Raw genomic sequence first — 124,691 nt, forward strand, 5'->3', positions numbered from 1 at the left:
CAGTGCCAATTTAGGATTTGTCGTTTGCTATGTTTTTATCATGTCATGGCCAATGAAATCTTTAAATGTACATTTTCAAAGTGTGTGTGTGTGTGTGTGTGTGTGTGTGTGTGTGTACGTGTTTAACTATTCTAGTTGGGATCAGAAGACCCCACAAAAATAGTAAACAAACAAACATTTTGACCAACTGGGGACATTTTGTTCATCCCCACAAGGTGAAATGCTATTTCTTGGGGGTTTAGGGTTCAGGTTAGAATTAGGGTTAGGAGCTAGGGTTAGTTTTAGGGTTAAGGTTAGGTTTTTGGGTTAAGGCTAGAGTTAAGGGTAAGGGTACAGGTTAGAGTTAGTTAGGTTTAGGGGTTAGGGAAAGTAGGATTTTGAATGTGACTAAATTGGTTAGCTGTACAAGACTGTGTGTGTGTGTGTGTACATTTGTTTTTTGTACACTATGTGTTGTGGAATAGCACATAAAGAGGAATCTGAAAGGAATCAATGTTCCATTCCACAATAGAGATAATCTAAGGGCTGATACATAATCATTATGAAGCCTTATCAGCTTCATATTGTAGCCTACACTGTGTGAAGCATAGCTAAACAGAGTCAATCTCTGGTTTCTTCTTCCTACACCTGAGGAGGTTAAGGGTCACATGACAAGCGTTAAGTTAAGACACAACCACAGTTTATTATTCGAAGATGTTAGCAATTGTACAGACGAAGGAAGCGTCAGAGACCTGCTGAAAAGTTATCAGCGAATCAGAAATTAATTTTAAAAAGTACTTAACCGGCCCCTACCAACCCCATGGGCTATAGCCAGTATTGTAGAATGAATGCATTTTAGCTTGCATACATTAACATAAACTTTACATGGACATTCGAATCTGAGCCTCAGCATTGTGCAACATAAACAAACTAACTGGATCCACTGGCAGTTGACAAGATGATTTTCAAAAGAACCTAAGCAAACGCTAAGCACACTAGGGGTAACTCATTTGCGCACCACATTCATTAAATGTGTACATTTTCAAAAGTATGTACCTAGTGCCCCAAATGAAAGATAACACCCTTGGAATAAAACATGCAAATCAAACATGAACTTCAATTTTCAGTTTTGGTGCTACATTGTAGTCTGCCCTATACATCAGTAGTCTACATGTATTTATCCTTGGATACATCACATTCTCTCACTTGTCATTTGTTGATCATTGGTTGCAACTCTCTTTTGAATAAGCCATGTTCCCTGCACGCAGCACCATCGAGAATGGCCACCCATAATAATGGCCACCCATAATAATGGCCACCCATAATAATGGCCACCCATTTAAGAAATATGGAGGTGTACATACGCCAATTCCAGTACCTGTGCCTTTTTTGTATCTTTGAAAATCACCCTGCATGTTCAATGATTGGCTCAATACAATAAGGTTCACCAATTTTATATTTCTTCTTCTCACCATTTCTGACCACCATTTGATTGTTAAAAACGGGATCGAATTCGACTCGTCCCTAATATTCATTGGGGAAATTCTTGATATTGATGATACTCTGTTACAGTAATGATGCACAATGCATTCTAAGGGGAAAAAAACTATCACTTTACAAATAATGTTTAGGCAAAATTCACCATTGTAATCCACTATAAGCAGAACAATGTTAGAGAATAAAAAGACATCCTGATGCCCAATGTAGTGATAGTCATGTCTGGGCTTTTCAAAATAAAGGTCCCCTCTACTGAGCAATCATTTAGTAGTGTCCACTCTTCTCATCCAGATGTCCTTTGTTACCCTGTGCTTGTAAGTCTTCCAGAAGATTCATAGTATAGTCTCCAATAGAGGGAGTCTCTATTTACAAAAAGGGTCACTGCAATGTTCTTGAGTCCATGATGGTATTCCACAGGTAAAGACCCAGTAACATTTATTGATCCACCTGTAACACACACACATTTCCATGAACATCAGGCCATCCAGATTCCATCTCACAATTAATACAGTATGTGCAATACAGCCAACGTCAGTGTTTTCACCACCCAGTTGTTGAGTTAGAAAAGGATTATAAAGAGTGTCTTTGAAGTGTAGACATAAAGGTTAATGAACAGATTCATTCAAAATGCATTGTTTCTTCAGGAAAAAAACGGTGTTCTCACATTCAGTCCTTAGTGACTACAGAGTCAGCTTGAGGTAATGTGGTGCAAAGTAATCACAGGGCCTTTTGCATCGAAAGCTCACGGTTCATTATGAAATGACCTTTTTTGAGAAGTTTACAATTCTTAATCTCATGACCTAATCTTGTATGAATTAGGTGGTTGGTTTTCTTTGCTAGTTTTAATGAGAAAAGGCAATAAAGTGAGCAAAGAAAAGCTATCAGGAGATATTAGCGTCTTCACTCACAGTGGTCAACAAACAAAGCAAACTCATTAGCGTTCTCAGCCACTGAAATTACCTCTGTCACACTGACTGCACAAGTCACACATGCTTTTGTCTACTTCTTTTTCCAGATAGGGGTAAAACAATAATGATAAGCATAATACTAAATCAAGATTTGAAAGGCACAAGTGATTTCCCCTGGATAAAAATGTACTTTTCCAACTAAATGCCTTTCCCCATCCGTGCTGGGAAATGATTTGTAGTGGTAGGCTACACTCAGGGGGAGGAAATTCCTTGAAGAAAATTGAAACAGAGAATATGTTTTGCAGTTTAGGCTAAGTTGTCATTCAAATTTTTCCTGCTCCACTTTCCATATCAGATTCTGGCCTATCCTGACAGGGATGGTGTTTTTATCATGATAAAGGACTTGTGTGGATAGAATTTGCCTTACCGTACAGATGGAGGTTTTCTGCCTCCCCTAGTTTAATGCTGTCAGATACTCTCAGCACTTCGGACCCTTCACAAGATTAAATTGCCCGTCATGAAGCTCCGGCCCTGACTGACAGCTCCTCGGCTCAGGCAAAAGTACATTCCGGAAAGGGCTTAAGAAACGTGCCTTGCGAGGAACACCCATAACACCTTCATAACGACGTTCCACTATCGATTCCTGCAGACTGTCTACCGACTAGGCCAGTCTGACAGCTGAGGGAAGCTGCCACGGGAGTTGTCAAGCTACATTTTTACTGCTGAACTTTGCAAAGAAAACAGGCACCTTTGACAGACTAATTTTGCTAATTCACCAATCAGCTATTTGACTGTGGACAGGCCCGTTTTAATTTGTCCGAATACACTGTATTCTCTGTCTATGAATAAATTAGCTTAAAATATAGTGGCAAAAAAATTATGTGACAACCCCCAGGCATCGCCTAACTTCATATTAAAAAACTCTCATAATCATATCAAACACACTCAGTAAATTCCACAGATATTTAGGTTAGCATTACGCCACTTTCATATGTGTAAGGAGAGAGCGCCTTCTTGTCGTTCATATTGCAATACATTCTCCCCCTCAATGAGCCATTTACATTTCCGAGCTGTCACTGTGATTAATGTGGTACTAATTTGAGAATAATTCCATGCTACAAAGACAAATAGCAGGCACCGGTTTTTGTCAGCAGAGAAAGGAGCCTACACGAGACAGATCTAACGGCATCTCAGTAGTCGCAGGAGGGGAAAATGAATGCATCGACTGAGATCATCGTCATCACCAGAAGACAGGAGGAATTAAATAGGAATGTGGCACCTTCTGAAGGTTTTTCAGGCTGCCTTCAAAACATTTAACTCAATCTCTTTCTGAATCATATTCAATCACATACATTGTGTTAAACCTAAGGCTGAGTGAAAACAATGAGCGAAACAGGCCTATAGCTGCATGGGTCAGAGGGTGACTCATGAAATCTGTAACAGAAAGATACCCAACCTGGCTTGGCTCATTATTCATTGTACAATTATCATTTTCCAATCTATAATGGCTAAATGGGTTATTTGGACATGTTATGCTAGATAATCATTCTCCTGTTCATTCTCCTGCATTTTCAATAGGTTTTGCCCGTGGCAGGGAAGCACATTAGCGAGTAGAGGGAAATACGCTTCCATTTTAATGTAAGGCAATTTTATTGAGATGGCATAATCACATTATGGGGAAGCAATGTATTTTCCATCTTCTAAAAGATGTTGAAGTCTCTTGGATGGCAGGTAAAGCAATTAGAACACTCTCCCAGCTGTTTTGTTGAATTTATCTATTTAAACCATAAATGATCCATGAATAGTCAGTCATTACTTGCATCCTAATAAGTACAATTAAGGAGCATGGTGTAAATCTTATTTCCTCATTAAGCAAATGTTCAAACTAATAGAAAGGGTTTGTTTGCTGTTTCTCACCAGCGCTTGACACAGTAGGATACAGATAATGTTTCAACTGTAATATTCAATACTTGCATTAAAGGCTATAGTCTGAATTCAGAAAACAATGAAGATTAACGTTGATATTGGTCCAATTCAATAAAATTCATCTAACAAGATTGCATCACCTTGATTCGGTTCCAGGGCATCAAGGGTTACCAGAGCTGATCCCTGTCCGATGAGATCTTTCCAGCGTTCCGTGTTAACAAAGACAGGGGAAAAAGAGGAAGTGAAGAGATGAGTTTTAAATTTCATCCCAAGCGAAATTAACATGTGGGTAAGGTTATTATGGTTGATCAATCCATCAATACTGCTGCAGCAACACTGTCCACCAAATAAACCCCATTCCATTTTGAGGTCCCGACTAATCCCCGGATCGATAATTACAGGCTCCAGACAGGTGTGGTGTGGTGTGGCCAGTTTAAATAATTAAGTACATAGAAGGAGGCAGAACTCAAGTCTAGGGGTCGTCATAACCCAGGGAAGGATACGGGCATCGGGTTACCACGTTAAAAGCAAGTAATTGGAGTGAGTAATTTGCACGTTTCGGTCCTCAAAATGGCTCTGATAGTGCTAAGGAGACATGTCGGCCCCTCAGATATAGGCCCCCAGGGTCCCAGTAGTGACTGTAAACATTAGACAGTTTTAGCAATGGCACGGCAGAGTGCTGTAATTTCAGACTAAACCGTTTGACCTTGACCAATGATACAAATAGGCAAGGTCAATAGGTTGAGAAACATATAGGTGTCTTTTTAAACTGATGTTGACTGTACTTGGCTACTATGAGGACTACTATGACCCCTACTATGTTGATACTCTGTACAGTCATGGCCAAAAGTTTTGAGAATGATACAAATGTTAATTTCCACAAAGTTTGCTGCTTCAGTGTCTTTCAAAATGTTGTCAGCTGTTACTATGGAATACTATTGTATAATTACAAGCATTTCATAAGTGGCAAAGGCTTTTATTGACAATTACATGAAGTTGATGGAAAGAGTCAATATTTGCAGTGTTGACCATTCTTTTTCAAGACCTCTGCAATCCGCCCTGGCATGCTGTCAATTAACTTCTGGGCCACATCCTGACTGATGGCAGCCCATTCTTGCATAATCAATGCTTGGAGTTGTCAGAATTTGTGGGTTTTTGTTTGTCCACCCGCCTCTTGAGGATTGACCACAAGTTCTCAATGGGATTAATGTCTGGGGAGTTTCCTGGCCATGGACCCAAAATATTGATGTTTTGCTCCCCGAGCCACTTAGTTATCACTTTTGCCTTATGGCAAGGTGCTCCATCATGCTGGAAAAAGGCATTGTTCGTCCCTTTGCTGAGAAGCAACCCCACACATGAATGGTCTCAGGACGCTTTACTGTTGGCATGACACAGGACTGATGGTAGCGCTCATCTTGTCTTCTCCGGACAAGCTTTTTTCCGGGTGCCCCAAACAACTGGAAAGGGGATTCATCAGAGAAAATGACTTTACCCCAGTCCTCAGCAGTCCAATCACTGTACCTTTTGCAGAATATCAGTCTGTCCCTGATGTTTTTCCTGGAGAGAAGTGGCTTCTTTGCTGCCCTTCTTGACACCAGGCCATCCTCCAAAAGTCTTTGCCTCACTGTGCGTGCAGATGCACTCACACCTGCCTGCTCCCATTCCTGAGCAAGCTCTGTACTGGTGGTGCCCCGATCCCGCAGCTGAATCAACTTTAGGAGACAGTCCTGGCGCTTGCTGGACTTTCTTGGGCGCCCTGAAGCCTTCTTCACAACAATTGAACTGCTCTCCGAGAAGTTCTTGATGATCCGATAAATGGTTGATTTGGATTTTTTTGCAATCTTACTGGCAGTAATATCCTTGCCTGTGAAGCCCTTTTTGTGCAAAGCAATGATGATGGCACGTGTTTCCTTGCAGGTAACCATGGCTGACAGAGGAAGAACAATGATTCCAAGCACCACCCTCCTTTTGAAGCTTCCAGCCTGTTATTCAAACTCAATCAGCATGACAGAGTGGTCTCCAGCCTTGTCCTAGTCAACACTCACACCCGTGTTCACGAGAGAATCACTGACATGATATCAGCTGGTCCTTTTATGGCAGGGCTGAAATGCAGTGGAAATGTTTTTTGGGGGATTCAGTTCATTTGCATGGCAAATAGGGACTTTGCAATTCATTGCAATTCATCTGATCACTCTACATAACATTCTGGAGTATATGCAAATTGCCATCATACAAACTAAGGCGGCAGACTTTGTGAAAATGAATGTGTCATTCTCAAAACTTTTGGCTGAAATGAAATTCGATGGCTTGTTGCCACTGTCTAAAGTGCAATGTGTTGATTACGATGACCCTTACCTTGGTAGTCTTTATCTTGTTCCCCGTGGCGCAGCTCCATCCCTTCAGATCTGGGAGGACTTTACACTCCTCCCCATCCAGACATGGATGCATCTGACACCACCACTTCTGCTCCACTATAGAGGCTAGGGGAGAACAGAGACATCGTGTCATGTATTGTCATGTTGTGTCCTGTTCCTGTTTCTCTTCACCCTGTCTCCCTCTGCTGGTCGTACTAGGTTACCGTTTCTGTCCCTCTTTCCCCCAGCTGTTCCTTGTCTTCTCTGACTACCTCATTCACCCCTTTTCCCACCTGTTCCCTTTTTCCCTCTGATTAGGTCCCTATATCTCTCTCTGTTTCTGCTCCTGTCCTTGTCGGATTCTTGTTTGTTGTGTTTCATGCCTGAACCAGACTATCGTCATGTTTGCTGTAACCTTGTCCTGTCCTGTCGGAATCTGCCGGTCCATCTGAGCCTACCTATGTTTGGTTATTAAAGAAGCTCTGTTTAAGTTAATTCGCTTTTGGGTCCTCATTCACGCACCGTAACAGAAGAATCCGACCAAGAATGGACCCAGCGACTTCGGATCCTCTCTACTCAGCCGTCGAGATCCAGGGAGCGATGCTAGGCAGACACGAGCAGGAATTGTCTGCTGCTCGACATGCCGTTGAGACCCTGGCCACCCAAGTCTCCAACCTCACAGAACAGGTTCACCATCTCCGCCTCGATCCACCGGCCACTTCCAGGGCTTTCGAATCTCCGGAGCCCAGAATCAATAACCCGCCGTGTTACTCTGGGGAGCCCACTGAATGCCGCTCGTTCCTCACCCAGTGTGATATTGTGTTTTCTCTCCAGCCCAACACTTACTCCAGGAGCACTGCTCGTGTCGCCTACGTCATATCTCTCCTTATTGGACGGGCTCGTGAGTGGGGCACGGCAATCTGGGAGGCAAGGGCTGAGTGTACTAACCAGTATCAGGACTTTAAGGAGGAGATGATATGGGTTTTTGATCGATCTGTTTTTGGGGAGGAGGCTTCCAGGGTCCTGTCTTCCCTATGTCAAGGTAATCGATCCATAACAGACTACTCTATTGAGTTTCGCACTCTTGCTGCCTCCAGTGGCTGGAACGAGCCGGCTTTGCTCGCTCGTTTTCTGGAGGGTCTCCGCGCAGAGGTAAAGGATGAGATTCTCTCCCGGGAGGTTCCTTCCAGCGTGGATTCCTTGATTGAACTCGCTATTCGCATTGAGCGACGGGTTGATCTTCGTCACCGAGCTCGTGGAAAGGAGCTCGCGTTCTCCGTTGCCCCCCTCTCCGCATCACTACCATCTTCCTCTGCCGGCTCGGGTGCTGAGCCTATGCAGCTGGGAGGTATCCGCATCTCGACTAAGGAGAGGGAACGGAGAATCACCAACCGCCTCTGTCTCTATTGCGGTTCTGCTGGTCATTTTGTCACTTCATGTCCAGTAAAAGCCAGAGCTCATCAGTAAGCGGAGGGCTACTGGTGAGCGCTACTACTCCTGTCTCTCCTTCAAGATCCTGCACTACCTTGTCGGTCCATCTACGCTGGACCGGTTCGTCAGCTTCCTGCAGTGCCTTAATAGACTCTGGGGCGGAGGGCTGTTTTATGGACGAGACCTGGGCTCGGGAACATAACATTCCTCTCAGACAGTTAAGGGAGCCCACGGCCTTGTTCGCCCTGGATGGTAGTCCTCTCCCCAGGATTCAGCGTGAGACGCTACCTTTAACCCTCACTGTTTCTGGTAATCATAGCGAAACCATTTCTTTTTTAATTTTTCGTTCACCTTTTACACCTGTTGTTTTGGGCCATCCCTGGCTAGTTTGTCATAATCCTTCCATTAATTGGTCTAGTAATTCTATCCTCTCCTGGAACGTCTCTTGTCATGTGAAATGTTTAATGTCTGCTATCCCTCCTGTTTCCTCTGTCTCTTCTTCACAGGAGGAGCCTGGTGATTTGACAGGGGTGCCGGAGGAATATCACGATCTGTTCAGTCGGTCCAGGGCCACCTCTCTTCCTCCACACCGGTCGTATGATTGTAGTATTGATCTCCTTCCGGGAACCACTCCCCCCCGGGGTAGACTATACTCTCTGTCGGCTCCCGAACGTAAGGCTCTCGAAGATTATTTGTCTGTAGCTCTTGACGCCGGTACCATAGTCCCCTCCTCCTCTCCCGCCGGAGCGGGGTTTTTTTTTGTCAAGAAGAAGGACGGGTCTCTGCGCCCCTGCATAGATTATCGAGGGCTGAATGACATAACAGTGAAGAATCGTTATCCGCTCCCTCTTATGTCTTCAGCCTTCGAGATCCTGCAGGGAGCCAGGTTTTTCACTAAGTTGGACCTTCGTAACGCTTACCATCTCGTGCGCATCAGGGAGGGGGACGAGTGGAAGACGGCGTTTAACACTCCGTTAGGGCACTTTGAATACCGGGTTCTTCCTTTCGGCCTCGCTAACGCTCCAGCTGTCTTTCAGGCATTAGTCAATGATGTCCTGAGAGACATGCTGAACATCTTTGTTTTCGTTTACCTTGACGATATCCTGATTTTTTCACCGTCACTCCAGATTCATGTTCAGCACGTTCGACGTGTCCTCCAGCGCCTTTTAGAGAATTGTCTTTTTGTGAAGGCTGAGAAGTGCACTTTTCATGCCTCCTCCGTCACATTTCTCGGTTCTGTTATTTCCGCTGAAGGCATTAAGATGGATCCCGCTAAGGTCCAAGCTGTCATTGATTGGCCCGTTCCTAAGTCACGCGTCGAGCTGCAGCGCTTTCTCGGCTTCGCGAACTTCTATCGTCGTTTCATCCGTAATTTCGGTCAGGTGGCAGCTCCTCTCACAGCCCTTACTTCTGTCAAGACGTGCTTTAAGTGGTCCGTTTCCGCCCAGGGAGCTTTTGATCTCCTCAAGAATCGTTTTACATCCGCTCCTATCCTTGTTACACCTGACGTCTCTAGACAGTTCGTTGTCGAGGTTGACGCGTCAGAGGTGGGCGTGGGAGCCATTCTTTCTCAGCGCTCCCTCTCTGACGACAAGGTCCACCCATGCGCGTATTTTTCTCATCGCCTGTCGCCGTCGGAACGTAACTATGATGTGGGAAACCGCGAACTGCTCGCCATCCGGTTAGCCCTAGGCGAATGGCGACAGTGGTTGGAGGGGGCGACCGTTCCTTTTGTCGTTTGGACTGACCATAGGAACCTTGAGTACATCCGTTCTGCCAAACGACTTAATGCGCGTCAGGCGCGTTGGGCGCTGTTTTTCGCTCGTTTCGAGTTCGTGATTTCTTATCGTCCGGGCTCTAAGAACACCAAGCCTGATGCTTTATCTCGTCTCTTCAGTTCTTCAGTAGCCTCCACTGACCCCGAGGGGATTCTCCCTGAGGGGCGTGTTGTCGGGTTGACTGTCTGGGGAATTGAGAGGCAGGTAAAGCAAGCGCTCACTCACACTCCGTCGCCGCGCGCTTGTCCTAGGAACCTTCTTTTCGTTCCCGTTCCTACTCGTCTGGCCGTTCTTCAGTGGGCTCACTCTGCCAAGTTAGCCGGCCACCCTGGCGTTCGGGGTACGCTTGCTTCCATTCGCCAGCGTTTTTGGTGGCCCACCCGGGAGCATGACACGCGTCGTTTCGTGGCTGCTTGTTCGGTCTGCGCGCAGACTAAGTCCGGTAACTCCCCTCCTGCCGGCCGTCTCAGGCCGCTTCCCATTCCCTCTCGACCGTGGTCTCACATCGCCTTAGATTTTGTCACCGGACTGCCTTCGTCAGCGGGGAAGACTGTTATTCTTACGGTTGTCGATAGGTTCTCTAAGGCGGCTCATTTCATTCCCCTTGCTAAGCTTCCTTCTGCTAAAGAGACGGCACAAATCATCATCGAGAATGTTTTCAGAATTCATGGCCTTCCGTCAGACGTCGTTTCGGACAGAGGTCCGCAATTCACGTCTCAATTTTGGAGGGAGTTTTGCCGTTTGATTGGGGCTTCCGTCAGTCTCTCTTCCGGCTTTCACCCCCAGTCTAACGGTCAAGCAGAACGGGCCAATCAGACTATTGGTCGCATCTTACGCAGTCTTTCTTTTCGCAACCCTGCGTCTTGGTCAGAACAGCTCCCCTGGGCAGAATACGCCCACAACTCGCTTCCTTCGTCTGCGACCGGGCTATCTCCTTTTCAGAGTAGCCTCGGGTACCAGCCTCCGCTGTTCTCATCTCAGTTCGCCGAGTCCAGCGTCCCCTCCGCTCAGGCTTTTGTCCAACGTTGCGAGCGCACCTGGAAGAGGGTCAGGTCTGCACTTTGCCGTTATAGGACGCAGACTGTGAGGGCTGCTAATAAGCGTAGAACTAAGAGTCCTAGATATTGTCGCGGTCAGAGAGTTTGGCTCTCCACTCAGAACCTTCCCCTTAAGACGGCTTCTCGCAAGTTGACCCCGCGGTTCATTGGTCCGTTCCGTATTTCTCGGGTCATTAATCCTGTCGCAGTTCGACTTCTTCTTCCGCGATACCTTCGTCGCGTCCACCCGGTCTTCCATGTCTCCTGTATCAAGCCCGTTCTTCGCGCCCCCGCTCGTCTTCCCCCCCCCCCCCCCATCCTTGTCGAGGGCGCACCCATCTACAGGGTCCGTAGGATTTTGGACATGCGTCCTCGGGGCCGTGGTCACCAGTACCTCGTAGATTGGGAGGGGTACGGTCCTGAGGAGAGGAGTTGGGTTCCCTCTCGGGACGTGCTGGACCGTGCGCTGATCGAGGATTTCCTCCGTTGCAGCCAGGTTTCCTCCTCGAGTGCGCCAGGAGGCGCTCGGTGAGTGGGGGGGTACTGTCATGTATTGTCATGTTGTGTCCTGTTCCTGTTTCTCTTCACCCTGTCTCCCTCTGCTGGTCGTACTAGGTTACCGTTTCTGTCCCTCTTTCCCCCAGCTGTTCCTTGTCTTCTCTGACTACCTCATTCACCCCTTTTCCCACCTGTTCCCTTTTTCCCTCTGATTAGGTCCCTATATCTCTCTCTGTTTCTGCTCCTGTCCTTGTCGGATTCTTGTTTGTTGTGTTTCATGCCTGAACCAGACTATCGTCATGTTTGCTGTAACCTTGTCCTGTCCTGTCGGAATCTGCCGGTCCATCTGAGCCTACCTATGTTTGGTTATTAAAGAAGCTCTGTTTAAGTTAATTCGCTTTTGGGTCCTCATTCACGCACCGTAACACATCGTTACAATGAGCAGCTTTGAGAGATACTAGGGAGACATACAGGAACAGACATGTTCCTTGTTTTACAAAACAATAGGGCTGGGAATTGCTAGAGGCCTCACAATACAATATTGTCACGACACTTAGGTGCCGATACGATATGCATTGCGATTCTATATGTATTGCGATTTGATGTTCCAAACATATGTCTCACTATATGTCTGCTGCAGAGAGATGAGAACTACCGCTTACGTTGCCTACCTATTTTTGGAGTCAAATATTTATATAATATTGGCAAAAAAGAATATTGTGAAATGTAACTATCGATTTCCCCCCCCCCCCCCCCCCCACCCCCCATCACTACAAAACACCATGAGGTAGTTGTATTGAATTTAATGAGAGCCAAACAATCATGCACAGAGGGTGGATACATTAAGATAAACTTTTTTGTATCCCACAGGCATGATTACAACAGCCATATTGTGTAAAGCACCTTTAGAAGTGACAGTAATTGTACAACGTTGGCTGTATCATACGGTTTGATGTCCACCAAACTGTTGGAACAGAATAGATTTCAAACACTTAACAATGCTTTGAGGAGGTGATCAGGCTCAAACTGAGATGAGAGCTCAGGTAATCCCTGGATGTATAAAAACCATAATTAAAAGGTTAAGTGCTGATCATTTTTCAGAGATCACCCGTGGAGCACTTTAAACTGGGCGCCATTGGCACAGCGCTTTAATTTGCTGAGAATGTCAATACTCAAATGTCATCGAATAGGTTAAACGCATCTGGTGCCAGACTTTAGGTGTGAACTGCTTTTCAATCCCAAATTGAGGCAGCTCTTTCTGCCTGGTTGGTGGTCTGACTGCCACATTGGTGTGGGTAAGTGATGTTCTGGGACTGACATGGCATAGATGTAAGTTAACTTCAAGTGCCTTTTTCGAAAATGTGAGGGTTTCAAATCGCCCCCTCCCCTTTAGGAAGCATAGTGATTGCTGTGTACTTTCTATTGATTTCAAAGCAGAAACGTGTGTTCCCTTCTCACTTCGCGTAGACCTAGTATCATGATACTGTACATGGATAGAAAGCTTTATGGGACAATGATACATCAGTCTTAACATTCTGATACACAGCTCTGTTAATCACCTACGTTCACTGTGCAATACAAGGGAACAGGTTTGGAGCCTTGCAAATTAATCTGTGAGCTTTGAATATGATACCAGGTGCACAAGAAATGCAGCAAATATAATGTGAGCTAAGCAAAACTGGGAGGGCTGTGAATTCACTGTTCTGTGGTCAAAACTTCAGCCTTGTGGAATTACATAGTGGTTTTGTGGATGTCACAGATCCCTCCGGAACTTTCATTACGCACACCTGTCCCCTATTCCCACTGATTAGTACTTGTATAAGTGTGCCCTTTGGTTTCCATAGTCTGTCGATTATTGTTACTATGTCCGTTGGTGCGTGTGAGTACCTGTGCTGTGTGTCTTGGGTTTTCGTGCCATTGTGGATTGCGCAGATGATTACGGGTCTCGTCCCGTGTGTTAATCATTGTGTGCTTGTGTTATTTATTCGAGGTGCTCCTCGCTCTTTGTTTTGGGTTTCTACCCTGTGTTTTGTTACGTGTTTGTTTGGTCTTTGTCCCCATGCCTTTACACGGCACGCCGTAATTTCAGTGAAATTAAAAACCCTATTACGCATTCCTGCGTCGGTCTCCCGAATCATTCATACCAACGTGACAGTGGATATGTAAAGCTGAGTTGACTTTGCAGTGAGGCCTGTTGAAGTGTAACTAAACCTTGAATGTGGTTCAGAGAGGCTGTATGATTTAATGCAATGAAAGGAAACATGATGCAGCAGTCAGCTTTATGCCTCAGACGAAGCACATTTATCATGAGGGCTCCTGAGTGACGCAGCGATCTAAGGCCCTGCATCTCAGTGCTAGAGGCGTCACTACAGACCCTGGTTCGGTTCCAGTCTGTACCACAACTGGACGTGATTGGGAGTCCCATAGGGCGGCGCACAATTGGGCCAGCATCGTCCAGGTTAGGGTTTGGCCGGGGTAGGCCATCATTGTAAATAAGAATTTGTTCTTAACTGACTTGCCCAGTTACATTTTTTTAAATTAAAAAAATCAAGATACACAAATCAAGTACATTTCTTTCTACTGGCAACTTTGAAGCACTCAAATCTACAGTTCACATGCAAACGTACATTGATTTCATCATTGATACAGCCTTAGGCCTCTATAACGATGGACAGTATTGAAATTCTTATCCTGTACATTGAAAACCTCTTATGAATCCAGAAAACAGTTAAGAGAATGGAAGATGTGTTTTAGAAAGCCAAGAGCACTCCTGGCATACTTTGCTCACCACATATTTTATTTAAATAGGCAAGTCAGTTAATAACAATCTCTTATTTACAATGACATCCTAGGAACAGTGGGTTAACTGCCTTGTTCAGGGGCAGAACAACAGATTTTTACATTGTCAGCACGGGGATTCAAACTAGCAACCTTTCGGTTACAGGCCCAACACTCTAACCACTAGGATAGCTGCCGCCCTGAAACAAATATATATCTAATTTCACACTTATTTCACGGTAACACATTCCCTGCTTGCCACACATGAGATTTACTCCAAAACAAGGAGCAGTCACTTATACCCCTGATCTGTCAGTAATTGAAGGATTAAGTCGTACAGTAACAACGTGAGGTGAATCCGGCTTGGGCCAGACATTGCATTGAAGGCGCAAAATTGGGTTCTGATGGGAAAAGACAACACATTTCTGGGTGCCTGAAGATAACACTCATTGAAACGGCGCTGAGATTCACAACATCTACTTTCACGTCCTATAGGTACAGTGCCTTCAGAAAGTATTCACACCAGTAGAGGCTGCTGAGGGCAGAACGGCTCATCATAATGGCCGGAACGGAGCAAATGGAATGGCATCAAACACCTGGAAATCATGTGTATTCATGCATTCCACTCCAGTCATTACCACGAGCCCGTCCTCCCCAATTAAGGTGCCACCAACCTCTTGTGCTGCACACCCCTTGAGTCAATACACATTAGAATCCCCTTTGGCAGCGATTACAGCAGTGAGTGTTTCTGGGTAAGTCTCTAAGAGCTTTGTACACCTGGATTATACAGTATTTACACATTCTTTAAAAAATGATTCATGCTCTGTCAAGTTGGCTGCTGATCATTGATAGACAGCCATTTTCATGTCTTGCCATAGATTTTCAAGCCAATTTAAGTCAGAAGTGTAACTTGGCCACTCAGGAACATTAAATGTTGTCTTGGTAAGTAACTCCAGTGTAAATTTGGCCTTGTGTTATAGGTTATTATCCTGCTGAAAGTTGAATTTGTCTCCCAGTGTCTGTTGGAAAGCAGACTGAACCAGGTTTTCCTCTAGGATTTTGCTTGTGCTTAGCTCTAATCCGTTTCTTTTTATCATAAAAAAAACGTCCTAGTCCTTGCCGGTGACAAGCACACCCGTAGCATGATGCAGCCACCACCATGCTTGAAGAATGGTACTCAGTGATGTATTGCGTTGGATTTGCCCCAAACATAACGCTTTTTATTCAGGACACATTATTAGCAGTATTACTTTAGTGCCTTGTTGCAAACAGGATGCATGTTTTGTAATATTTTTATTCTGTATCCGTTTTTTCCAATAGGTGCCCTTTTTTGAGAGGCATTGGAAAACCTCCCTGGTCTTTGTGGTTGAATCTGTGTTTGAAATTCCCTGCTCGACTGAGGGACCTTACAGAGACGAGGTAGTCATTCAAAGATCATGTTAAACACTACTATTACACACAGTCCTTGCAACTTATTATGTTACTTGTTAAGCACATCTTTTAATCCTGAACTTAGTTAGATTTGCCATAACAAAAGGGTTGAATACTTATTGACTCAAGACATTTTAGCTTTTCATGTTTTATTAATTTGTAAAAATGTAGAAAAACATAAATCCTCTTTGACATTATGGGGTATTGTGTGTAGGCCAGTAACACAAAAAAAATCTCAATTTAATGCATTTTCAATTCGGGCTGTAACACAACAAAAGTCAAGGGGTATGAATACTTTCTGAAGGCAGTGTATTTGGCATGTTCAGCTCATTCTAATGGGATCACATGGTTCTACAGCACTATAGGGAGGTAGAGGAGGAGTACAATTCAGCAAGACCATTACTGTAAAAGGCAGAGACAGTACCGAGTTGTCGTAAAGCACCAGACTCCACTAAATGTAAGGAATTGCAGGAGACCAAACTAATTTCCCCTGAGGATGCGACTATATGGCACAGGAGCACTTCTGGTAAACACTTTTTTTAACACATTTAATTACAGTTTAACACTTGTAAAGTGTATTGTAAAGTTTAAGAATAAAACAAAGTATAAATGAGGCCTCTGTGGATGGCTATGACTAAGCACCTTGTGGTCTGAAGCGTTAAAAAATTAACAACAATTCTTAAGAGCAGTTTCACTAAGGAAGACGGTGCAAGCTCACCATATAAAGATTTAATGATCTCAGTTTAACCTCCTCAGATTAGTCAGAGTGGAACAGACCATCAGCAAAAAATGACACATCGATAGAACATTAAATATTCAGCTGGAACGTACCATCTACACAAGACGGGGCAGCTCTGGTCGTCCCGGCCACTTGTCCAGGGAAGCAGGAGCATTTAACCGTTTGGGAACGTTCTTCTATTTTGTTCTTGTTGCAGCATCGATGCAAAGCCACAACCTCGCAAGTGCCGGTTCTGACTTGATGCACTGTAGAAAACATAAAACAGACGGAAATCAGAATTAGCCACTTGATAACTCCGTAACTAAAATAACGCAGCAGTACTTCCACATAGCCTAAAACTCAGCTTAATGTCATAGTGCAGCACAAAAAAGAGCCTTAACGCAAATACTTTTGTATTACTTATGCTGTGTGACTGCAAAAAAGGTTAGAATCAGGGGTTCATTTTTAACAGGCAATGAAGTAGGTCTACTATATGTCCATTGTAGAGTTAACTTTGTATTAGGTTGACTAACAGCCTGTTCACATATTCAGAACACTGGAGGCATATACCTGTTAAGGGAGGCTACCTAATACTTATGCGGTACCCACAACGCTGAAGGTACAGAATAACTATGATTAAGCTTTAAAATAGTTTGCAACTGAAAGCATCAGCCAATGAATTAGTAGGCTATTTTGCAATTCAAAAAACAATTGAAAAATCACTTTCTCAGTAAGTAGTTTCTTACAAGTTCTCCAGAAAATAAGGTGCAGTTGCTGCAGTATGTTGAGCCAATTCCAGCTCACGCTACATTGTCTGAATTATTTAGGGACTGTACTGCTCCCTGCTCTTTTAATTACATGTGACATTTTCACGAGGAGTCCGTCCTTCTGCAGAGGCAGTTATTGCTCATTTGGTAAACAACAAATGAAAAGTGCTGTGGAACCTTCCCACTGATTGCTGTACTTTATACCAGTGAAGCCAGCCAAGCTTATTTAATTAAATTGCTTTTGCATGTCTTGTTATGTTATTTTCTTTTTTTCAATTAGGCAGAAATGTCGTAGGAGGAGGTAGGGTATTGAGTCGACTGTATTGCAGCTGCATCAACACCTAAAGTAACACCCTCAACACCACCATCACTGGGACACAATGTGGAAGACTCACACCTCAATCAATAACATTTGAATGTTTCCAATGGCTTCAATCTATCATTTGATAATAGTATTATTGCTACGGTGAGATTCCTCAAACTAACTGTTAGGAGTTCAAGCAGATGAGTAGTCGTGCCATGTTATCGAGAGGTGTTAGGTATAGGCCTATAGATCAAAAGGCAAGCAGGAAGTGAAAAGGAGGGAGGTGGAGCTCTTTTTTGATAATACACAAGTTTTGATAGCGCTTCTGCTATCGCCGTCCCCCCCTGTCCCTGCTCATTCATCAAAATAACTGAGGCGCAATTGCTTGAACGTAGCGGGAGTCTGACTCACACTCTAGTCGTATCAAAAAAGACATGAAAGACAAATACGTTTCTGACGGCGTTGCTTAGATCTATGTAAAAGTAGCGCCATTTCACAGAGAGGAAGAGTTTTTGGGAGTATATTTGGAGCTCTAGCCGTATGACCACTGTGCTGTCCTGCTATGAAACAGAGTTTTTTTTATGTACTTGGGAATGAGTCTTTCCCAGAATCCCAGAGAAGCGCCTTTCCCTGCTGGGCCGGTGCATGGAAAAGGACTGAGTGGCTTTATAGGCTGGTGAAAAGCATATTCCAAGGTGATAAAGAACTGGTGACCCATGTAATTGCTCTGCACTGACTGACTACAAATTGATTCTCTCAGTGTTTGGAAAGTGGTACCAACACTACAGTTCATGATTATATTCACTTAAAAAATGTATATAGTCATTATTTCTCTCTGTTTGAGAGGCTTTTGGCCGAGTCGGTCTCAGATGCACAGTACAGAATGTCCAGATTTTTCTTTACCGTCAATCAATTCTGAATATGTAATTATAGAAATAGTGCAAGTGAAGACAGCCAGTGGCGCAAATAGCTTTTCAAGCTTGGGCGATAGATAGAAGACTGTTTTGTCATCATTTTGATCATGTAAATTGGTAGTGAACACCTCTCTCTCTCATAAGATACCTTTTATTGCAGGGCTCCACTGAAGCGGACAGTCTATGAAGTGAAATCCTCAAGGCACACTACAAATCAGATTAAGAAGTGAAATAAAATGTATTTTCCCGAGGGTAATGCAATTGCTGATCTATTCTTGACCAAGAAGTATAGATTGTGCTGTTTCAGAAAAAAAGAAAGAAAGATAGGACTCCCAAATGGTCGGGAACTGTGCTCTTGAGGAAAAGAACAGTGTTTCTTTTTTGGGAATCCATTTGCACTGTTACCAGCCAACTGATTTCCCAACAAACACTGGAAATCGACAAAGAAGATCAAATGCACTTACAGACATAATAGGATACTCGCTCTGGGTTGCCTATAATTCAAATAGAATTGCTTCCGTATAATGGGGGGATAAGGACATTCTCACAATGTTTTTAAGTAGGCTGAATAGGTTGTAAACCTTTGGAGTGAGACCATGCTTCATTGTACATTTTATTGCAATGCGCTAATGGTCTATGACAGTAATTGGACAAACCATTGGACAAACTAAAGCTATATGTTTAGTCTCAGTGCTAATTGTATGTGTCCAGTGTTTTCCCATTGGATCAATACTTGGAATACTAGGAAAAATATAGATGATCAGAAACATTCCTCCACTGACTTTACAAGGACAGTGGATCATTGTAGTGATAAGGATTGTAAAGGTCCTTGGATCTCTTATTCCAAGGATGTGTATCCGGTAGGAGTGCCAATAGGGTCAAGTGCTCTTGTTGTGCCTCTCCAGTATTGCACCTTGGCCGTGTAAACAACTCAATATAGTGGCAAATACAAGGTGAACCAGAGAGAGCAACTCGGAAGGCGAGGCAGATCACTCTTCCTGCACATCTCAGCAAATTAAAGCCAGGCACGTCAAAGCGAAAAGAGGGAAGAGTGTTTTGAAGATATACAAATTTATGCAGCTTTTTGCTGACAGAAGCCACTAATAAAAAAAAGTATTGCGAGCACTCAAATAGGACACAAAGTGCATTAGAAAATCAATTTCTTTGCTTGCCGAAACCAACAATATTTACTTAGGGTGGTTATTTTTTTCAATGGTATAATTAATTTTTTTCTTGTGTTCTCTGGGAAGAATGTATTTTTTTGACTTTGAATGTGTTCTGGATTGATTTCATCCCTGGAATGATAACAGGTTTACAGCAACAGAAATAACACCCGAGGGAAATTAGAGGGCTGCTGAAGCTATCAGATAGAAATTGAACGTGTGCGAGATTATTCTGATCCAATTCCGGCAGAAATGATGAGCGCCTTGAGTAAGGATCGCTGCCAATCAAAAGCCACATGCTGGAGGCCCATGCCCTACTTTAATTGGTCGACAGACAGAAGAAAGCTAAATATTTTCTGTCATGTCCACGAATGGCCATCCTGCATGTCTACGGAATCACCTTGCCAATTATCTGCAACAGTGGATTGTCAGTGAGGCTCCCAGTGTTAAAACCAATGATGTTGAAACATTTGAGTTGCCCCACACTTGTAATGTTACTGAGATGCCATAATTGATCTCACTGGGTTCTAGTGGTGTCCCAGCTTGTCTTAACAAGACAAGGGAAGTATTTAGAATTACATCTCTTTCACACATTTAAACCCTATCACACAATCCTTTACCGATGGAACACCAGGTGCATTTAATCATCTATGACCTAAGATAAAACGTCTAGGCATACTATAGGCTATAAAAAGTTATTATAATGTGAAGGCTCAGATCAGACATCACCTAAACTAGCAGGATGAATGTACAAAACATTAGCAAGGAATGCCTTGCTAATATTGAGTTGCATCCCCCTTTGCCCCTAGAACAGCCTAAATTCGTTGGGGCATGGACTCGACAAGGTGTTGAGAGTATTCCATCGGTCCGCTTGGCACCGGGGCGGCAGGTAACCTAGTGGTTAGAGCATTGAAAGGTTGCTAGATCGAATCCTCGAGCTGACAAGGTCAAAATCGGTAGTTCTGCCCCTGAACAAGGCAGTTAACCCACTGTTCCTAGGCCATCATTTTAAATAAGAATGTGTTCTTAACTGACTTGCCGAGTTAAACAAATGTTAAATTAAATAAAAAGACTACCATACCCCGTTCAAAGGCACGTAAATATTATGTCTTGCCCATTCACCCTCTAAATGGCACATATACACAATCCATGTCTCAATTGTCTCAAGGCATAAAAATCCTTCTTTAACCTGTCTTCTCCCCTTCATCTACACCGATTTGAAGTGGATTAAACAAATTACATCAATAAGGGATCATAGCTTTCATATGGATTCACCTGGTCAGTCTGTTTATAATGTTTTGTACAGTCAGTAGTAGGCATCTGCCAAAATGAACTTTAAAAAAGGCAATGAGCATGCTCCAATTTGTCCATGACAGCCAACAGACGCTCATCATAACACGCCCCTTCTTACAGGTGTACCGTACTGTCCTTACCTCTGTGACCTTCTGTTGGTCTAGCCATCTCCAGCAGAGTCACCATGCAGACCATTAGAAGTAGAACCCCTTTACTTCCTTGCTGTGTGTGTCTCTCACTCATCCTGCGAGAGAAAAACAGAGAGGGTGAAGGGAGATACACGGCTACACTTACACAAGCATCTCATTGTCTACTTCAGCATCTCGCACGTTAGGCATTTAGGTCATCCAAAACATGGCCGTTGCATCTCAGTGGTCTTAAGAGACTTCCTCTCTCCACATAGCTATTATTCATCGACGTTGATCTGTAACAACTGGACAGGTGAAAGAAAATCATCCCGTTGGTTTCTGCCATATTACTTTCACCAATCGTGTTCATTTGGATCAGTGCGAAAAGAGGAAGACATTTGACTATTGAAGTCCCGTGGTTCACATTCATTCTGCTCCTGCCTTTTCAAATCCACTTCCAAGAAAGGCACACCAAGCGTCCCTCTAGTAGCGTCTTCTCCAGTGTTGTAGGAGATGTGCTTTCAATTGCATCAGGCATCAGGCCAACCTCTGCACACCGGAAGCCTACACACTAGCCAACTACTCAACTCTATCTTCTCCTTCATTATCTCCTTCTCTATCTTTTTCTGCCCATCCCCCTCATCACCAGTATCTCTATTCTCTACTTGCACATCATCATCTGCACATCTGTCATTCCAGTGTTAATGCTAAATTGGAATTATTTCGCCTCCATGGCCTATTTATTGCCTTACCTCCCTACTCCTCTACATTTGCACACACTGTACATAGATTTTTCTATTGTGTTGAATGTACTTTTGTTTGTGTAACTCGTTGTTGTTGTGTTTTCGCACTGCTTTCCTTTATCTTGGCCAGGTCGCAGTTGTAAATGAGAACTTATTCTCAACTGGCCTACCTGGTTAAATAAAGGTGAAATGTATATATATGTATTTTAAATCTCCAGTTTCATTCACTTGCTTTACCTCCGTCTCTACCACATTTCCTAATTACCTCTCTCTCTATGACAGGAGCCAAAGGGCCACTCAGAGCAGGCGAGGCCCTTTGTCACCCCCACACAGGCCCTCACCATTTCAGCAGGGCAGAGGCCTTGACAGACCCGTGGGCTGTGGCTCCACAAAGGGAGGAGACGAGAGAGGAGCCTGGGTTCTTCAACTCAGAATGAATCCCTTCCTTCAGCCTTACCCTTGCACTCCTTTTCTCCCTAATGAAGTGTGGTTGAGATGGGGACAGAATACATAAACCATTTGGCATTGCTTGCTATCCTTGACAGGAAATGATCAAATTTCAAAACACAAGACACAAGTGGTGCAGTAATTACTGGAAGAGGCGAGGTATCAGATGCCACGAGGCAGAGACAGTGACATGCTTCGTCTACCCCTTTTCTTTCAACACCCCCTGTCTTCCTCCGCCTCGATCATTGACGTATAGATTGCGTATCTCTCACAGGGATTATCAGATTATTCATCTAGTTCATTTTATTTTTGTAATCATGAAATGGGAGCCAGCCTTTGAGTGTGGAAATAGTGATTAAAAGATGGCCGGTCGATAAAACAGATACAAGACGGACCACTCTAATATAGCACTGAGCTGCCATGGTGGCCTTGCACAGGATTCCATTTTTCAATACAGGATTTGTAAAAATGGACTGTTCATTCCACGTCTCCCATAATAAGTGGATGTTACTATGACGCTGCATAGCTGTGCCAGTATACCACACAGTCAGCCATGCACAGTACAAACAATCACATGATTAGCCTCTTTCTAGTCAACAACTCAATTTTCACCTTCTTCACTGAATGTTAAAAAATGATTGTGGGATCAGTGAAAGTGTTGATTTAGCAAACTATTCATCCCCTTCCTAGGTTTTCACTCCTCCTTGAACACTCACATAGACCACTACCTCACATGAGGGGTTTCTCTGACAAAACACAGGTCTGTGAAGTAAAGAACCATTTTGTGCATGGTTAGTATTCTTGCAAAGCCTTTTCATTTCATGGGAAACTATGAAAGTAAGGGTGCAGATAAAACATTTTAAAAAATTGTGCGCTGGGCTTCAAGCAGCGGGATTTGAGTTACCTAAATATTCCACATCGCCACTGTGTGAAATTACTATTTTTAATTGTACTGTAGTTTTAGACAGAAAGGAGGAGACTCACACTTATTTTCGAGTTAAGATAGTGTCAAAGTGCAAGCGTCAAGTTCTAATTTGTGGGTTTTATTCAAATACAACTTCATGTTTAATGCATGGCTTTTTGTCACAGAATAGACCCAGAGGAAATATGCATAATGTATGCAGCTGATTGCTGCAGGCACAAAACACGAATATCACACAAAAGTTTAGAGGAGAGCAAAAACAAACCAAACAGTAATAAACCACATAGAAATGTACTGTATAATTAAAATCTGGTTTGTGAGGATGAGTTTCTTTTTCTTTTGCCTCTACTCTATGGATGTGCGCTGATATTAACGATACAATACCTCTATTCAAATGGTTCATTTGAAGAACACAGTATTGTTCACTTGTGCCACCTCAGTGGTTTCCCTTAATTGAAATCTGTGTTCAAATTCATCTGGAATGGGACTTTTCTCCCTTTTTATATCTCTGTTGCAGTAAGGTCTGTTGTTTGATGTATGGCCTATGGAGTATAGATTTGATTTTCTTTCAAGAGTACAAAGTGCATTAGTTTAAAACTGAATGAAGCAAGAAATATTTTTCCTTTCCTGTGAACTCTGTTCGTAGGCCCCTTCCTATTCTATTGACTTCTTCTCTCTCTGAAACAAATGGAATAGTTACAGACCAATGAGCAGGCTTTCAAAAGACTCAACTTGACCTTGCTGAGTGGAGCGGTTGCATTGGCTATGGAAGGACCACTTCACAAAAAGTTTTCCCGCTCAGAAAAAATGTGCATGCACAGCTGATCTATCTGTAAAATTAGCTGAAGTGAATGCAATGAAAAACAAGGGAATTGACTGTAGTATTTTCATTTAATTAAATAATGACAAAGGTAAAAAAAAAATATATATTAAAAAAAACTATATTATGTTGCATTAATAAGATGTAAATATGCATTATTACCTTTTTAATGTGATAATATCTATATTTAGCAGGTTGTCATAAAGTCAGGAGTTGAATGTTAAACGCTGTTACTGTTTAATGACCAGCAATTACACCTGTCTTCATTGAGCACCAACAATTACCAATGCAAATATGACATAGTGATGTAATTATGCTGTTTTTGCACATATTCATGTTAATTACTATATTCTACATAAATATATGAAACTGTGTCATAATGCATGGTTTTGATATGAGAGCATTGCCACTGGTAGCAGTGAACTGAGTATTTGCCTCATAACTGTTCTTGAACACCAAATACTCTAGAGTACAATTATTGACTAGACTGAATAGTATTACTATATAGGCCAACTGTGATTGGATGAAGACCATATGATTCATTCCCATCCACAAGCTATGCTGGACTGCTTATGAGGCTGGTCCTCACTGTGGTTCCAACAGGTGAACTGAAAGTTAGCCTATTCCCCAAAATCATTACTAGATTCTGCCGAGCTCCTTGGATGATCTGTGGAGAGCAAGGTTGTGTTCACAGACTTTGATAAGTTCCCCCTGTGCCGTTGTGGTGAGGAGAAGGTTGTAGGTCAGCCTTCCCCATGGACAGAGAATGATGGATTCTGACCCGAGGTAAAAGCGAGATGCTGGCACTCTACAGACAGGACAGGCCAAGATCTCTTTCAACCCAGAGTGAGTGTTTGCATCAGTAAGTCTATTCAGGCTGATATAAGAACAAAGACGAGCGATGGAGTGTTCTCACAGCCAATGGGTCAAGCTGCTGCAAGTTCTAGAACTTTTGTCAGGGATGGATAGCATAACTAGGTGACTTTTTAAGAAACTTGAGATTCAATCATTTAAGAGTGGGGCTGAAATCTAAGACCACGTTTGCCAAGGGGAACAGATAGCGGAAAAGCTGTATTCCCTTGTGAAGACAGACTATACATGTCATGGATACATGTCAAATCATTCTGTCCTATTTGTTAAACCTAAAAATATTTTGCCGCGTAACACGTCACTCATATCCTTGCCTTGAAGGACCAAACTATAATAGTTTTCATAATGTGGACAAAAGACTCCGTCGACCTTGGCCTACATACATACTGTAAAGAGGAAAGAACTCAGGAAAGGGAAGACATTTATTCATCAAGACTTACAGACGTAGGATCTTAATTTGAGCCAGTTTTCTACAGCAGGAAAATAATCCTGCAACAACAGGAAATGTGAATTATAATTCATGGACATTTTTGTGGGGCTTGAAACATTTCAAAGTGGAAATTACAAACTTCAGAAGTCTTTGTATGCCTCAAATACATTACACATTTTTACATTTCCTGTATTGCAGGACAGTTCCCATGCAACAGAGAGATCAAATTAAGATCCTACATCTGTATTTACATAGTGGAAAGATCTGCTGAAGTTGCAAAGCTATCACACAGTTAAGCCACGCAATATGAGTGTTGTTCCTACGCCACTGTACTGTGCAAACCTCTTTGAGACGACACACAGTAGCCCACAGAGGGATTTGTGAGGCCATAACAACAAAGAGCCCTGACACATTCGGCGAACAAACATAGGCTTTTATTCCTATATACATGGCCCAACATATGATAAAAGCCTCAGCGTAATAAAGTGCGGTAGAGGGTGGCGTGGGAGACAGACAAAGCTGTGGATGGAGAGATTGGCAGGCAAGCGAGTGAAATCGTTAAACTGCAAAAACCTGGACTTTCCACTCTCTGGAGCTGGATTTGATACAGGGATTATCTCTCTCTAGTCTCTCTCTCTCTCTAGTCTCTCTCTCTCTCTCTCTCTAGTCTCTCTCTCTAGTCTCTCTCTCTCTCTCTCTCGTCTCTCTCTCTCTCTCTCTCTCTCTCTCTCGTCTCTCTCGTCTCTCTCTCTAGTCTCTCTCTAGTCTCTCTCTCTCTGGTCTCCCTCTCTCTCTCTAGTCTCTCTCTCACCCCCCCCCTCTCTTTTCTTCGACCGTGACAGCGACTGTCACCTCGGACAGCTGCAGTGGGCCGATTGCACGGTCACAGAACAAGCATCTCTGCTACACAGATGTTCTCCACTGACGGTATGAAGCGAAAGTAAAGCTTTTTTTCCGACCGCCACACCAAACACTTTTCATGAACCTTCTGTCACAGATCCTGCTTTAATGTGAATGTAAACGAGACGTGACACCAGTCATAACAGCCTGTGATTTTTAGGTCGAAAACGATCAACAAAATGACCAAACCCTGTCACAAAATATTATCTGGTTCAAATGTCTATCTTGAACTAACCGGGTCACACTGGCTAATGGCAATTGCGATGCATGTCCAGCAGAGATGAAAAAGACAAACAACATACTGTAAGTAACTGACATAAATGCATGGACCCCTAAATGCTTGACCTGACTTCAGTTTGAACCCTTTCAAAAAGTTTTCACTTTCAAAGTGTTCACCCGTTACCCAACACCAACGCTGAGTGCCCTTTCCGAGTGGTAACCGTCCTAATGACCTTCCGTAATGACACTCGGCGATGTGAAGCCATTTGAGAGGGCAAGCTCATAAACGTAGCAGGCTGCAACATTCAACCCCGTCTCAGACAGGCGTATGGGGGCCAGTGTGATATTTCAATCCATTTCCCATCAAGTTCACTCTGGCACTATTACCAATCAGGAGAAACCAGTGCATTCACACCAATGGATTGGATGGCTGCCTCTCTTGCTCTCCTTTTCCCACTTCCTCCTCCTATGCGTTATGAGGTCATAGTACAATGGTCTATTTTGGAATGGACGGTAAATTGCTCTCTTAGCTGAGGCTTCATGAATTATGAATGAATGTGGTCTAAACATTTTAGTAGTAAGGCAGTGCATATCTTTTGAGTGTTTACTTTAATGAAGGGTGGTACAGGAAGTAGTCATAAAGGATGGGCTCCTTGACTGCTACCCAATAATGACTTCCACATGAAACCGATTGATCAGAGAGAGATGAATATAGCGGGGGGGGGAACTATGAAATAGCGTCTTTGAGTTCTGCCGTTTACATTCACTAGTTATGCCCTTTTGTACGCTTTATTAAGTTTGTCTTCCTGATTGATGCGACTGAAATAACTGTAAAGAACCCAGCAAGAGCTATTTTTCTTTAATGCATAATGTTCGTGTCTAACTTGATAACAATGGTCATATGACTTACTTTTTTTCTCACCCATCTACACACAACACCACGTAATGACAAAGGGAAAACGTTTTTTTTTAGAAACATTTGTATGTGTAGCTGTGTGTGTAGTTGGAGGTGACACTTATTGTCCTCGCGAGTTTCAGCTTAGGCCTACCTCCTCGGGGCATTTCTCATGTGCACAGCTGATATTGATGATGAAGTGGTGATTATTGTTGTGGGTGACCTTTGTCGCATCCTCAGAGGAAGTGTGCATCATCTGCCTGTACTAGTAATGACCTGTCGAGTTTTGTGTTATTTACAGGCAGCATCCACACCGCCACCCAGGCTGGCGCTGTCTGCGCAAACAGACACGTTAGAATACAATCAAATTGCGGAGGTAGATTATCACGCCAGATAGTCACTTCCTGTGCAATTCAGACACTGGTCTCCACCAGTCTCAAAGAGTTAGATCCTTGAAATATTTGTGTCCCTTTTATCTAGCCACATTTTGATGTTCTTCCACCATCCCCACACTCAGTTTGTGTGTTTGACATTTCAATTGATCTTCCCATTGTCTTCAGTGTCTGTCATAAAATCTGTTTGGTTTGATTTGGCATTTTTCTCATCTTTATATTATCCTTTATGTTTAATCATATGCTTGCATATGCATTGCATGCTTTATTATGCTTTTGTCATCTATTTATGGTAAGGCCTTCGGGCTGCACCGCTGTATCAATTACACTATTACAATAACATGTATCATGAATGTGAATAGATGAGGGTATGATGTGGGATGTCTTCCCTAACTGTATGCAGCATATTTCCCCTCTCGTCACTCTTTACCATTCTCTCTTCAGAAGTGCAACACTCTTTATGACTATTGACATGCTTTGGCAGCCGTTTGAAACATTCATGTGCAATATTTTGTTAAAGCAATGTTTCCATCCCCTTACAACCTAACCCCAGAAGACGATGCTACAGAAAGAAAGCAGTGTATTGGGTAGGGAACATATGTTACATCCCAAATGGCACCCTATCCCCTATAGGCCTATATTACATAGGGCTCTTGTCAAAAGTAGTGCACTATGTAGGGACTAAGGTGCCATTTGGGACGTAGCCATAGAGAAATGGCACGCAACCATAGAGAAATGGCACCACATTATGCCTTAGTGCTGCAGGGTGAATAGGTCCTAGCTGTTCAGCGGGGAGCAAATGACTTCAAAGATCTGGCACTTGACAACATGTCGAAAACGGAGAGCCACTTGAATTATCCAATCATGGTGAATGATGCAGATTGTTACGGAAGGTGTGTGTGCAGGAGTGTGCATGTGGGCATGCCTGTAGTGTGTGAGGCCGTGGGTGTGTATATGTGTGTGAATGCGTGTATGTAGGCTGTGTGTGTACACATGCTGTGTGCTAGCATTAGACACTGTCATTTATCCTTGTATAGAACCACCTAGGCTTCAGAGTGTTTTCCCCCAGTATTTGCTTGAGGTGCAGTAGCATCATATAAAACAGAGGGTGCCAAGTGGTCTGACCTTTTAAAGGTAGGCCGCTTTTCACAAACACTTAACCACCGTATGGGAATCAACGCAGCCCAACAGAATCACCACAAGACGGGGGTTACATTGATTATTCTTAGAACAAAAGACAATGAAATGACCTATTATCTGCAATTACAAGATGGGGCTCATTAAGGACACAGTAAAGAATACCGTTCCTAATCCACCACCATTGTTGTGTAGAATCCAAGTCGGTGATGCAACTAGGACGGTCATTTGGCACAAATTAGAGACCTGAACACCCCTCTTGGTCAAGGGCCCAGCCGGCAAAGACTGTTTTCAATCATGACATCCTTACAACCAAAAACTGTCATTATGACATCATTGGAACCAGAAACTGTCATGAGGGTGTCGCATCCAACTTTGCCCACTAGGGAAAGTGACCTTCAATCAAGACACCTGGGAGAGCTGGTGGGTACACAGATGCTGAGGCACATTCACACCTGTAGCAGTAATATGGTTTAAACAAGCCTAATATTACACGTTATTTAAGGAGCTGTTGATGCGATCGGACAGGAGAGCTGAGAACTAATTTAGTTCCAGGCACCTCAGGATGACATATTTCACCAGTGTTAATGCACTGACTTTGTTTATATGTCATAGTAGAGTTGTGTTCATGGGCTTGGCTGTTTAACATCCCTCCAAACAGTTGTTACCTCAGACTCCATCTGGTGTGACTGAAACGACATTCCCTTTGAAAGGTCCACTTCAGCCATTTTGTCTCTCAATATCAAATCATTTCTGGGTAACAATTAAGAACCTTACTGTGATTGTTTTCAATTAAAATTGCTAAAAATAAATACAAATTGCTTAGCAAAGAGCAGTTTCTTAAGCAAGAATTGTGCTCGGACTGTCTGGGAGTAGTCTGAGTGGGGAGGGGAAACACTGAAAACTAAACTCAGCAAAAAAAAAAGAAACGTCCTCTCACGGTCAACTGTGTTTATTTTCAGAAACCTTAACATGTGTAAATATTTGTATGAACATAACATGATTAAACAACTGATACAAGCTGATCAAGTTCCACAGACATGTGACTAACAGGAATGGAATAATGTGTCCCTGAACAAAGGGGGGGTTACTTTCAAAATCAAAAGTAACCGTCAGTATCTAGTGTGGCCACCAGCTGCATTAAGTACTGCAGTGCATCTCCTCCTCATGGACTGCACCAGATTTGCCAGTTCTTGCTGTGAGATGCTACCCCACTCCTCCACCAAGGCACCTGCAAGATCCCGGACATTTCTGGGGGGAATGGCCCTAGCACTCACCCTCTGATCCAACAGGTACCAGATGTGCTCAACGAGATTAAGATCCGGGCTCTTCACTGGCCATGGCAGAACACTGACATTCCTGTCTTGCAAGAAATCATGCACAGAACGAGCAGTATGGCTGGTGGCATTGTCATGCTGGAGGGTCATGTCGGATGAGCCTGCAGGAAGTTTACCACATGGGGGAGGAGGATGTCTTCCCTGTAACATACAGCGTTGAGATTGCCTGCAATCTCACAACGGTGGGTTTGTGCCCATAGGCAACATTGTGAGGACCTGCCTTTACAACAGGCCCACAAGCCCTCAGTCCAGCCTCTCTCAGCCTATTGCAGACAGTCTGTTGAGTTTAGCTCTTATTGACAGATTGGGTTGGAACACTCTTTCTTATTGGTCTATTAACTCATTTGATGACAGCAGGCAGGCAGAAAGAAATTTCAGCCACTCTTTCCAAACAGCTATTACACTAAAAAGGTCCTTAATCATAATTTTCACAATCTCACAGCATTACCTCAACCTCATTGTGTGGAAATGTATATAAAACACAGGAAAATCAAATTTTTGACTGCACTGGGCCTTTAAAGTTAAGATATTGTACCGGTAAATAACTACACAATGTATCCCCCCGGGGGCCACATCCGGCATTCAAAGTCACAGGTTCAATTTTCTTAGCCTAACTTGGTGTGATCGGAAACCAAAAATTCCCACCTCGGATTAACGGAAGCCAATAAGCGAGAGGAAACATGAATAGAGTGTCTAAGCCGTGCTCGGGCACGCTGAGCTCCTCTTTGATGAGAAAGAGAAGGTGAAAAGTGAGGAGTCAGAGCGAGGGAGCCCTCTATTTTTAGGAGCCTCGATGAAACTTCATTTCTGTACCAAGGACAGGTGAGAAGAGACAGGTGATTATTTAATGTCTTTAATTAGCCACAGAGACTGACTGTTCTACCTGTTAGCCAATTATCTTCTGAGCACTCTGCACCCGACTCTTAATAACTTTGTAACTGAAGCTGTAATATATCACTTCCTGGAAAACATGGAACTGAATATGTTGCTTTATTGCGCAGTAAACCGTAGCCAGGGTTGGGAAATTGATGCACAGCATATAATGGGTAGTACTGTATGTTGTTTGGTACTGAAGTTTTCATTTTAAGTATTCAAGATGTATGAATGTCTAAGACAATGGTAGGGCTTTATTATGCTATCTGTACCGACTACCTTGGTGACGGATTAACTGTATAAAAAGGTGTTGTAAAGCACCCTGCCTGCCACATTGTCAAGCTGTCCAAGAACCATTAGGTGTGATTTTACAGTACCTCAGTTGCAATAGAAACACCTTGCAGAAAATGTCATCATATCATTATCATTCATCAAGATCATGTGCATAATCAAGCCGGTGATTAGCCTGACATGATTCTATAGAAGAGTTGCTGTCTTCATCTGATGTTACATACAGTAGCGTAATTATAACTGTAGCTATTTGAGATGCTATTCAAAAGAGTGACTGGAGATTTCTGTTCTGCTGTCCTTGCCTGCCTGCAAGTGGAGAGACCTTGTGGAGCAATGTTTCAAAGGCTCCTTCTTTCTCCCATTGAAGCTGGGGCACCATTTGTTCAGAGGTTCAAGTTAAGACTGATAGGGGGGAGAGACAAGGTGAGCAGCCCTTCCCCAGAATAGAACTTAACTGTGTGTGTGTTTTCTCTGTGTGTGTGTGTGTGTGTGTGTGTGTATACTCAAGCCCATCTACCATAAGAATGGCTGACAAATTCAGCCAATGTCACCCTCAATGCTTTTTTGTTCATTCCCTCAGTGTGTGTGTGTGTGTACACATGTGCGTGTGTGTGTGAACCTGACAGCTTATCAAACCCAGGCTTCAAAACCTTTCTTCAGTGATAATTTGTAGGTCAGTGCCATTGACCATTCCGAATGCACAGCCTATGACAAGCTTTGCCAGAGCAGGCCATGAATCAACAACACCTCTCATTCTCTTTCTCTTACTTGTGTCAACCTCCCTCACATGTCAGCACAGCTACATAGGCATAGGGCTGGAGTGGGTGGCTGGGGCAAACCAGGCATTGATTTAGATTAGCGAGGCAGGCTCCTCGAAGTCCAGAAGGGAATCAGGGTGTGTTCAAATGGAACAAGCAGGCCTTATTTTAATGGGGGGGTCTATTTAATTACACAGAGAGCGATTGAGCAGATTTCAAATGAAATGGTACACTTTTTTCTTCCTTCTCCTCTCCCCTCCCTCTCCCCCCTCCCTCCCTCTGTCTCCTCTCCCCCTCCCCCGTCTCCTCTCTCCCCTCCCTCCGTCTCCTCTCTCTCCTCTCCCCCCTCCCTCCGTCTCCTCTCCCCGTCCCTCCGTCTCCTCTCATCTCCCCCTCCCTCCGTCTCCTCACTCTCCTCTCCCCCCTCCCTCCGTCTCCTCTCCCCCTCCCTCCGTCTCCTCTCATCTCCCCCCTCCCTCCGTCTCCTCATCTCCCCCCTCCCTCCGTCTCCTCATCTCCCCCCTCCCTCCGTCTCCTCATCTCCCCCCTCCCTCCGTCTCCTCATCTCCCCCCTCCCTCCGTCTCCTCATCTCCCCCTCCCTCCGTCTCTTCTCTCCCCCTCCCTCCGTCTCCTCTCTCCCCTCCCTCCGTCTCCTCTCTCTCTCCTATCCCCCTCCCTCCCTCCGTCCGTCTCCTCTCTCCCCTCCCTCAGTCTCCTCTCTCCCCTCCCTCCATCTCCCCCCTCCCTCCTTCTCCTCATCTCCCCCTCCCTCCCTCCGTCTCCTCTCTCCCCCTCCATCTCACCTCTCTCCCTCTCCTCTCCCTCTACCCCCTCCCTCCCTCTTTCTTCCATTTACATCCAGGAACAACGAAGCAGAAGTTATTTGAGCTCGTGCTCTCGCGGGGGTTATAATCCGGCCTAAGTGACAGGCTAATTTGTGGTATTAGATTACTTTCATCGGCGCGTTTCGTTGGGGCCTCCTTGGAACGCAAAGGGGCATAAACGGCTGCTCTGCATGGATGGCCACGGTGACTAGTGTGCTGTTCATGAGGGCTGTCAAGGGGGCTATCACAACACCGAGGAGTCACACACACCTGCCAATCGCCTTGTTGCAACGCCTTGATGACTCACTATGAAAAAATGTATACATGGATTCTACACAGATGATGTGGCACATTAAAATGTTGTCCTTTTAGCAGGTGTCTGACATTGCATTGCAGTACTATGCAAGTGGCTCCCACCAGCTATGTTAGACATTGACAGAAGACTCTTACAGAGCTTGAGTGTAACATTTAGGGATCATTAAGTAGACCACTTGGACAAGCATCCGTTTAGTCTACATCAGCTGTCTAAAATCTTTATGAAAATGGTCCAGAAATTAAAAATGACCTGCCTAGCTAGTCATCTCAAATGAGGATCCACCAGAACAAGGTGTCACTCATTACCAAACTATAGGAGACCACACACACACACACAAACAGAAAGAGAGAGAGCGAGAGACAGAGACAGAGAGAAAGAGACAGGCACACACAGAGAGACAGAGGGAAGCAAAAAAATAAGCAAACATTTCTTAAAGTCACAATGGGGAACGCGTCTAAGTCAAGTTATTGCAAGAGACCATTCAGAATGTCAGAGGCCAGAACAAGTAATTAAAGGCAATAGAAAAATTGAGGATTAGTTGGAATTAATCCCCAACTCTTCCCATTTTCTAGGCTGAAAACACTGAAATGGAACGATATGGAAATGTAGCCGAGCATGGCAGAACTAATGGGGCTGCAGCTTCTCCCTGAAATGAGAAGTAGCTAATGGATGGCCAGGCCTGGATAAGATGGCTGAGCGAGATTGCATGTGGATTTAAATGATTAGGAACATGGTGGCCGGGGCTCTCTTTGTGCAGAGAAAAGTAATATGTAACAATGAATGCTAAAATATGAAATCCGCCATTTAAGGAATACATTTTATTTTCTCTTATTCAAAATACAGGCCATGTGACCCAGAGAAACAATCCATATCCGCCATTCTGGAAATGCATGTCATTTAAATGTATTATTATAAGGGGGGGTGATAATGGCCATTTGCATGGCATGTAACAGCGAGCGTCTGCAAACAATTCCTTGCAACGTTAAATACATTTATCGACATGATACTTAGATGTTAAAAGGTTGTAGTTTATTTATTTATTTTATTTTTTTACTCAGCCAGCTGTAGCTTCTATTGTGTGCACAGTATTTAAGACTCACACACACAGCTTGTTGAAAGCAAAAGCAGCGTACTCTAGTCTGAGTCGACATCAGAGACAAACACTAACAGCCTCAGTAGATGGGTGGTTGGGTGGGTAGAAAGACAAGATGGGGAATGTGATGGGCTCTGACACTCAAATGGAGAGCTGATCGCTGTGGATCAGAACAGGCTCCACCTTCATTACAACCAGGAATAGGAAATTGGAAAGTGCCTGATGCTCGCTGCTCTGTCGGGAGGGACTGGAGCATGCAGCCCTGACTACTTCACTGTTCCGTACAGCTGCGACCAAGTTGGACAGGTGTGGGCCGATAATTGGTTGCTGTGTCGACGGGAAGCACGCCGAGCCTGTCTCCAGGAGCTCATTACTATCACTCAGAACACGTCTAACCCCCCCCCCCCCCCCCCCCCCCCCCCCCAAACTGGAGCAAACCTCTCCAAATGACTAAACTTATTTCTGTGTGGGACATCACTTATTAATTATTGTGAGGTGCCACTGTTTAAGGAGAGCATCAAATACAGAGCAACGGCAGCCATCTTTGATGGGTGATCAATGACCAGGCTGTTAATCTGTTTGTGGCCTGTTTCTAGAATGTTCTAATAGGACTGATTTAAAACATGATTTACAGTAAATGAACCTGAAAGTGATTTAGACATGCAGTTTGGAGCATATATGTCCTACAGGTTCCACCACCCTATAGTGCCATTGTTCTCTGAACCATTCTAGACCAGTGGTCACCAACCGGTCCATCTTCAAGGCATTCCTAGTCGATCACCAAACATTTCTGTTGAAAAGCCAACGATAAAGCCCTGCGCTCCTATTTTAAAAAAGTTTGTCTTGCACTGTTGACGGTAGGTGCACTTGATTCAGAAGCCCTGCTGTGCACCAAGTAGGCAAAGTGTTCCCATTTTGAACCATTTCATTGGTCTGAAAGCACAAACTCCACCTACCTGGCAGACCAGGAGAGCTGTGGCTAAATCAAGTGCACTTACTGTGCTGGCCAATCGGATAGCTCAAATCAACGTGCCTCCCTACAATTTCCACAACCCCACAGCAAAGTTTGATTCAAGCCTACGTGAGATTTCAGAACTTTGAAAACCCATGACCAGAGAGAGACTGCCAAAGATTACAGCAAAGAGCTGATGTTTTTATCAGGGAGTTCAAGTTTTCATTCAACACTGTTTTTATTCAACACATTAACGAAACATAAAACGCTCTTTTGCCTACTTCCACTCGCGCTGCAGCTGCAATGTATGAGTATGTATATGTAAACAGCATAGACTTTACGTCTGTCCCCTCGCCCCGACCTGGGCGCGAACCAGGGACGCTCTGCACACGTCAACAGTCACCCTCGAAGCATCGTTACCCATCGCTCCACAAAAGCCGCGGCCCTTGCAGAGAAAGGGGAACCACTACTTCAAGGTCTTATTATCAGCAGCTCGTAGGGTCTATTTTAGCAAGGAATATTTAACTTTCTCTGGTCATAGGTACAACATGAATTTGTTCATGAGGCAGAAATAATGCAGTGCGACTCGAGTTTCGCCGTCAGGTGGAAGATGATGTCCCCTCTCTCTGGTCAGTCTCACCGGAGGAAAGGAGAGAGCAGGGACTGTGAGAGGTGGACCATCTACTGTTCTCTCCCTCCTTCCTCTGATAATTTGCAGGTACCATCAGTCCATTAAAATAAAATACAAAATGATCAGTAAATTACTTCAATTTATGCTCAGCTGTACCTTGCAAGTGATACAACAACTGATCTAGGCCTATTTTGTTATCAAAGCTTGAGTTTTGAAGTATAATATGGTCTGAGATGAACAACATTGGCAGGCCAAGCATAGCCAATATACTATGATATTGTATTAAACCTATTGCACAACCCACTGGGCACTCACTGGTTGAATCAATTTCAATGAAATTATGTTACGAACCAATGTGGAACAGATGTTGAATTGACGTCTGTGCCCAGTGGTAAACCTCATTCCTACAGAACTGTTGGTATTACGTTAATGTTGCATAGGTTTACATTTTTTAAGTCATGTTTTTATTGTTTTACCTGAGCGGTAGATCTCGGCTTGCTTTTTGACGGAGAAAGTGATCTTGACTTGACAACACAAAGTTGGAAACTTCTGATAAAAAAAATGTTGCGCCTTTTTCCTACCACCGAAGGCCTACATTCAGGGAATGTTTAGAGACCCCAAAATGATTGTCTGGTTTGTAAGGCATACAGAAGTTGATGCATTGTTGGAACTTGCAGTCCCTCTCCAAAGCCACCAGTGGACACAAAGCCATGACTGGGGGGCATCATTAAGCTACAAAACTCAAGCCTGAGTAGGAACTGTTGTCTGAGAGCACGCTGTGGTAGCCTACATAGTCAGAGGGCTGTGAGGGACAGGCTGAAGAATTACAAGAGAAAAATCAAAGTATATCAACTGTTCAGCCCACATTTTCATGATGAACAATTGAGCCTGGGTAAACACTTTGATGTACTGTATGATCCAAACCAAATTGCCCCTTTTTACCAAATGCATTCTGGATAGTGATGCAGGGTACAATTGTCCTGGCAGCTTGTGAATGTATAACCTATAACCAACAATATTAAGATTCTAATTTTAAAAAATCTTTCTGCAATAATATCAAACAATAGGTTCAAAAGATAGGCCTATTTCTTTTGAGCAGGACTTCTGATGAATTGTTTGCCTTTTCTGAATAAGAATGTGCTCATGCTAGAACACACTATTTCCCCTTGTGTCATCTTAGCACACACACAGAACAGAAAAATGCTGCGCTGAGCAGATGCTGCTGAATACGTGTCTGATCTTGTGCCTTTAAATAAAGTCTGGTGAGGAAAAGTGACACCTCCAGAAAGCTGCTGCAAATTGGTGGCGTGTGGCACTGTCTGGGTAGCTCCATATCAGCACGGCCTAAGAAATGCATATGAGCATAGAGGACTGGCATACAAACATAATATAATACTGATGAACATAATATAATGACTGAATCAGCCTACGAAGAGTAAAATACAATCCAGCTACACAGCAATAATGTCCTTCACACACTGTACACTGCAAAGACGCCATAATAGACCTACATTTTTCACAACATTTAATAACAGCAACCCACCTTTCTTTTGCCACACGTTTGCAGCTTATTGATAGGATTATGGATTTGCTGTTTAAAAAGCAGACTGATAGTGAGGGGAAAAGCCTGATGCATGGACAGAAGGTGAAGCCCTGTCCTTGACAACTACTGAGATTGAACGACCATCCAATACAGATGTATTCGCTATAGGCACACATTCAGTTTGTCATTAACTGCATATAAGTAGCTTGCAACAACAACACTGGACACGTGATGGGACACACTTGAAACAGATTTACATCAGTTTGTCTGATTTCGCTCACTCTACAGTTTACAAGAAATCCAATTAGGCTAACACAAAAATGTCAACTACAGTCTTAGAAAAAAAAAGGTGCTGTCTAGAACCTAAAAGGTTTGTTCGGCTGTTCCATTATGAGAACCCTTTGAATAATATTTTTTGGTTCCAGATAGAAGTCTTTTGGTTTCCATGTATATAGAACAATTCCCACAGAGGGTTCTACATGGAACCTCAAAGGGTTCTACCTGGAACCAAAAAGGTTTATCCTATGGGGACAGCCGAAGAACCCATTTGAAACCCATTTTTGTAAGAGTGTACAGCAGGGTTCCACAATTGTCGGCCTGTGGGTGGTTTTATTTGCCTGGCAAAATTTTGGGGTTAAATTGTTTTTTTTTAAGACTAAAAAACAACAGGAAATCAGCTCCAAGTGATTTTTATTTAGAAAATCTATTCCCAAGTATTCCCACGCATAATAGAAAGATACGCGATCGAATACAAATGTAAGCAAGGTTTAAAATGATTATGTTTTAGTCATAAAAGTAAGTCTGTTCCGGCCCCCCAACTATCCGCTCAAGAAAAAGAAACAAATCCAGTGGCTGAATCTAGTTGATGATCCCTGGTGTGTAACATCCTGCATGTTGCCAACGTGTGACCCTTTAGGGGCTGACAATGTACAGATAAAGCATGCATCATGTTAAGATAATAATAATTACAGACAGTGAATAAGGTATACTATGCAAATCCCCCTTGACTGAAGAAAAAGAAGAGCCAAACAGGTGGAGGCTGGGGTGCTGGTGGGATAACAGAAAACAGACATGCATAGCGAGTAAACCAATAAACTCCAGCGCATGGTCGGTAGTGAATGTAATTGGTGCAATATTAGCTGATGCTATCACTCTGGTTTCTTGCATGAACTGGCTTCTCTTGATTAACGAGTGACAAACTTCTTCATTGCTAAATGATTTGTGTGACCTAGACTAGAGTCCCTGCATGCAACCATAACAACCAACCAAAGCTTGGAGCCTACTGGCTTGTGCCATTGGCTTAGCAACAAGAAGCCTTGATTTTATGCATTCACGGCATGTTACTGTACGTGCATACTGGTGTGATTGGATTTCTTTCTCTTCCCCTCATGTCTGTCGTGTTCTGACATTCAGGAAGTGTGCCTGGGTTGACAGGGTGCTACAGGGCCAAAGACGTGGCTTTGAACTCCTCAGAGTTTCTTCCTCCACCTCCTCTTCTTCGTCCTCCACCTCTCTCACTTTCTCTCTCTCGTTTCCTACCTCCTTCTTGCTCTCTCCTGTGGAATCATCTCTGGTACAGTCACCCCGGTAGAATGCAAATGAGAGCGTGAGTGAAGCGTCCGTGCTAGTGTGTGCTCCGCCGTGGTCGCAGATCTCGTTAGGACCCGGGTTGACATTTACCCAGGGAGTGTGTTGATTTGCCATGTGTTGCACAAAAATGTGACCACAGAAAAAGCTTTTGATAGACTAGAATGGTCATATCTTTGGTTGCACTTGGCTTCAATTTCATTAATATGATTAAAATATATGCCAATCCCTCAGCCATAGTAATAACAGGCAATACCTGCTCTGTTCCATTCAGAATAACTAGACATAGCAGGCAAAGTGATCTGATCTCACCTCTGCTATTTTTATTGTTTGTTTATGGAGCCCTTGGCCCAAGCAATTCGATAACCAAAAGAAATTACACTAATTTCTCAATTCTACGGATCCCGTCATCTCATTATACGCAGACAATATCTTACTTAGACAATGTCTCTCAAACCTTCCCAAAGACTTTGAAGATCATAGACAAATTCATCGCCATCTCAAGTTATGAAATAAATCTAACCAAATCTGCCCTGCTGCCTCAAGACCATGATGGAGTACCCCGTCTCCACTTATGGAATCCCAAATGTTTTCCATTCTAAATATTTGGGAATAGATATATTTCCATCCTTAAATACGATCATTGCCAGAACCTTTAACAGAAAGCTCAATTCAATCCAACCTCAGTAGATGGACTAGTGTCCCAGAATGTCTATTTTCAAAATGAAAATATTGCCATGACTGAATTTCTATAGTTTGCTTCCCCTTGTCTCTCCCTTCTGGCTATTGGGATGAAATCCATAGTGTGGATTAAAAATATATATTGCAAGGTAAGAGATCCTGGATAAAATTAACAAACTTAGAAAGAGGAAGGACTATCCGTACCAAACTTTAAATTGTATTTCCATGGACTAGCATTTCGTCCCATCCTAAATTGGTTTTGACATGATTCTTCCCCCCCCTGGCTGAGTATAGAGAGAAATATGGTGTCTTCTACTGACCTGTAAGAGGTGGTTTTCACAGATATATCTCTTAAACAATGGAAACAACGATTTGGTCCTATTATTGCTCACACAATTCCTATTTGGCGCAAAATGTAAAAAAACTATGTAACTGGGAAATGGCATGCCCATACTGCTATGTAACTGGGAAATGGCATGCCCATACTGCAGCTGTTTATCGTTGTATCTGATTGGGGATCATATTTAGGTAGCCACTTCCCCATGGTTATTGGTGGGATCTTGTCTATGGATAGTTGCCTGTGAGCACCAGTAGCTTCACGTTTTGTTTGTGCTTGTTTGTTTTGCTGAGTTTCTGTTTATTAAAAATATGTGGAACTCTACTCACGCTGCGCCTTGGACTATTCATTACGACGAGTGTGACATCTGTATCCTTGCCGATATCATGGATAGTAATGGTTTGAGAACATTCCAAGATTTGAAAGACTCATAAACATTACCAGGCAACTCATTTTTTCTATATTATCAATTTAGGTCAGCTATGCTGGCTATGGAATCCCTTAGGAAACCCAACTACCGAATCATCCAATGATGCGATTTAAAAATAAATATTATCTGGGACCCCGAAAGGACTGATCTCTATAATATATAAACAACTTTTGGAAAGCTCATATTCTGAGCTAGCCATTAAAAAAGTATGGTCTACAGATCTAAGTGAATCGGAACAACTCTTTAAATTGAAAAGAATATGGAAAAATATTACCTTGGCATCACGCAGTCCCAACCATCAACTTATAAGGGCATGAATGTAAATATTCAATGCGTTGCATTTACTATGTGACTTCACGATGATAGCTCCTTGAATCTCTCAATCAATCAGAGAAGATTACTGTTGGCAGTTGCCTCTTAGATGGCAATCACCCCACTCTCTCCCAATTCGCCAGTTACAATTACAAGTTAGACCATTAGAATTATCGACAGCGAGAATTAATGGAGCTAGTAAAGGAACAATTGAGGCCTGGACAAATATACTTGACTCCATAAAGAATCATCTTAGCTAAAGCCTAGCACATACAGTGAGGCAAAAAACTATTTAGTCAGCCACCAACTGTGCAAGTTCTCCCACTTAAAAAGATGAGAGAGGCCTGTAATTGTCATCATAGGTACACTTCAACTATGACAGACAAAATTAGAAAATAAAATCCAGAAAATCGCATTGTAGGATTTTTAATGAATTTATTTGCAAATTATGGTGGAAAATAAGCATTTGGTCAATAACAAAAGTTTATCTCAATACTTTGTTACATATCCTTTGTTGGCAATGACAGAGGTCAAACGTTTTCTGTAAGTCTTCACGAGGTTTTCACACACTGTTGCTGGTATTTTGGCCCATTCCTCCATGCAGATCTCCTCTAGAGCAGTGATGTTTTGGGGCTGTTGCTGGGCAACACGGACTTTCAACTCCCTCCAAAGATTTTCTATGGGGTTGAGATCTGGAGACTGGCTAGGCCACTCCAGGACCTTGAAATGCTTCTTACGAAGCCACTCCTTCGTTGCCCGGGCAGTGTGTTTGGGATCATTGTCATGCTGAAAGACCCAGCCACGTTTCATCTTCAATGCCCTTGCTGATGGAAGGAGGTTTTCATTCAAAATCTCACGATACATGGCCCCATTCATTCTTTCCTTTACACGGATCAGTCGTCCTGGTCCCTTTGCCGAAAAACAGCCCCAAAGCATGATGTTTCCACCCCCATGCTTCACAGTAGGTATGGTGTTCTTTGGATGCAACACAGCATTCTTTGTCCTCCAAACACGACGAGTTGAGTTTTTACCAAAAAGTTATATTTTGGTTTCATCTGACCCTATGACATTCTCCCAATCTTCTTCTGGATCATCCAAATGCTCTCTAGCAAACTTCAGACGGGCCTGGACAAGCTGGCTTAAGCAGGGGGACACGTCTGGCACTGCAGGATTTGAGTCCCTGGCGGCGTAGTGTGTTACTGATGGTAGGCTTGTTACTTTGGTCCCAGCTCTCTGCAGGTCATTCACTAGGTCCCCCCATGTGGTTCTGGGATTTTTGCTCACCATTATTGTGATCAATTTGACCCCACGGGGTGAGATCTTGCGTGGAGCCCCAGATCGAGGGAGATTATCAGTGGTTTTGTATGTCTTCCATTTCCTAATAATTGCTCCCACAGTTGATTTCTTCAAACCAAGCTGCTTACCTATTGCAGATTCAGTCTTCCCAGCCTGGTGCAGGTCTACAATTTGGTGTTCTTTGATAGCTCTTTTTGGTCTTAGCCATAGTGGAGTTTGGAGTGTGACTGTTTGAGGTTGTGAACAGGTGTCTTTTATACTGATAACAAGTTCAAACAGGTGCCATTAATACAGGTAACGAGTGGAGGACAGAGGAGCCTCTTAAAGAAGAAGTTACAGGTCTGTGAGAGCCAGAAATCTTGCTTGTTTGTTTTGTAGGTGACCAAATACTTATTTTCCACCATATTTGCATAAATTCATTACAAAATCCTACAATTAGATTTTCTGGATTTTTTTTCTCATTTTGTCTGTCATAGTTGAAGTGTACCTATGATGAAAATTACAGGCCTCTCTCGTCTTTTTAAGTGGGAGAACTTGCACAATTGGTGGCTGACTAAATACTTTTTTGCCCCACTGTACAACTAAACAATCCATAAAGTCCAACACATACATGCTAACACTATACAGCTCTGGAAAAAAATGAAGAGACCACTGAAGCACCCCCAGATCATCACTGATCCTCCACCAAATTTCACAGTGGGTTCGAGACATTGACTTGGTGGAGGATCGGTGATGATCTCGGAGGTGCTTCAGCAAGGCTGGAAATCGGGCAGATGTCTTTGTGAAGGACGCATGAATCAAGCCACCTACACGGTTGTCCTGGTTCTGCTCTGACAATGTTCCCCAACTCTGAGGATTGGTTTTCCAGCAGGACAATGCTCCATGCCACACAGCCAGGTCAATCGAGGTGTGGATGGAGGACCACCAGATCAAGACCCTGTCATGGCCAGTCCAATCTCCAGACCTGAACCCCATTGAAAACCTCTGGAATGTGATCAAGAGGAAGATGGATGGTCACAAGCCATCAAACAAAGCTGAGCTGCTTGAATTGTTGGGCCAGGAGTGGCATAAAGTCAGCCAACATCAATGTGAAAGACTGGTGGAGAGCATGCTTTGATGCATGAAAGATGTGATTGAAAATCAGAGTTATTCCACCAAATATTGATTTCTGAGTTAAAGTTAAAACATTAGTATTGCATTGTTTAAAAATGAATATGAACTTATTTTCTTTGCATTATTCGAGGTCGGACAACACTGTTATTTTGACCAGTTGTTATTTTCTGCAAATAAATGCTCGAAATGACACAAATTTTAATTTGGAATTTGGGATGAATGTTGTCACTAGTTTATATAATAAAACAAAAATGTTAAATTTACCCAAACTCATACCTATAAATAGTAAAACCAGAGAAACTGAATCATATTTTTTTCCAGAGCTGTATATAGAAAAGTATGTGGACACCTCTTTAAATTTGTGGATTCGGAAATTTCAGCCACACCTGTTGCGAGCACACAGACATCTAATCTCCATAGACAAACATTGTCATTAAAATGGCCTTACTGAAGGCTCAGTGACTTTCAACATGGCACCGTCAAAAGATGCAACCTTTCCAACAAGTTAGTCAAATTTCTGCCCTGCCTCGGTCAACGGTAAGTTCTGTTATTGTGAAGTGGAAACGTCTAGGAGCACACAAGCTAACAGAATGTGACCGCCGAGTGCTGAACCGCACAGTGCGTAAAATATTTGTCTGTCCACGGTTGCAACACTCCCTGCCAAGTTCCAAAATGCCTGTGAAAGCAATGTCAGCACAATAACTGTTCGTCGGGAGCTTCATGAAATGGGTTTCCATGGCCAAGCAGCCTCACACAAGCCTAAGATCACCATAAGCAATGCAAAGTGTTAGCTGGAGTGGTGTAAAGTTCGCTGCCATTGGACTCTGGAGCAGTGAAAACGCATTCTCGAGTGAGGAATCACACTTCACCACGGACTAATCTGGGTTTGGCGGATGCCGGGAGAACGCATAGTGCCAACTGTAAAGTTTGGCGGAGGATGAATAATGTTTTCATGGTTCGGGCTAGGACCCTTAGTTACAGTGAAGGCATATCTTAACCATACAGCATAAAATGGCATTCTAAACAATTCTGTGCTTCCAACTTTGTGGCAACAGTTTGGGGAAGGCCCTTTCCTATTTCAGCATGACAATGGCCCCGTCAAAGCATGGTCTATAAAGAAATGGTTTGTCGAGATCAGTGTGGAAGAACTTGACTGGCCTGTAAAGAGCCCTGACATCAACCCCATCGAACATCTTTGGGATGAATTGGAACGTCAACTGCGAGCCAGGCCTAATCGTCCAACATCAGTGCCTGACTCAGAAGAGTGGATGGTTGTTTTAGCAGCAAAGGGGGACCAACTCCATATTAATGCCCATAATTTTGGAATGAGATGTTCAACGAGCACGTGTCCACATACTTTTGGTCAAGTAGTATATACAGTGCCTTCGGAAAGTATTCAGACCACTTGACTTTTTCCACATTTTGTTACGTTAGAGCCTTAATCTGAACTGGATTAAATAAAACAAAATCCTCAACAATCTACCCACAATACCCCAAATGACAACGCAAAAACAGGTTTTTATACATTTTGCAAATAATTACAAATAAAAAACAGAAATACCATATTTACATAAGTATTCAGACCCTTTGCTATGACTCAGGTGCATCCTGTTTCCATTGATCATCCTTGAGAGGTTTCTACAACTTGATTGGAATCCACCTGTGGCAAATTCAATTGATTGGACATGATTTGGAAAGGCACACACCTGTCTATATAAGGTCCCAGAGTTGACAGTGCATGTCAGAGCAAAAACCAAGCCATGAGGTCAAAGGAATTGTCTATAGAGCTACGAGGTAGGACTGTGTCGAGTGAAATATCTGGGGAAGGGTACCAAAACATTTTTGCCGCATTGAAGGTCCCCAAGAACACAGTGACCTCCATCATTCTTCAAATGGAAGAAGTTTGGAGCCACCAAGACTCTTCCTAGAGCTGGCCGCCCAGCCAAACTGAGCAATCCGGGGAGAAGGGCATTGGTCAGGGAGGTGACCAAGAACCCGACGGACACTGACAGAGCTCTAGAGTTCCTCTTTGGAGATTGGAGAACCTTCCAGAAGGACAACCATCTCTGCAGCACTCCATCAATCAGGCCTTTATGGTAGAGTGGCCAGAGGGAAGCCACTCCTCAGTAAAAGGCACATGACTGCCAGCTTGGAGTTTGCCAAAAGGCACCTAAAGACTCTCAGACCATGAGAAGCAAGATTCTCTGGTTTGATGAAACCAAGATGGCCTCTTTGGCCTGAATGCCAAGCACCATCTCTAAGGGAACCCTGGCTCCATCCCTATGGTGAAGCATGGTGGTGGCAGCATCATGCTGTGGGGATGTTTTTAAATCGGCAGGGACTGGAGACTAGTCAGGATCAAGGTAAAGAAGGGAGCACAGTACAGAGAGATCCTTGATGAAAACCTGCTCCAGATAGCTCAGGACCTCAGACTGGGGCGAAGTTCACCTTCCAACAGGTCAACGACTCTAAGCACACAGCCAAGACAACGCAGGAGTGGCTTCGGGACAAGATTCTGAATGCTCGAGTGGCCCAGCCAGAGCCCGGACTTGAACCCGATCGAACATCTCTGGAGAGACCTGAAAATATCTGTGCAGCAACACTCCCCATCCATCCTGACAGAGCTTGAGAGGATCTGCGGAGAAGAATGGGTAGAACTCCCCAAATACAGGTGTGCCAAGCTTGTAGCGTCATACCCATGAAAGGCTGTCAAGGCTGTAATCACTGCCAAAGATGCTTCAACAAAGTACTGAGTTAAGGGTCTGAATAAATGTGATATTTCCATTTTTAAAAATATATAAATTAGCTACAACCTCAACCTTTTTTTGCTTAGTCATTATGGGGTATTGTGTGTAGATTGACGGGGAAAAAAACAATTTAATCAATTTTAGAATAAGGCTGTAATTTAACTAAATGTGGATAAAGCCAAGGGCTCTGAATACTTTTCGAATGCACTGTATATACACCATCGTTCAAAAGATTGGGGTCACTTAGAAATGTCCTTGTTTTCCATGAAAACATACATGAAATTAGTTGAAAAATGAATTGGAAATATAGGCAAGACGTTGTCAAGGTTATAAATAATGATTTTTAATTTAAATCATATATGTGTCCTTCAAACTTTTTTTTTCTCCCACAAGTTGGATTGGCTTGATGGGCACTTCTTACCTACCATATGGTCAAGCTGCTCCCACAACAGCTCAATAGGGTTGAGATCCGGTGACTATAATGGAGTGGCCAGCACAGACAGAACACCAGCTGACTGCATTGCCCTAAATAGTCAATGCATAGTTTGGAGCTGTGCTTTGGGTCATTGTCCTGTTGTTGAAGGAAATTGGCTTCAATTAAGCGCCGTCCACAGGGTATGGCATGGCGTTGCAAAATGGAGTGATAGCCCTCCTTCTTCAAGATCCCTTTTACCCTGTACAAATCTCCCACTTTACCACCACCAAATCATCACATTGCCTCCACATTCCTTGACAGATGGCTTCAAGAACTCCTCCAGCATCTTTTCATTTTTTCTGCATCTCACAAATGTTCTTCTTTGTGATCTGAACACCTCAAACTTAGATTTGTCTGTCCATAACTCTTTTTCCCAATCTTCCTGTCTAGTGTCTGTTCTTTTTCCCATCTTAATCTTTTCTTTTTATTGGCCAGTCTGGCTTTTTCTCTGCAACTCTGCCTAGACGGCCAGCATCCCGGAGTCGCCTCTTCACTGTTGACGTTGAGATTGGTGTTTTGAGGGTACTTTTTAATAAGGCTGCCATTTGAGGACTCTGTTTCTCAAACTAGACACTAATGTACTTGTACTCTTGCTCAGTCGTGCACCAGGGCCTCCCACTCCGCTTTATTCTTGTTAGAGCCATTGGTGGTGTAGGCCCACCTCTTCTATTTATTTTTCTTTAACTACCAATTTTACTAGTACAATATCCTCAATACGGTCATTTCTATATATGTATTTCTTACTGTTTTTCTTTTCAATGGCAGCCAAAATATATTAATTTAAATTGATATTGTACCTGCAAACCTCAACAAAAAATGACAAAACAAATAAAGTGGTCAATTTTTTTTATTTTTATAATAATACACACACAAACGCATGCATACACGGCACGCCTGCACACAGACAAAACATACAAACACTTAACTGCCAATTCCATTGACTGCTATATCACAGCATTTGACTACCAGATAGTTCATGCTATTCATACTGGCTCCCGGAACCCAAGGAACAATGTTAGTTTTAATTAATTGAATGGAGTCTCCTTATTAATATTTTGCCGCATTCCTGAGGCCAGTGTTTTCCCTTGGAGAAGACTCAACCCCCGTTTATCTGTGGTCTTCTTATCCTGTTACTCACGCCTGACTCCATGTCAGCCTTATCTGAATCCTCACTACACTCAGCTGCCTGATAGGGCACTGGCTGTAAGCTATTAAAATGGCCTCTTCACCAGATAAGAGCAGGAAAGTGGTCAGATTGAAAGCCACAGTCTCTGAGGGTAAAGTCTTTAGGTTACAGTCCCCGGGTTAAATAGCCTGAGGGAGGCAGAGTGCCAGATCAAGCCAGGCTCTGCTTGTGTGTGTGTGTGTGTGTGTGTGTGTGTGTGTGTGTGTGTCGCATCTTAGGGTCACCAAGTCTCCAAATCTACAATTAGACGCCACCTCCATGCCAATAGGCTAGTATTGAGACCTGTTGACTTTTTCCACATTTTGTTACGTTACAGCCTTATTCTAAAATTGATTTTTTTTTTTAAATCCCTCATCAATCTACACACAATACCCCATAATGATGAAGCAAAAGCAGGTTTAGACATTTTTGAAAATGTATACATTTAAAAAACAGAAATAAGTATTCAGACCTTTTACTCAGTACTTTGTTGAAGAACCTTTGGCAGCAATTACAGCCTCGAATCTTCTTGGATATGGCGCTTCTTGGATATGGCTATCAGGTTGGATGGGGAGTGTCGCTGTACAGCTATTTTCAGGTCATTCCAGAGATGTTTGATCAGGTTCAAGTCCGGGCATTCAAAGACATGTCCTGAAGCCACTCCTGTGTTGTCTTGGCTGTGTGTTTAGGGTTTCTGTCCTGTTGGAAGGTGAACCTTTACCCCAGTCCTATTGCCTGAGTGCTCTGGACCAGGTTTTATCAAGGACCTCTCTGTACTTTGCTTTCCCTAGGTGAAGCATGGTGGTGGCAACATCATGCTGTGGGGATGTTTTTCAGTGGGAGAGACTGGGAGACTAGTCAGTATTGAGAGAAAGATGAAGGGAGCAAAGTACAGAGAGATCATTGATAAAAAACCTGCTCCAGAACGCTCAGGCAGAGCGTTCTGAACGCTCAGACGCTCAGCTCCCTCCACAGATTTTCTATGGGATTAAGGTCTGGAGACTGGCTAGGCCACTCCAGGACCTTAATGTGCTTCTTGTTGAGCCACTACTTTGTTGCCTTGGCCATGTGTTTTGGGTCATTGTCATGCTGGAATACCCATCCAAGACCCATTTTCAATGCCCTGGCTGAGGGAAGGAGGTTCTCACCCAAGATTTGACGGTACATGGCCCCTTCCATCGTCCCTTTGATGCGGTGAAGTTGTCCTGTCCCCTTAGCAGAAAAACACCCCCTTAGCATTATGTTTCCACCTCCATGTTTGATGGTAGGGATGGTATTCTTGGGGTCATAGGCGACATTCCTCCTCCTCCAAACACGGCGAGTTTTGGTCTCATCTGACCACAACACTTTCACCCAGCTGTCCTCTGAATCATTCAGATGTTCATTGGATAACTTCAGATGGGCATGTATATGTGCTTTCTTGAGCAGGGGGACCTTGCGGGCGCTGCAGGATTTTAGTCCTTCATGGCGTAGTGTGTTACCAATTGTTTTCTTGGTGACTATGGTCCCAGCTGCCTTGAGATCATTGACAAGATCCTCCTGTGTAGTTCTGGACTGATTCCTCACCGTGATCATTGCAACTCCACGAGGTGAGATCTTGCATGGAGCCCCAGGCCGAGGGAGACTGACAGTTCTTTTGTGTTTCTTCCATTTGCGAATAATCGCACCAACTGTTGTCACCTTCTCACCAAGCTGCTTGGCGATGGTCTTGTAGCCCATTCCAGCCTTGTGTAGGTCTACAATCTTGTCCCTGACATCCTTGGAGAGCTCTTTAGTCTTGGCCATGGTGGAGAGTTTGGAATCTGATTGATTGCTTCTGTGGACAGGTGTCTTTTATACAGGTAACAAACTGAGATTAGGAGCACTCCCTTTAAGAGTGTGCTCCTAATCTCAGCTCGTTACCTGTATAAAAGACACCTGGGAGCCAGAAATCTTTCTGATTGAGAGGGGGTCAAATACTTATTTCCCTCATTAAAATGCAAATCAATTTATAAAATTTTTGACATGCGTTTTTCTGGATTTTTTTGTTGTTGTTATTCTGTCTCTCACTGTTCAAATAATCTACCATTAAAATTATAGACTGATAATTTCTTTGTCAGTGGGCAAACATACAAAATCAGCAAGGGATCAAATACTTTTTTCCCTCACTGTATTTTATACAGTCTTTTTATATCTTCTTTATCAAGGGTGCCAATAATTTCGTAAATGATCGTAGTAGAAATGCATAGGCATCCATGTAGTATGTATGTATACACAAATATCCATGAACAGTTTTTTGGCTGAAACACACAGATACTGTAAACACAGACAAAATGAACAGTTCTGTCATGGAGCATTCCATTTGACATATCCATGCAAATCACAAGGAGTGACCCTCTCTAGACTGTTTAGATTTTAGAATGTCAGTTGTTTAGACTCTAGAATGTCAGCTGGAATGAGTTTATATATTGACGTTGCAGATGTCTAAAGGATGGCGTTCAGTACAGGTCCAGTGTCTCAACACCTACGTGAGACTGGTGTTCATCAAACTACAGCTCAGCGTTCAAAACCATATACCCTCGAAGGTGATCACTAAGCTAAGGACCCTGGGACTGAACACCTACCTCTGCAATTGGTTCCTGATGGGCTTGGCCCCAGGTGGTGAGGGTCAGCAACAATACATCCGCCAAACTGACCATCTACATGGGGGCCCCTCAGGGTTGCGTGCTTAGTGCCCTCCTGTACTCCCTGTTCACCCACGACTGCGTGGCCACACACGACTCCAACACCATTATTAAGTTTGTCGACGACACGACGGTGGTAGGCCTGATCACAGACGACGATCAGACAGCCTATTGCTGACGTCTACATCAACGTCAGCAAGACAAAGGAGTTGATTGTGGACTGCAGGAAATGGAAGGCCGAGAATGCCCTCATTCACATCGAACAGGGCTGTAGTGGAGCGGGTCAAGAGCTTCAAGTTCCTCGGTGTCCACATCACTAAGGATCTATCATGGTCCAAACACACAAACACAGCCTTAAAGAGTGCACTACAACGCCTCTTCCCCCTTGTTAAGAGGGCATGACCATACCTATTTCCCCTCAAGAGGCTGTTAAAATTTTGCGTGGGCCCTCAGATCCTTAAGGAGTTTTACAGCTGCACCATCTAGAGATCTTGACTGGCTGCATCACCACTTGGTATGGAAACTCATTGGCATCCGACCACAAGGCAACTACAGAGGGTAGTGTGTACGGCCCAGTACATTGCTGGGGCGGAGCTCCCTGCCATCCAGGACCTCCTATACCAGGCAGTGTCAGAGGACAGCCCACATTTTTATCCAAAGACTTCAACCACCCAAGCCACAGACTGTTCTCCCTGCTACCGCATGGCAAGTGGTCCCTGCTGCTACTGTCTATTATCTATTATGTTGCCTAGTCACTTTACTCATACTTATACTGTATGCAGAGTACATCGCTACCTCAATTACATCGATTTAGTATTTCTAATCCCTGTATATAGCCATGTTATTGTTCTACTCCCTGTATATAGCCATGTTATTGTTCTACTCCCTGTATATAGCCATGTTATTGTTCTACTCCCTGTATATATAGCCATGTTATTGTTCTACTCCCTGTATATAGCCATGTTATTGTTCTACTCCCTGTATATATAGCCATGTTATTGTTCTACTCCCTGTATATATAGCCATGTTATTGTTCTACTCCCTGTATATAGCCATGTTATTGTTCTACTCCCTGTATATAGCCATGTTATTGTTCTACTCCCTGTATATATAGCCATGTTATTGTTCTACTCCCTGTATATATAGCCATGTTATTGTTCTACTCCCTGTATATAGCCATGTTATTGTTCTACTCCCTGTATATAGCCATGATCATTTTACTTGTTATTTCTACTCCTTATTCACTGTGTATTATTCCTTTTTTATCTTATTTTTAACTCTGCATTGTTGGAAAAGGACCCGTAAGTAAGCCTTTCCCTGTTAGTCTACACCTGTTGTCTACAAAGCATGTTACAAATACAAATGTATTTTACTTGAACAGGAAGTAAGCTATCTGCTAAACTATTTGCACTGCCTAGTTATGTTGAAGGTATGTGTGATGCCAGACATTTGTAAAGGCGGCTAGTCTAAATCTCTAGTCAGGCATTGCCAGCCTGGAGGTTGTGATGTCACCTTGTCTTTGACCTAAAGACAGCAATTGCCTCCTGGAGCTACAACCTTGGCTTTAGCTCAAAGGGTTAACAAACTGTCAATTTTGAAGAGCCAGAGACCTACTGGTAAACAACAGTTTGATGTAGCTACAGATTTGCCCCACAAACCGACAAAAAGCAATGAAAAGTTGTCTTCCTACTGTCCAAAGAGTATTGGTATTTGTGGAGACTTCTCTGGGCCTTGCTGACAAGCTGCGTGACGGCCGCATGTTTTTAAGCCACTGGGCCACACGCAGAGCCCTGCTAAGACCCTGCAGGAGAGATAAAACGGCCGTGGTGGGGAAAGGTGGACGCAGACCAGTGGTGTGAAACAGGATCACAGACGGCTGGAGGACGGCCCATGAAGAAGGAGGGGGTGGAAGAGGGGGTAGCAGAGGAAGGGGCAATTTTGGACAGGGAATGTGAGCCACCGCACCAGAAGAGGATCCTGGGATAGCAATGGCTGCCAGCCATCTTCGGAGACAATCACAAGTATAGAGAAAGAGAGAGGTCATAGTTATGTTCGATTGGTGTGCACACATGGAGTACGCATGTAATGAGCATGGAAACCGTAACAAAGCATCCCACTGGGCACAGACGTCAATTCAACGTCTAGTTTTGATTTACAATTGGTTGAGTTGTCAACTAACGTGAATTCAACCTGAAATCAACCAAACATGTCACCCTGCCATTAGATTTAGGTTAAACGTTGGGTGAAAAAAAGTCACTGATGACTTTTTGCAAATCAAATCAGTTTTCCACGTTGATTCAATGTCATGTCATTTTTGGTTAAAAGTATGTGGAAACAACATTGATTCAACCAGTTTTTGCCCAGTGGGCTTGGTCAACAACATGGAACTTAGAAGAGCATCACGTTCAATAACCTACTCTTTCATAATTGTGTAAGTAATGTTGTCTGTGGGTCTAAAAAGGTAGTGGCTGTCGACAACGGCAAGTACCTACTCGGCCACACACTTAAAACCATCACATTCCACAGTCAACAGACGATTCACAGGGCCAGTTTGATAGGCCAATGTAGTACCCTTTAGTCAGTAGAACACACAAACAGGAAGTGACTCAATGCATGGGGAAATGCTCTATATTTCACAATAGCTAATCCTACAATAAACCTCTTTCCTCCTACTAAATTGAAACCACCACTTATAGAAGCATGTGATGCACAACACAGTGCCAAACAGCTGTGCTTCACTCTGTATTATTTCATGGTGAAATATACAATGTACCTCTCCAGAGACAAGAGGGGGAAGAGAGAATGAGAGAGAGAGAATAAAAGAGTGAGAGAGCGCAAAAGAGATGGAGAGGGAGGGGAAGGCAGAGAGATGCGAACATTGTCGAAAACACCACGGACAATGTGTTAAATTGGAAAAGGAACAAAGCCTTCAGCCTCTAAACAAAGACTAATGAAGGCGGACATGATGCTAACGAACGCGTCCGCACGGCATTGGCAAATGGATCCTGGGAGGACCTAGCAAAACCCTGGCACTAGAGTGCCAAAGCCCATTTGATTGGATAGAGAGCAAGGGAGCGAAAGTAGGAGTAGGAAAATAACATCTATGAGGTGTATGTTAACAGTGTGTGTGTGTGTGTGTGGGGGGGGGGGGGGGGGGGGGGTAGATAGGTGGTGGTGAGGGGCGGGACTTGCTGTTATTTTGGCATTTCTGCTCTTTTATTTATTCTGCGGCTGGTGAATTTGTATAAACTCCAATTGGAAAAGGCTGATCAAAAAGAATGGGACAGGCAGAGAGAGAGGGGGAAAAAAAGCCCTTGCTGCCGACTTACATCAAACGCAGGCACAGCGGGTGACAATCAACTACCAATTTTTTTCACACATTTCTATAGTTTCTGGAGGAAGGAGCGAGAGCTTGGCCTCTGAAGTCTTTTGTTTTGATCACAAAGAAAATGGAGCCCAGAACAGTCGAGAGCTACAGTATAGGTTCTCTCTTTGCGGAGTAATATAGAATGTATCACATTCCAACGCCTTTCAAATGACACCAAGGATATGTCACATTGATATTAAAAGTTGTTACAAAAGTACTTGAGGTCATAGGCTACATCTATTTATTTTGAAGGATATTCTACCCATGTAACCTAAGCCTGATAAGAGAAATGGTCTACTAGATTAAATCCACAATGTATTGATTTTATAGAATCACCATTAGGACTATAGGTCATGTACCTCCGTGACCCTTATCAATCTGTGACCGTAGAATTAGTTTACAACTCAGGCATGTCAGTTTGTGATACCATTTGTGATAGCAAACATATTGGGGACCCTCTCAGAATATCAGAACACAACTCTTATATGGAGAGTTATTAAAATGGCATACAAGCAGTTTTACTATGACTTCTGCAGTGCATGGCCGGACTAATCAAGTCTCGGACCCTGAGAAAGAGAACCTTCTGACGTTTTAAAGCTCATTTATTGCAATTATACACATTTTGCCATAGGGCAGAGTGAAAGAGCTGCCGTTTTAAAGCTTAAATTACACTGCATTATGTTCAAAACATTTTGGGGGAATATAAGAAGAATTGATTAGAGACAAATGTGTAAATGATGGAGTACTGTGTATACAAATATCCATGTGAGCCTCCCAGGCCCATGTTGGGCATCTAAAAGGTTAAGAACATAAATTGTGGATGAATAATATTACATTGTATTGTACACTCAACTTTTTCCACGCATCTCATACAAAATGTATTAAACTGTTCTTGCTAGCAATATTCATAAAAAGGGTATTAAAAATATATATATAGACATATTGAGGTCTTGCCATGGACCCCCTGCAGTATCTCCTCAGACTCCACTTTGGGAACCCCTGAACAAGGATGCCTCATTGACTCTTACTGAAAGGTCAAGCCAGACATCACAGAAAAGCTCCAGAGGGGACTTGAACCACAAGGGTTTATGTGTTAATATAGCAGCAGGTCAATGTAGGGTTCATAACCCACCAATAAGAAATGTTGCTCATTTAAAAGCCTAATTTGTCATTTCAACAGCCTAACACCTGCCACTTTGTTTGATAATTTAAAGGAATGAGCTGAGAGAAATGTAACCACTCAGATTCATAGATGGATGGGTGGATCAATGGTAATGCCCTGAATGGGAAAGGGCACAGTACACACAAGGGATGTGACATTGGAGAATCATCATCCGGCTCTGGTCAGACAGCTGCCGACAGTTGGCACCAGGTCACCCAGCTGGAGAGGGCATTCCTCTGTGATATGTCCCCTCACAGTGTAGCCAGTCTGATAAGAGCCAAGGAGGTGCTCATCAATTGTCTGTCTGAGGGAGTTGGGGCAGTTGTCAGTAGATGTTATTGATGTTGACTAACTACTATGCATGCACCTGTGTGTGTGTGCTCACTAACGTGCGTGTTCGCTCTCCTGTGAGTGCAAATTCTTCCCGTCTTCAAAATCCATATCCCCTCTCCATGAGGTGTAATATAATTGTCACTGGTGACAAATGGACAAATGCTCATGTCATCTGATTAACAATGTCAGTGTGACACAAGATGAGCAGGAGAGATACAAATATGAGATATTTTAAGAAGTAGCAGCCTGACAAACAGCTTCAATATTCTACTGACTGAGATTTATGATAACGTCATACCTGAACACCACAATGCTCTTCAGACTCCACATTTACTTCGTATCATTTATAGTGTATCATGGTAAGTATCAAGGCTGTCATTAACTTGCTCTGACTGCCAGTAGGATGAGACCACATTTTGCAGTCTATTTCATATCAAGCCTCTCAAATCTTTACTCTGCTGGTGGTGATGCAAGAACACCTCATGTGCCTCTGAATTGGTATAGAGGGTGTAAGGTGCAGGCACACATAAAAATAGAAAGAGAGAGACAACCTATTTGATTGAAAACCCAGATTTTGATCAGACAAAAACACATTTGGCTTCTCCACAGTGAGAGAGCATGTTTGTAGTTGTGCATCCCTGTGTTTTTAAATGTTATCATAGATTTCAATTGGCCTACATAAATCCCCTTGTTCTGGTATACTGTCTTGGGTTGAACAGCTAGTCATTAGGTTGCATGACTATCCAGAGGACACACTTGCCCTTCTGATGCATTTAGCCTGTTAATTTACAAGCCTATTTAGTATTGGACCTTGACAGTGGACCAATGTTGAAGAGGCAGCTCTGTCGTGTATGGCAGCCCACTGAATAAACAATGGTTGCACTGTCGGCAGACCAATGGATGTCTGTGCATAAAATGAGTGGATGGAGAATCACCATATATGGTTCCCTTATTAACTGCCTCAAGACCAAATAGACAACTAACTTGACAGTTAAACCATATTTAGGGGACAGGAGGATTAAGGGATGTGTGATTTCTAATTATAAAGACAATCTAAATAGTTACAATGATGCCAGAAATTTCAGTGGTTAAACTTTTGATCGAGAGAAAATAAATAATGAGCTGATGCAGTTGGCATAGCCTAATAAATGCAGGTCCACACATCACTCGAGGTGCACTTTCTCGAGATGAGGGCGATTGACTGGTAATTAAACTCGTGCTGGTAGCTAGTATGATCAACATGACTTGATCATACTAGCTACCAGCACTTGACTTGACTTGATTTTGATGAGATTCAAGTTAAGCACTTATTGAGAACGCCCACTGGGCAAAAAGTGGTTGAATCAAAGTTGTTTCCACATAATTTCAACAATAACTAATGTGATGACGTTGAATAAACGTGGAAAACTGATTGGATTTGCAAAAAGTAATTAACTAAGGAAAGGTCCTCTTTTTTTCACCCAACTTTGAACCTAAATCCAATAACATTGTTACATTGATTATTTCACGTTGAATTCACGTTAGTTGACAACTCAATCAAATGTAAATCAAAACTAAACGTTGAAATGGCATGTGCCTAGTAGGTGAGCTCCTTGTAGACCAATTCTCTTGTAGCACGCAATAAAAAAAATGGTGCTTGACTGCGCACACTTTTTTAAGTGTCAGTCGCGATCATTATAGGGCGCACAAAATTGACCAAGTATGCTAAAATCATGCTTTCATACCTGCTGCCCCGCTCCCTTCGCGCCCTCCAAAAGGTTTTAAGGTTGCCCTTTAATCCATCGGCACTGCTACAATCCAGCGGTGCGTCTGTCCGCGGGCGACATCAGCACAGCCTAGATTTGTGTAGGACGGATCCAATATTGCTTGACAGTGATAGATATCCGAAAATTAAATCCACGCGCACACAAATGAAACACTGCTCGTTTTCTTGGAACAAATACTTGACTGTAGATTGATAGAGCACATAAAATTATTCAGGAGCTTTCTCGTCCTATTATGCTTTCTGATAGTCAGGGTATTTATTGTCCAAAATGTGAATACACTGTGATAATTTTTTCCCAGTCTTAACGGAGTGTGATCACACTTGAATTGAGAGAAAATAAAATAACATAATAAAATAAATAGTAATAAACTCAAAATTGAAGTTAAATGGTCCCTACGTCTGCCTCAGTTGCGGCACCAGTCTGTATTCCACGGAGTTCCATCAGAGACTGACTGTACGCACTAACTTATCATCATACAAACACCTACCGACCGCTGCGCTCATCACAGACTCGGGAATAACCCATATCATAGTGGCACAAGGCCACTAACACAATCCATCGCCACTGGCGTAAACACACTAATATGCCTACATTGGTTAATCATTTCAAGACTACACAAAAATGTGTTTGCTCAGTTTTGCGCAAATACGATCAATGGGATTTTCGATTCATGACATTGAATTGCATCATATCGTTAAATATGATTTTTGAAAGTTGTAAGAGACATGACATTATAGTTTAGGGGTAGTATTTGCATTGGTCTAGATTGAAGATTGAATTTAACTTTGGCAGATGTGAGCCTTAGGGGACCCAGCTTTGCATAAGTAGATATATTGTATACCTTTAAATTGTCTTATGTGAGAACAGGTGTGGTTGGATCACACAGACTAATTAAAACCTCTTAAAGGCGCAGTGCAGTCAAAAAGTGAATTTCTTGTGTTGTATGTGTGTGTATATATATATATATATATATTTTTCCACACTATGAGCGTGGAATAATACTGTGAAATTATGAACATGATGATAATGAGAAATTGCTCTTTGCTAAGTTGCTATTTTTGTTTCTTTTTGACCATTTTAATTGAAAACAAAAACCACAGTTGAGGTACTTAATTGTTACCCGGAAAGGATTTGACATTGAGATAATAATGGCTGCATTGCACCTTTGATTCCTTGTGAACTTCAACAGAGCTGGACTTGGGCTACAGTGCAGTGAACTGTTGGTTTACAGTCAAAAGTGGTGCAGCATTGCCACCATGTGGATTGTTTCAGAATAAGTTCCAAACTTGATGTTGGCAGTTATGTAAAAAAAACAATTAAAAAAAAACTGTCACCATATATTTAACCTACATATCACTTCATTCAATCATTTCAGGAATGATTGCTAGACTTATGCTTCAGGCAATAAGGTCAGATGCAGTTTAAAGAGGTCAGCCATACAAATTATTCAAAAATATTTATTCGGTGGTGAAAACGTTCCAGCTACACACCCCCTCCCATTATTTGCACAAATTGCAACATTTTCTTATACTTAATGCAGACGTGGGGAAGAAAAATCAACAATATGACATGACAAGCATGAAATGATTGATTTGCTGTGGTAGTTCAGGGAAAAGGAATGTCTTATGAGATATACTTTTCACCAGGTCCTTTGAACTCCTTGAATTAAGACAGAAAACTGATAAGATTTGTCTGGAAAGAAAATCTTATAAAGTTTTAAAAGGCAGAGAGACGTCACCTTCAAGTTCCTCTGAGTTTTGGATAGAGTGAATGTCCGGGCGCTCTTGGTTTGAAACGATTGTTTGAGCTGCTTTCCGAAAGGCATCAGCGGCTGTAGTAGTTCATCGCTTTAGTGGACTCCATTTCCCAAGGGCCTCAGCACTCCTCTTTGATGTAGATTTGATCATCTGTGTCCGACTCTATGTGCTCCAGCCTGTCAGTTTGTCCACTCATAATCTCATCTGGGGTTTTCATGAACCTGAACCGCACATACACACAGTGGTTAATCATTAACTCAAACTGGATGTGTGTGTTCAAATAATTATTGTGTTTTAACTAAACCCTACCATACCTGAATAAGAGTCTCTGTCCTGGCTCTTTCCTGATAATGTTCAGTTTGTAGTAGTGTCTCAGTGCTCGCGACATCTTCTCGTACGTCATATTGGTCCTGTTCTGTTACAACCAATGGAACAAGATATAATGTCAACACAGAACTTTAAGAAAACCGGCACTGCGGGAAAATGCCTTTTCCAATCAAACACTGGGGGGGTGGAGTTCGTTACCTTGTGGTTCCCCCACAGGCGAGCCAGGCCGTTGGGGTCCATGATGCGGAAGACTTTGGTCTCTGTGTCCTCCCAGCGGATGTAGTTCTCGTACCGGCTGTCTGAGAGGAGCTGGTAGACGTAGTCCCATAGCAGCCTGCAGTCTGGGAACACAAACACGTTAGAGGTGTGAGACATTTCAGACAGTATCTGTTAACTTCAACTGTTTTCTAGCCACACTTCTTCCAGAGTTGATTGAAGCCATGACCACCCCCCTCAAAGATGAACCCTGAGTTTTTAGGAGTGTTAGTTACCTGCTATCCGTCCAATGGGCATTGCCTGTTCCTCTGGTGGCGAGACGGGCACGATGACGTGGTGGTTCCTGTAGAGCGCCTCCTCCTGCTGATGCAGAGTGAGCTGCTGGTGGTGGGCCAGTGCCAGCTGGATGTGGCTCTTCCCCTCACGCCCGTTTTCATGGTGGGCCTGAAGTGGTGGCCCCCCACGGCCATGCCTGAAGTCTCCAGCGCCACCTCCTCGCCCTGGGCTAAGCAGCAGGGGGTGCATGATGGCGCTGGGCATGAGCTGGATGACACGAGGGGGGGCAGCGTCCTGGCAACCGGGGCTGCCTGGGCAGGGGGCCTCGCGGGGTGTGGCGCAGCGGCCGTTAGGGGCGGCCGGGGACACTGACAGAGTGTACAAGTCCTCTGGCAGGTGTTGGTTGCTGTCGGGCAGCTGGGAGGATGTCTGGAGGTGGTCCTCGGCACCAGGGCGTGGGTAGTTGGGGTCCAGAGGGGAGAGGCGTGGAGCGGGCTGGTGTGGCGAGCGGGAGCGGTGTCGGAGCTCAATGGTGGGTGGGTGCTGGGGTTGGAGCTCTGTACTGCGTGGTGTCCGCCGTACCGTTTCTGCAATGAAGGGGAAAAGGGGACACCTTGTCAGTTGTACAGCTGAATGCCTGCCTTCAACTGAAATGTGTCTTCCGCATTTAACCCAACCCTTCTGAATCAGACAGGTGCGGGGGACTGCCTTAAATCGACATCCACGTCTTTGGTGCATGGGGAACAGTGGGTTAACTGCCTTGCTCAGGGGCAGAATGACAGATTTTTACTTTGTCTGCTCGGGGATTTGATCCAGCAACCTATCGGTTACTGGCCCAATGCTCTAACCACTTGGCTACCTGCAGCCCCTTGGATATATGTTTCAAAACATATTTACATTATGTCCAGTAGATGTCACTACACACATTTACAAACGTCATCATGTCTCAATGTATGTGGGTGGTAGATTATTAGTGATTAATTTGGACTGCCCTCTACTGGGTAGGACATTATAACATGTACAGTACACATTTACTTAGTGTTTACATGTGAATAGCTAGTATTCTTTGCCTCTAAGCAAGAAAGAAATCTCTTTGCTTCTGCATACCAAAACTAGCATACCGAACAACAAGGAAGTCCTGAGCATCGTAATCGTCTAACCCAATCACTTCCCCTATAAAACATGTAGAGATGAGGAACTGTAGATATTCAACTCCTAGACCTAAGGTTGTTTAAATTATAGAAGCATTTCCTTGTGGAGCAGGTTTCACTGTCAACACTCCAACCCCACACCTCTCCTCTCCTCGCTCCTTCTATTTCCATCTATCCATGCCAGGGAAATGAGTCCAAAGTGTAGCACGAAGAAGGTGAAATCTCTCCTCTTTTCAGGTGGATAGTAAACAGAGATTTAAACACCTCTCTCTAGAGTAGACCATTGAACCACTTGCTACTTTTGTCAGATTCACTTAAAGCATACTTGAGATGCTTTCTCGCAATTGTATTGCTACATGACCAACTGATTTTTGCTAATCATGTGTAATTAAATACTTGAATTGAAGCCACCGTCTAAGATTGTTGAGTAACTCCTGTGAAACAGAAGTCAGAGCAGTTGGGTTCTTCAGGGGGAATTACACATGGCAAATTCCCCTAGGCAAGAACAGAATTGCGAAATTCTTCTGGCAGACAAGTTTGATGAATAACAAAATAATATTGTCAGGAAAGTGACACAATGGTGATGCGTTCAATATTCCACTCCACGGTGGGCCTCAAATGTTGTCTTTCCCCCCCATAGGCCAATAAGTTGATTTCATATTGGTCTGAGAAATGCTTTCCAAGTGAACTGGCTCTCAAAGATCACATTACAATAATCAACAGCCATCCTAAAGTTATTGAACTCAACGCCACTGCATTCCCCCCATTCAATTCAACGCTTTCCTGTAATCATCGCTCCCCATTCTTCCTTCCGTAGGTGTAATCTCAAGAACACCATCAGGCTGCTGTTCAGCAGGGAGAGTGAAACGCAATGTACAACATGAACTTGTCTGAACACAGATTTGAATTTGCTGTTACAAAGCCCTGTGCTACAGTGTGCACTAATGAACATCACTGACCTTCCAGTTTGTGGTGCTGGAGAGCTCCCTCTGGCAGAGGGTGGAAGGAGTTGCCGGGGAAGTAGGCGGAGGGGTAGGAGACGTGCGGCTTCCTCTGCTTCAGGATGTGCTGCAGCAGCTCGTACAGGACGTCCCCTGCAGAATACACACGTCAGTGGTTAGAGGTCAGACGTTACCGTATGAGCCCCTCCAATGGTGCACCCCATGGACATGGCAGCAGCTGTCAATCAATGTCATCAAAAGGATTCAAAAAAGTTTTAAAACATGTTCGGACCAAACAGATGGTAAATGATGCCAACAGATCAAGACAAGAGTCATAGCGTTGCTAATGAGTCAGCCTGCCAAGAGACCGTTTCAAGACTTGATATTATTGCCTAGCAACTTCCGTACCTCGTCCGTTCTCCTACAAAGCAGCCTACTTGAGGTGGTCATGGACGTGACAGAATCCTAATGGCAAGTCTAGTCATAAACCAACCATGTGACTCACTCCTAGATTCCTGTGTTAAGGCTAGGTTGATTGTGTCAGACGATAAGAAAAAAAGCCTGTAGTATCTTCTACAACAGAGATGGCATTAGCATAACACCGTTTAAAAATTGTGTAAAAATTGCATTAGGCCATCCTGAAAGATTTAACTCGCTACCTGTATATATATTTCCCTCAAAGGGAATCAATAGAATGGAGGGAGTTTTTTCACTTCAATTTGAGAGGCTTCCCGTCAGAACATCAAGGAAATGGTTCTCATAAAGGAAGTGAAGACGCCACAGGCACACACACTTACACATATAAACCCCTTTCAGTTCTCACTTTCTGGCCCTGCTGTTTAACACGGCACTGCAGGGGAAATTCCTGGTGTTAGCAGGTGACGGTTGAGGTCGGTTTGCACTTCCTGATCGGCCGTTTACCCAACCAGTCTCCTACTTCCTCCCCCCAACAATAAAGACAGACAGCAACTCCACTAAGGCAGCTGCTAAATCACCTGATATTGCTAGGCTAAAGGTCTATCAAAGACATTCAGTGAATGCCCTAAACACATGGCCATTATCTTAGGTCAGTGTGCCATTTCTCCAAAGTCATTCCCCCTTCAGTATTAATTTTTGTTAAACATGAGCATGTTGTTAGAAATGCGTTCTAATAACATAGCAACCGTTTGAATTAATAAGGGCCGTGGGTGGTGGGCGTACCGGAGTGGGGCGAACGGTAGCGGAAGTCCTCCTTGGTGAGGAGGAGCAGGGCCTTGCCGTTCATCTGGAAGCTGCCGCTGGTGTTGGGCCGCAGGGCAAACTCCCTCTCGGCCCAGCGCAACCACTGGCCCACGTCCTCCCTGCTCCAGAACACCGGCTGCAGGCCTGGGGGTGGAGGGAGAGAGGGGTGTTAGGAGGGAGAGAGGGGGGTTAGGAGGGAGAGAGGGGGGTTAGGAGGGAGAGAGGAGTGGTAGAAGAGAGAGTAAAGTGTTGGGGAGGAGGGAGACCGGGGGAAATAAAGGAAGGAGAAAATGGAGCGAGGGAGGAAGGAGACAGAGGTGGCAGTAAAAAGGGAAATGAGGGAAGGAGATCAAAGTAAGGGGGATTGATTTGAAGATTATAGCGGAGGGGGGGGGGGGAGAAGGGGGGGGGGTATGAGGTGAGATAAGCAGAGTGCAGGAATGGAGGTGTCGAACAAGAAAGATGAAACTTCAGTCATGCGTGCTCACATACAGTGCCCGTTCATTTCATATTTGCTTAATGTTTGTCAATATTTGTGAGTTAACCGTGGTAGATTTATTTCGCTAAGGAAAGCCTGTGGCTTTCTCTCAGTCAGTCTAAAACATAGTGTATAACTAACTACATGTGTATTAGAGTAATCTAATGCATAGTGCATATAAAAGGCAAGGACACACTAAGGAATACCAGAGGAAACAGCTCTGACATTTTTCACCCTTCAGGCTCTGAAATATTTTTCACTGCCGTGGGAACTTACGAGAGCGAAACATCTGCACTGATGGATCGCCCAAACGCATTAGTGACTGAGCAATAGCCCAGAAATCAACGCTCACTATAAATGTGTGACCAGGACCATGACTTAGAAAATGTAACCTTGTTCCTTGTAACCTAAGCAATAACAACGTGGTTAAATCAAACCTTCAGATGCATTCTATACATTATTTTAGGAAATTGATGTCATAAAAATCACATTACATTTTTCGTTAAACCCACACATGAACAACACAATAGTATTCAAAGGGAAAACAATGGCAGGTGACCGCAGGAATCAGAGAGCAGTGGATGTCTAGAAAGTAAAGAGCATGTAATTCATATCAGCTAGAAAGCCTTACCATGGGTTTATACGGCATATTGAGTCAAGTCGTATTGTTTTCCCAGTCTTGCTCATCATTTTGCAATTGTGAGTACGAGATGTTTAGCACATAAATCACTGACAGAAAAGTAATTGTTGTTTGTCAGGAACTGTTTTCTCTGGCATCTGTAGCAAGAGAGTCTCTCCCCGGGAACAGCGTTGGAGAGCCATGATCTAGATGACGTCATTGGGTACTGGGTGGCCTATATTTACATTCATACATGTGTATTAAGCACTAACCTGTGAACAGATTTACAGTATCGTTGTGCTTCACCACACACACACACACACACACACACACACACACACACACACACACACACACACACACACACACACACACACACACACACACACACACACACACACACACACACACACACACACACACACACACACACACACACACACACACACAGCAAACCACCAGAGTAGCATCCATCACGCCTACACCAGACAAAGAGCAGCAGTTTCTACGTCTCACTTATCGCCAGGCCTCAAACACTTCCTCTTGGAATGGGACAACTGTTATCTTTGGCCGGCGGTGCGCGCAATGTCACTGTCACAGGAATAATCGGAACCCGTGCTCTGTTTCAGAGCGATCGCTTCCCCCCCACCCGTCAAACAAAGAACGTTTTATACAGGGAACAATCAATATAAAAATAAACGTCTCTTAGACTGCCAGTTTCCCATTTCTCTCTTCCCTTCCATATTGAGATAGAGAGGAGAGATTGGCAGGGCTTGTGAAGGGAAAGTTTATCTAGAATATAGCATATGGACATAACTAACCTCAGCAAAAAAAGAAACGTCTCTTTTTCAGGACCCTGTCTTTCAATTTTTTTTGTTTTAAAAATCCAAATAACTTCACAGATCTTCATTGTAAAGGATTTAAACACTGTTTCCCATGCTTGTTCAATGAACCATAAACAATTAATGAACATGCACCTGTGGAACGGTCGTTAAGACACTAACAGCTTACAGATGGTAGGCAATTAAGGTCAAAGTTATGAAAACTTAGGACACTAAAGAGGCCTTTCTACTGACTCTGAAAAACACCAAAAGAAAGATGCCCAGGGTCCCTGCTCATCTGCGTGAACATGCCTTACGCATTCTGCAAGGAGGCATGAGGACTGCAGATGTGGCCAGGGCAATAAATTGCAATGTCCCTACTATGAGACACCTAAGACAGTGAGACAGGACGGACAGCTGATCGTCCTCGCAGTGGCAGACCACGTGTAACAACACCTGCACAGGATCGGTACATCACACCTTCAGGCCAGGTACAGGATGGCAACAACAACTGCACCAGTTACATCAGGAACGCACCATCAGTGCTCAGACAGTCTGCAATAGGCTGAGAGAGGCTGGACTGAGGGTTTGTGGGCCTCACCAGACATCACCGGTAACAACGTCGCCTATGGGCACAAACCCACCGTCGCTGGACCAGACAAGACTGGCAAAGAGTGCTCTTCACTGACGAGTTGCGGTTTTGTCTCACCAGGGGTGATGGTTGGATTTGCGTTTATCGTCGAAGGAATGAGCATTACACTGAGGCCTGTGCTATGGAGCTGGATCGATTTGGAGGTGGAGGGTCCAACATGTTCTGGGGCAGTGTGTCACAGCATCATAGGACTGAGCTTGTTGTCATTGCAGGCAATCTCAACGCTGTGCATTACAGGGAAGACATCCTCCTCCCTCATGTGGTACCCTTCCTGCAGGCTCATCCTGACATGATCCTCCAGCATGACAATGTCACCAGCCATACTGCTCGTTGTGTGCGTGATTCCCTGCAAGACAGGAATGTCAGTGTTCTGCCATGGCCAGCGAATAGCCCGGATCTCAATCCCATTGGCCCAACTGGTAAATCGGGTGCAGTCCATGAGGAGGAGATGCACTGCAGTACTAAATGCAGCTGGTGGCCACACCAGACTGTTACTTTTGATTTGACCCCCCCCCCCTTTGTTCAGGGACACATTATTCCATTTATGTTGGTCACATGTCTGTGGAACTTGTTCAGTTTATGTCTCAGTTGTTGAGTCTTGTTTTGTTCATACAAATATTTACATTTGTTAAGTTTTCTGAAAAAAAAGCAGTTGACAGTGAGAGGACAATTTTTTTTTTGCTGAGTTTATATAGCCAGTGAACAACTTGATGTGTAATGGAATGTTTTATGCAGCCTATTCTACCACTACACAGGGTCTACTTAGATAGTCTCCACAAACAGTCAAGTCAGAACCAGAGTCTGTGAAAAATACTACAGATTGTCACAGGGGCCATGCATCTGGTTATCTAGCTGAGCTGGATTTTCAATCAGGGGCCAATTGTCCCCTAAAGGGTCACATATGACAAGTAAAGAGCCCTTTTATGAGTAAAGGTGTAAATCATACAACAGTTGGATACCGGTGTTCAAGAATAACATGAGGACTACAGCCCATTGTTTGTAGGGATTTTAGAATGTCCCAATGAAATATGTTTTCATATCCTTTCATTCTAATGCCAGCTCTAGATTTTAGATTGAACAACCGAACAATGCCATTGCTTCCCATGAACAAACACTATCAGTAAGGTAGCACCTAACAAGAGAACAGATCTAATTACCATATGCTCAGCATCCACCAGCTGTGCCGCCTACGGGTGACCCCTTAATCACATAACCTTAGTGATGCGTACGGCGTGCAGGGAGGCCCTGGCTGTGAGGTCACTGCCGTGGTATGTTCTCTCCACGGCTGGAGAGAGAGAGAGAGAGAGAGAGAGAGAGGAGAAAGAGAGGGAAGGCACAACGCTGCCAAAACTCCACTGAGATCCGGCCTGCTGGACCCAGCCATCTGCACAGGGCCCAGCGGAGGGAGGGGGGGGCGCTTGGGCAGGAAGCGATCCAGCATGGGCTCCATTTCAGCACAGGAAACTTCCTACGGTAAGCTTAGGGAGCGACGCTGTGAGGTTTATCAACAGTCAGCAGCAACGGAGAGAGCGGAGAGAGAAAAGGATAGAGCAGGGAGGGGGGGGATAGAGAGAGTGATGTGAACCAGAAACAATAACGGAGAAGTGGTAGAATAAAGAAGACCAACAGGAAGAGAAACGGATATTAAGACTCAGCAGACAAGCACATGGTGAGAAAGAGAGAGAGGAAAGAGAGAAGCTGAGGCAGCCAGAAAAAGATCAGGAGGAAAGAGAATGACAGTGCCTCTTTGACTAGCCCCACATCTTAATGTCCCTCACAGGCTCAGAGCAGTTTCCCCTTTCACCCAATCCTTTTCACATTTCACTGAAGATTTACTGTTTCGGTGTTCATGACCAAATCAATTTCAGCCCCCCCTCTCGTTTCACCATCCGTGTCTTTGTTGGACACCATCTCGGGTTTCTGGTGTACAGTCTGTTTGTGTTTGGGATGAAACACTCTCGAACACGACCAGCGGATCCAACCGAAAGGCCCTTGACTAAACCGTGGGCTACTAATCCTCTCTGATGACACATAATTTTCACTCTGTGGATTTGCAGGCCCCCGCACTCACACAGTGATGCACGCTGTTGCCGGGGAAACTCGGAAGTGCAAGGGATGAATGAAGGAGAGAAGGGATGAGATCACTGGTATCTTGTTTCGTCGTTACCCTCCACAACCTCTTTAACTCCTCTCTCAGCAAAACAGAACATACAGGGGAAATGTGTCCATTCTGTAGACCTCTAAAGGTCAGACCAGTAGTGTGTGTGTGTGTGTGTGTGTACAGTTTCACCTGTAAATGCTATAGAAGTTGGCAAATGCTTTTGACAGCTAAGGACTTTGGTCAAAAGTATGTTTCCTGAATCAATGCTCTCTATAGTAATTTACCTTTGCTGCAAATGTTTGCTTTCCTTCTTGAATGAAGAGGCGGATATTGTCTTCCATTCTTGATTGAAAATAGCTTTTCTTCATGCAGGGTAGGAGGGAGAAGAGGCCTTTTGACCTTGTGAGTCAGGCATGAGGGTGTAACACCTTACACATTTCCCTTACTCACACCCTCTTCTCTCACCCTCCCCATTTCTGTCCTTCACTTTATCCCCCCTCCTTTCTCTCGCTCCAGGTCAATATGCAAACTACATACTTCACCTCATCGGAAACAGTGTGTTCCAAATCCAGCCGGATTGGACTCCATCCAGTCAAAACAAGCATAAAACAGATGACCAATCAAACGCTTGGTTCATGGGCAGGAAGTAGCGCAACCTGTTTGATAGTATGTTGTGCATTGGGGGCAAGCTGGCTCATGTACTGTAGTTTGTTTTCAACAAGTTCCTGCCTTCACTGATTCTATTTATGCGTTTTTATAAGAGAAGGCCAACCCTCTTTTAGAAAATGTAGGAACGAGTAGTACTGTACTAATGCTGTACCTAAAAAGCTACACTTGTGAATCTTAAATGCACACCTACAAGCTACCATGCTTTCCTTCTCTTTGGGCAAACAGACCACAGAACATGTACATGCTAGATAGAGGTTATTGTTCAAACAGACTAAACAGAGCCAGCTATGCCCTTGAGAGCTTAGAGCCATAGAATACCAACCAAGAACTTAGAATAAATGCAATGTTTCACGTTAACAGACCCTTACAGGATTGAAGGTTTCATATATATGAAATTATGCAAATGTATTAGGAACATACATCAGCCCAGCTAGAGGTTTCAGAGATGTTCAAGTGAATAGCTGTTCTCAGTTTGACCTCATTGTTCAATCCAGAATTATTCTGTACTAAACCACAATGTCATGGAAATTAGCATGTCATCTATGCTAATGACATTTGCAGTAGGCGCTTCACTTAAAAATGTCAACTGCCCATTAGGCCGTTTAAAACCAGAGAAGTTGGTTATATCGATATGAGATAGAAACATCAATTGTAGGGTCAAAATTATCTACAACGTGTAAATAAGATAATTTTGGTCATGAAGACAGTCTCATCCAAAACTGAGTTCTGTAAATGAGTTTGTCGTGACTTACTGGGGGGTTGGGTATGGATTACGGTCATGCCCACTAACACGAGAGGAGCAGCTGTACTAATTGCGCTCCATCAGCTGCACGCGCTCTATCCAATCATAGCAGCCAGAACCTCCAGACTGTGAAACAGATCTGCCCATTACACAGCATCTCAGACGTGTTTACATAAGACAACTGATCTCGCCAACGTTATGTTGAAATAACCCTTGACCCTAAGCCCTTTATGGAGTGGCCACTTGATTATGTTTGATAGTGTCAATCACTCGAGTCGGACACTTTTTGGGGGCAAAATGAGACGATCAGAGAGCACTGCTCAATATTCCAAAACCCATTCGCAAGCATTTTGTATTTCCCGCAACCTGTTTTGTAACATGATTCCCTATTAAAACACTGCCAGACAGACTCACATTCTGGTAATAGATGGTGAGAAAGTAAAAAAATCTATTTAAATAAATAACAGCACCGAAGCAGACAACTCACCACTGACTTGATAAGATGATTGTGGCCTGGCTGCTCAGTGTGTCTGCTTGTCCCTACTTGCTAGCTTAATTGACAAACACAGAGTTGGAACTTTGCTAGCTAGCAAGTGATTTGTACACTGATAAACAGTGTGTTGCTTGTGTTTTATTTACAATAGTTTGACAGCTTACAGATGATACTGTAAAGATATTATTGTTCTCAGAAATCAGTCCAGAGCGCGGAGCCAGACTTTCCTGGCTCGATAGACTGTATGCAGTGCAGACTAGTTTTTCATGCAAATGTTTTTACTTAAGAATTACTGCACCAAACACCTTAGCTAGATGCAAAATTGCGCAACTAAGACCTCCTCTGCAAAACCGTCTAAATGAATTAATATTTTGAGGAAGTGGTTGTTGTTGCAACAGTGACTCAGGAGGGACAAACACCTGCCAAGGTACAATAAACCCATTTCTGTGTTTGCAAACATTGCCTCACGAGAGCGATACGCACAAGTTGGTGGCAGAACACGGGGAAGTTCTTATAGAACGCCAGCTTTTGATAGCATTTCACATGACTTTTGGATTTTAAATGGGCCTTTAAGGCTCGTATGAATGTTTGTGTCATCATCGCAAATCAACTGCATTTTACTTTAAAAACATTTCAACTTCAACCAGTAAAATTACTCTTTGGCTAGCTTTTGCTACAGACTATGTCAATGAGCATTAGCATTCTAGCTAACAACTGCGGCATCCAAAACAGTTATTTTGCAAAGATCACAACCAAATTGTCTTATTGACTGTTCAAGCTATAATCAAAACACAATTGTAAGTGTATGAGAACCCCAAAAATTATTTTGTTTAGAAGTAATAACTCTGGTTTGGCTTCAGTTGTGGTCTCAAGCATTTCTTATTGAGCAATATTCAAAACAAAGCCAAAGGAAGTGCAGTCGCCCTTTAAAGGCAGAATGGGTAGCATTAGCAACATAGCGATGTCTTTTAAGCATCAATCTGTCTGGTGGGCTCGGTTTTCTCCCTGCCTGGTTTAGGGTGGGGAACTATGACCCCCACTTTCCTCCCAAACCCCCTTCCTTCCATGATGGCATGTGGAGTGTTTCAAACAGGAAGAGAAGGGGCTTCTCTCCACTTGGCTGCTGGCATGTGAGAACAGTTTCCCCTTTCAGAGGGAGAAAAGGGAACGAAGGGGGAAAAACAACAACATTTATTCAGGAAGCGCCGTCTGCCCACTCAGGAAATTCCTGAGGATGAGAACGGCTTTCCCCTCTGAAAGGCACTGGGGTACACACAGTCACACATATACAATGACTGCACACACACAAGCTACTCAAATACCCTTCTGTGTGTACTGTACCGTTGATATGCACGCAAACATCTGTACACATACAGAAAGACTCCACAAACGAGTATGCAGGCACACACACACAGTACAATTACTCACAGAGTGACATGTAGACATGCACACACAAGGAGATCGATTAATACACAAGCACACACCAACTCCAACATGCCTGTACACAAAGACAGTCACACACACACACACACTCAGCCACCCACCCACACACACACACAGTAGAAACCCAGCTGTGAGCAAAGCAAACTCAATCTATTGAGAAAGGTTTACAAAGAAAAACAGCAGCAAGCCAAGTATCCAAGACGAGGCTTCTTTCTCTGTCACCCAGCAAGAGATTTCTCATGTTCAATAAGCTTCCATGTTTAACGTAAGCTGTACTCTCCATACAAATTCCCATAGACACTCACTCCATATTCTTTGAACTTGTCACAGGTGTCTCAATGTTACCTCCCCATCAGTGCCCGCCCGACTTGTCGTGACGTCAGTAAATAGAGTGAATCCCTTATTGCAGTGAGCCTGAATGACACTGCTACGCTTCTTAGTGTCTGCTAGGCGGGTGACCTTGAGGCTGACACATTGCAAGACAATTAAGTAAACACGATTAATGGAATGGAATTGAGGGTTGAAAAGTCATCCACTTCACTCAAACGCTGACATCTAGTGCAACCAAACAGTATAATCAAGTGTTTTACAGCTGTGCTTATTTTTCTTTTCATGTGCATGTTCTATAGTTCAACAATGAGACAGCTAACAGACAGGAAATTGGAGGATTAACGTGAAAATCCGCCAATGTGATGGAGAAATGTAACTCTTAACTTCACCACTTCAAGAACATTCACCCAGGCAAACCTCTCCCATTCAGAGTGGGGTGGTTTCTAACACTCCTGGCTAAATGGGGTAAAAAGAAGAGAAGCCTTCTTTGAGAGTGAGGAGACGGCTACAACTCACCCCCTGATCTAATCCACTTCCTCCTCAGGAAATGGAGAAGGCGGATTTCTGCCCACACTGCAATTTCCTCTCCCTCTTTTTCCCCCCCCGCTTTCATTCTGTCTTTCAGGAAGAGTGATGGCTTTGAGCCAAACAAGGTTCCAATAAGAGGTTTGGGAACTGTAGGCCTACAGGTGAAGGGTAGTTCATATATTTCACAGAGTTAAAGACAGAGTCAACATGTATAATGGAGGGAAATCTTGCCTAATCTAAAGATTCAAACAAAAAGTTGAATCGAAGCTCACAGTCCAGCAGACCACATTCACCACGCCCAGATAAACGGCCCTAACAGACAACCTCAGACCAAAACAGACATGTTAAACGTTCTTCCTTTTTCTATGGCAATACAGAAGGGGAAGTGGAAATGGGGAATTTCCTCTGTATGGTCCACGTGGATAGACACTACAGGTCATTTCTTTTAGATATTGAGCTTACCACAAAGTGTGTTAATATACTGGTATAATTTAGGAGTACTGTACCATATCTTTGCCAAACACACCAACAAACCGGCAATATTTAGGTCAATTACCCTCAAAAGTTCCCACGACAAATCATTGTGCACAAACTAGTAAAATTAACGCTGTTTCCACGTCTTTTCAATGAAATTGCGTTGAACCAACGTGGAATAGACGTTTAATTGACGGCTGTGCCCAGTGGGAAGATTTATATCCAAACTCACTGAAGAAATACAAAGACGAATCTCACTAGTCTTCAAAGCCCTAAAAGTCATACATGTTAAAAGGTGCCTGGTTAAACATTAATAGTTTTTCACACAGAGCAGGCCCAGTGACTCTACAACTCTATAAACACCCAGTCTATATCCTGGCTGTGATCCAACCCCGCCTGTTGTTTTATTGGCTCAGGCAGTGGCCGGTTGAGACCTGCCGTCAGCTTCACCAGACAGCACACGGTTGTCATGTTTCCTCCGCTCCTTGTCTCTCTTCCTTCCCCTCTTTTTTGAGGCCCTTGGGGATTTTACTGGTCTTAAGAATAGGTTTTTAAAAAACATGGTTTCCACCAATGCTCTCACTTTTCCAACCATGTCAGGTCAATAAACACCTCTAACACATCTAAGTTTATTCGCCACGTGCACAGGATACAGCGGGTGTAAATGATACAGTGAAATTCTTACTTGCTGCTCTTCCTCAACAGTGCAGAATAATGTAAAGTAGCACAGTAAATCAATATACGCATCTGCCCTCTCGATTAAAAATCCTCTCTTTACCTTGCCTCATATTTACAGCCTTCTCCCTGCTTTCCTTCTTGTCCGTCCTGTCCTGTAATACCTCACTCTCTCTCCTATTTCTAGACTCTCCCCAGCCCAACCCATCTCCTACTTCCTTTCTTCTCCTACCTTTACGTGTTATACTCCTCCATTACACTGGGCTATTATTCTGTGCTGTTCTCTATTCTCTTGTACTGAGCTACCTTGTGTTGTGTGCTGTCCTTCAGTACCCTGAGGTGTTAATGTACTGAACACTGCGGTGCTGCCGTGTACTGAGTTGTGTTGGCTGTCACTGTCCTGCTGTGTTGAATTCCACTGTGTAGTGTTCCAGTACAGTGACTCTGCTATGGTCCAGGAAAGACATCTTGTGTTGGTCCTTGACCCTGGGTCTGCTTCAGCACCTCAGAGGAGGGATACATGAGTAGGTCTGTCTGTCCTCATGGGGAGAGTGATGCCAGTTGGAGTGATGACGTGACATGCAAGTAGCTATAGTAAATCATGGCTTTCATTCTGCCATTTTCTGAGGTCAAATGCTCTCAAAACAAATGTTTAAGGGATAAGAAAAATGCAGGCTGAAAAGACAAAGAGATTCGTTTGTTGATTATGACTGCCATGTATTCTCTGTGTGCGCCTGTGGGTGTCATGAGTTGTGTGTGTGTGTGCGTGTCTGCATGTTTGTGTGAGTGACTCACGCAGGTGCACTGGCAGCCTGGCAGGCTCGTCCTCCATTCGGCTGGCTGGCCTGGCCGTGGGAGCATGGACGGGGGAGGAAGTGGAGTTTGGCAGGGGGCTCACGGAGGAAGGACTGAATGAGCGCCTCTCCTTCTATGAATAGATACACAGAGACACAAAGCATGCCTTAGTTACAAACCTCCCGAAAACCATCCTTAAACCCAAACAGCCTGAGAATCACTACACCGAGAAACTATAACACCATTTACACATTCTTTATCTGGTACCCACACATAGCCAATCTTTTTATTCATAAAATCGTATTTGACTTATTTGGTGAAAGATGCTGGTGTGTTTGCATGGTCAATGCAGCATGGTCACTAAACAGGAGGTTGAACTTACTGGTATTTGTGCACATTTACTTATAGAAAATGTAACCTGTCAACCTGACAATGTATGCATGTGCTGTTGTGTACCATGGTCTTCTAACATCATTCATTTGCCTCTTTCTACTCTGCACCTTCTATGGAACATCAACAGTGCTGCTGAATGTGATGTTTATAGGCTCTCCGTTTGCCAACAGCAGCATCTTATAACATGGATTGGTGATTAATTTAACCAGTCAATCTAAAATGGCTAGTTTCTATTAGCCTACTGTATTAGGAACTCACTGTGGCATATGTAGCAATGAGCTTTTAATCTCATTTTATTATGCAGACCGCCCTACTCTTCAAGAATACTTCATGTATTTTGGTAGCCTATAGCCAACAATACTATACTATATCAAGTCTTACCTTTAGAAGATTTTGCATGTGTACAGCCCAGATTTGACAAGGTTATGTAAGGTCAAAAAGGGGTTCAGGTACAGATAGGGCCGAGAGGGGGCAAGAGAGTGAGTTTGTGTGCGAGTGTGTGTGTGTGTGTTTAGGGGCATACATATAGCCTTCAATAACTCTGCTACTTTTCTCTGCAAAACAATATCATTCCAAAATATATTTAGGCCTACTCTCCTAGGGTTGCATCCCAACAATCCCAAATAGTTTCCTTGTCACCTGAAATTTGAAGAGCCATCTTTAGACTGTTACTGTAATGTAATAACATGATAACCACCATGCATTTATGCACTGCAACTGTTTTACATATTTTAGGCCTACACATTTCAGGTTTACATATACAAAATATATTGTATAGAAAATGAATTACCTGTGTATACGATATATAAGGATAGTCACATTTCTGGTGGTTTTCAAACAAGCCATATGGCGCGTTCAAAACAACTGGGAACTCTGAAATATCCGACTTATGACTTCAGTGCGTTCATGACAACTAGCAACACAGAAAAAAACGAGCTCCGACTGGGAAAAATCGTTTGGGGCATCTTTCTATAGCTCCGACTTTCCGACCTCAAGATCACTGACGTCATGATTTGACCTCGTTTTTTCCCGAGTTCTCAGTTGTCTTCAAAGCACCAATAGCCTATGAAAACGAACGTCGTGACGAAAACGTTTATCTCAGGTGTGCTGTGAAGTCGGTAAACTTATAGCGCAGCATGGATGGACTTACCAGGCGCTGCTGTAGTATACAACAGAGCGGCGAAACGTTCCCCTCAGCAACAGATGATTACCAACACACACGATGCAGTTGTCAACAACACGACTGCGTCAAGCGCATCTCACCCCGGGGTCCTAGAACTTGATTCTGCATTATAAAATCAACAAATACCTTGGTTATGATCTGCGATGACGATTCTGACATGTCTCGCTAAATTCAGGAAGTTCTCCTCTTCCCACTTTCCTTTTCTCGTTCTCCTCTTTGAAATAAACCAGAAAAAAACACCCACACCCGACTCCCTGACTTGGGGAGGGTTACAGGGCCACGTAATAAATATGTTTAGGGTTTGTTATCGATCCATTATATAACCATGTTTGTCATAAACGCATGAAAGTTCTTTGTTTTCTGTTGGTGCTGTGCTCTACATTTCGGCGACGCGTTGGTTAATTCTCTTCCTGGAAGACGGGTGTAAAAGGCAGACATCTCCGTGGTGCTGCTCATTGACTTGGATGTGTAAACGGCGAAATGACGTGAATTCTCAGTATTGAGCCCAGCCCACTTGCTACAGAGGGTTTGACTGCAGCCTGGTAAAAAAGGCGTTCCTTGCGTATAATTATCTTATTGGTTTCCTGAGTTTCGTAGGCGTTTCTTATTGGGGAGAAAGATCTCCAAATGGTTCATTGCTAGAAAGAGACGCCTACGAAATCCACGGAGCCAATTAAATAATTATATTCAAGAAACACACTTTAGTCTAGCCTGCAGCCAGACTCTCTTCTGCAGCCACTTCTTTCTTAAAGGGGTACCCCATATCGGGATATTGCCTATGATGTTTACACGCGGAGGGCTGAGTGTCTGCGTGTTTTCGCTCCACCCTTGTATTTGAGCGATGAACTAAGGTCACTAATTAGTAAGCTGGTTGTCTAGGGCCCCTGGGGTTTCAAGAGGTCCCTGTGGGACCTCCAAAATGTGCATATTTTAATAAAACTCTCATAACAATATTTTCCCTCTATAGCATTTGTCAATTATACTATGCATGTAGGCCCCTCAAACTCAACTCAGGACCTCGAAGCCAGTTCCATGCCATTTGTTTGAGGGGGCGCTTTAGACCTGGGACTTAATTAATAGGTAGAACAGAAAACCAGCAGGCTCCGGACCTCGTATCCGGACCTCGTAGGGTAAGAGCTGAGTACTCCTGATGTAGGATATAGGCCTATTATCAGCAAATTATCCCTACTCTCCCTATGTGTACTTTTGCATGAAGCCCAATGGTACACTTACAACATAGCCTCTGCTGTCTCTGGCCTATCCCACCTCTGCCACCAATGTAATATGAGAGAGTTTCAATCTTGCTGTACAGCCGTGAGTGTAACTCCCTGGCATATGGTAACGGCAGCACAATCACCAGTGGAGGCTGCTGAGGGGAGGACGGCTCATAATAATGTCTGGAATGTTGACCATGGAAACCACGTGTTTGGTAGCATTCCATTGACTCCATTCCAGATATTATTATGAGTCATCCTTCCCTCAGCAACCTCAACTGGCACTCACTATAAACAATTATGCACAAATGTAAGGATGGAAATTGCAACAAATTCATGGAAATATATTGATAGTTACATGTTAAAAAATTCTGATCACCTAAAGTGATTTGACTGACATGAATTTTCCCTAGGCTTAGAGTTTGGATGGGATGCATCTGACATCTACTGGGCATAGTTGGCATTTTTTACAGTAGACAGGCGATAGTAGACCTCCATATTTACAATCCAATGATAAAGATTCCAGGCCTATTTATATAAATACTATAACACATTGGCTAGTGTCAAGATCTTGCTAATTATTTTGTGCAATATGAACGCTTTATTGCATTGCAGAAGAAGGAATGATCAGTAAGGTTATACTAAGTTTCGTTTTCGATTCACTCACCAGCTTCCTTCTCAACACATCATTTCCTCGTCTGAGTCCCGAACCATATGGAAAGAATATAACTGTGTATAACGGGTTGAAGAAATGACGGAATCGACAATAACTAAACTTATTTGTGCTAATCGTGGATCAATGAACGTCGATGAATTAGATGCAATTTTTTACAGTGACTTGCAAGTCTCGGTGCGGGATGTAATTAGGAATAGAGCGAAATTTTGTTTTGTTGTTTTTAACGGAGAGCAAAGGGTGGTAGCCAAGACTGGAGTTCGATTGTGCAAATCCAAAGATTGCCAGGGATGCCGAAATTTACATTTTTGTAAACGATTCATGCTTGGGGATTGCCCATTCAGACGGAGAAGGTATGGAACTTCAACGCTTCCCAATTTTGATACTGTTGTTACCTTGACGCTATTTTAATTACAAGGCCTGCTCTGGGGAACTTTTGGCACATATCCTTTCCCTTTGCTTCATGGCAGGGATCATAATTACAAATCATTTGACTGCAAATTGACCGCAAGAATCCCAAACAGATATAATATTTCACTGAAACGTAATAATCTCAAATCTTGCTTACATTTGTTTACGATCAAGTCTCTCTATATTATGCTTTTGAATATGTGGAACATATTTCTCAAATTAAAATCACTTGCAGCTGATCTCCTGGTGTTTTTAGTATTTTATGTCCAAATAAAAATGTTTTTTTTTTTGGGCTCAGAAAACTTGGGGACCAAATATAAAACAACCGTTGTTGCCAGTTGTGGAACCCTGGTTTATGGCGTTATTGGTGTATATTGAGAACCACCAACCCTGGTGGTTCTCAATATACACCAATAACGCCATAAACCAGGGTTCCACAACTGGCAACAACGGTTGTTTTATATTTGGTCCCCAAGTTTTCTGAGCCAAAAAAAAAACACATTTTTTTCCATAACGTTATCTAGCAGGTAGGAAGGAATATTGCCATAATTTGTAACGACATAGACTGAGGTAAAATGAGGTTTTCCATCAAAATGATGATCTTTCTGAGTTTAAGAATATGTCGCAAGAGAAAAGATAATTCACCCTTGTTAAACATTTTCCATCAATGAATGTCGATTTCACTTATTTTGACTGCTATAACTAAGCAATAAGGCCCAAAGTGGTGTGGTATATGGCCAATATACCACGGCTAAGGGCTGTTCTTAGGACACAGAACATTAGATTGATAAGCGTGAGTGCGCAGTGACGCCTGTTTGAACAATGTATTTAATTATTATGGCCATTTGTTTGTTTTAACCTGCTCGTCTCTACCTATTTATGTATCCACACTGACTTAAATACTTAATCCAAGTCCGTGTGGTTCCTCGTTCTGAAAAGACCCAATCTGTGGCAGTCACAACCTCTTCCAGGTCCTAATACTTATAATAGTTTGGTTATTATGTGCCTAAAGTGCAAGGATGTCCTTGTTACTAAAGACAATTCTAAAGTATAGTTTCACCAGTCATCTAACTCAGGCTTTTCAAAGGCGGAGCACACAGCAACAGGGAGCCAGGGAGGTATGCATTTATTAACCCATCCCCTACTTTAATCTTGAAATACAACTGCAACTTTATTCTCAAAATATTGCCACTTTATTCACAAAATAAAATATTGACTTTATTTTAAAAAATACATTTCAAATTTTTCTCGAAATGTCTCGACTTTATTCTCTAAGCTTTTCAAGTTTATAAAGTACAATCCGTGCCCAAAAAAATCAAAGTACAAGTATGTGAGGATATCTCTGGGGTGGTCTGAGGGGGGCTAGGCCCCCAAACAGCCTTTTCCTGCAATCTTGAGCCATAATCACTATGCTTAATTCTATGTCAGAAATTTTTATTTTTCTGTATTTTTAAGCATACAGTGCTTAAATTCTCCCACAGTTGTTCAGTTTGGCTGGACGGCCAGCTCTAGGAAGAGTCTTGGTGGTTCCAAACTTCTTCCATTTATGAACAATGGAGGCTACTGTGTTCTTGGGGATCTTCAATGCTGCAGAAATGTTTTGATACACTTCCTCAGATCTGTGCCTGGTTCTTTTTTTAAAGAATATAAATATGCTTTTCTGTATCTGCTAAAATCGTGAATGTGAGTCTTATTCAGTACATTTAGTCGTTGCTTGCTTTTCTAAAGTCTACCAACATTGCCAGCAGGCATGCCAGCTAAGATAGTTAGACAAGCTAGCTGAAATGGCTTCTTGGTGACCAGCTATAAGGTTGGGAGATAGCAATTTTCAGAAGTTGGCTAGGTGGCTAGGAGTATTACAGAGAAACACCAACAAAAAATGAAACCAAAAAATAATACAACTATTTTTTAAACAGGGCAAATCTTAGGAGGCACAAATCTGAGGGGGCCTACTTTTAATAACTTTTCCAGTAGGCCCTATCCAAAATATTCCATAATTATGCATGAAATTCCGCATTGCATTCAAAAGTTTTTCCATTGTGCGCTAAGCTAAACGTAAGTTGCAATAAATAGTAAGAAACAGGCCTGGGCATACTATCATGCACTGATCAAATACCCAATGAGAACAAACGTCTGTTCAAATTCTATTTTTGATTTACATTTGGTTGAGTTGTCAACTAACATGAATTCAACGTGAAATCAAATAAAAATCCATCATATTAGATTTAGGTTAAAAGTCTGGTGAGAAAAATACGAAATTCCCTTACGTTGATGACATTTGGCAAATCCAATCAGTTTCCATGTTGATTCAGCGTCATCACATTACACATATGTTTTTTAATGACATGTCAACAACGATGATTCAACCATTTTTTTTGCCCAGTGTGTAGGATCCCTATTTTTACTGTTTCCAATGGATTAAGTATAGGCCTATAGCCGCATCCCACTGGGCACACCACGTAATTTCAACGTGGATATTCTTGTAATATTTGTTTGAGATGTTGATCAGTGAGATTTCAATATTTATTCACCCACTCAGAAAGACAGCCAAAAGTTTGTTGAATTCCCAATGTGTTATCACAATGCTCTCAATGAGAGCCGCACACTCTAGGAGCTCAGATGCAAAAAAATGTAATGTCCAACGTCTTTAAATTAAAGATCCAGGCAGCCTCTCATTTCAACAATAAATGATCGAGGTCACCCCCTCTCTTAGGGAGGGTGACATGTTCGATGCCAATATAATGTAGAGACAAAATTGTTGTTGACCAGTTGAAAATGTATTTTATTGAAATGGATAACATGATTGAAGAGAAATGCACAGCTGTTAGGAGCTGTTAATGATGATGGCATATTCATTGAACTGATGAAAACTAACCAAGCGCTCCAGGACAAGTTGTCTACAGAAATTAAGGAACTTAAAATCAAGAAATTCAACCAAGACAAAAAAGACAAGGCCGAGGACAAAGGCTACTTCTGGAGAAACTCTGACAAGGGAGGTCCTGCTCCGCCTCTCCATGACAGACGCAGGAGAGATGCCGCTTCCTTTTGTCCACCTCCGTCTGCCCAACGCTCTTCAACCACCGTCTCATCTGCTTCCAGTGGCACTTTTTTATCCAACGAGAGACTGGACCGACGGAAGGGCGCAGGTGGCCGTAGGCACGCGCACCGACGAGATGCCGCACCCGACGTGGTAAGAAGAAACGACTACCAGATTGCAGAGGGGACCGCTCACACGGTCCCAGAACCCACGGGACTGAGTGTCTTTAATTTATCAAGCCTTTTGTGCCTACAACTCAGTGCAACGATTTTGATGTTAAGGTAGACATGTTTAAGTTTTTTAGAAGCATCCGTTTCAGGGAATACTTAAGCTCCCCTAATCGTGGTATTTCTACTGAAATAGTAGGTTGCTCACCTGTACATACTCCAACTCCTTTTAGAAGTAAGAGTTATTTTATACCTCCAGCCAATCGCAATCACTCCATTGAGACATATTGCAGACTTGTTGTTCATTTCCTTAAGAACAAACAGGAGTACATATCTTTCCATAATTTACCTAAGGATGAAAAACAAGCTTTGCTTGATTTACAATCCGATACTTCAGTCTTTACCCGCCCTGCTGATAAGGGTGGGTCGGTTGTACTCATGGATAGGACAGCTTATGTAAATGAGTGTCATAGACAAAACCTTTTACAAGAAACTCCCACCGCCCAATTTCAGAACACGATCTTTACTGTCCTAGATGGGTATTTAAGTTGTGGTCAGATGTTGTTCAACACCCTAAAATTGCCACTTTCTATACTTTGCTGAAATTACACAAGAATGTTACAAAACCTCCAGGGTGCCCTATTGTAGCAGGCATCTATCTACTTTTGTTTACTTTTTTTTATTAGACCACTCGCAGAACAGCTCCCCTCCTTTGTAAAGGACACCAGCAGTATGATCTCTATCATTGAATCTCTTGGTCCACTCCCTGAGAATACTTTGTTAGTTGCTTTTGATGTTGAGTCGTTATACACAAATTCCACACGAGGGCGCTATTGAAGCTATGGAACATTATCTTCTGCAACGTGACTGTAATGAACTACCTTCCAGTGCATGCATTATAACATAGGCTGAAATAGTACTCACACACAACTACTTCATGTTTCTAAATTATTTCTTTATTCAGACGAAGGGTACTGCTATGGGATCCCCAATGGCTCCTAACTATGCTAATTTGTATGTGGGTTACATGGAGAAATAGTCTATTTTTAATCCTCTCAAAAATGTTTTCTTGTCTAACATTATTATTTGGAAACGGTATATTGATGATATTTTTGTTCTATGGAGGGGTGATGCAAAACAGCTCCAGGCGTTCCAAGCTTTTCTTAACTCCTGTTCTGAGCATTTGAGATTTACTATGCAATCTGATACACGTCAAATCTTGATCTTCTGATCTTGTGTGAAGATCATGTTCTATACACAGGTCTTTACAGGAAACCTACTGATCGTAACAATTTGTTGAGGGCTAATAGTTGTCACCAACCATTTGAAAAAATGGTTTGCCCTACAGCCACTTCTGTCTAATCAAAATAATTTGCAAAAAACAATCAGATTTCGATAGAAATGGTCAGATTAATACTGCCATTGAGAAAATTCAAAACAAAATGAGACATGACCTTTTTCAAGGTCAGTCTCGCAAAAAGAAGCATTCTTGCGTTCTAACTCCTCGCTATTCAAAGTGCTCTGAACAAATTAAGGGAATCGTTCACAAACATTGGCACATTCTAAGATCCAATGATAGTATTGGTAAAGAGTTTCGGACCTTCCCTTGGTCGTATTCTTGCGGGGCAGAAATCTCAGAGATCAATTGGTAAACTCTGATTTACCAGCCCAAGATCTCCCTGCACAATGTCTTGCACCCATACTGGATGGAAACTACAAGTGTAATGGCTGTGCTCAATGCAATGGCACTTATAAATGTAGATCCTTCAAACACCCCCCAAACAGGGAAACAGATCCCAATCAAAGGTGTTGTCATGGGCTCCACTAAGGCAGTTATTTATCTTATAACTTGTCCTTATGGTAAAAAAATGATGTGGGTAAAACAAAGCGTGAATTAAAAGTATGAATCTCAGAGCATCGTAGCACCATTAGGTACAACAACTCGACTTACCCAGTTGCGGCCCACTTTTTGGAAGCAAACCACTCGATTTTGTTTCTACGTTATATTGGAGAGGGGGTGACCTCGATAATTTGTTAAAACGAGAGGCTGCATGGATCTTTAATTTAAAGACCTTGCTCCCTTCCGTCTCAACGTAGACTTTGATCTGAAGCCATTCTTGTGATTATTGTGATTTTGCTATTGTAAATGTTTGTTGGCTTATGTAGCCAAATTGTATCTATGATCGTACGCTATCCATTTATGTTTGTTGTGTGCTATTTTAATATGAGAATTAACCAATGATATCAGGCCTCACCCGGCCATGATTACAGACACCTGTGTGTGTCTTTTGATACTATATAAATGAGTCACCCCGCAGTGTTTGTCAATATACCCTGATGAAGACAGCTTGTCTGTCGAAACGTTGGACATTACATTTTTGCATCTGAGCTCCTAGAGTGTGCAGCTCCCCTTTATTTTCAAGTTTTCCATTCCGCTAGCCAGCACCTCGTCTAAATAGGTGTGCGTTTCTTTCACCTCTAGATCACTATGCTCTCAACCATCTAAAAGCACAACCAAATTCCAATGGAAAAGCGATGTCTGATTTTGGTTTAGGGCTCGTTTAAATTTCAATCGCACTATAGCGCTGAACTTCGGTGATACAGATTGAATCAAGCTCTTAGTTGTCATCTGTCACGGATCCCTCTGGAACTTTCATTGCGCACACCTGGCTCCTATTCCCACTGATTGTATTTGTATATATGTGCCCTTTGTTTATCATGGTGCTGTCGATTATTGTTCCAATGTCCGTTGGTGCGTGTGAGTACCTGTGCTGTGTGTTTTGGGCTTTCATACTGTTGTGGATTGCGTAGATGATTACGGGTCTCGTCCTGTGTGTTAATCTTTGTGCTCGTGTATTTATTCAAGGTACTCCTTGCTCTTTTGTTTGGGTTTCAACCCTGTGTTTTGTGTATGTGTTTGTTTGGTCTTTGTCCCCGTGCCTTTACACGGCACGCCGTAATTTTGGGTGTGATTAAAAAAAACTATTACGCATTCTTGCTCCTGTCTCCCGAATCTCTTCATACCAGCGGGAGATCATCTAAATGTGTTATCACTGTGCTCTCAACCATTTAAAACCACAACAAATTTCAATTGGGAATACAATATCAGATATGTCGCATTTATGCATCTATTTGATGTGTTATCACCTTCACAGACCTGCAACCTTTGCATGCTATTTTGAGCATGCACACTTTCAGTAATTACATAAGAAGACATTTATACATAAGACATTTATAGTTGATTATACAACGGGTGGGTCTAATCCTGAATGCTGATTGGTTAAAACCGCATTCCAGCCGGTGTCTATTCCACAAGTTACCACCGGGCTAAATCTATTAAATTAAAATGCCTATTTACTCTGTTCCATTTGACTGCGCAATCTGCTGTCTCATCAGCCTAGCCAGGTAATTTATAAAAAACATCTAGACATTATCTCACATTTCTTTTAGACTGACATTTAGTTTTCAACAGCAGAGATTTGTATAAACCTTGCTGTCTGTCTCCCCGACATTTGCAACATTGTTTCAATATTTTTAAAAAATCTCCAACTGTCCAATAGTAATTAATATGTCGTGACGATACAGACAGGCAGGCAGCGTTTCTCAGCCAGTCGAAATCATGAATCAGCTGGCATCATTTTTATGGATATATACACATAAATGTCAATTGAAAAAACGTACAACTAAACGGAGTACAGCTAGTTTGCAGACTTTTCAGCTTCAGTTTTAAGTGATTGTGTTAGCTGTGTTGTTGGCTAGCTCCTCTGAACAACAGTGTCCTGACGAGTGAACACCTTTTCTACACCAGGGGAAATCGCTCATTGTTATGGATGTATGCAAATAAATTTAATTTAGAAAAAAGCTAATGCAAATGCAGCTACTTTGTTGTTATTCTGGCTGCACTGTTTGACGTGACTGTAAGTTAGCCGTAGTTGGCTAGCTAGCAAGCAAGGGATAAGAACGTTGCCAGCCAGTATGGCAATGTAACGTTTAGAATTAACGACTGGGTTGCGTCCATTGATACAGGACAAACAGCCCGAACAACTGGGTCGTGTCTCTGGCAACCAGCTTGTGTAGCAACCCTAGATTTGTGTCGGAACAATCTTGTGGAAGGATGAAATTGTATGAATAAATGTATCTAAATAACGTTAATGAAAATATGTCAATCATTATTTGAATATGTTGGTAACCCGTTGTATCAAAGTGATAATGCCATTGAAGTCAGTGTTTGGAGGATATGTTGGCACGGTTTGCCAACATATCCCATGCCAATATATCCTCCAAACACTGGCGTCTCGGGCATTATCACTTAAATAAATACTGTTACATTAGTTTGTAAGATAGCCTTAACTTAGGACGCATGACTCGACTTTCGCCTCTCCCAAGCCCGTTGGGGAGTTGCAGCGATGAGACAAAATCGTAATTGGATCACAATTGGATATCATGAGAAAAAAAGAAGAATGGTCCACCACCCAAAGGACATCCAGCCAACTTGACATAACTGTGGGAGGCATTGGAGTCAACATGGGCCAGCATCCCTGTGGAACGCTGTCGACACCTTGTTGAGTCCATGCCCTGACGAATTGAGGCTGTACTGAGGGCAAAAGGGGCTCAATATTTGGAAGGTGTTCCTAATATTTTGTACACTGAGTGTATTTTCCACATAGATTTCACGTTACAATACATTGACAAATCATGTTGATTCAAGCAGTTTGTGCCTAGTGAGATGGAAGGTTGTATCAAGAAAATGTTTACTTTTGACTACAGAGGAGGATGTCGCTTCAACCATGACATGACCTCGGGGGAGAACAGCAGAATCCTGAAAGAACACGGACTGGAGGAACTGAACAGATCTGAGCTGTGCACCCTGCTGCTTCAGAATGATGGCTTCCTCTTACCACCAGTATGTAACACTGCAGTAGGCTCCTTTGCTAAAGTATGCTCTGTCTGGTTAAGGCGTTGTGTTTAGTGATCATGATCTAAATTAAGTTCATGTTCCGCCAATCTTGTGCTGTGGTGTGCAGAAATATACATGGAATATCCCAGAATATTGTGTGTGTATGTACTCATACATGCATGTGTATAGGTGTGTGTGCATGCATGTGTGTTTGTGTGTATTGTTTTCTCGTACAAACATTTCCTTCTGCTAGGTGTGCCACAACTACAACAACGGCGTTGGAGAGTATGGCAAATGCCTGGATGGCGAGACATGCAAGAGGCTCCACATCTGTGAGATGTATCTCAGGGGTAGCTGCAACTGTCCCAGGTGCCATGATTTCTACGAACCCCACCCATTAAAAATCCTGCAGGACAGAGGGGTGCCCAACGAGCTCATTGCCTCCCTGAAGTCGGTGTACATGAACATTGAGTGGTTGCAAAAGCAAGACCGTGTCATGCAAGGCAAGGGGCAACATCAAAGAGCTAAAGCTAATGCAACCGCTAACACAAGTAACAAGTCTAACAGAGGCCCTCTGAGCACTCACGGTAAGGCCGACACTGTTATTAGCATGTTAACTCATAAGTTATTAAATAATATTGTGTTTTACCTTAATATAGTTTTACTAAAGTGTAAAGATGGTAAAGTGAGTTTGTTTAATTAATGAGAACATAGCATTTAGTGCAACCTAATGCTACTTCCTAATATCTTCAGGAGTTAGAAGAAATAGTGTGTGATTATAGATACATTCTCATAACTGCAACACACCTCTCACATGACCAGGGGCCTACTTGGGTCCCTACTCATGATTTAAGAAACCCTGGGCTACAGTATAGGCGACTAAATAAAATATCCAGTGACACTGGCTTACCCAATGATAAAGATCCATTCATGATAACGCATGAATATACGTAGGCTACTCACCGGTGATGGCCGATTCGCTTGAGCCAATCAAAATAACTGGTTCTTTGCTTAACATTGGCAGGTGTTGAGAAAACATTTGGTAGCTTCTGCAGACAGATTAGTCTTATCTGTTCAGCAAGAGGCATTTGCATTTCAAACTAAGTTTTTCCCGCGATTGTATTTAGACATTAACGAAAGGCCAATAGCTTGCTCTTCACTGACAACCGCAACAATATAATTAGAATACACAGAACGGTTGTGTCCATTGAAGTCAGGACTGGCAGGCATCTTGAGTGTACTCATGAGTTTACCAGTCAAATTGCCAGGGTTAGAGGTTCCAAGACCCTTCCATGGATTATAGGTCCATGGCCACAACGCAACAAGCAGTTGGATATTTGGTGCGCTTGCTGCCCAGATTGCGGCTCTCTGTTGTATTATTTTGAATGCTTTTATTAATGTCTGTACAGACAGGAGTAGGCTAATTATATATTTTTGGAAAATATATTTACATTTATCAGAGGGTGCTGCAGAAACTCCAGCACCCCTATTTCCCGCTCCTATGCTCGCCAGACTCAGGGCGCTCCACCTCCAAGAGGTTGAGCATGATACTGCTACTCCTGCGGCTGCTGCCACCGCTGCCCTTAACACAAGCCAGAGGTCCAACAGACCTAGTCAAGGTAACGGCAATACTGCACGTAGCATGGTGGTCATGCAGTCACATCATTGATGTCAAGAATCAACATATAGGTTAATTGTGGATTTCTTGTTTAAAATAACATTTGGCAGAAACTATTTTACGTGCTCAGTTACAGTGTATTTGTATGATTATTAACTGGTATTAAGATCCGATGAGTGATGAACATTAAGAACAAGTTCCCAGTCACAAGCTATCAAAATGTATAGATGTTGATTCTATTGGCATGGTAAATTAAATGTCCAGTTCTCTTTTTCAGATAAAGCTGAAATATGCATGTACTTCATCAAGGGCAGTTGCATACACGGTGGTAAGACAGCATTTTCAAAGCATCATTTTATGAATAATCAATGCGTACAGCTTAATAAACATAAGACTTCAACACCTAACTTTACTCATATTTCAGATAAGTGCTTTAAAGCCCACTCTACCATGCCCTACCAATGGGAGGTGAGGGAGGGACTAAACTGGACAGCTCTACAAAACAACGAGGTGATTGAGAAGGACTATTGCGACCCAGCAAAGACATACAGGTGGGCTCTACCTTTAAGAAGAATTCACTTGAATGGGCAGTAACACGTAGGGCTCTTGGTCCATGGGGGGCAAATGTTGCTAATACAATGAGTTATTAATGCCATATACGCTTCTAGTTAGTGTGAAATACAGCTTCTCCTATTGTGACTGCTGATTGTTCGCTGTCTTTTATTCTTTCTTGTCTAGTCGGGGAGTCCAGCCTGTGTGTTTCGATACGATGACCTGCGGCCTGAACAAAGCCCGGCGTCTCTCCACCATCTCCTCTGTGCTACAGCCTACCTTCATCCTCACCACAGAGTGGTCCTGGTTCTGGGAGGACGAGTTTGGAAACTGGATCCAGTACGCATCAGCAGTGAGTGACGACGAGCAGTGTTGAATAGTGATGGTTGAATAGGACAGAGTTCAGTCCCTCTTTAAATAAAAATAATGCATAACCTCCATGTTTTCTGTCTTGCCCTACAGATCAGTGGACACAGGGCAGCTACCATCACCAGTGAAGACCTGGAGAAGAGGTTCCAGGAAGACAACAAGGCTGTGATAGAGTTCACTGCGGGGTCACAGACCTATGAATTCAGTTTCCCTGGTGAGCACAGATGACGTGATATCGAAGATAAACCAACTGCAGCCTTAAAACTATATACACCAAACATAGTATATTACGAACAGATATGCAGTGATTCTTACAGCTACTGCTGTATGTGACAAATTGAGAGATTTCTCGATGGAGTCACTATGGTAAAACAATGACATCTGCATGTGAAGTGAACTGTCTGTTGTTACAACAGCTCTGCTCCTTTTCAGACATGATTCAAACAAACAAGCAGTACACCACCAAGAAGGTTGTGAGAAGACGGCCTGTGTTTGTCTCTTCAGCTGATGCACAAACTATCAAAACCAGGTAAGATAAAGCTGTGAATGTTTTTTGCATGGATCAATTTGCTCTTGAAATGACTCTCCTGGGGATTGTTCACTCACTTCACCACTAGGCTCCTCATGTGTTCTCTTGCCTTGAAAGATGTCTATAGAAGAGGAGTAGCTGACCGGGTGCACGTTTTGATTTTGCCGTAGCACTATAGCCTTGTACGAACCATCCTGATGACGCAAACTTACATTCTGTTTCGCAACACGGATACAGTCTGGCAACGACCAGATTCAAACCATTTGAGCACATCCCTCTCCCTCCACCGTACAGCCGGACCAATCAGCGTCCTCTGATAATCTGTGGGGGTGGTTTAGTTGATGATGACAACGAGAAGTGCCTGGAGGTTGGTGTTGATGCTGCTATAGCATCAGTTATTAAAGAACTGGAGTCAATAGCTTAATTGAAAGAACAGCAAAAAACTGCATTGAAGGCTTTTCTTGGGGTAGAAGATGTTTTATCGGACTGGATTCGGCAAGAGCTTGATTTACCAGCTAGCTCCGCTGGTAGGCTGGACAATAGAATAAGTAAATATTTACCCAAGGCTGAAGAACAGCCAAAGGAACATTGGCTGAGCTGGGACACCAGCACAAGGCCATAGCAAATGAATTGAAACAAACCTTCGCTGAGCCTCTTCTGACTGAAGTTGTGATCTGTTTCACTTGTCCTTGTGATTGTCTCCATGCCCCTCCAGGTGTCGCTCGTCTTCCCCATCATCCCGCGTATTTATACTTGTGTTCTGTGTTTGTCTGTGTTCGTTGCCAGTTCATCTTGTTTGTCAAGCCAACCAGCGTTTGTGTGTCAGCTCCTGCTTTTCCCCAGTCTCTCTTTTCCCATCCTCCTGGTTTTTGATCAAAGGTACAGGACGGCTGGCCTGCCGTCCTGTACCTTTGCCCCATCTCTGGATTACCAACCTCTGCCTGACCTGACCCTGAGCCTGCCTACCATTCTGTACCTTTGCCCCTGCTGCTGTAATAAACATTGTTACTTCAACACGGTCTGCATCTGGGTCTTACCATGATCCTTGATAGAAGTGATACTTAGAATTCAATTTCTTTCCCCTAAATGGCACCAAAAGAAGTATCCCTTTTTATTTTATAAATATTATTTTATAAATAACAACTCAGTGGTGTCAAGTGTGCTTACATCTGCGCAATGAGCAAGTATAGAAAAATTGCAACTTCTGACTTTTTCTGGTCTAGCGATCGGTGACAGCAGAGCTCGCTGCCCAGACTTGCATTATTAAAAAGAGATTCTCCTGATTAAAAATGGTGTCCAAAACTTCCCCCAAAACAATGGCAGTCTAAAAATTCTAAGCTGTCTTTTATTTAGCCAGGCTACTATTTATCTGCAACCATTTGCCTTTTTTACTTTTGTTTTACATTTTGTGGTTGAACTGGACAGCCAAATGTCTCTTTGCATTTTTACCTTTAGGAATATTTTTTTGTTCTTCTACATTTCAGAAAAAGGGCTCCGATCAATCACTCAAATTTCAGAGCTTTACCAGGACACTGGGACAAGGCACAAACCCCTGAAACAGGATACAAGGTATTATATTATATACAGTACATACCAGATGCAAGGAACCTGCTGTTTTAGACCAATGGAGATGACTGTTTGTTTTGTTCCTGGGCAAAATAACTGCTCCAATCTGTCCCTACATGGTAGGCTAATGGTGTATTATGACTGTTTCTCTGTCTCCCATCATGTCCCTATCAGAGAATTGACCTTCCATGCTCGTCAGTGGAGTTTAAGGAGATTCAAGGACTTTTTCAGAACACCATGAGAGGCTTCAGCATCCGCCAAATCGAGAGGATTCAGAACAAAGCCCTTTGGGAAGTCTTTCAGTGGTACGTTCCCTAAGACTACATACACTTTCAACTGACAATCACCTATTGATTGGTCTAGATTAGATGTTTGATTTTTGATTTTTTTTAACCTTTATTTAACTAGGTAAGCCAGTTAAGAACTAATTCTTATTTACAATGACGGCCTACCCTAGCCAAACCCGGATGACGCTGGGCCAATTGTGTGTCGCCCTATGGGACTCCCAATCACAGCCGGATGTGATACAGCCTGATGCTCACTTCCTGAATGCACCCACAATAATTGCACATTATACAATATTTCTCTCTCTCTCGACTAACTTTCTGTCACAAATATAATCTCAAAAGGAAATACAAATAATTTATTTTCAATACATTCTGCACACTGTCTACAGTGCTTCTAGGGGACATGCACTGATTGCAAGGCAAAGAGATGTATTTCTATTATTCTGATTGCAAGGCAAAGGGATTTATTCGTGTAATTCTGATTGCAAGGCAAAGGAATTTAGTTGTGTAATTCTGATTGCAAGGCAAAGGGATTTATTTGTGTAATTCTGATTGCAAGGCAAAGAGATGTATTTCTATTATTCTGATTGCAAGGCAAAGGGATTTATTCGTGTAATTCTGATTGCAAGGCAAAGGAATTTAGTTGTGTAATTCTGATTGCAAGGCAAAGGGATTTATTTGTGTAATTCTGATTGCAAGGCAAAGGGATTTATTTGATTTATTCTGATTGCAAGGCAAAGGGATTTATTTGTGTAATTCTGATTGCAAGGCAAAGGGATTTATTTGTGTAATTCTGATTGCAAGGCAAAGGGATTTATTTGATTTATTCTGATTGTAAGGCAAAGGGATCTCATGAAGAAGAACAACAGAGGGAGGAATGTAACGGAGAAACAGCTTTTCCATGGCACAGACTCCAAATACCTCGATGCCATCTGCCTTAACAACTTTGACTGGCGGATCTGTGGACTAAATGGAACAACCTATGGGAAAGGTGAGCTGTCTCATGTGCTTGTGCTATTACATGTCATTCTAATTATTGACATAAATCAACATGATATATCGTTGATATAATATATTTTCCTGTGATTAATGATTACTGCTTACCCCTTCATCCCCCTAACATCCAATTTCAGGGAGTTACTTTGCCAGGGATGCCAAATACTCCAACAGCTACACTGGCCAATCAAATTCGAGGTCCATGTTTGTCTGTCGTGTGTTGTCGGGAGATTACATCAAAGGACACTCGAGCTTCCTCCGGCCCCCCTCAAAGGATGGAGGGGACACCATCTTCTACGACAGCTGTGTGGATGACGTCAGCAACCCCTCCATCTTTGTGGTGTTTGAGAAGCACCAGGTGTACCCAGAGTACCTCATCCATTATGGTGAGGACGATGCATGGACACAAGGATACCAGCAATACTACCGTCCAGCTCCTGTACCTGCTCCAGCACCAGCATACAGACCAGCGGCTGCCACAATGCCTAGACCAGCACCAGCATACAGACCAGCGGCTGCCCCAGTGCCTAGACCAGCACCAGCATACAGACCAGCGCCTAGACCTGCACCAACATACACACCATCACCAACCCCTGCACCTAAACCTGACAACTCCTGTGTCATTAGTTGAGGCTGACTGCGAGGGGTGAATTGTGAACCTTTTGATATTAAACCGAGGCAAAAACATATGCTTTTGTGAATTAGAGAAATGGATTTAGCACTCTGTTAAATGTTTGACAAATTACAGATACTCTTGGGATGCACCTTACTATGATTACTAGATGTTCTGTTTTCTACAATGCAAGCATTTTTGTAGTGCTACTGACATTATATAATGGCAAATTGCGAACCTCACAACAAAAGTAGTTGTGTACATTATAAGCTTTATACCTTTACAGTACAGTGGTTTTACAGTATCTGCTGATGTGCATCAGTTCAATGGTTGTGCAATTATGGGTTTCATTCATTTTATTAATATAATCCATCTGTTTTCTTTGCATTATTCATGTTACTGAGGGAGGGAGGGAGGGAAATGCAGAATGTTTACATTCTGTCAGAACATGTTATGGTTAGACATCAGATATCCTATGGAAAGGAGAAAGGCCACAGTCTGGTACAAGTCAACAAGACAGCCATGAGTTGGGGAGGAGTTGGGGAGGAGTGAGGAATTTGGGCTGAGGTCAGGTCAGATGAAGTGAGAAAGAACAGAAATCACTAAAGTCCTGTCTAGCAACGGAGATCTATTGGCTGTCCAGATGTGTAAGGACGAGACTCAGCATAGCAGGAAGGTTTAAATACCAGTGCTTGTGTAAATATGTCTTTGTCTTTCAGTTGTTTGACCCATTGGGTGAATAAACTTGATATGAGCTTTACTAGTCGTCTATGAGTTTCTACTCCGTTTATTTAGAATCCAACAGTTGGCGCTGCGAGCAGGGTTCACCACGATTTACAGTCGAACTAGAGAGTCTAAATCAGTGAAACGAGCTGGCACCAGAAACAAGGTAGGCACAATTCCTACACCTGTTACCACCAATTCTGACATCTTGGGGAGATGAGAATCGTAGGCTGAACAATTATAGGATAGGGACCCAGAAAACCTGAGTTTATTCAGTAGGCCCATTGTCTAACAACCGGTCGTAAATATATGGTGTAGGGTAGGTTCCATAAGGATAGGTCCCGAGTGGAGCTAGTTCTCTCTGTGAGATCCATGAGTGACATGTAGGATAGGTCCCTAGTGGGGGTATTCCCCTGTGAGATCTGTAAGAGATATGAAAGTCCCAGCCGCAGTGGCAGTGAGGCATTAGAGTGTATGTACAGTTGAAGTCGGAAGTTTACATACACTTAGGTTGGAGTCATTAAAACTTGTTTTTCAACCACTCCACAAATTTCTTGTTAACAAACTATCGTTTTGGCAAGTCAAATCAAATCAAATTTATTTATATAGCCCTTCGTACATCAGCTGATATCTCAAAGTGCTGTACAGAAACCCAGCCTAAAACCCCAAACAGCAAGCAATGCAGGTGTAGAAGCACGGTGGCTAGGAAAAACTCCCTAGAAAGGCCAAAACCTAGGAAGAAACCTAGAGAGGAACCAGGCTATGTGGGGTGGCCAGTCCTCTTCTGGCTGTGCCGGGTGGAGATTATAACAAAACATGGTCAAGATGTTCAAATGTTCATAAATGACCAGCATGGTCGAATAATAATAAGGCAGAATAGTTGAAACTGGAGCAGCAGCACAGTCAGGTGGACTGGGGACAGCAAGGAGTCATCATGTCAGGTATTCCTGGGGCATGGTCCTAGGGCTCAGGTCCTCCGAGAGAGAGAAAGAGAGAAGGAGAGAATTAGAGAACGCACACTTAGATTCACACAGGACACCGAATAGGACAGGAGAAGTACTCCAGATATAACAAACTGACCCTAGCCCCCCGACACATAAACTACTGCAGCATAAATACTGGAGGCTGAGACAGGCAAGTCAGGATTTTCTTTATTTTTACTATTTTCTACATTGTAGAATAATAGAACAGATCAAAACTATGAAATAACACACATTGAATCATGTAGTAACCCAAAAAGTGTTAAACAAATCAAAATATATTTTCTATTTGAGATTCTTCAAAGTAGCCACCATTTGCCTTGAAGATAGCTTTGCACACTTTATATAATGGCAAATTGTGAACCTCACAACATGAAGTAGTTGTGTACATTATAAGCTTTATACATTTATAGTACAGTACAGTACTTTTACAGTATCTGCTGATGTGCATCAGTTCAATGATTGTACGATTAGGGGTTTCCTTCATTTTATGAATATAATCCATCCGTTTTCTTTGCATTAATCACAATTTTGTAAATATTTTGAGAAGTATAATTTTGCTGATTGAAGTAGCACTTTATTCATTCTTATGAACAAACCGGAATGTAGGTGTAAAGTTATGCACCAAGAATGAAATTAAACCAAGTGATTGTAATTGTAATGATGGGTAGGTTGACAACGTCACATAAATAATGCGTGCACATTGATGTGGCCGGAAGCCGTACTTTGTTATGATTCTGAGCGGTCAGATAGCTGGTAACAATGACAAGAAGCTGCTTTATGGGGAATTGTAAGTGGCTCGCTTCAGCTAGTTTTATCTTGTTCTTGATACCATGTCTTGTTTTGACTGATTTCATGTCAATGCTAATATGGCAAAAAAATCACTAGCTAGCTTATCAACAACTGTCATGATGTATTTGAGAGACAACAAGCTCATTGTGCAAATGTATTTAAGTTTTCAATAAACATTTGGAGACATAATAGAGTTAACATGTTGACAACAATCTAAGATAACCCCCTCTGTTTTGCCCCATAGTTGTCAGTTTTGTTGCTAAACAACCAACCCATCTATGAGGACTGCTCCATCTGAGGAGTACCAATATGGCGGACGGTGGCTTCAAAACCTCTCATTGGGCAATATGAATAAATAGCAATCAATGGTTTATATACATCATTGGTAAAAAATAATAATAATTTAAAAAACATGTGACCGGGTCCAAAAATCTGACCGGGTCCGTTCGAATCCGGGTCTAATTGTCCTCGTTCTGATCTGGGACCAACGTTTTGGACCTGTGAAGTAGGTCGTCAATTGGGCAATATGGCAGTCACCATACCCTACCTAGCGCAACACCAACAATTTCAAATTGGCAACTAAAATCATTCCAATCCCAATTAAAAGGAAAATGCAGTTTAGCAGGATTAGAGGGCTGGCTTTAGGAACATGCAGAGGGCTCAGAGCAGGGCGAGAAGGCTGTTTGCCCGGCTAGCTGGCTTTAGGACTATGGACAGAGAGAACATCGACGCAGTTCTCCAGATGACAGTGCAGATCTATAAGATGGCTAGGTAACTGTTTGACTTGACGTGTAACTAAACTAGAGTGTTTGACCCCTGTGCTGAGCTAGTGCGTAGTAGCTAATTGCAGTATGACATGTTTGTTGAATGTTAAGTCCCCTATTGACTGAGGTGAATGAAGCTACTGCAGCCAATGTTATAATGGCTGGAGTGCATTTAGGTTGTTTTTGCTGTTCTCCTAAATGCATTGGAGAGTTTGAATTGTGTAGAAATGCAGTAAATGAGCTGCCATACCCTAGGTTTAGATGAAATTACGCCCCTGCCATGAAGACCTCAAACCCTGGGAGCTTCATCCTCATTCTCCATTGAATAAATTACAGCTTGATCAGGTTTATCACTAGGGGGTGCCATCCAACCAACTATGTGGGTTTCATACTGTACTGTTCTGAAGGAGGGCCCAATAGTTCTATATCTTGTCCCATAATAAGTCTAATTTCTTCTCTTGCTGCGAAAGGTTGCCTCCATGCTGATTTAAAATAGTTGCCTACACAGCTGTCTAGAACTATGTAGACAACCTTTTACATAACAGAAGTCCAATTTTTGTTAACTGTTGCTGCCAACTACTTTATAGTCCTGACATGGAATTTTACAGGCAAATTACAGTCAATGCTGTTTTAAAAAACTGTATGTGGTGACCTCCACAAAGCCCAACAATAAGATAAGATAGAAATCGGTAGAAATGAATGGCACTTAGCCCAAAGGCCGGCAGATGGCGATATCATGGACTCAGTTTCGTTAGTTTCGTTTTTACCTAAAGTTTGCCAGAAATAGAAAGTGAAAGTGATGCTGCGGTAGTCGCGTCAAATCGCGTCTTTTCCATTTGATTTTTTCCCAAGGCTGTGGATAGTCAATGAGATCGATAAAGTAAGTGAAATCTTTGCTTAAAATAAATACATATTATGTTATATGCAGTGTTTTGGATTCACAAAAATTGCACCCTTAATGTTAGCCTAGTTTCTCAAAGTTAAGTAAACTCAGCTATGTAAAAATGTATGATGACTATCCAGTTATTCATTTGTATTTCACTCACAGGGAGGTGGACCCCTTGGACTTCTTAACTCAACAACAGTAGTCCAGCAATAGATACGATAAAACGATAGCCCTGATGTCACGAAGAAGTTACTCAATGTTCTACCGTAGTTGGAGTCTACCTATCGAGAGTAGGTCACAAGGTACGGGCTTTGACTGAATGCATATGGTGGAAAGTAGATACTGAAACAAGCCAGTGGGCTGGTTATTTTTCCCTGATCACGGGACCTGTTTTACACTTTTCCCTATAACTGAACGCTACTTAGCCGCCATAGGGCATTGAGTTTTCCCTCTTCCTGATCACATGACCAGGAAAAAATTCTGACCATAATCAGCCGTAGCATCACTGCAATTTACACCACACACTTTGCATTGATCAATATGGACACAAGCACAGGAGGCTGCTGAGTGAATGGAATGGCATCAAACACATGGAAACCATATATTTATGTATTTGATACCATTCCACTGACTCTGCTCCATCAATTACCAACCTCCTGTGAGACATAATACATTATTATTACTTAACTGTCTGGATAGAATTGAGGCAGGCAGCTATGTTCTGATCATATTGATGCCCATAGGCCTAAGAGGTCTGCTGAACTATGGCCTGTCATGCTGTGTGAATGCTCTGCTGCAGTCCTTCTCTGCCACCTGGGAACTGGTAGATCTGCTAGAAGGGTAAGCCAGGTGGCAGGTTACAATACTTTGCTATTAAGAATCAACATGTAACAAAGACATTAGTTAGCTTACTGGTAGTTATCAGGCTGCTTGTGGGAAAGCATTGAGTGCTTGGAATGTTATGTTCTTAGGTGGAACCCAGTTGACAAGGAGAGTGTCCCTTTGTATCTGAGGAAGGTGCTGCTAGCCATGCAGAGTGACCAATCCCAGCCTGCTCCTCATAAAGACTTCCTGCACTGCCTGGACAGAAATGACATCCGCAGTATGAGTAGTCTGTGTCATTAAATAAAAAATGAAAAAATTATGAATTACAAAGAATATAATTTTACTGTCTGTAACTTTAACATTGACAAGAATGTGTTTCTCAGACAATGTTCAGCAGGATGCAGATGAGGTATTCCTTTCCATTCTAAACCTTATCCAACAACAGATGAGTGACAAGGCCTTAGTATGTACTACTTAAATTGACATAATATTAGATCAACTAAAAAATAACAACAGGGACACCCAACAAAAAGCATGTTGGAGATGATACGATAGGAAGCTTCTCTGTCTGTGTTCTCCATCCCCAGGCTCAGGAGATTCAGTCTCTGTACAAGGTTACCGTGGAGACACACCTTCAGTGTCTAGAATGTACATACATCGAAACTGGGACCAGCTTTCTACTCAGCCTCCCCATGCACATAAGGGAGAGCCATGACTCCCTGGTGAGGGTTCCCTCAAACTTGGCTTGAGTTTTCTCTTTTATTGGGATTCTATTCAAAGTACTTGGCACGGAATGTTACATTGCTCTATTTGATAGCTGTCAAAGGGAGGATGTGGTTTGTTCAAAATGAAAATTTAGTCTCTGTGTCTTTCCTATTCTGTGGTCTTCCAGGAGGACTGCATACGGTTCTTCTTCGAGCTTCTGGAGCTAAGTGATGGAGATAAGTGCTACTGTGAAAGGTGTGGAGAGAAGAAGCCATCCAAACAGGTCAGTTCTTTCTAACTGAAGGGATGTTCCATTGTAGAGACTCTTGTGATTTGCCTGTTAACTGAATTACTCCATTTTGTTCTTTCTTATGTAGGGCTTCAAACTTATCTCCCTGCCACCTGTCTTGTGTCTTCACCTGAAGAGATTCCGTAATTCCCGTGGTTACACCAGGAAACTACACTGCAAAGTCACCTTCCCAGAAACCCTGAACATTTCTGAGATCTTGACAGTAGAGGCACTGTCAGAACGTTATGTACAGGTAGATAGGCAGATGTTTACAATTTTTGTTTGAGGTATGCTAATATACAAAATTATGCACATAAAACAATTACACATGGGCCTCTATATAAACACAATTACATTTTATCACAACATCATTGGAGGGAAATAGTACAGCTGTACTGACGGACATCAAATTGTATTTGTTTGTTCTTTCAGAGTGACAGCCAGTACAGTTTGTGTGCAGTCATAGTGCACTCCGGCGATGCCATGTTTGGACACTACACAGCATACCTTCGTCACAAGGACCAGAGCTGGTACCACGCTAATGATAGTTCTGTACGGCAGGTAAAAGAAAATGAGCGGAAGAATGTTTACACCACTCAGCAAGTTTGTATTACACCTATACGTTTTTTGGTATCATTAAAAGTAACCTAACATTTGCACAAACACAGGTTAGCTGGAAGGAAGTACAGAACACCTATGGAGGAAGTCTAAGGTAAGGTTTTAACACAAAATTACTTCTCTTTAGAATGGCGACAACACTCAGTATTATCCTCGATCAATTCTGGGGAGGAAATGGCATCAGTTGACAGGTGTCTTATCCTTTGTTAACAGAGAAGACACAGCATATATGCTGCTCTACAGACGAACCCCAGAGGGAAAGCAACAGGAGTGGTCCTCAGGCTGACGGAGCTAAAGGGTTAAAGAGTGGAGACTGGAGACCGTAGGAATCAAGGACCAAACACAAAGTGCACTCACTGCAGGGTGAACTACCTAGTGGAGGGGTTGTTGTCTTCATGCAGCATTGGGGATGTCATTTATCTGGATTATTGTCACTTTAAAATGATGGGTAATGGGTCATTGTTTATGTGCAATTACATGGATTTGTTTAAGTATATTTGGTGTGGTGTGTATATGTTTTGAGGTTTTGTTTATACTGGATATGTTGGACATTCATAGGGCATTACTGAGCTTAGCCAATAGGTGGAGGCAAAGACTCTTCACCCTGTCATTAGTACAGTCATCTTGTAAGCTCCAGAGACTGACTACACGTTCTGAAACCACTATAAGACGGGTGGTTTGAAGAGAGTGCTGAGTTGAGGTATTCTGGGGGAAAACCTGAAAAAGGCCATTGACTCATTGGTGATAATATTTGCCTGACATGGAAACATGTGACTCACCTTGTTTCAGAACAATTGGTTTATACAGTAGTTACCGGTACTCTGTTCTGTTTTGATTTCACTACCGATATAATGCTGTCAACAGAGAAATAAACGGTCATTTTCCCAGCTAGCACCTGAAAATGCATTGAGGATTTTTCCAATCTTCTCTATTGTTATTTTCTTATCTTCTATTTTCTTCTATTTATTCTCATTGCCTATCATCTTTCTCTCAGAAAAGGAGAGTGAGGCACAGATAAAATATCTCCAATCCACCTATTCCTTCTCAACATACTTTACAGTGCATGTACAACTGGTATAGGCTGTATGTCTGGGGAATCTCACACATAGTTAATAAAAACTGTTCCCACTACCCTAGCCAAGACTGAGGACTAGTTGAAATGGTGCCCGTGTGCTCGCAGCCTGGCTCGTGCTGACAGAATGGAAGACGTCTGCACAGTGCAACAGGTTAAGTAGCCTACGTGGGCATCTCCCACCCACAGTCAACGGAGAGTAGCAGAGTAATGCGTTCAGTGTGTACAGTGGTGATGTACAGTTATTTTGCTGGCGTGTCCCTGTTCCTTTTAGATGTTGCATTTCTAGAGTTGATGCTTGAGTCTACTCAACACTACAGAAATGTGACAGTTTTGTAACTAAGTCTTAAACCTCACTCTTGATTGGTAGATAGATATACACTGCTCAAAAAAATAAAGGGAACACTTAAACAACACAATGTAACTCCAAGTCAATCACACTTCTGTGAAATCAAACTGTCCACTTAGGAAGCAACACTGATTGACAATACATTTCACATGCTGTTGTGCAAATGGAATAGACAACAGGTGGAAATTATAGGCAATTAGCAAGACACCCCCAATAAAGGAGTGGTTCTGCAGGTGGTGACCACAGACCACTTCTCAGTTCCTATGCTTCCTGGCTGATGTTTTGGTCACTTTTGAATGCTGGCGGTGCTTTCACTCTAGTGGTAGCATGAGACGGAGTCTACAACCCACACAAGTGGCTCAGGTAGTGTAGCTCATCCAGGATGGCACATCAATGCGAGCTGTGGCAAGAAGGTTTGCTGTGTCTGTCAACGTAGTGTCCAGAGCATGGAGGCACTACCAGGAGACAGGCCAGTACATCAGGAGACGTGGAGGAGGCCGTAGGAGGGCAACAACCCAGCAGCAGGACCGCTACCTCCGCCTTTGTGCAAGGAGGAGCACTGCCAGAGCCCTGCAAAATGACCTCCAGCAGGCCACAAATGTGCATGTGTCTGCTCAAACGGTCAGAAACAGACTCCATGAGGGTGGTATGAGGGCCCAACGTCCACAGGTGGGGGTTGTGCTTACAGCCCAACACCGTGCAGGACGTTTGGCATTTGCCAGAGAACACCAAGATTGGCAAATTCGCCACTGGCGCCCTGTGCTCTTCACAGATGAAATCAGGTTCACACTGAGCACGTGACAGAGTCTGAAGATGCCGTGGAGAACGTTCTGCTGCCTGCAACATCCTCCAGCATGACCGGTTTGGCGGTGGGTCAGTCATGGTGTGGGGTGGCATTTCTTTGGGGGGGCCGCACAGCCCTCCATGTGCTCGCCAGAGGTAGCCTGACTGCTATTAGGTACCGAGATGAGATCCTCAGACCCCTTGTGAAACCATATGCTGGTGCGGTTGGCCCTGGGTTCCTCCTAATGCAAGACAATGCTAGACCTCATATGGCTGGAGTGTGTCAGCAGTTCCTGCAAGAGGAAGGCACTGATGCTATGGACTGGCCCACCCGTTCCCCAGACCTGAATCCAATTGAGCACATCTGGGACATCATGTCTCGCTCCATCCACTAACGCCACGTTGCACCACAGACTGTCCAGGAGTTGGCAGATGCTTTAGTCCAGGTCTGGGAGGAGATCCCTCAGGAGACCATCCGCAACCTCATCAGGAGCATGCCTATGCATTGTAGGGAGGTCATACAAGCACGTGGAGGCCACACACACTACTGAGCCTCATTTTGACTTGTTTTAAGGACATTACATCAAAGTTGGATCAGCCTGTAGTGTGGTTTTCCACTTTAATTTTGAGTGTGACTCCAAATCCAGACCTCCATGGGTTGATAAATTTGATTTCCATTGATACTTTTTGTGTGATTTTGTTGTCAGCACATTCAACTATGTAAAGAAAAAAGCATTTAATGAGAATATTTCATTAATTCAGATCTAGGATGTGTTATTTTAGTGTTCCCTTTATTTTTTTGAGCAGTGTATATTTTTGGGCTGCCCCCTATAAATGCTACTCTGTTTTTGAATCAAATCCAATAAAAAGTAATTTGTCACATGCTTCGTAAACAACAGGTGAAATTCTTACTTACTTTCCAACAATACCAATAGAAAAATAATAACATGAGGAATAAACAGAAAAATAATAGATATTAGACTTTGATAGTTGAAATAACAGTTTTGAATTTCAGTACTTACAGCAGTAAGACAATGACATAGAACATTGCGCCCAAAATAATTCTGAACTTGGAGTTAGATGATAGACCTCTTTCTCTCTTTTTATCTCTCTCTCTCTTCTATTATATTGGTAATTTAATTATTGATGCCCAGTTACAATGAGGCCAACACTAACCAGGTGTTATTGCGTGAATGTCCCCTTATAGTCACAGGATGGCTGGCGTGTGCCACAATTTTCACTCAGGGAGAACACCTGCCGTGACACCCCTCCATACCACATCATGTGGCTCCAGTGTACGCTTAACTTACCTTAACATAGGCGACACATTAGCTCCTATTCATACGTGTGGCACACGCTACATGTCTGCACCCCCATTGTTGAGCCTCCTAGTCTGTCGTCTGTCCTTTGTACTGTCATTACCCACCTGGACAGTGGACACATGAGAGGCACCTTATGAACCGTTCTTGTATTTGGAAGGTTTTCAGTCGGTCTGGAGGGTATTGGTTTCTGTATTGTGTTTACAGGATCTACTCTTCTAGCTCTTGGCAAGGTGACTTATCTCTGCCCATAACAGTGACCGTTCTTGACACGCCAGGAGCGAGGGAAGAGACTAAACTAGCATGTGGCCCAGCTGAACTCATTGCCTGACCACAGTGTCATCTAGGTCAGAGGTTCCCAAACTTTTTCACTCAGATCCCCCTTTCTATGGGCACAAGCACTGTTCATGACACAAACTGTTCACAGCCCTCTTGTTGGCAGAGATAACATTTTGCAGGTTTAATGATTATTTCCTGCAATTCTACACATTTTGTCAAGGGGTTCAGAGAACATTTAGCAGTTTTAAAAGCACATTTTCTTGCAATTCTACATAATTTGCCATGTCTAATGTGTATTGAGCACCTCCTCCCAGCTGCCCACTGCACTGAGGCTAGGTAACACGGTCACCACCGATAAATCCATGATTATCGAAAACTTCAACAAGCATTTCTCAACGGCTGGCCATGCCTTCCTCCTGGCTTTTCCAACCTCGGCCAACAGCTCCGCCCCCCCCCCCCCAAGCCTCTCCAGGTTCTCCTTTACCCAAATCCAGATAGCAGATGTTCTGAAAGAGCTGCAAAACCTGGACCCGTACAAATCAGCTGGGCTTGACAATCTGGACCCTCTATTTCTGAAACTATCCGCCGCCATTGTCGCAACCCCTATTACCAGCCTGTTCAACCTCTCTTTCATATCGTCTGAGATCCCCAAGGATTGGAAAGCTGCCGCAGTCATCCCCCTCTTCAAAGGGGGAGACACCCTGGACCCAAACTATTACAGACCTATATCCATCCTGCCCTGCCTATCTAAGGTCTACGAAAGCCAAGTCAACAAACAGGTCACTGACCATCTCGAATCCCACCGTACCTTCTCCGCTGTGCAATCTGGTTTCCGAGCCAGTCACGGGTGCACCTTAGCCACGCTCAAGGTACTAAACGATATCATAACCGCCATCGATAAAAGACAGTACTGTGCAGCCGTCTTCATCGACCTGGCCAAGGCTTTCGACTCCGTCAATCACCATATTCTTATCGGCAGACTCAGTTGCCTCGGTTTTTCTAATGACTGCCTTGCCTGGTTCACCAACTACTTTGCAGACAGAGTTCAGTGTGTCAAATCGGAGGGCACGTTGTCCGGTCCTCTGGCAGTCTCTATGGGCGTGCCACAGGGTTCAATTCTCGGGCCGACTCTTTTCTCTGTATATATCAATGATGTTGCTCTTGCTGTGGGCGATTCCCTGATCCACCTCTACGTAGACGACACCATTCTGTATACTTCCGGACCTTCCTTGGACACTATGCTATCTAACCTCCAAACGAGCTTCAACGCCATACAACACTCCTTCCGTGGCCTCCAACTGTTCTTAAACGCTAGTAAAACCAAATGCATGCTTTTCAACCGTTCGCTGCCTGCACCCGCACGCCCGAGTAGCATCACCACCCTGGATGGTTCCGACCTAGAATATGTGGACATCTATAAGTACCTATGTGTCTGGCTAGACTGTAAACTCTCCTTCCAGACTCATATCAAACATCCAATCTAAAATCAAATCTAGAGTCGGCTTTCTATTCCGCAACAAAGCCTCCTTCACTCACGCCGCCAAACTTACCCTAGTAAAACTGACTATCCTACCGATCCTCGACTTCGGCGATGTCATCTACAAAATAGCTTCCAATACTCTACTCAGCAAACTGGATGCAGTTTATCACAGTGCCATCCGTTTTGTTACTAAAGCACCTTATACCACCCACCACTGCGACCTGTATGCTCTAGTCGGCTGGCCCTCGCTACATATTGGTCGCCAGACCCACTGGCTCCAGGTCATCTACAAGTCCATGCTAGGTAAAGCTCCGCCTTATCTCAGTTCACTGGTCACGATGGCAACACCCACCATCGTTGCACGCGCTCCAGCAGGTGTATCTCACTGATCATCCCTAAAGCCAACACCTCATTTGGTCGCCTTTCGTTCCAGTTCTCTGCTGCCTGTGACTGGAACGAATTGCAAAAATCGCTGAAGTTGGAGACTTCTATCTCCCTCACCAACTTCAAACATCTGCTATCTGAGCAGCTAACCGATCGCTGCAGCTGTACATAGTCTATCGGTAAATAACCCACCCAATTTACCTACCTCATCCCCATACTGTTTATATTTATTTACTTTTCTGCTCTTTTGCACACCAGTATCTCTACCTGTACATGACCATCTGATCATTTATCACAGTGTTAATCTGCTAAATTGTAATTATTCGCCTACCTCCTCATGCATTTTGCACACAATGTATATAGACTCTCTTTAAAAAAAATATATAATTATACTGTGTTATTGACTTGTTAATTGTTTACTCCATGTGTAACTCTGTGTTGTCTGTTCACACTGCTATGCTTTATCTTGGCCAGGTCGCAGTTGTAAATGAGAACTTGTTCTACCTGGTTAAATAAAGGTGAAATAAATCAAATCAAATAAAAATTGGTGTGATATTTGAGTGACTCGAACATTACTACAAAGTCTATGGGCTAAAAAACCTAGCTAAAAAAACTTTAGCTGACATGGGCTACTTGATCTGGACATTTCTGACAAGTTATAAATAGCTCTCTAAGGTATGAAATGACTGACATGACAAGAGGAAAATTGATGATGTACTACTCAATTTCGAAATTGTACCTTGTGCATTCTTTCTACTATTACAACTTTCAAGAGTAAGTTGAAAGTCGGACTGAGTTCCCCAAAAAACTGATGTAGGTGATGATATTCTACAGGCTTTGCTGTGTGGAAACTCTCAAGTGCTAGTGTTGTCTTTGGGCAAGGTTTCCTAATGCTTTGGGTTCTTTGTTTATGTGTGTGTACCAGTTACTAGGAGAGTGTGGATGGTTTATGGTGCATTTCAGGAGCTCAGGTCAGTGGTTTGCTTGAGAATGTGAGTGAATCTTTGTGACATTTCCCTACCCAACCCAGTATTCCGTCTGTCTTGCCAAAGATGGCAGTTTCAGAATTCAACATGGCTTCCTTTGGGCATTTCTCACTGCTTTCATCCACTTAGTAGCTGTGAAAGAGGGGTGTTACATCACTGGTGTCATCCGTCCAGTCTTCCTTCCTCTTTAGCAGTGTTTACTGTACAGTATATGCTGCTGCGCAGAGGGTTCCATTCACAGAAATGCCCGTTGACTCTCAGGGCTTAGTAGTCTAAAGCAATATTTTCTAATTATTCAGAGGACAATGACTTTCATAGGATTGAGAGACAAATCCCCCTTTGTGTTGCCTTTGCAGTCACCATGTCGTATCTAGAACCAGGACATTGCCAATGGCGTTAGTTAGAATAGTTTGATTTAGTGCTGAATTTTCACCTACTTCACCATGAAGAAAAGCCTACGTTCCTCCATATGTCCAATGACAACTACTTTAATCTCTGATTTCCACCCTGTCATGACTAGGCCTACTCTTCTATTTTAATCTTAGTCAACCTGTCATCATGAAACCTCTAGCTTATCTACCGGCTGTCGTGGTTATGTCATGGGTTTTCAAAGAGGAAATGAATCTGCTTCGCTCTCCGTGTTGAGTGTGCAGGCCCTGGTGTCCATGGTGAAGGGAGGATGTAAATAATAACAAACAAGAGCTGAATGGGAATGTCTTTTGCATCACTTTGATATTTCCATTCGTATCAATGTAGAATAATATAATGGGATGTAGCACTGAAACACTATCCACTTGTAGTCTCTTGAAAATGAAAGGTGCATGATTCTGACCTGCCACAATAGGTTTATCAAAAATTATAGCTGTACCGTCTAGTGGTAAATGTAGACCAACGCCTAATTCTTGTGAGATGGTCTTCCATCTGTTGAGCAGTGAGACATCCATCTGTCAGTTCATTGTGGAGGTATCCCTGTGATGTACTTTGATTGGTGGCCTGTGACAGTTCACCTTTGCTTCTAGGGTCATGACCCTTGACTCATATTGATGTCAGCACTGACTGACTGTGAATGCAGGCATGTGTTCCTACGATACTCTGTCTAAATGGTATTCCTAATAGTCCTAGGTTCCTACCAGTAACCCTTGTCTAAGATTCACTCATAAATTAAACTGTCTGGAAACAGTAGAATCTTTTCTCTGGTCATAATATATAGGCTGCCGTGCTTCAGCTTTCCCCTTCTGAGTTCATAAAATATATCCTCTCCAGAGGGAGTCTGGACCTCATGAAGTTGGACCTCTGGACCTCTCCCCTCTGTCAACTTTGCCCCAATGAGTCTAGTTGGCGTGAGGGTCATAAAACTAAAACTGTACATCTGCTGTGTTTTCTAAGAGGATGTTGTATCATATGTCTGACCACCATAACTAAAGATTCAAAGACTGAGGGAGAGGTGTGGTTCGGATTTGGTTCGCTTTTTGTTGTTGTCACCCAGGAAATGAACTCAGACAATCTTATCTTCTTCAGAGCGTTGGCTAACAGCTAACATGATATGATGTCCCAGTCTCTATTCATTCTACCTCTATTACTACCCCTCTGTTAGCACCTTATCTTCGTTAGTTGTCAAACTGGGATTCCAGGCCAGATCAGTGATCGGTCTCACTCCGTGAGATAGGCCTTCTCAGGTTGCAGGGGAGAAACGGTCCTCTCTGTTGTCTTCACACAGGGCCCTTATAGCTGGCCCTGCCTGTGCATGCCATCGCAAAAGCCTCTGTATTCTCTTGCTCCAACATGTACAGCGGCATCCAATGGTTCCCACGCTTACAGTGGCTTTTTATTTTGGCTGGTATTGCAAATGATTGCAAATGTTTAGATTCCTCTCAAGTATACTTTGAGAATGTGGGTTTCTTGTCCAAGCAGTTACTCATGGCTCATGTAGCCTATCAAATTGAACAACCTTCATATCAGAAGAGCAGCATGCTGCCATATCATGTCAGGAAATAGGTGCGTCGGTTTAAGAATTACATCACAAATTACTCTTCTGCAGAGAACAGGGAGAGTCCACTTTATGCAGGCTATGACATAACGACTTTTAATGAATTTATGCAGCGATTGTAACCCTTCTCTTAGCAGTGCTGGAAGCTCAGACTATGGTTATTTCATCTAGCATCTTCAGGTCTCTCTCACTGTACTGTACTGCAAGCATGCAGGAACATATAGAATTAGAACCTCAGGCTAAACGGCTGCCTCATCATTCCAAGCTCTGGGCTGAAGTGATAAGTCCACGGCACAGTGTTGTATCTGCTCCTGACACATTTGGGGTGTGTCCCAAAACACCCTATTCTCTATTCCCAAAGGGATCTGGTCAAAAGTAGTGCATTATATTGAGAATAGGGTGCCATTTGGGACGCTAACCTTAGATAGCGATCGTGTTGAGTGTGCTATGTGTGCAATCAGTTCTCTCATCAGCAGAAAAGTTAATGATTTGTGCAGGGGGACGTGTGGGGGGAGGCTCTTGTGACCCGTGACACAAACTGAAACTGTCCTGTGCAAACATACTTTTTTGCCTCTCTGCTTGTGCCCCTTCACCATGTTTAAACATTGATCCAGACTGTATGTACTGTTCATTTGCTAAGGATTGTGGACTTGGCTCCTTCGAGCCGAGGTATCAACTGTCAAACCTTTTTGACCTGTTCTCTTCTTCAGCCGCTCCTATTTCCGGACAAAGGCCCTCTAATGCAGGTAGCTGGTGTTGGCATTCCGGCTGGATTCCTACCTTGGAGAAGTTGCTGGGATCTGGAGGAAAAATGCTTGAAAACAAAGGCAGACTCTCATTCACAGGGTTTAAAGTTCTGTGGGAAAATGTGGGCAGGGCAGGAGGTGGATGGCAGTGGAATGTGAACCTTGGCATAGCTCACCAGTTACTATGACAGTGACACACACAGCCTTGCAGACTGATAGGGTGGAGGTCCATAGAGAGAGAGAGAGAGAGAGAAAGGCAGCTATATAACAGGGTATGATCTTAGTCAAGAGGATAGAGCAGAGTTCTTTTTTTAACATTTAGGCCTAGACTGTCGTTTTAGATCTTCCTTTGTAGTCGTGTTTGGAGACATTCAACAAACCATCAATCTATCATGAGCCATGATTGACAGAGATTAGCCGAGGGGACTTCTGATTATGAGGTCATTTCCTCTTAACCCCAGACCAGACTGTCCTATGGGTCTTCTCAATGGTGTCCTCCTCCTAAAGATCAGGAGGCATTTTGAACATAGCGTAGGATACGAATGATCAGTCTTCTGTTGAGCTAAGTTACATTGTCTGAAGCCTTACATCGTTCTATGGTAGCCAGGCTAGTTCTACCACACATGATCACACTTGTTGAGGAGTGAGACAAGGAGAGTTCAAGGTTGAGTAAGGTTTGTTAAGGTTCTGACCTCACCTTACTCCAACTACTATGACCCTCCTCTGAGCTGTATCTGAGCGGTGGTCTGTGAAGATGAAGTGCTCTGCTCTGCTCTCAGCAGAAGAGGAGCCCAGATGCTCTCGAAAAATTATTTTCAACTTAAGGGGATGTGAAATGAGCTGGACAGTGGCCAAATGTTGTCAAATGGCCAATTTGAATGTACCTTTGAATGCTTCGGCCCCCAAAAAACATTCCCTCTGTGAAAGTGCTGTGTCTACCATGAGAAGCCTCCTACTTCTGAGGCTGAGAAACATTGGGCTTTACCTGATGTCACACAGGAAGATTGATAAACATCCTGAATGTCATCTGTTGATAAACACCCCAGTCATTTTCAAATGTAATCTTGTTTAGAACTTTCTCTTGTCTTAACCTGCCATCTGTTCATCTTGTTTTATGTATGTGTTGGTTGGTTCTTCTTACACACAGATATCATGATGTGCATTCTTGTGCATTCTTGTCTTGCAGTTTCTGAGAGCTTCAGGCCACTGCTATATTTAAATGAAAACTCCACCCCAAAACTATATTTTGATATTAGTTTCACTAGTCCATTCTTGACATAGTCACAACATGTTGTGTTTGTCAGCAATCACATTTTCAAGACATGTAACTTTCAAAATACAGAAATCATCGGCGTAGGATGCATTTTGCATCATATGAAGCTGTGTTTTGCATCATATGATGCAAAATCCATCATACGCGGATGATCTCTGTATTTTGAAAGTTACATATCTTGAAAATGTGATTGCTGACAAACAAAACATGTTGGGACTATGTCAAGAATGGACTAGTGAAACAAATACCGGAGTTTCCCTGTCATATAAGACTACACAACAGTCATTGGAAGTCACTGCACCAGCAGTATTGTTTTTACTATTTCCATTACACTCCTAAATAGTGCAAAACAAATATTTATTTCTTAGAAAGGGGTTATAGAAAGAGCTTATACTCCTGGTGGGGAGTGTGTGTGGAGTGTGTGGTTGGAGAGTTCTGGATGAATTACATGGGGAAATGAAAGGAGGCCTGCTGTAACCCACAGGTCCATTCTGGGAGAGGAGACAGCCTCTGATGTGGCTTTATAACATTTCCTAAAAAGTGCAAAGCCCCCTGGGATGATACCAAAACCAGTCATCAATGGAGTGGTTTGCGCGTGTGTGTGTGCCTCACTATGCTGTATTGTTCATCCTTCCTTTGATATTTGAGGATACAGTTGGCTATCTGTGGCTTCCCACACACAAAAAAGTATGTCCTCCAGAGCCCTAGAAGAGGCCAGGGGAGCACACCCCATCAGGCAGTTGTTTTCTCTCCTTTACACAGTGTTGTGTCTTCAGGGGTGTGGTTCATTATAGCTGAAGCCCTCTATAGAGGTCCTGCCTTGGAGGCATTTTGTGCTTTCTCACAGCTATGACATCAGTCATGCACACCCATCTGTAGCCTGGGTTGTTATCTGAGACAGCTGGTGCACTAATATCTACTTTCGGCGTGTTTGTAATTCAATTCTTACACAACCTTTGATTTAGCACCGCAAAGTGATGCAAGCACCTTTTAATATTGAGGAAATATTAATTATGTGTTAGAAGTCTGTATTGCTGCAGTTTGTACAGTCAAATCCTCCTTGTTTTAAGCCTTCAGCTCATTTTCTGTGCCTGTGTGAGGCACATTCATTCGGCTTGAGACCCAGCCCTCTCTAGTCCAAACCCCCGCTCATCTGCAGTCTGTTATGGCGGACCGGGGGATGACATCATGCTCGTCTAGGAGAGAGCAGTTGCTGGTAATTGGCGCGCTCTACTCCACCAGCGATGAGGCCAAACGGAACACACACGGCTACTGCTGGGTTTTTCCAGAGTGGCTGACTTGACTGGGGCCACAGAGAGAGCCAGATACAAGAGGCCTCCGAGAGGGGGCTGCTCCAACTGTAAATGTCAGAAATGAATGAAGGGGCCTCAACCCAAAATTGAATCTGATATAATGCGCTCCAGGCTAGCCCAGACGTTTGATCTGATTCACAATGCGGCGCTGTCATCGACGTCGACGGGGATAGAGCTGTGCCTATTCTGGATGTTATGACATGGCAGAAAGGATTTTCATGTGTTCTTGGATGCTTTTGTGGAATCAGAGCTAGGCGTACATCAATGAGTGCACAGTTACCCACACAGCTTTCCATTAAAGTTGCATTGGAGCTCTGTACCTCTGTAGATCTCTCTGGTCAATAGGCCTAGAATGGTAAAATCAACCCTCTGTATCGCCGTTTCAAAGCGGCTGCAAACATCTTAACGTCGTGCAGGGAGCATGTTTTTGTATCTTTGGTCTTTATAATACAAAGGTCCACGAGGCATTCATTCACCTCTTATTCTGAAACCCTTAGTGCATGTTTGGTGATGGTAGGAAGATTACATATCTGGAAATAAGATTAGGCATTTGTTCACGGTTTAGAAGTGTGTCTTGGGGACACAAATTACATCAGTGGGACAATAACGTGCAGCCATTTTTTGTGGCAATGTGAGCTGAGGCGAATTGGCTACAGTGAATATGTGAAAAAAGCATGCTTTTGCCCTCTCTTTGGCCAGCCATCCACCTCTGTCTTGCAAAGGATCCTATTTGTTTGTACAGAGAGCTTTCACCATGTTTCCTGCTATGTGGTTATTGAAGGAAACACCAGAGGCGAGGCATGTTGATTCTGTGATATTGTTGTTTGTGGAAATGTTGCATAAGCTTCCTCCTCATCTTTGTTGTTATCTGTAGATGTTGTGAGAACATGTTCGCTGCAGTTGGCACGTCTGGGAAAACCCCTAGAGTATGACAAACAAGTGAGGGCAGAGCTGAGCGTGTTGGCACGTGCCCGTCTCCCGCCTTCTCAGCCACGTTTGAGAGCGCTGGTGCCCCATATATTTATGCGAGACAGTCTGGGTGGTGAATGGAGGGCAGGGCGAGAGGCTCAGCATGCCTCGCAGGTGGTGAGAAGAGATCATCACAGTTCCTGTGAAGAACAAAGTGCAACTCTGTGTGTCTGTGGGTGAAGAGCAGAGCATGCAGAACTGTCAGAGGAAGTGCCCATGCAGACTTACCAGCGTTGGGCAGATGACTCACTGACAATCAAAATGAGATGTGTACTGTAGAGTGGTTGTTGCAATAGCCAGGCCTTGAATTTGTTAATGCATCATATAAGTGGGTATCTTAGGCAAGATAGTGCTGTAATTTCTTTGACTTTGCAGTCCCCACCTATTTAATTAATTTCCATTAAAGTGAAGAAATCTTTGAATCACACTTAATGTAAGATACAAATGTATTTTTTTATTTTTTATTTTTTTATTTTTTTTATTTCACCTTTATTTAACCAGGTAGGCTAGTTGAGAACAAGTTCTCATTTGCAACTGCCACCTGGCCAAGATAAAGCATAGCAGTGTGAACAGACAACACAGAGTTACACATGGAGTAAACAATTAACAAGTCAATAACACAGTATAATTATTTTTTTTTTTTAAAGAGAGTCTATATACATTGTGTGCAAAAGGCATGAGGAGGTAGGCGAATAATTACAATTTTGCAGATTAACACTGAAGTGATAAATGATCAGATGGTCATGTGCAGGTAGAGATACTGGTGTGTAAAAGAGCAGAAAAGTAAATAAATATAAACAGTATGGGGATGAGGTAGGTAAATTGGGTGGGTTATCTACCGATAGACTATGTACAGCTGCAGCGATCGGTTAGCTGCTCAGATAGCAGATGTTTGAAGTTGGTGAGGGAGATAAAAGTCTCCAACTTCAGCGATTTTTGCAATTCGTTCCAGTCACAGGCAGCAGAGAACTGGAACGAAAGGCGGCCAAATGAGGTGTTGGCTTTAGGGGTGATCAGTGAGATGCACCTGCTGGAGCGCGTACTACGGGTGGGTGTTGCCATCGTGACCAGTGAACTGAGATAAGGCGGAGCTTTACCTAGCATGGACTTGTAGATGATCTGGAGCCAGTGGGTCTGGCGACGAATATGTAGCGAGAATATAAGCTATTCCTGGTTATAATTTATTCTCTGTGGACTGTGTTGGGAAATGCTTGCTAGTTTTAGTTTGGCTGGTGTACGCCGTTACAGTGATGACCTGGCCTCCTGACTTCCTGTGACAAGTCATCTTAGGACAGGAAGTGCAGCTTGTGAAGGGTGACCCAGCTAGCTCCAGCCAAAGCCTATCTCATGACACTGCCTATTGGCTTGACTGTGAGAAAAGATGTTTCCAATACGGCTGAAGCATCTTTCCTTTTCTTCTCCAGTAACTCACTGCCGAGGCATATTTTCCAGCACACCCTCTCCCAACTGGTGAGCTAGCTGTCGAGGCAGCAACAGTGCCTGAGGGAGGAAATTATTGTAGCATATGGGAATGCGTTATCACTCCTCGTTCCCCCAGTAGATCCCTCATGCTTCATACTGTACGCCACACTTGGTAGAACCTTATCAGTTAGATGTGAAGAAACACATGTTGCGGCTCTGACCGAATGACATGTTTTCTATCTGTCCCCCCATTTGATGTGAATTGTTCCTGACATGTAATGTCAGCCAATGTCTATTCTAAGGTCATGTATATTGAAATGTATTTGCCAAATGTCATGTTGGTTCTTGTTGTTTGCTGGCACACAGTGGAAAGTGGCTGTATCATGTTCCCCTTGTATGTACCACTGTCTTGAGGAAGCAGACACAGCTGGGTAGTGATACCTCTGTTGTTCTTCTTCCCATTTTAACAGTCAGATTGAAAGCAGGACACAGTGTATACTGTCATAGCCTGTTTGTCCACTTATATGGCTGCCTGTATGTCTGTCTACTTACCGGTAGGTGCGTTGTCACCTGACTTCCTTTGCTTGTGTCATGTTGACTTGACCTCTTAAATGCACTGTAGTGCTGCATGGAAGAATGGGTCATGTTGTTCAATGCAACTTCCTACCTAAAGCTGCAGCAGCCCCCCAACTCTGTGTTTGTGGGAACTGGGAAAATCCACAGGACCTTCATAGGCACCCTAGTGTGTACCTACTGGGCACAGATGTCATTTCAACATCTACTTTTGATTTACATTTGGTTGGGTTGTCAACGAACAGGAATTCAATGTGAAATCAACAAAGAATGTCACCATGTCATTGGCATATTTTCCAGCACACCCTCTCCCAACTGGTGAGCTAGCTGTCGAGGCAGCAACAGTGCCTGAGGGAGGAAATTATTGTAGCATATGGGAATGCGTTATCACTCCTCTTTCCCCCAGTAGATCCCTCATGCTTCATACTGTACGCCACACTTGGTAGAACCTTATCAGTTAGATGTGAAGAAACACATGTTGCGGCTCTGACCGAATGACATGTTTTCTTTCTGTCCGACCTCTTGATTTGAATTGTTCCTGATGTGTAGTGTCAGCCAATGTCTATTTATTTTCTTTCTTAAAAAAAACTAACTATTTTCTACATTGTAGAATAACAGTGAAGACATTAAAACTATGAAATAACACATATGGAATCATGTAGTAACCAAAAAAAGTGCTAAACAAATCAACAGATATTTTATATTTGAGATTCTTCAAAGTAGCCACCCTTTGCCTTTGTGACAGCTTTACACACTGTTGACATTCTCTCAACCAGCTTTGTGAGGTAGTCACCTGGAATACATTTCAATTAACAAGTGTGCCTTGTTAAAAGTTCATTTGTGGAATTTCTTTCCTTCTTAATCCGTTTGAGCCAATCAGCTGTGTTGTGACAAGGTATGAGTGGTATACAGAAGATAGCCCTATTTGGTAAAAGACCAAGTCCATATTATGGCAAGAACAGCTCAAATAAGCATATAGAAACGACAGTCCATCATTACTTTAAGACATGAAGGTCAGTCAATGCGGAACATTTCAATAAAGTTTTTTCAAGTGCAGTCACAAAAACCATCAAGCGCTATGATGAAACTGGCTCTTATGAGGACCACCAGAGGAAAGGAAGGCCCAGAGTTACCTCTGCTGCAGAGGATCAGTTCGTTAGTGTTACCAGCCTCAGAAATTGGAGCCCAAATAAATGCTTCACAGATTTCAAGTAACAGACATCTCAACATCAACTGTTCAGAGGAGAGTGTGAATCAGGCCTTCGTGGTCTAATTACTGCAAAGAAACCACTACTAAAGGACACCAATAATAAGAAGAGACTTGCTTCGACCAAGAAACACGAGCAATGGACATTAGACCATGGATATCTGTCCTTTGGTCTGATGAGTCCAAATTTGAGATTTTTGGTTCCCAACTGCCGTGTCTTTGTGAGACACAGAGTAGGTGAACGGATGATATCTGCATGTGTGGGTAGTGTGGAGGAGGTGTGATGGTGTGGAGTTGGTTTGCTGGTGACACTCTGGGATTTATTTAGAATTCAAGGCACACTTAACCAGCATGGCTACCACAGCATTCTGCAGAGATACTCCCTCCCATCTGGTTTGTGCTTAGTGGGACTATTATTTGTTTTTCAACAAGACAATGACCCAACACACCTCCAGGCTGTGTAAGGGCTATTAGACCAATACGGAGTGTGATGGAGTGCTGCATTAGATAACCTGGCCTACAAAATCATCCGTCCTCAACCCAATTGAAATGGTTTGGGATGATGGAAAATCAGCCAACAAGTGCTCAGCGTATGTGGGAACTCCTTCAAGACTGTTGGAAAGGCATTCCAAGTGAAGCTGGTTGAGAAAATGCCAAGAGTGTGCAAAGCTGTGTGTGCAAAGAATCTCACATCTCAAATATATTTTGATTTGTTTAACACTTGTTTGTGTTACTACATGATTCCATATGTGTTATTTCATAGTTGTGATGTCTTCTCTATTGTTCTACAATGTAGAAAATAGTAAAAAATAAAGAAAAACCCTTGAATGAGTAGGTGTGTCCAAACTTTTGACTGGTACTGTATATTGAAATGCATTTGCCAAATGTCATGTTGGTTCTTGTTGTTAGCTGGCACACAGTGGAAAGTGGCTGTATCATGTTCCCCTTGTATGTACCACTGTCTTGAGGAAGCAGACACAGCTGGGTAGTGATACCTCTGTTGTTCTTTCCTTTTTAACAGATTGCAAGCAGGTCACAGTGTAGACTAATAGCCTGTTTGTTTTGAGGAACTGGGAATCTCCACAGGACCCCATATTCACACTAGTGTGTACTCACTGGGCACAGACATCATTTCAACGTCTAATTTTGATTGAGTTGTCAACTAATGTGAATTTAACGTGAAATCAACAAAAATGTTAGTTTTTCAAGACCAATCAGTTTTCCATGTTGATTCAATGTCATCACATTTCAGTTGTTGTTTTTTTATGATGTGGAAACAACATTAATTCAACCAGTTTTTATCCCAGTGGGTATACCCTGGGCCTACAAACACACACTCAGTTTACACACCCAGGAGTAGTGGTCTCATAATGAATGACTACCATTACAGCAAAGGACATGGAGAAAAGAGCCACACCTTCAATGCTCTGTCATGTCTACAAACATCTCAGTTTGGATAATCACTCCTCCCACACTGTGCATTGCAGAGATTCCTGAAAATCTTTGGTCTCTTTACCAAGACTTCAATTTGATTAGATTTAAATGAAAATGTCCTGTTGCATTGTGGTCAGTTTCATTGCTCAATGTTTTATCCAGTTGCTCAGTTTTGTGCGTTGTGCAAGATAGAATAAGTCCTCCGTTATTTTTCTCCATTGAAAGTCCTCCTCCTCCTTGGGAGTATTTATGTATACCAGGGCTAACCATAAAGAGAGCCTCCCTTTGCCTTAATTTCCTCATTGACAGTGGGAATCCTGACCAAGGGCCTGAGCTCCAGCACAGCCATCGCTCCAACCATAACACATGCCTCACTACTTCCTGTTATGGATGCTTACATAAGGCTCGGAAACACAGACATCCAAGGTCGTCCAATTCCAAAAACAGCCAGGACACCTTCTCTGTATTTGGCATCAATGAAAGTTCCAATGGGGTTATTATTCTGTAACCCAACCTTGCTTTTTTCTTATCAAGATATTCCCCAGATTATATAATTACAGAATGTGCATCACTGTGTGTAAATTGATGACGGCAGGTGGAAAAAGCAAGATTTTTGATTATGATTTGTTTACATGGCTTTAGTCTGACATAGAATAATGGAAAAATTCAGCTTCCAGCAGAAGAACATTTGTTTTTTAAACATTGGATATGTCACATTCGTCATTCCTAGAAATTAAAAGGCTACAACGATCTGAGTGCACTGTATGTCTGACGGATTTGATAGATGGGCACCATCCAACAGTGCGCTATGTAGGTCAGTGTGATGGCCTGATGGGCCATTTTCCCAGTCCGGAAGACCACGGAGGATCCAAAAGCGTTGGGGGCCAAAACTGGATGAGTGATCCCCAGGGATGTGGCCTTGGTCCTGGGAAATGGTGGCCCAGGGTGAGCCTGGAGCATCGCAGCAAAGCCTCGGCAGCACTGTGAACCTCGCTTTCTCCTCTCACACAAGTGGACCGGCTGGTGTGGGGCTTGACATTGGAATAATAACGTTTCAGGGGAAAAAGACTCTGGGCCTCTATTCTTCTTCCCAGAGTTTTGGTGGGAAGAATCGATGACTTCCTCTCGTTTGATCTCAGGGACGAGGGAGGGATATGTCTCTTCAGAGGGGTATCTGGTATTAAAATGCCCAATAGAGCGATCTGAACAGTCCTTGTGGGAATTTTGTACTCTGATTGTATATCACTTGTTTCTCAAAATGTTGAAATAAGGCTTGTGTGTGTGACATGTTGTGTGTATAATATACCTGCTACTCTCTTGAGTGGTCCCTTCATAATGGCATAGTGCATCATAATGACATTGTCATAACCCTGCTCTCTGATTAGCCCCAGCCTTTATTAGGACATTGTGATATCATCATAACATTTCTTTCTGATTGGCCCCTTTATAATGACGTCATCATAACTCTGCTCTCAGATTAGTCCATCGTAAGAACATGATATTATGAAAGGACAAATCAGAGAGCAGGGTTATGACAATGTCATTATGATGCACAAATCAGAAAGCAGAGTTATGATGATGTAATAATAAGGGGTCAATTTTACATTATACACATTGTCTTATACTGTGGCGTTGTTGAATGCTCTTTTCTGATGGGCTGGATGTCACGTTCTGACCATAGTTCTTTTGTGTTTTCTTTGTTTTTGTGTTGGTCAGGACGTGAGCTGAGTGGGCATTCTATGTTGTGTGTCTAGTTTTCCCGTTTCTATGTTTGGCCTGATATGGTTCTCAATCAGAGGCAGGTGTTAGTCATTGACTCTGATTGGGAACCATATTTAGGTAGCCTGTTTTGTGTTGGGTTTTGTGGGTGGTTGTCTTCTGTCTTTGTGTGTCTGCACCAGAAAGAACTGTTTCGTCACGTTTGTTGTTTTGTACTTTGTAGTGTTCACGTTTATCGTCTTTATTAAACATGATGAACACTAACCACGCTGCGCTTTGGTCCTCTCCTTCGTCCATAGAAGAAAGCCGTTACACTGGAAGGGTATTCGAGAGCTTGCATTATTTCCTTAGAACTCGGTTATTAGCACGGTAGAATTCAATGGCTGTAGTTCATTCTTATATGTTTTATGTTTGTGCTGCTTTTAAAGTAAAAGTCGAATTGAAAATATTATTGGCGTTGTTGAATTTGATTTTCATAATAGCAAGCTAGCACTGATGGTTTGGTTGGCTAGACTAGCAAGTCTGTTTGTTTAGTTACCAAGAAAACTACTGTAGCTATTTAGTAAACTTGCTTTCTACTTCAGTGGATGTTTAACACATTTCTACCTGCAAATGGACACATTTCTAGAGGCAAATGTGTTAAATTATAGCCATGGTATAAAAGCGATAATCAACTCGAAACAATGCAACTCTGTGGAGGGTCAGTTCCACTCCGCTAGCATGACGTGGAACACACCATCCATGGAGTTAATTATGTTCTATAATATGCATAGCCTCTCGTTGATTATCTCTTACAGAACCCTGCTCTCTGATTGTTTGTTCATTATGACATCATCATAACCCTGCTTTATGATTGGTACCTTTATTGGGATGTTTTCATAACCTCTGATTGATCCCTTTATTATGACATCATAACCCTGCTCTCTTATTGGTCCCTTCATAATGCCATCATCATCATCAGCCTGCTCTGATACACCTCCCATTTCTTGGGTGTCTCTAACTTTGTATGTGACAACACCAGTATCAGGTCCTATTAGTTTCTTATCCAGGTTTGTATTTCAACTGGTTTTCACTGTGGAGAAAGAAAGTGCTTATTGCCCTCTTGCTAAATAAAGATCCAGCCTGTTGAACTGAATTTAGGCTCCCAGCTAAAAAAGGGCTGTGCCCAAAGTAATGTGTCATGGGAAAAAAGACATGGGAAAACAGTGACCATATACTTCTGAACGGACGGGCAGGGAATTATGGGAGAACAATTAAACATATTTTCAGTGTAATTTGGAGGAGGAGGAACAGAGAAGAAGAAAAAAGACATGACTTATCACAACACCACATTATTGAGCAATCAACACTTGCTCCAGTCCATTCATGTTTAAGTCTCATATTTCTCCAATTGAGTTGAGATTAGAGGATTGCAGTGTGCAGTATGTGACATTCTTTGGCTTGGTCCAAAGGAATGCCCTGGTGGGTACAGAGCACTGACATACCAGCCTCATGGCACCACGCTCTGATCCCAGGCAGACCACCGCAATACTGGTCCCACCCTGGTCAGGTCAGCCTCCTCTGCCTCCCTGGTCCTCCACGCCAGGAGAGAAATCACAGGATCAAATCCAGGCCGTGTCCCAGGGGATGGGGGGTAGCATGGGGAATGGTCACTGCCGGTCACACCGACCTCACCACTCTAATTCATATTATGGCATTTCCTGCAGATAAGGTGATAAAGCTGGTATGCCTGGTGCTTATCTCAGATCTTCTCTAGGCTATTTGGAATGTAAGGTTATGCAATCTTGTTGGGATTTTTTTTTAATTACCATCGTAATGTGAGAGTGTTTGTTTGTTTGCTTTGTTAATTGCCGGTCTCTGCTGCTGGACTGGTTTGTGGTGAGAGGTTTGGGACCGTAGTGGCCACAGCCATCTCTGGGCGATAGGCCATACCGCCCCCACCCTATGGTCCCTGAGTGCGCTAACCAAGCCTGTGCTGCAAGATTGTACTTGACCCAGCCAAGGTTCCTAGAATGGCTTTTCACTTTGAGAGAAATATGTTGGGAAATCAGTCAGAAAGACTTACTGTACCTCACAGACATGGATGGCTTTTTCCCCTTGAATTGCTTGAAGCCCAGCAGTGTCCCCAGGATACTGCTGTGTTTCAGGATAACACTCAGTGCTTGCTCCAGACCTGGGTTCAAATACTATATGACGTTTTCAAATTTGTTGGGCGTTTGCTTTAGCTTTGCTGGAGTGCCAGGAGAGCGGGGTTTGCACTTTTGGGGATTTTTCTATTGGTCCAGTAAGCCAGGCAAGCTCAATCAAGCACAGATAAAGTATTTTAAATATTGTAATTATTTCAACCCTGGTCTGGCTGGATGGAATCCAAGTCCCACTTTGGGTTGCACGATGACTTCCATCGTCCTGTTGAATGGCTGAGTCTGGCGACAGGGGAGCTCTCTCATCCTGCGTCCTCCCTCAATCTAATCAAGCAATGAGACCAATAAGGTAAATTAAGATGGGAGCTGAGATGGCTATTCTCTCACAGAGGTCTCTTTGTGCCTGGTATAGGAATATAAGGCCCATGGTTAGCATGCATCACACACAGGAAAGGAACAGGGCCCCCAGAGCAGACCCAGGAGTCTACCCTCCCCTGCTAGTGATTTATAGGGAGTCGAATCACCTTGCTATAGCAGTTTTCAAAGCACTTTCTTCAGCCATGCGAGCTATGGCCCCATTTCCTCCTTTCTCTCTGGAGGGAAATGTAAGTGTGCTGGGGAGGAAATGTTGCAAAGACGGAGGGAAGTCACAGAGACAAAGAAAGCAATGTTATTTGTAGACAAGTGGGGCCAGCGCTTTAAAATAAACTTCTCTGAAAATGTTTTACTGGAAACTGCTCGCCACTGATTAACACACCATGTTTTCAACAGGCTACAGAACAACAGCAATCATCCGTTTGTACAGAACTTTTGTTTGGGACGAGGATACTGTATCGCACTAGCTACTCTGTTGGTCTATCTGCCCCCTGGGCCTGTCTTCCTGTTGGACATCCTGTCCCTGATGAATCAGCCGTTAAAGAGGATGCTGGTGGTCACAAGGACACACCCCCTCAGCCCAGCACAACCAAATACAGCATCCTCCCCATTCAGAAAGCACCAGCCGACGCTGCTGCTGACAGGAGCTCCCTCACCGGAATCTTTTTTGTTTGTGTTCTCCCTTCCCCTGATCTTTGACCGCAGAGACCCGGTCCACTTGTGACAGGCAGCCCACTGAATATTGGCTCCCACTCAGACCGCTTCCCTTCTTCACTGCCTTGAGATGTCTGTGATGTGAGGAGAGGAGAGGCAACCGGAGGGCGAGGAAGGGAACTGACTCAGTGGAGGCTGATGAGGGGAGGATGGCTCATAATAATGGCTGGAATGGAGCGAATGGAATGGCATCAAACACATGGAAACTGTGTTTGATTTAGTTGACACCGTTGCACTAATTCCGCTCCAGCCATTACCACAAGCCCGTCCTCCCCAATTTGGGTGCCACCAACCTCCTGTGAACTGACAGACTGAGCAGCAGCGGGGGGGGGCTCAGCCTCAGGCTGGTTAGTTACATAACGCAGAATCCCTCTACCAAGTATGGCATTCACAGAAGCTACTTCACTTGCTCATAGCCTACACACTGTATGAACAGGTTGACATACAAAGACCCCGTCTCAGGCTGGGCAGAGTGCGCTCCTCCAGGCGTCAGAGGATGAGTTTTGTTCTCTGTTCAGAGGAGAGGATGTGATCTCACCCAGTAAAAATCCAACCTATTTCACTAGCTGCTCATGACTTAATTCAAGCTCCCCCCTTCCTCCTTTTGCACCCTCTCTCTTTTTTATATTTAACTAGGCAAGTCAGTTAAGAACACATTCTTATTTACAATGACTGCCTAGGAACAGTGGGTTAACTGCCTCGTTCAGGGGCAGAATAACAGATTTGTACCTTGTCAGCTCGGGGATTCGATCTAGCACCCTTTCGGTTACTGGCCCAATGCTCTAACCACTAGGCTACCTGCCTCCCAACTCACTCCTGAGTGTATGGAAGGGACAGAGTAGGCTAATGTTCTCGAAGCGATGATGTTTACAAGATAGAGACACAAGCTGATGGACGTCAGAGAGAGAGCTAGAGAGAGAGAGAGAAATAGAGGGATAGTTGTATATAGGAGGGGCTGAGAGAAGGTTGGATAGAGCCACTGACTCAGGTCTGTGTTCAAGACCAAAGACAAACACGGAAGTGCTTACTGTCTCAACGTTGTCTTCTTAAATGTTGCCATTGGGTTTTGTATAAGAGCTTTCAGTTTCACTGATAATCTCTCAATGCACAATGTGGGAAACACCCCTCTATTTCCTGTTCTGAATGTATAGTTCTTTCCATTCATTTCTCTCTAGCTCGTCTGAGACTAAATTTAACTGTTTATGCATGTCTGCATAGACTACGTCTGTGTTTCTGTCTATGTTTTCTATGTAAATATTTTATTATCTTCCCTCAGTCTTCAACAGGACTCAAATTGAAAGGAATGACTTAGGCTGCAGTCAGGCCAACCCACATGCCTTTTGCTCTCTATGGTTTTTATTCTGTGCCAGGTCAGCTTTTCCGCATTCACTGGCTTCTTCATAGGTTTACTTTGCTCTGGAGAAGAACCTTAGGAGTGATGGGAGTCTCTTATGTAAAATGCCGACTACCCTACACATACATAACTCTATTGAGTGTGTTAACCCCATTACCACACACAAACCTTGAAGCTGTGCTCGTCATGTCCATTACCCAATATCTGTAATGTAATTATCTCACCGCATTGGCTCCCAGTACCATTCTACAGCTCTGAGAGAGGTTCTTACCGCATTGGCTCCAATTACCACTCTACAGCTCTGAGAGAGGTTCTTACCGCATTGGCTCCAAGTACCACTCTACAACTCTGAGAAGCTCTGAGAGAGGTACTTACCGCATTGGCTCCCAGTACCACTCTACAGCTCTGAGAGAGGTTCTTACCGCATTGGCTCCAAGTACCACACTACAACTCTGAGAAGCTCTGAGAGAGGTACTTGCCGCATTGGCCCCAAGTACCACTCTACAGCTCTGAGAGAGGTTCTTACCCTCATTGGCTTCCAGTACCACTCTACAGCTCTGAGAGAGGTTCTTACCCTCATTGGCTTCCAGTACCACTCTACGGCTCTGAGAGAGGTTCTTACCCTCATTGGCTTCCAGTACCACTCTACAGCTCTGAGAGAGGTTCTTACCCTCATTGGCTTCCAGTACCACTCTACAGCTCTGAGAGAGGTTCTTATCCTCATTGGCTCCCAGTACCACTCTACAGCACTGAGAGAGGTTCTTACCGCATTGGCCCCAAGTACCACTCTACAGCTCTGAGAGAGGTTCTTACCCTCATTGGCTTCCAGTACCACTCTACAGCTCTAAGAGAGGTTCTTACCCTCATTGGCTTCCAGTACCACTCTACAGCACTGAGAGAGGTTCTTAGCCTTATTGGCTTCCAGTACCACTCTACAGCACTGAGAGAGGTTCTTACCGCATTGGCTTCCAGTACCACTCTACAGCACTGAGAGAGGTTCTTACCCTTATTGGCTTCCAGTACCACTCTACAGCTCTGAGAGAGGTTCTTACCCTTATTGGCTTCCAGTACCACTCTACAGCTCTGAGAGAGGTTCTTACCCTCATTGGCTCCAAGTGCCACTCTACAGCTCTGAGAGAGGTTCTCACCACTGACTGTTCACACACAGGCATTCCAGCCTGGAATGCTCCGCTCTGCTGCAAATAAACCAAAATAGACTTTGTGCCTCTTCATGTGCCATCGTGGTGCTCTGAGTTGTCCCTGAGGGTCAGACTGTCATGAAAAACTCTGGGCCCTGGCTATGTGGGCACTCTATAATCAGGTTTTGCAGTTAACTGACACTTCATGGTGGAATTTATTTACCTGTTTTGCTTGTATTACTCACTTGATCACACATCATTCTTAACATAATGACGTTGACCTTCAGGACAATTTCAGGGATTAGCTAATATCTTTTTTTTACCCCACTATCTTTCTCTCCCCAGTGTGTGTGTGTGTGTGTGTGTGTGTGTGTGTGTGTGTGTGTGTGTGTCTTTCTCTGACCCTGGTGTCATCCTGTGATCTGTTCTGATCTGAGGGCCTGTAAGTCTCGGAGCCCCTGCTCTAATGGGTTCAGTGGGCTGGTATGCAGCAGGAATCTTTGGATCAAGGTGATTTCACGCTCCTCCACGTTTTCCCAGGGCTCTGCCCAGTCTCTGTTACCTCTGTGCGACTTGGACTGTGTGATAGTGGCTGACACGTGTTATCATTAGACACATGCACACATAGCAGCACTGAGCAAAGGGAGCTTTATCTGTCTGACACCTCCGTTTCCCCCAAGGTTTGGATTATGCTGCCTGGTATGAACATGGCAGCCAGGGTTCCATTTGGTCTCCAGCTGAGACTCATGCACACCATAACTGAGTTCTTTAGCTTGTTCCCCCATAGGCCTATATTAATTGCATATCTGTCTGACCTGAAAGTGGAATGCAAACTGAATGGTTTCCGCCTGTCCCCTTTGAAGTAAAACTAATCCAACTAACCTTGACATTCCCATAGAGACAATTCTCCCTTTCTTTCTGCGCATTCTGTTCTCACAAAAACTCAGAAGATGTGGCATATTTCATTTAGTTATTTTTGGTAATGATTGGTAGTGAAAGAGGAAATGTGTGTAATCATCCCAGTAAGATGCTGCTTTTTCAGCTCAATGGTTTTTAGTTCCTTTTTCAACAGTATAGGATACTGTTCTGTAAACATTGAGTTAGTTGAACTAAAGAAAAGCTTGCAGTTTAGTTTGCTAGATTCC

The 124,691-nt window shown here is 43.2% G+C and overlaps 4 protein-coding genes and 1 long non-coding RNA gene across 15 annotated transcripts; 2 read left to right on the plus strand and 3 right to left on the minus strand.

Annotated features, from left to right (window-relative positions):
• Nucleotides 1-657: 657 nt before the first annotated feature.
• On the minus strand, nt 658-57,388 carry LOC110490402 (chemokine-like protein TAFA-2). Its single transcript, XM_021563777.3, has 6 exons — nt 56,691-57,388; nt 20,917-21,020; nt 16,449-16,601; nt 6,666-6,790; nt 4,451-4,507; nt 658-1,923 (listed from the first exon to the last, which is right to left on the minus strand). Exons 2-5 carry the CDS (start codon nt 21,017-21,019, stop codon nt 4,478-4,480), a joined length of 411 nt encoding a protein of 136 aa, XP_021419452.1. The 5' UTR covers nt 21,020; nt 56,691-57,388; the 3' UTR covers nt 658-1,923; nt 4,451-4,477.
• Nucleotides 57,389-58,175: 787 nt separating this feature from the next.
• On the minus strand, nt 58,176-77,180 carry LOC110490404 (transcription factor ETV6). 5 transcript variants are annotated; one of them, XM_090200580.1, is made up of 9 exons: nt 76,899-77,180; nt 74,985-75,119; nt 73,442-73,574; nt 62,601-62,765; nt 61,419-61,553; nt 59,308-59,895; nt 59,015-59,157; nt 58,804-58,904; nt 58,176-58,710 (listed from the first exon to the last, which is right to left on the minus strand). In XM_090200580.1, the coding sequence occupies exons 3-9, from the start codon at nt 73,476-73,478 to the stop codon at nt 58,608-58,610; spliced, it is 1,272 nt and encodes a 423-aa protein (XP_090056706.1). In that variant the 5' UTR covers nt 73,479-73,574; nt 74,985-75,119; nt 76,899-77,180; the 3' UTR covers nt 58,176-58,607. The 5 variants fall into 5 exon arrangements, with proteins under 5 accessions (XP_090056706.1, XP_036800671.1, XP_036800672.1 ...); XM_036944776.2 differs by lacking the exons at nt 74,985-75,119; nt 76,899-77,180 and adding an exon at nt 75,144-75,551; XM_036944777.2 differs by lacking the exon at nt 76,899-77,180 and having other exon boundaries at nt 74,985-75,515.
• On the plus strand, nt 76,912-92,706 carry LOC110490403 (protein mono-ADP-ribosyltransferase PARP12). Of its 2 annotated transcripts, none has more exons than XM_021563781.3 (13): nt 76,912-77,257; nt 85,287-85,422; nt 85,670-86,003; nt 86,877-87,035; nt 87,312-87,362; nt 87,459-87,585; nt 87,773-87,938; nt 88,049-88,169; nt 88,388-88,484; nt 89,969-90,053; nt 90,225-90,355; nt 91,177-91,328; nt 91,471-92,706. In XM_021563781.3, exons 1-13 carry the CDS (start codon nt 76,983-76,985, stop codon nt 91,962-91,964), a joined length of 2,328 nt encoding a protein of 775 aa, XP_021419456.2. In that variant the 5' UTR covers nt 76,912-76,982; the 3' UTR covers nt 91,965-92,706. The 2 variants fall into 2 exon arrangements, with proteins under 2 accessions (XP_021419456.2, XP_021419457.2); XM_021563782.3 differs by having other exon boundaries at nt 76,983-77,257; nt 86,889-87,035.
• LOC149978131 (uncharacterized) lies at nt 92,288-96,058 on the minus strand. Its single transcript, XR_016486821.1, has 2 exons — nt 95,973-96,058; nt 92,288-93,643 (listed from the first exon to the last, which is right to left on the minus strand). It is a non-coding gene; the product is annotated as an uncharacterized LOC149978131 (long non-coding RNA).
• Nucleotides 94,686-99,431, plus strand: LOC110490405 (ubl carboxyl-terminal hydrolase 18). 6 transcript variants are annotated; one of them, XM_036944780.2, is made up of 11 exons: nt 94,686-96,085; nt 96,254-96,393; nt 96,835-96,931; nt 97,063-97,202; nt 97,300-97,379; nt 97,504-97,638; nt 97,809-97,904; nt 97,999-98,163; nt 98,343-98,471; nt 98,579-98,622; nt 98,742-99,431. In XM_036944780.2, exons 2-11 carry the CDS (start codon nt 96,327-96,329, stop codon nt 98,812-98,814), a joined length of 1,026 nt encoding a protein of 341 aa, XP_036800675.2. In that variant the 5' UTR covers nt 94,686-96,085; nt 96,254-96,326; the 3' UTR covers nt 98,815-99,431. The 6 variants fall into 6 exon arrangements, with proteins under 6 accessions (XP_036800675.2, XP_021419459.2, XP_090056709.1 ...); XM_021563784.3 differs by having other exon boundaries at nt 97,063-97,193; XM_090200583.1 differs by lacking the exon at nt 97,300-97,379 and having other exon boundaries at nt 97,063-97,193.
• Nucleotides 99,432-124,691: the final 25,260 nt, after the last annotated feature.

Source organism: Oncorhynchus mykiss, chromosome 15 (assembly GCF_057628025.1).
Source record: "Oncorhynchus mykiss isolate SJ-2025 chromosome 15, ASM5762802v1, whole genome shotgun sequence".
Taxonomy (NCBI): Eukaryota; Metazoa; Chordata; class Actinopteri; order Salmoniformes; family Salmonidae; genus Oncorhynchus; species Oncorhynchus mykiss.

Excerpts from the sequence above, each read along its gene's own strand:
- LOC110490403 (XM_021563781.3), top strand. The coding sequence starts at position 76,983 with ATGACGGAATCGACAATAACTAAACTTATTTGTGCTAATCGTGGATCA. Across the intron at positions 86,004-86,876 it reads AGGCCCTCTGAGCACTCACG|AGGGTGCTGCAGAAACTCCA; the intron begins GTAAGGCCGACA and ends TACATTTATCAG. Across the intron at positions 87,586-87,772 it reads GACCCAGCAAAGACATACAG|TCGGGGAGTCCAGCCTGTGT; the intron begins GTGGGCTCTACC and ends TTTCTTGTCTAG.
- LOC110490402 (XM_021563777.3), bottom strand. The coding sequence starts at position 21,019 with ATGAGTGAGAGACACACACAGCAAGGAAGTAAAGGGGTTCTACTTCTA. Across the intron at positions 6,791-16,448 it reads TGCCCCGTCTTGTGTAGATG|CCTCTATAGTGGAGCAGAAG; the intron begins GTACGTTCCAGC and ends GTTCTCCCCTAG. Across the intron at positions 4,508-6,665 it reads ACAAGATAAAGACTACCAAG|ATCTCATCGGACAGGGATCA; the intron begins GTAAGGGTCATC and ends AACGCTGGAAAG.
- LOC110490404 (XM_036944776.2), bottom strand. The coding sequence starts at position 75,176 with ATGTCAGAATCGTCATCGCAGATCATAACCAAG. Across the intron at positions 59,158-59,307 it reads GCCCATTGGACGGATAGCAG|ACTGCAGGCTGCTATGGGAC; the intron begins GTAACTAACACT and ends TTGTGTTCCCAG. Across the intron at positions 58,905-59,014 it reads GCCTGTGGGGGAACCACAAG|AACAGGACCAATATGACGTA; the intron begins GTAACGAACTCC and ends TGGTTGTAACAG.
- LOC110490405 (XM_036944780.2), top strand. The coding sequence starts at position 96,327 with ATGTCACGAAGAAGTTACTCAATGTTCTACCGTAGTTGGAGTCTACCT. Across the intron at positions 97,203-97,299 it reads TGACATCCGCAGTATGAGTA|ACAATGTTCAGCAGGATGCA; the intron begins GTCTGTGTCATT and ends TGTGTTTCTCAG. Across the intron at positions 98,164-98,342 it reads TGTCAGAACGTTATGTACAG|AGTGACAGCCAGTACAGTTT; the intron begins GTAGATAGGCAG and ends TTGTTCTTTCAG.